General features: G+C 37.1%; 18 protein-coding genes across 27 annotated transcripts; 7 read left to right on the top strand and 11 right to left on the bottom strand.

Moving 5' to 3' along the window:
* Positions 1–5,782: 5,782 nt before the first annotated feature.
* Positions 5,783–8,934, bottom strand: LOC103420543 (squalene monooxygenase SE1-like). Its single transcript, XM_017328138.3, has 7 exons — positions 8,585–8,934; positions 7,670–7,959; positions 7,395–7,563; positions 7,070–7,288; positions 6,706–6,981; positions 6,272–6,550; positions 5,783–6,159 (listed from the first exon to the last, which is right to left on the bottom strand). The coding sequence occupies exons 1-7, from the start codon at positions 8,801–8,803 to the stop codon at positions 6,022–6,024; spliced, it is 1,590 nt and encodes a 529-aa protein (XP_017183627.2). The 5' UTR covers positions 8,804–8,934; the 3' UTR covers positions 5,783–6,021.
* A 3,232-nt stretch (positions 8,935–12,166) lies between these two features.
* On the bottom strand, positions 12,167–15,657 carry LOC103420510 (squalene monooxygenase SE1-like). The gene is made up of 7 exons (XM_008358571.4): positions 15,167–15,657; positions 14,012–14,301; positions 13,736–13,904; positions 13,413–13,631; positions 13,049–13,324; positions 12,615–12,893; positions 12,167–12,502 (listed from the first exon to the last, which is right to left on the bottom strand). Exons 1-7 carry the CDS (start codon positions 15,380–15,382, stop codon positions 12,365–12,367), a joined length of 1,587 nt encoding a protein of 528 aa, XP_008356793.1. The 5' UTR covers positions 15,383–15,657; the 3' UTR covers positions 12,167–12,364.
* A 6,696-nt stretch (positions 15,658–22,353) lies between these two features.
* On the top strand, positions 22,354–25,497 carry LOC103438574 (squalene monooxygenase SE1-like). The gene is made up of 7 exons (XM_008377106.4): positions 22,354–22,712; positions 23,309–23,598; positions 23,708–23,876; positions 23,984–24,202; positions 24,290–24,565; positions 24,756–25,034; positions 25,146–25,497. The coding sequence occupies exons 1-7, from the start codon at positions 22,494–22,496 to the stop codon at positions 25,281–25,283; spliced, it is 1,590 nt and encodes a 529-aa protein (XP_008375328.2). The 5' UTR covers positions 22,354–22,493; the 3' UTR covers positions 25,284–25,497.
* Positions 25,498–28,546: 3,049 nt separating this feature from the next.
* LOC103409985 (mediator of RNA polymerase II transcription subunit 15a-like) lies at positions 28,547–37,702 on the top strand. Of its 4 annotated transcripts, XM_029105158.2 has the most exons (13): positions 28,596–28,786; positions 30,114–30,200; positions 30,600–30,714; positions 30,937–30,991; positions 31,830–31,966; positions 32,114–32,972; positions 33,771–33,841; positions 34,025–34,099; positions 34,229–35,392; positions 35,509–35,853; positions 36,769–36,954; positions 37,061–37,149; positions 37,329–37,702. In XM_029105158.2, exons 2-13 carry the CDS (start codon positions 30,136–30,138, stop codon positions 37,534–37,536), a joined length of 3,369 nt encoding a protein of 1,122 aa, XP_028960991.1. In that variant the 5' UTR covers positions 28,596–28,786; positions 30,114–30,135; the 3' UTR covers positions 37,537–37,702. The 4 variants fall into 4 exon arrangements, with proteins under 4 accessions (XP_028960990.1, XP_028960991.1, XP_070681269.1 ...); XM_029105157.2 differs by having other exon boundaries at positions 28,547–28,786; positions 31,830–32,972; XM_070825168.1 differs by having other exon boundaries at positions 30,583–30,714; positions 31,830–32,972.
* A 389-nt stretch (positions 37,703–38,091) lies between these two features.
* LOC103438573 (protein PATRONUS 1-like) lies at positions 38,092–40,262 on the top strand. The gene is made up of 5 exons (XM_029105156.2): positions 38,092–38,250; positions 38,978–39,076; positions 39,169–39,594; positions 39,689–39,744; positions 39,843–40,262. Exons 2-5 carry the CDS (start codon positions 39,019–39,021, stop codon positions 40,017–40,019), a joined length of 717 nt encoding a protein of 238 aa, XP_028960989.1. The 5' UTR covers positions 38,092–38,250; positions 38,978–39,018; the 3' UTR covers positions 40,020–40,262.
* A 6,190-nt stretch (positions 40,263–46,452) lies between these two features.
* On the top strand, positions 46,453–49,467 carry LOC103438569 (L10-interacting MYB domain-containing protein-like). Its single transcript, XM_008377102.4, has 3 exons — positions 46,453–46,749; positions 48,081–48,454; positions 48,541–49,467. The coding sequence occupies exons 2-3, from the start codon at positions 48,089–48,091 to the stop codon at positions 49,108–49,110; spliced, it is 936 nt and encodes a 311-aa protein (XP_008375324.2). The 5' UTR covers positions 46,453–46,749; positions 48,081–48,088; the 3' UTR covers positions 49,111–49,467.
* Positions 49,468–50,212: 745 nt separating this feature from the next.
* Positions 50,213–53,332, bottom strand: LOC103420506 (cytochrome c oxidase assembly protein COX11, mitochondrial-like). Of its 2 annotated transcripts, none has more exons than XM_029105154.2 (7): positions 53,191–53,332; positions 52,582–52,918; positions 52,434–52,486; positions 51,993–52,082; positions 51,774–51,873; positions 50,662–50,742; positions 50,213–50,585 (listed from the first exon to the last, which is right to left on the bottom strand). In XM_029105154.2, the coding sequence occupies exons 1-7, from the start codon at positions 53,271–53,273 to the stop codon at positions 50,484–50,486; spliced, it is 846 nt and encodes a 281-aa protein (XP_028960987.1). In that variant the 5' UTR covers positions 53,274–53,332; the 3' UTR covers positions 50,213–50,483. The 2 variants fall into 2 exon arrangements, with proteins under 2 accessions (XP_028960987.1, XP_028960988.1); XM_029105155.2 differs by having other exon boundaries at positions 51,774–51,878; positions 52,010–52,082.
* On the top strand, positions 53,272–59,416 carry LOC103420504 (uncharacterized). The gene is made up of 12 exons (XM_008358564.4): positions 53,272–53,635; positions 53,722–53,832; positions 53,921–53,950; positions 54,088–54,135; positions 54,734–54,853; positions 55,012–55,157; positions 55,238–55,385; positions 55,563–55,646; positions 57,502–57,617; positions 57,722–57,780; positions 58,841–58,931; positions 59,076–59,416. Exons 1-12 carry the CDS (start codon positions 53,272–53,274, stop codon positions 59,301–59,303), a joined length of 1,545 nt encoding a protein of 514 aa, XP_008356786.2. The 3' UTR covers positions 59,304–59,416.
* Positions 59,362–62,084, bottom strand: LOC103420503 (pentatricopeptide repeat-containing protein At1g11290, chloroplastic). The gene has a single exon (XM_008358563.4). The coding sequence runs from the start codon at positions 62,082–62,084 to the stop codon at positions 59,586–59,588; it is 2,499 nt and encodes an 832-aa protein (XP_008356785.2). The 3' UTR covers positions 59,362–59,585.
* A 1,969-nt stretch (positions 62,085–64,053) lies between these two features.
* Positions 64,054–65,175, bottom strand: LOC103438571 (elongation factor 1-beta 2-like). Its single transcript, XM_008377104.4, has 2 exons — positions 64,952–65,175; positions 64,054–64,855 (listed from the first exon to the last, which is right to left on the bottom strand). The coding sequence occupies exons 1-2, from the start codon at positions 65,035–65,037 to the stop codon at positions 64,270–64,272; spliced, it is 672 nt and encodes a 223-aa protein (XP_008375326.2). The 5' UTR covers positions 65,038–65,175; the 3' UTR covers positions 64,054–64,269.
* Positions 65,176–66,119: 944 nt separating this feature from the next.
* On the top strand, positions 66,120–69,593 carry LOC103438572 (heme A synthase COX15-like). Its single transcript, XM_070825166.1, has 5 exons — positions 66,120–66,208; positions 67,791–68,092; positions 68,468–68,693; positions 68,792–69,037; positions 69,203–69,593. The coding sequence occupies exons 2-5, from the start codon at positions 67,818–67,820 to the stop codon at positions 69,278–69,280; spliced, it is 825 nt and encodes a 274-aa protein (XP_070681267.1). The 5' UTR covers positions 66,120–66,208; positions 67,791–67,817; the 3' UTR covers positions 69,281–69,593.
* A 1,228-nt stretch (positions 69,594–70,821) lies between these two features.
* On the top strand, positions 70,822–74,601 carry LOC103420508 (probable anion transporter 5). The gene is made up of 2 exons (XM_008358569.4): positions 70,822–71,004; positions 72,594–74,601. The coding sequence occupies exon 2, from the start codon at positions 72,830–72,832 to the stop codon at positions 74,156–74,158; it is 1,329 nt and encodes a 442-aa protein (XP_008356791.2). The 5' UTR covers positions 70,822–71,004; positions 72,594–72,829; the 3' UTR covers positions 74,159–74,601.
* A 1,065-nt stretch (positions 74,602–75,666) lies between these two features.
* Positions 75,667–83,744, bottom strand: LOC103409984 (putative disease resistance RPP13-like protein 1). 2 transcript variants are annotated; one of them, XM_070825165.1, is made up of 12 exons: positions 81,625–83,744; positions 79,368–81,245; positions 78,605–78,721; positions 78,361–78,497; positions 77,997–78,261; positions 77,578–77,895; positions 77,241–77,447; positions 77,072–77,159; positions 76,812–76,980; positions 76,511–76,618; positions 76,326–76,422; positions 75,667–76,201 (listed from the first exon to the last, which is right to left on the bottom strand). In XM_070825165.1, the coding sequence occupies exons 1-2, from the start codon at positions 83,597–83,599 to the stop codon at positions 79,387–79,389; spliced, it is 3,834 nt and encodes a 1,277-aa protein (XP_070681266.1). In that variant the 5' UTR covers positions 83,600–83,744; the 3' UTR covers positions 75,667–76,201; positions 76,326–76,422; positions 76,511–76,618; positions 76,812–76,980; positions 77,072–77,159; positions 77,241–77,447; positions 77,578–77,895; positions 77,997–78,261; positions 78,361–78,497; positions 78,605–78,721; positions 79,368–79,386. The 2 variants fall into 2 exon arrangements, with proteins under 2 accessions (XP_070681266.1, XP_070681265.1); XM_070825164.1 differs by having other exon boundaries at positions 78,000–78,261.
* On the bottom strand, positions 76,870–78,434 carry LOC103420509 (uncharacterized). Its single transcript, XM_029104775.1, has 7 exons — positions 78,361–78,434; positions 78,103–78,251; positions 77,759–77,933; positions 77,578–77,647; positions 77,241–77,437; positions 77,072–77,159; positions 76,870–76,980 (listed from the first exon to the last, which is right to left on the bottom strand). The coding sequence occupies exons 1-7, from the start codon at positions 78,432–78,434 to the stop codon at positions 76,870–76,872; spliced, it is 864 nt and encodes a 287-aa protein (XP_028960608.1).
* Positions 83,745–86,627: 2,883 nt separating the features above from the next.
* Positions 86,628–92,486, bottom strand: LOC103438564 (protein LONG AFTER FAR-RED 3). Of its 3 annotated transcripts, none has more exons than XM_008377099.4 (15): positions 92,226–92,486; positions 91,993–92,144; positions 91,458–91,559; positions 90,554–90,626; positions 90,324–90,430; positions 90,118–90,241; positions 89,611–89,805; positions 89,201–89,286; positions 88,620–88,727; positions 88,226–88,321; positions 88,038–88,136; positions 87,849–87,923; positions 87,438–87,569; positions 87,197–87,312; positions 86,628–86,978 (listed from the first exon to the last, which is right to left on the bottom strand). In XM_008377099.4, the coding sequence occupies exons 1-15, from the start codon at positions 92,296–92,298 to the stop codon at positions 86,804–86,806; spliced, it is 1,713 nt and encodes a 570-aa protein (XP_008375321.2). In that variant the 5' UTR covers positions 92,299–92,486; the 3' UTR covers positions 86,628–86,803. The 3 variants fall into 3 exon arrangements, with proteins under 3 accessions (XP_008375321.2, XP_017188629.2, XP_070680539.1); XM_017333140.3 differs by having other exon boundaries at positions 86,628–86,964; positions 92,226–92,464; XM_070824438.1 differs by lacking the exon at positions 91,458–91,559 and having other exon boundaries at positions 92,226–92,416.
* A 1,043-nt stretch (positions 92,487–93,529) lies between these two features.
* On the bottom strand, positions 93,530–101,247 carry LOC103438703 (uncharacterized). Its single transcript, XM_070825081.1, has 8 exons — positions 101,112–101,247; positions 100,053–100,292; positions 98,480–98,523; positions 98,115–98,303; positions 97,690–97,755; positions 97,096–97,331; positions 94,034–94,244; positions 93,530–93,918 (listed from the first exon to the last, which is right to left on the bottom strand). Exons 1-8 carry the CDS (start codon positions 101,245–101,247, stop codon positions 93,589–93,591), a joined length of 1,452 nt encoding a protein of 483 aa, XP_070681182.1. The 3' UTR covers positions 93,530–93,588.
* A 1,023-nt stretch (positions 101,248–102,270) lies between these two features.
* Positions 102,271–120,481, bottom strand: LOC103410007 (DNA-directed RNA polymerase V subunit 1-like). 3 transcript variants are annotated; one of them, XM_029105147.2, is made up of 20 exons: positions 120,337–120,481; positions 120,135–120,209; positions 119,811–119,865; positions 119,345–119,448; positions 118,753–118,879; positions 118,491–118,606; positions 117,757–117,810; positions 115,838–116,005; positions 114,644–114,802; positions 112,685–114,574; positions 112,359–112,534; positions 111,418–111,493; positions 111,177–111,319; positions 110,353–110,504; positions 108,039–108,313; positions 106,779–106,952; positions 106,528–106,668; positions 104,678–106,416; positions 103,611–103,725; positions 102,271–102,853 (listed from the first exon to the last, which is right to left on the bottom strand). In XM_029105147.2, the coding sequence occupies exons 4-20, from the start codon at positions 119,423–119,425 to the stop codon at positions 102,554–102,556; spliced, it is 5,886 nt and encodes a 1,961-aa protein (XP_028960980.1). In that variant the 5' UTR covers positions 119,426–119,448; positions 119,811–119,865; positions 120,135–120,209; positions 120,337–120,481; the 3' UTR covers positions 102,271–102,553. The 3 variants fall into 3 exon arrangements, with proteins under 3 accessions (XP_028960980.1, XP_028960981.1, XP_070681264.1); XM_029105148.2 differs by having other exon boundaries at positions 120,135–120,199; positions 120,337–120,429; XM_070825163.1 differs by lacking the exons at positions 102,271–102,853; positions 103,611–103,725 and adding an exon at positions 103,882–104,099.
* A 1,815-nt stretch (positions 120,482–122,296) lies between these two features.
* Positions 122,297–127,008, bottom strand: LOC103438562 (protein NRT1/ PTR FAMILY 5.4). The gene is made up of 5 exons (XM_008377097.4): positions 126,815–127,008; positions 126,464–126,681; positions 125,219–125,470; positions 124,663–124,943; positions 122,297–123,331 (listed from the first exon to the last, which is right to left on the bottom strand). Exons 1-5 carry the CDS (start codon positions 126,918–126,920, stop codon positions 122,458–122,460), a joined length of 1,731 nt encoding a protein of 576 aa, XP_008375319.1. The 5' UTR covers positions 126,921–127,008; the 3' UTR covers positions 122,297–122,457.
* Between the last annotated feature and the right edge of the window lie 10,278 nt (positions 127,009–137,286).

Raw genomic sequence — 137,286 nt, 5'->3', positions numbered from 1 at the left:
TCGGACAATTCACTAGTGTTTAGTACTTATACAAGTTATGAATTTGAGATACTGCACATCATGCTAGAATTCGGAAAACCTATGTTTTTCATTATATATATGTGTTTTCATAAAACTTGGGGGTTAGTACGTTGATAATTGTTTTACTATTTATATATCAAATTGGTCCACTCATGTTTGTTTTGCGCCCCTTTCAGGACTTAGAATTGAGGCGTACAAACCCGGCATCCAAGCACTTCCGCTACGGTATCTTCGAGTCCTCTCGGTGTAGGACCCATTCCTTTGTTCAACTAATTTCATATTATTTCATTTAGTGTTCTAGTTAGTTGTATGCTTTGAACACGTTCCTTAAATGTATATTCCTTATTCTTTTACATTTATAAGTTTTATCTATCCTTTATTTTCAGCAATTGCACTCAATAAATGGTTTTCGTCACCCTCGGGTGCCGGCCAGCACGTGACCATCCCGATGTCCCGAGGATATTGGGATCGGGGCGTGTCAAGTTTGGACCTTAGTTTGCTTGAAAACCGCTAGCCAGAGCTGTAACAGCTCCGGCTTTCTCCTCCGATCACCACGCAGGCCCTTCAGGCTACCCAAAGCACCCCGGACCTTAGGCCCGTGTTTGGACCAGCCCAGAAACACCAAAACCTAGCCCAATTATAAATTTTATTTCCTTTATTTATTTTGTTGACCCACTGGGCCTTAGGGCCTTTTCCTTTTATTTGGGGCTTAAAGCCCGATTTTTGGTAACTAGGCCTGCGGGCCGTGCCTTGTGGGTGTGTATGGGCTGTGTGTGTTGTGTGGTATGTTTATGTGTGTGTGTGTGTGTGGCCCAAACCACCTTTGCACCTAATCCTTTTTAACCCCAAAACCCTTAAAGCCCTAAAAACCCATTAAGCTCTAACCCATCCAACCCAAACCCTTTATTTTATTTATTTCAAGTCCTCATCCATTAGAGACCCTTTTTATTTATTTACTACCTTTTTGGTGCTTAGGTGAAGTTGCTAGTGGGAAAATTTTTAATTCTTTTCCGCACAACTCTATTGCTATGGAGTATCTGTGAGTGGACCCCTTCTAAAATTTACATGATTTCATAGTTTAATTTCATAAATGAATAGCATGCCTTACGAGTTTATGATTTGATTTATGATAAGCATGTTTATTGAATATGTTGATTTTCGTCTCGTGTTTTTAGTGAGGAATTAATTGTTAGCCTATATTGAGCTATATTTTAATATATCGTATTTTCTATAAAAACCATGAACTGGTAGACTATCTGATGGATGACGATAGGATGCTAGAACATGTTTTCGAAACCCCTCTTTATAGTATAGACGATGGATGACTTTATACTATGAAGTGGTTATTTTTTAGAGGCGTAACTATTTGTGCGTACCTAGTGGACACTATGCCGCCTAGGGCGAGGATCTGGTGTTGGCAGTTAGGCCAGAAGAAATAATCCCTAATGAAAGGCTGAGGGACACGGAGACAGGCATTGGGCCGGGAATAAGTTATCTCTGGCTACGGGCACAGAGACTTAGGTGCAGGCATTGGGCCAGGAGTTATTATTATTTAGTGATCTTACTAGCAGTACACCATGCTTACGAGATGATCTACGAGATGATTTACACGATGTATCTTTTGCGATGTTTTCCCCGTTACACCTCTTGAGATGTTTTAGGGCATGCTAGTGTTTCTAAAAAGCTATCACTTATTATGTTAGTAGTTTCTTTATATATATATATATATATATATATATATATATATATATATATATATATAAACTGTGGGGGTTAGTATGTTGATACCTGTTTTATTATTATTATATAAATAAACTTGGTCTACTCATCTTTGTTTTGCACCCCCATTCAGGACTTAGGATCAAGGCACCTAATCCCAGCGTCAAGACACTTCCGCAGCAGCATCTTTGAATCCTCTCAATGTAGGATCCACTTCTTTATTCATTAAATTTTATCTTAATTCTTTTTAGTGATTAGGTTTAGTTGTATGCTCTGAACACATTCCTAAATTGTGAATTCATTGTATTTAAATTCATAACCCGTATTTATTTCTTATTCTTAGCTTTTGTATCAATTAATGGCTTTCGTCACCCCCAGGTGTTGTCCAACACGTGTCTATCCTGGTATTTGATGAATATCATGGTCGGGGCATGTCATCTATAAACCCTGCAGGCTGCCTCATGTAAACTTCCTCATTCAATGTCCCACGAAGGAAGGCATTTTGAACATCAAGTTGTCGAATAGGCCAGTGAAAATGAAAAGTAATGGAGAGAATTAACCGAATAGTGGCATGAGTAACAACAGGACTGAAAGTCTCCCCAACATCGATTCCCTCTTGTTTATGAAAGCCGTTGGCAACAAGGCGCGCTTTAAAGCACTCAATGGAACCATCAGACCTCTTTTTGATATGATAGACCTATTTATTTGGCAACACATTCATTGAAGGCTTGTAGGGAACTAAAGTTCACGTCCCAGTGTGCTGTAAAGCATTAAATTCATTTGCTATAACATGTTGCCACTGTGGTAACTTATTGGCCTATGAGAAACAAGATAGCTCAACCAAAGAAATGTTAACATCAGTGATGCAAGCATATTTAGGGTTAGGTTTTCGAATTCCCTGTTGACCACGTGTGATCATGCCATGAGTGGAGTGTGTAGTATGAGAAGACACGTTGGTTGTTCCAGTATTCAAGGGAATGGGTTAAGTGATGGTTAGTGAATGGGAGTCTAGGGTAGATATAGGTAGGGTAGGATTAAAATGGGGAGCAGAGTTCGGTTTATGGGCTAGGGTGTGGGTTAGAATTTATGGTGGGGTAAGATTAGGAGTGTGAGGGATAGGATTAGGTGGGATAAATTGAAAAGGGTCAATATCCAGGACATGGTTCGAGGCACTGGTGGATGACAATGGTTGAGTAGCAAGTTCTTTATATGGAAAACTTTTTTCATTAAAAGCAACATGACGAGACACAAAACACTTTCCTGTGGAAGGATCATAATATTTGTAACCTTGATAATTTAAAGAATAACCTAAGAAAAGGCATTGTTTTGATCGAAATTGGAGTTTATGAGCAGTGTATGGGCGTAAATATGGGAAACAAGTACAACCAAACACTTTGAGAAAATCATACTGTGGTGATTTAGAGAATAATTTTTTGAAGGGAGAGATGCCATTTAAAATTTTTATGGGAAGACGATTAATGAGATAGTTGGCAGTATGAAAAGCATCATCCCATAAAGTTTGGGGAGAGAAGCATGAACAAGTAGGGTTAAGCTAGTTTCGACAATATGTCGATGTTTTCTCTATGCGAGACCATTTTGCTCAGGATGATGGGGACAACTCAGGCAATGATGAATACCATTTTGAGTGAAAAATTGCTTAAAAGATGAATTGACAAACTCTCCTCCTCCATCAGATTGGAAAAAAATTATTTTGGTGTTGAACATGGTTTTGACCTGTTTTTTAAACACCACAAAGGTTTGAAAAACCTCAAATTTTAACTTTAAGGGATATAGTCATGCATAATGAGAAAAATCATCCACAAAGACAACGTAATACTTGTAACCATTAATTGAATAAGAAGGGGAAATCCATACATCCGAATGTATTAATTCAATAGGAAAAGATGACATTGAAAAAGACAAATTGAAAGGCAACTTATGGCTTTTGCCTGAAGGGTAGGATGAACAAAAATCATAAGTTGCAATACTAGTTAATGGTAATTTATTTTTGGAAATTAAACTACGTAAAACAGAAAAAGCTGGGTGACCTAGCCTAGAATGCCAAATGGCATCCGACACTCTAATACCAACGAATGCAGAGACTCCATTATTTACCACAGAAGAACATGAAAATGGATAAAGCCATTTCTACTCAACCCTTGCAAAAGCATCATCCTCGTTTGAAGGTCCTGGACATGGTAGGAGTTGGGATATAATGTTAGTGAACAGTTGTTGTATTTTGTAAATTGATTGATGGAGATAACATTAGTAGAGGCATTAGGACAGTGAAGGGTGTTAGGTAGAGTGAAAAAATGGTGGGGTGTTTGAATATAGGAAGTACCAACGTGAGAAATTTGCAAACCTGTTCCATCAACCACTCAATTGACATTATCAGTACCAATGTATGGCCGTGGATTTGAAACCTGATTCAAATCATTGGTGATGTGTGCATTAGCTCCAGAATCAAAGAACCAGTTTTGAAGATCAGTTGGCGAGGTAGAAACCGGAGGAGAAGGCACACGTCCTTTGTAGGCTATGTTCAGCCTGTTGAAACAATCGATAGCAGAATGGCCATGACGATGGCAGATTTGGCACTGTATGCGCCCACCATTTTGAGCCTGAGGTGAATAGGCGCCGAGAACACCATCATAAGCAAGTCGAGGGTGAGAAGCATGTTGGCCTTGGCCGGGGGGCCGGGAGAAAACTGACCACGACCACCATTGAAGGGACCACGGCCACCCCAAGAAGCGCCACGACCACGATAAGGACCTGATCAACCCCATCCAACAGCAAGAGCAGTGGGTCCATTTTTTAACACAGTATGGGTCTTTTGAAGTCACTCAACACCTAAAAGAAGGGCTTCCAGAGCATTGTAAGTAATAGCCCCATCCCGTGCTTGTGCAGAAGCAAAGGTACTTTCAAAAGCAAGACCAACATTATTTAAAGGGGTGTGCTATCCACACACCCCATTTTACTTTTCACACACCCCTTGATAATTTATGTCCGTTGATCTTCTTTAATTCATCCGATCCGAAGGCCGAAAATTAAAAAGGCGTGTGAGAAGTAGAATGGGGTGTGTGGATATCACACCCCTATTTAAAATAATGGCAACAAGATTAGAATCAGAGACTGGAGAACCAAAGATGGGGAGAGTATCAGCAAGATAATTAATACGGTCAAGAAAATCAGCAATAGTTGAATCACCACGATGGGTATTCATAACCTCACTACGTAGTTGAAAAAGACGGCCGGTAGATTGAGAAGTATACCGTTCACGTAAGCAAGTCCAAGCAGAATGTGAACTTGTCTTACCAATGAGAGAGGCAAGAACAGTAGGATGAACTGAACTATTGATCCATGAAAGCACCATGGCATCTTGCTGAATCCATGCATCGAATTCAGGATTAACTTCATCAATGAGTGCGCCTTCATCATCCTTCAAGAAGGCAGAAGGACATTTGTTAGTTCCATCGACAAAAGACACCAGATTCCTACTTTATAGTGAGAAAGTTGGAGGCATTAGGAAGAGAGGGGAGAACAATGGGGTTGGAGGGATTGGAACTTGACGCCATTGGAAGAAAAAAAATTAAAGCTTTCAGTCATTAGACTTTCAGCTCTGAGATACCATAAAGGAGATTTTGAAATTGAAATATAGTACTTGAATTGTGTAAACTGAACTCGATGGACGAGTCAGTGTTCATTCATTCATATATATAGAGTTACAATGGATCAGTTTGTTAAACTACAAATATTTGAAAAGGTATACAGAAGTATTTGAAAGTATTGAAATATCAGACACGAGAGAGTTGTGTGGATGATGGACTGTGGCGCTTCAATGTTAGAGATGAAACCAAACTCTTCTGTTGTAGATTGCAGTGGGAAGATTCAGTTTGAATTGGTGCTGATGTGGACTGATGTTTAGGGTTTTGTTGAATATCTGAAGTAGGCTTATCAGAAACTACACTAAATCAGAAGTAACAAAACATTAAAACCCGCAAATCGCAGAAGCAAGCATTGCAAAGGTCGAGAAGGAGTAGTCGGATGTTTGAAGACACGATGAATAATACTATTAAGTAAAAAATCAAAGTGTAGACTGTATACGAACAGCAGAGTTAGATACAAGTTTCTTGGGGAATCCTGGTCCCTAATGTAGAACGACGAATGCTAAAAAGAATTAAGAACAATAACTTCTCCACTTCTTCTCCTAATTTCAGAAATGACCCTCACCTTTGCGGGGGTAAAAGCTAATATGATACAAGTAATTTGCTTTGCTTTTTTTTCTTAACATACATGCTTCGTGCTTGTTTTGATTCGTCTGTGAACTGGAGGTACTCTGTAATATGCTGGCATTGTTGCAGGAAAGAACATCTTTCTAACTCCTTCAGCTTTAATAATTGGGAATATGATTCCTGATGCACTCTGGAAATTGAAAACCAAAAGATTAGTTAGCAATTTATGTTTGTATTGTTCGTAATATGACTAATGTAACAAGCTTGCTGATGAGACAGTACTGGGAAAATAAGTAACATACCAAGATCAATCTAGCCCCCAACCACATCCGTTTCGGCGTCGGGAATGGAATCATTAAGCGGCCGACTCCATACACAGCCACAGCAAAGAAATGGAGAAAAAGGCTGATCGGACGAGGGTTAAGACCTGAGAGTAGAGATATTGGTCCATTTGAACAGATGCCTCCAAGGCTCAAATAGTCAAAACATGCTTCACGCATTTCTTGTCGTGCGGGGTTGGGCGATGCACAGAACACCTTGTAAAGGGCACCGGCTAATGTGTTTATGGTAGAAGACACAGGCTACAATGAAAATTAGCCAATGTTGTCAAACAAATTTTCACATGCACTATAATTATATACATGACGTGTTATATTGTTAGATCGAACAACATAACATGTCAGACTGCCTTATAAGTGAAAATTTTCTTTTACATATCGTGAATGTTGAAACATACCTTGCGGAGTGTGTAGAACGATTCGAGATAATCACACAAGGCAGGTGCATCGTTGAAATCACTTAGTGGTCTCAGAAGATCCCTGAGAAGAACAATGTCAGATAGAGCCACAGTCATTCCTCCTCCGGTTAAAGGATGTCTCATGTTGAAAGCATCCCCCAGTAAAATTGCACCAGGAGTGGGCTGTGGAGCAGCCGGCATGCTTTTGTTTTGCATTGTTCTGATGATTCCTTTATCAACCGCTGCTAGAAAAGCCTTTAAGAGTTGATGGGGAACCTGAAACAGCACATTCCTCAGATTAGTCCCTTTCGATACAAATGACATGAAATTGAAACTTACTAAAGTCAAGCTAAGTAATAGATACCTGAGGAGCCACGGCAGTCTTCAAATACTGAGCCATTTCGCCATTAGCTACTGAAGGTACTTTTGTGCCGGGAACATCTACCAAACAACGAACCTCGGTACTACTGATAGGATAAAACAGGATGGGTGAAGGGTCTCCCAGACTCACATGTCCATGATTTGCATGAGGAAGCTCACAGTTCTCCAAGATCATTCCGACGAAGCAAGACGGATTTTCAATCTACAGTATATAGACAAGTTAGTTTTGTTGGTCTCATGAAAGTGCAAACACTTCCATGCTAAAATATAAAAGAAATGCTCGAGTTTCTAAAGATGCAATAAATTACATTTGGAGTAGAGATGGAGCGACGCAGATTTGAAAAGCATCCATCACACACTATTGTTAGCGGAGCATATGTTCTCATCTCCTCTCCGGCCTTGTTCTTGTACATCACTCCTTTGATGGTGCCCTTTTCTTCAATTAGTGTTGTCACTGTTCCTTGTTCCAATTTCACACTGTAGAGAATAAAAATGGAGGAGACATGAGTACCGGTACAAATGAAATTACACCGAACAAGATGATCTTCTTATCATATTCCAAAGGAGAATGGATTTTACGTACTTTGAAAGAGTTGAAGCCCTTCCGCGCATCCTTTGGATGAAACGTCCATTGTGGAAACTTCTTCCAGCGATATCTGAACTGTATGTTTCCAAGGGATAAGACAATTTCGTGTCATTGCCATTTTTGTAAAGAGCATAACCAAACACTTTCTGAGCATCAATGGACTCATTAGCACAATCTTCAAGACCTAATTCAATCAACTTGAGATAGCCTCCAGGCTGCAATAGTTCACCAACAATTCTGTCTGGCTCGTTGAGGTCCCTTTCGATCACATGTACACGCCGTCCTTCCTATATTTATTTAACAAGATGCAAAACTCATGGTTATTTACTCAGTCTAGTCAAAACTAACGATATTTACAACCGTCCACACCGGAAACAGCCAAAGTTTTTCAGTGTGGACAAGATTAATATTGTTTGGACTGCACTATTGGAATTAGCTCCCAACATAGGCAAATCAAATAGAAGAGAATAAAGAAATTAGCTATATTAAAATTCTGATTAGTTTATTATTCTCTTGAACTAATATTAGTGAGGAACATTTAAAAGCACATATTGAAAACATGGGAACAAATATATAATGAGTGTTCATCCAAGTATTCAATAAGTGTCCTATAGTTTTTTGGAAAACTAAAATGCAAAATGAAAGTTATTTATTTTCTGTCTAAGTGAGAGTCGCAACCCAAGCGTGTGCCAGGTCTAGAGACTCTTTCTTAATTTTTAAACGTCCAAAAATTAATCGGGTGTTAGGCCCTGCCTAGGCGAGAATTTTTGGAACAATGTTTCTATTGAACATTCATTAAGTCATTCAATCATTCATCTTATTTTTAGTGAAAAATAAAAATAATTAACTAGAATACTTTGGAACTTGACCATAAACTGATGAGGAAGATAAAGAGAAAGATATAATGATCACCTTGCCAAGAGTGTAAGCAAGAGCAGCACCAGCAACTCCAGCACCGACAATGACGACGTCCGTACTTTTCTCAATCTCGGGCGCAAGAAAAACACCGGTTGCCGACACGTTTGCGACATCGTCCTTCTTCTTTTCGCTGAAAGTGGTGTTTATGATGACGAAGAAAACAGAACTCAACAGAGAAACCAAGACACCAGCAAGAACATACTCGTAAACCATACTTGATTAATATTTTTCTTTAATTTCTTTTCGCTGTGATTTGTAATCTGTGAAAGTTCTCGATGCTTATGATTGTTGTGAAACAGTAATGGAGAGTGAATGCGCTATATAGAGAGAGTTAAGTATTGTTGTTGAGCAAAGGATGAAGCTTCTGCTTAGGCGCCTACCATGACTTCCTGCTGATAGGTATGTGGGAATAAGTTATCAGAAATTATTAAATGTAGGAAATAAAACAGTTTTTTTATTTTATTTTTAGAAGCATATATAAAAGAGGTTCGCGCATGATTAAATAAGCAGTCATACTTTTGTTTTTTTTTATATTTGTAAGTATAATATTCAATATGGAGAGTGGAGACATTAGACATGAGAGCAACGGGGATGTTGGGTCAAGTTATCAGTGTGGAGGACTGTGAACTGTGGAGCAATATTTTGTCATAGTACTCGCTAATAAAATATTTATCATGACATTTTGTTTATCTTTTATCTTTGGAATTTGTTGGAGTCAATTTATCTTTTATTTGTGGAATTTGTCAGTGTCAATTTCCCACAAGCTCAATAGAATGACTTGAAGAACCTGCAACTAAAGGATGAAATTTAATTTAGGGCAGATTACTTATCAGTAATAGAAAATTAAGAAATCGGATAAGCTAGTGAAAATGTGGATGAACTGTAAACTAATTAGGACCATAGTTGAAACATTTAATGAAATGAATTAACACCTAATGACGGAATGGAATTTAAACATTATTTCAATCTTATATTAAACCAGTAGTTTAGTAAATTAAATAAACTTTTTAACCAAAATGATTCTTCAAATTAAATATGATTCACGAATGATTAAATAAGCAATCATAATTTATTTATTTATTTGTAAATATAACATTCAATTAAATATGTTGAGTGGAGACATCAGTACTCATGACTCATGAGAGCAACGGCGAAGTTGGGTCAAGTTACAACTTACAAGTGTGGAGGACCGTGGACTGTGGACTGTGGAGCGGTACTTTGTCAAGTACTTGTTAATAAAATATTCATCATGACTTTTTGTTTATCTTTTGTTTGTTTGTTTTTTTTTTTTTTTTGTTGGAAACTTTTGTTTATCTTTTGTTTGGGGAATTTGTTGGGAGTCCATTTCTCACAAGCTCAACGGAAAGACTTGAATAACCTGCGACTAAAGAACGAAATTTCGGTCGGTTTACTTAAGATTAATGGAGAATTAAGGAATCGGATAATTTAGTGAAAATATGGATGAATTGAAAACTAATTAGGACAAGCGTTGAAACCGTTAGTAAAATAATTAACACCTACTGACCCAGGGGAATTGAAAATTTGTATTAATCTTATGTCACACCAGTAGTTTAGCAAATTAATAGGTTTTTTTAGTCAAAATGGCTCTTCAAGTTAGCATAACTTCTAAATTAGGTCCATGAGATTTAAAATCGATAGAAGTGGTTCTTGAGTTTGTTCACTATCAATTATTTTGGAACTTCTGTGGAAAATCTCCATCAAGACTAAAATGACAAGAACACTCTCAAATTTTGTTAAATCATTTGGCTATTTGTTTATTAAATTGAGGGTATTTTTGTTATTTTTGTTTCTTATTCAGTAAAGATTTTACACAAAATGACCAAAATGATTGATGGTGAACAAATTCAGGGATCACTTCTGTCGATTTCAAATTTCAGAACTAAAGTAAAGAGTTATGGCAATATCATTAGTCATTTTGATTAAAATGCCAATTAAATAAAGAGACGAATTACACAAAAAATTATGGCTAAATTATATTTTACACTCTTTAGGTTTAAGGTGAGTTTCAAAAATTTAATTTAGAGCAGATTACTTATCAGTTTTAGAGAATTAAGGAATCGGATAATTTTTGTGAAAATGTGGATGAACAGATAACTAATTAGGATGAGAGTCAAAACTGCTAACAAAATGAATTAATGCCTAGTGACCCAAGTGGAATTTAAACATTGTTTCAATTCTATGTACACCTGTAGTTTAGGAAACTAAATAAAGATACGAGTACACAAAAATTTATGGGCTAACTATATTTTACACTCTTTAAGTTTGGGGTTATTTTCAAATTGGGCCATAAAGTTTTAACTTTTTCACATTGCACCCTGAAGTTTTAAAACTGTATCAGTTATGTCATTTGTATAACGAATTATTTGAAGGGAACTTTAACGAAAAGCACCCGGTACTGTTCACTTTAACGAAAAACCACATTTTTACACTAAAAAGTCAATGTTGGTACTATTCACTTTACCCTTTATTTTGTCCTTATCATTAAAACTCAAAGTTTTCAAGCCCTTTTCATTAGTTTTCCTTTATTTGAATCCTCATTAAATTGATGACATGATGAGCGTGTAACTCATAATTGGATAGACATGTAAGCCACATTTGTACCAAATTCACTAAGCTCATCGATTTAATGGAGAATTAGATGTCCAAATAGACAAAAGGCCGAAAACACATACAGAGATCCCAAAATCGAGCTGTTGGTATTCCTATCTCATATCATACCTCCCATTTGATTTGGATGCTATAGCGTTTTACTCGTGATGTGTTTATCGAATTTAAAGTTAGTAACTGGCTATTCAATTTTGGAATTTTTAGTTTGAGTTTCTATGTTTAGCAGTTGAGAATTTATTGACTTGTGTTTCCTCACGAATGATTTGTGCAGCGCTTGTTCTTGTTGAGGCTAAGGATTTGTGACAGGCCGAGCTGCTGCATTATGGACAGCTGCACTGTATTAGAGCATAACCCGGGTGATGTTATGCGTCTTGAAGAGATAAAGACTTGTATTCGTACTGATCCAAGAAAGGGACCACTGAAAAGGTTAGATCTGGCAACAAAGTTTCAGTATTGTTTGGTAATACAAACAACAATGCCCCAGTTTCCGTGCACTGTCTAGTAATGCAAATAACAATATGCTTCTAAGAACAACACCAAAAGGGGTAGTTCCGATGGTGTTTCCAGAATTTTACACTCTCACCAATTTTCCCTTTGGCCGACCCCGCTGTTACACAATTCCCTTAAAATGCCGCACTGTCTACCAAACCTCAGCACGGAACGTTGATGCTAATTCTCACCTTAGTTGGAATAAGCATGTTTTTCTGTCGTTTTACCTGAAGTATTTTTCTAGCTTAACAATCATGCTAAAATTTCAAAAGGTCATCTTGCATTGCTGATATCCGTCATGTTTTATTTTTAGTTCCTGCCAATTAGTTGATGAAATTTGGTCACGTTCTATCTGCATTAGAAGGCCATGCAAAGAAACTACACTAAATCCGAAGTAACAACAAATTAAAGCCAGCAAATCGCAGAAGCAGGCATTGCAAAGGTCGAGAAGTAGTCGGATGTTTGAAGACTTGATGAGTAGTACTAATTAAGTAAAAAATTAAAGTGTAGACTATATACGAACTGCAGAACAACGAATGCTAAAAGAATTGAGAACAATAACTTCTCTACTTCCTCTCCTAATTTCAGCAATGACCCTCACCTTGTTTGCGAGGGTAAAAGCTAATATGATACAAGTATTTTGTTTGGCTTTTTTTCTTAAAATACATGTTTCGTGCTTGTTTTGATTCTTCTATGAACAGGAGGAACTTTGTAATATGCTGGCATTGTTGTAGGAAAGAACATTTGTCTAACTCCTTCAGCTTTAATAATCGGGAATATGATTCCTGATGCACTCTGGAAAATGAAAACCAAAAGAATAGTTAGCAATTCATGTTTTTGTTGTTTGTACTATGACTAATGTAACAAGCTTGCTGATGAGACAGTACTAGGAAAATAAGTAACATACCAAGATTAATCTAGCCCCCAACCACATCCGTTTGGGCGTCGGGAATGGAAACATTAAGCGGCCGACTCCATATATAGCCACAGCAAAGAAATGTAGAAACAGGATGATTGGACAAGGTTTAAGACCTGAGAGTAGAGATATTGGTCCATTTGAACAGATGCCTCCAAGGCTCAAATAGTCAAAACATGCTTCACGCATTTCCTGTCTTGCGGGGTCAGGCGATGCACAGAACACCTTGTAAAGGGCACCGGCCAATGTGTTTATGGTAGATGACACAGGCTGCAATGAAAATTAACCAATTCCATTACACACATATTCACATGGATGATAATTATATATATGACGTGTTATATTGTCAGATCGAACAACATAACATGTCAGACTGTCTTATAAGTGAAAATTTTCTTTTACATATCGAGAAGGTTGATACATACCTTGCGGAGTGTGTAGAATGATTCGAGATAATCGCACAAAGCAGGTGCATCGTTGAAATCACTTAGGGGTCTTAGAAGATCCCTTAGAAGAACAATGTCGGAAAGAGCCACAGTCATTCCTCCTCCAGTTAAAGGATGTCTCATGTTGAAAGCATCCCCCAATAAAATAGCACCAGGAGTGGGCTGAGGAGCAGCCGGCATGCTTTTGTTTTGCATTGTTCTGATGATTCCTTTATCAACCGCTGCTAGAAACGCCTTTAAGAGCTGATGGGGAACCTGAAACAGCACATTCCTCAGATTAGTCCCTTTAAATCGAAATGACAGGAAATTGAAACATAATAAAGTCAAGCAAAATAATAGACACCTGAGGAGCCACGACAGTTTTCAAATAATGAGCCATTTCGCCATTAGCTACTGAAGGTACTTTTGTGCCGGGAACATCTACCAAACAACGAACCTCGGTACTACTGATAGGATAAAACAGGATGGGTGAAGGATCTCCCAGAATCACATGTCCATGATTTGCATGAGGAAGCTCACAGTTCTCCAAGATCAACCCGACGAAGCAGGACGGGTTTTCAATCTACAGTATTTAGACAAGTTAGTCTTGTTGGTCTCATTAAAGTGCAAACACTTCCATTTTAATATAAAAGAAATGCTCGAGTTTCTAAAGATCGAATAAAATACATTCGGAGTAGAGATAGAGCGACGCAGATTTGAAAAGCATCCATCGCACACTATTGTTAGCGGAGCATATGTTCTCATCTCCTCTCCGGCCTTGTTCTTGTACATCACTCCTTTGATGGTGCCCTTTTCTTCAATTAGTGTTGTCACTGTTCCTTGTTCCAATTTCACACTGCAGAGAAAAAAGTAATTGACACATGAGTAAGGGGTACAAAAGAAATTACTTCGAAAAAGATTATCTTCTAATCATACTCCACAGGAAAATGGGAATTCACGTACTTGGAAAGAGTTGCAGCCCTTTCGCGCATTCTTTGGATGAAACGCCCGTTGTGAAAACTTCTGCCGGCGATGTCAGAGCTATATGTTTCCAAGGGATATGATAGTTTTGTATCATTGCCATTTTTGTAAAGAGCATAACCAAACACTTTCTGAGCATCAATGGACTCATTAGCACAATCTTCAAGACCTAATTCAATCAATTTGAGATAGCCTCCAGGCTGTAATAGTTCACCCACAATTCTGTCTGGCTCACTTAAGTCTCTTTCAATCACATGTACACGTCGTCCTTCCTATATTTAACAAGAAGAAAAACTCATGATTAACTCAAAAGGCCACATAATTACGACTTCGATCAACGCCAGGATAAGATCTGAATGCTTAATTAGCAAGCCTTCTCAATGTTCTAGGACAATTACAAACGGACGGAAACCAAACTTTAAAGTGTGAACAAGATTACAACTGTATAGACTGCATTATTGTAATTATTAGCACCCACTAGAGCCGAATAAAAAATGACAAAAGCAAAGAAATTAGCTTTCACAATGTCATCTATTGACTGAAGCCTTATATGTACAAGGAAAGAAAGGGTGGGTTTGAAATGCTAATTGGTTTTTTGGATAAACAATAGAATGATCTACCCTAAGTTCGATTAAGTTATGGGGAGGGGGATCCAAACTTAGGTGCAGAGGGGGTGTACATTGCTTTAGTCAACTTGGCTAGGCTCGTATCCACTGGATATAATATGCTAATTAGTTTACTCAGCTCTTACATAAATGTTAGTGAGAAAGATTTAAAAGCGAGTTTTGGGCGCAATATTTATGATAAGGACCATTACTTTTTTTTGTTCTTCTTTAAAACGATGCTTCAAGTATTTTTAAGTATGAAGGCGAGTTTTGAAGGATTCATTCATAGGATTAAGTAAAAAATAAATAAATCGTTCAGAAATAAAAAGTCAGAAAAACACAGCTTCAAGTTTTGACGCGTAACTAAGTTACTGAGGAAAATAGAGTTAAAAAAGTAGCAACAAAACTAAAGAACTTACTATTCAACATTTATATTTCATCTTTTAAAAAAAAATAGAGAACTTTGGAACTCCGAAAAGAGATTATTAAGATCAAGAGAGACTCTATAAATAGAGAGAGAAATAATGATCACCTTTCCAAGAGTGTAAGCAAGAGCAGCACCAGCAACTCCGGCACCAACAATGACAACGTCGGTACTTTTCTCAATCTCCGGTGCCAAACAAACACCGTTTTCCGACACAATTGCAACGTCCCTCTTATTTTCGCTCAAAGTATTGTTTATGATCACAAAGAAAACCGAACCCAACAGAGAAACCAAGACACCAGCAAGAACATACTCGTAAACCATCTTAATCTAATTAATATCTGCTTTAGTTTCTTTAATTTCGCTGTAATTTGTGATTTGTGAATGTAAAGTGCTTAATGCTTATGGTTGTTATGAAACTTGAATGCGTTTATATAGAGAGAGAATTGTTGTTGGGGAAAGTTTGAAGCTTCTGTGTAGGCGCCTACCATGACTGCTTTGTTGAGACGTACGTGGGAATAAGATATCAGAAATAATTAATTATACATATACACAATATAAAAGAGGTTCATGCATGATTAGTAGTCATTCTTTTGTTTTTTAGTTTTGCCAAGTACATAGATATAGTGCTTCTTTTGAACGTGTGGTCGAATAAGTCGTTCTTGGTATGGAGAGTGGGGACGCGGGGGGAAGTTCGGTCAGTTCATCAGTGTGGATTGACCGTGGACTGTGGAGCAACACTTTGTCAAATTAAGTACACTCGCTATTAAATATGTATCATGACTTTTTGTTTCTTTTATTTGTAGAATTACTTTTTCTCATTTTTAAAGTATCGGATAAGTTAGGAATGAGTAAAATTAAAAAAAAAAAGAACCCGTTTCGATTAAACTTTTTACTATTTGTGGGATCGTGAAAATTCTAGAATCGGATGGGTTAGAATACAAGTTTTTCCTTGGTCCGATCATGGACTAACTAGACTCGGTTAGGTTGGGTCGTACAAACGGACCAACAGTGCACCACAGCATGTGGGGCTCCGAAATGGTAGGCAAGGCCCGCAGGTCTTGTCGAGAATGATCATACTTGATTCGCAAGATACGAAATTTATTTCAACGATCTAGTTTCAATTGAATATCATAATAAGATTACAAAATAATAAAAATATTATTAAATAACAAGAATGCTGAAACGGCTACAAATTAATAACTATATCTTAACTAACTTATTAAAATAAACTAATACAAGCACTACTATATATAGTGAAAACTAAAGCAAAACCCTAATTCTTAATGGGCAAAAAACTCTAATATCATTAGCCCACAAGAAAACCATAAATGATAATAAAATAATAACTAATTTTCCAACAGTTTTCTATTATCTTGGAGATTCCTATAATCTAAAAATTAGCTTAATTAAGCCTCAATTAATCATAATACTACAAGGAAAGAATATCTATTGCTAGATATCCTCTAGAGTTCTTCCTACTTTATAAGGATTCAATATCCTAAGAGGATTCACTCATGATAACATATATACACCCCCGTATAGGTTTCATTAACACTATGTTTGGATGAGGGAAATAAATTTGGAATTTGGATAAAAGTCAGAATTTATAAATTGACATGCATCAATTCCCTTGTTTGGATTTATAACATAGAAATTTAGAATTTCTGCGTGGAAAAAAAACTTGGAATTTGGGGCCTCCAATTTCCAAGTTTAAATTCCATGTAAATAGGTGTCATTTCCCAATTTCTATGATTGGGAGTTTAAAATTAACAAATTCCGTTTTCAATTCCATTGTTCCTTTAAGTTAACCAAACAACAAAATTCACAAATTCTAGAAAATAAAATCCCTTCATTTCAATTTCAGTCATTTTAAAATTCCTTAGTAATCTTAAATTTCTTCATCTAAACATAGTGTAACATGATCATATAAATCATGTTGAGATTGATCAATACTTCATCAAGGAGAAATTGAACGGTGGAATCATTGCTTTTTCGTTTGTGGAAATTTGAAGATCAACTTACTGATGTGCTTACTAAGATTGTCTCTAGTAGTGTGTTTTCCAATTCGCTCGACAAGTTGGGCATGCGTAACATCTTTGCTCCAACTTGAAAGAAGTGCTACGAGTTGTATACGTTAGTTCTATTGTTAATTTCTTGTCCCACATCGATGAAATACTTGTAAACAACTCTTGTAATTCCTATATATCTCACCAATTAGAAAGTAATGAAATAATATAAAAATTATCCAAATATATTTGACAATTCCTGAGCATATTCATGACACTTAACCTATTTGAAAATTCTTGAGCATATTTGCCAACGCGGTGGCACCACTAGAAATTATGGCCCCCTTTCTACAATTTTACTTATAATTCACTACATCCCAAGTTCAAATTTTTAATGGCTAATATTTTAATATAATGAGAGAATTCTAAAGCGCAATGTTGGAACCAAATTAACACACCACTGTTTATTATACGAACAATCGCAGGAAACCTACAAGACAACAAGAAAATATCATAAAATAACCTACGCACCGATGAGAAACCAGCCAAGGACCCTATGAGAACCTATGCACCGATGAGGAACCGGCCAAAGACCCTACGACGATCAAGTTAGGACAAAATTTAAGAGCTTCTAGCAGTGGGATAAAGCGTAGAGAATGTGATATAGGGGGTGTATCTATAGTGTTTAATGAGAGTCCTTATGAGGATAGAAATCAGTATTAAAAGTCAAGATAATCCTAATAGGAAATCTAGAAACATTTTCCTTCCTATTAGGTTAGTGATTAATTGGAGCACACATTAATTTCCATAATAATAGTAATTCCGAAGATTCTCTCCTAACAGTATAGGATTAGGGGATACGTTCCTTGAGGGTCAAGTAGGTCATTCTTGAGGCCAAACATAGTCTACCATTCCGGTGCCTATCAGATTGACTTGTCCCGATAGAACCTAAGATGATCCGATCCAGATCGTGTGGGTCATTCCAACCATATATAGATCTGATTGTATTGACTCGTAGGTCCAAGGCATGATCTGAGTGACATGATCTAAGTTGATCCGTTTCTCTGGATCTGGATATCCGGTCTTCACTGTTTCTTCCACTTTGGTCCGACGGTCCGAAAATGAAGGTCCCACACGCAAGACTTTTATTGGCTTCTTTCCTAGACTTGTATACGTGAGTTTGTAAGACTTGTGCATCAAGAAAAATCAGGAGAAATCAAATGTCATGGATTACTTGAGGTAAAACATGTGCATTAATTTTAGGAAAATATATGTTTAGAGGTTGAGTTAATTAGGTGTGATATTGCCACTTAATACTACAGTCTAGTGGTATTTCTCTTCACTAGTAAATGAAAGACCTTAGGTTCGATTCTCGTCAAAAGGGAATTTGAACCACGTTATTGTTAGCCCATTATGAGACTAAGCGTCTTCCCCTTAGTGTAGATAATATCGATTATTAAAAAAAATTAGGAGAGTTATATCAAATCTAATCAAATCATATTTATTTAGGTTGGTTAATTAGGTATGTAGAATTGGTTTTACCTTAGGAACACACCTAAGACTGTTTTTCCCTATTATTACTCCTTGTAGTTAGGCGATCCCAGTCCTATAAGTCTGCATCGTTCTTTCTTCACCTTTTGGATAACCGTAATATTCAATATTACATCTGAAAGGGAGAGGTTTTATGTTTGCTAGGCTTAGTGAGCAACTTTGTGAAACCTTTAGAATCCTTGCATTCATTCATAATCCTACATTATTAGTGAACAAGCTGTGTGGATCTCTTTGCTCGTGAGGAGGACCTATTGTGACGCAATCATCAAAAAGAGAGCAAAAAAAAAAACAGTGTATTGCAAGACATAAGTATTTTGTAAAGCTTCGAGTCTAGTTTCTATCAAATTGAGTCTTGTAAAAATCTTATTCCTTAGTGGATTCTTTAACTGGTTGTGTGTCCATGAATTTTTCCCGTTGTGTGTGGGTTTTACCACGTCAATGATATTATGTTATTTATATCTACATATTTCTTCTTGTTCACATTTACGTAGTATGATTGAAACCAAGATTCAATCATACCACTAAGAAATTTTTATTTGGATTGTTTACCTGTTACTTTTGAGTTCATCGATCCATCCTCGTTTTTCAACTTCGACTTTGACAAAGCATTGCTCCGTACTGATGGCTTGGAGACCCGACTTTCCCACTTGCCCAAGATCAAACAAATAAACAATGGGGTCGATGTATCAAAAAAATAAAAAATAGGAAAACAAAAACGTCCCCGTTGCTCCCACGTCTACGTACTATTATAAATCATTTATTTTAAGTTTTAATATTAATTTTCGAGTCACTCAATACTACGGTCTGGTGGTATTCTTCTTCATTTAGAAGTGAGAGGTCTTAGATTCGAATCTCGTAGATGGCAAATTCAATACTAAATTAGACTGCCCATTGTGTTGCTTAACTGAACTCTCCCTCCCTTTAGTGTAAAATATCGATGTACTCAAAAAAATATTAAATTTCGAAAGGGTGGTGCATTCACACACTTATTTTTTACCTCATACATCTCTAAAAATAAGTGTGTAGATAAACCAACCTTTCAAAAAATCTACACTTGATAAATAAATAAAAAATAACTACTTATTTATTTATAAATTTATTTTTCTATACACATATTTTAATTATTTCTGATAACTATTTTAGCCTCAATCAACTCCCATCGAAAATTTAAAAAATGGTTTGTAATTTATTATGTGGCGGACATCTGTAAGCCCACGCACACATCTTTGACACATTGACCAAACTTAGTCTCAATGGCAGTGCCACACTCTTTGACTAAGTTTTTAGATGAATTCACCATGCGTTTCGCTCTGTCATCTTTTTCATTTTTTTAGTCAACACTCGGAGATCATGGTACGTCATAGGTGATCTTTAATCCACCATGTGTTATTTTAATAAATTTGGAACACTACGAAAAAATTCAAAGAGAACAATCGGAGTTCTAAAAATCTATATAAATGCATTCATTGGATTTTTTTCGAGTTCGAATTGGAAATTTTAAAGGCAGAACAAATTCCAACTTAGATCCCTAAAATTTCCTAAATTCTATCCAATTAATATAAGAATAGGAGGCAAATGAAAAATAGCTACCAATTCATGTGTTTCGACAGGTTTACTCGTGAAAGTTGCATTCATTTTTTTTATTTCTTATTTTTTGTTAAATGATTACCCAAAAGATTATATAGTCATGATCCGGAGATACATTTTAGCACATATTTTTGGCACAGTTCTGTTAGTCTCGTTTCATAATGTATTTCAACAAACCATTTATGTTTTAGATCTTCTCTTAAATATCATCTTTATTAAAAATCACCCATATCCCAAAACTATGACTATTGAGTTAAATAGTAGTCATTTTAGTGTTTCTTTGAAAAAATTTAGTCATCCATTTTCTCCACTACTACTGAATGTTTTAGGGCCGGCCAATCAGGGATGGTTGTGCCTTAAAAAAATAAAATAAAAATAAAAAACTACTTTCTGTTGTGTTTCAAGAATAATCAGATGTAAAATAAAGTAGATGAGCATTTGATAAGCTCTATTTTTAAAAGTGTTGTGAATATAAAAAACAATGTAAAGGTGTTTGTTAAATTTTAATGTGAGTGATATAATATATTCTATATAATGACAAAAATAAATATGCTAGTGGATGGTGGCGAAGACAGTGGTGGCGGAGGCAGTGGTTGTGATGAAAATGGCAATGGCAATGGCGATGGCGATGGTACCAATAGTAAGTTGTGTTGGTGGGGTGTAAAGGTAGCACTGGTGGCAGCAGAAGTGATGGCAATTGTGGTGTGGTGGTGGTGGTGTCATTAGCGGTGACATCGATGGTGGTGCTAAGGTCGGTGGTGGTGTAAGATTGGTGGTTGCAATTGTAGGTGATGACAACAACGTCGGTGACAATGGAAATGGGGGTAGCTGTAGTGATGGCAGTGACAACGGTTGGGGGTGGTCGTGCCAATAGTGAGGTGTGGTGGTTTGCGTGCAAAGATAACACTGGTGGTAAGGGCAGCGGTGGACTGTTATGATGGTGGTGGCAGAAGTTATTGTGGTTGTGGTGGCGGTTGTAGTGGTTGTGGCGTGGTGACAATTGTGGTGGCAAAGATGGTGACAACCATTGTCACTCCCCGACCCGCGAATAAAGACTATTCACGAGCTAGGGTGTGAACCATATCTTGGTTGTAGAATTTATTTCTATAGCTAGCTAATATATGGCTCACATCCTAGCTCGTGAATAGTTTTTATTCGCGGGTCAGGGCGTGACAACCATGGTGGTGGTTGTGTAAGGTAAGTGGTTGTAGTAGTATGTAGTGGGGTCACTTTGTTCTCTAAGCAATAATGTAATTTTTTAAAATTAATGAGGGTATTGGATGAATGAAAAATATTCATTAAAAGCTCTCGGCTTTTATGAAAGCAGTTTTAAAAGCAACTTACGTACTGCCATTGTTCTAAAAATCCCCGTCTAGCGCCGCCTAGGCCCCGCCTAGGCGCTAGGCCCCAGCCCACCGCCCCGATTAATGCCTAGGCCCCAGCCCACCGCCTAGACCACCTAAGCACCCGCCTAGACCACCTAAGCACCCGCCTAGCCCGCCTAGCCCACCTAGGCACCCGCCTAGACCCGCTTAGGTTGCAACTCACCAAGACAGAAAATACATAACTTTCATTTTGCATTTTGTTTTTTTCCAATAAATTGTAAGAGACTTGTTGCATACTTGAATGAACAAACATTATATCCTTATTTCACATGTTTTCATTATGTTCCAATACTTCATGATATATATGCATTCTATTTTGTAGTTTATGATGAAATTATATATATTTCAAGTAGAAGCAGACACTTATTTACATGAAATATGATAGATTTACTTAAATCCGCCTAGTCCGCCTAGGCGCCCGACTAGCGCCTAGCGACTTTTAGAACCTTACGTACTGCTTATATATATGTGCATATATATATATATATTATTTTTTTTGCGAAAAAAAAGAAGAAGATTAAATTAAAGAAAAACCTCGGAGATATATATATATATATACACAATATGTTTCTATATAACTTTGGACAAGTGAAATAAAAAGATTAGCTGTAATCAAAATCAAATAATGCAAAAATGAGTGTGACACCATTAAATTGTCCCCCAAGTGACTGTATTTTTGTCCTCTTGCCCACACGATTTTCACATAATCCACACGCTGCTAAAATTCATTAATAAAAAAATGGCCAGAAACACCGCGGCAGTTGCCTACCAAGTTACCAACTGCAGTCTCCCATTCTATATAAACGCCCTTCAACTTCCATCATAAGCATCAAGCACTTCACCTTCACAACCAAATTCTAGACAAACAAAAACACTAAATCGTAAAGATTAATTAATTAAATTATGGTTTATGAGTATGTTCTTGCTGGTGTCCTGGTTTCTTTGTTGAGTTCTGTTTTCTTCCTCATCATAAACACCACCTACAGCGAAAAGAAGAAGGAAGACGTCGCGAATGTTTCTGAAACTGGTGTTTTTTTGGAGACGGAGATTGAGAAAAATACTGATGTTGTCATTGTTGGTGCTGGAGTTGCTGGTGCTGCTCTTGCTTACACTCTTGGGAAGGTGATCATCATTTCTCTCTCTTTATCTTCATAATCTACATTCTCTAGTTTATATTTTCTTTTCTTTTTTTAAGATGAATGAATGTTCAATAGAAATCGTAATCATCGTCAATCGTTATTAGCATTATAGTTTTTCAACTCTAGCTATTTTTTGACATTTTATTGATTCATTTTTTTCTTAATTAAAACCCGATTTCATAGTTAACAATGCTTGAAACATCGTTTTTAACCAGGGATAACAAGAATGGACCTTAATATTACCCTAAACGCGCTTTTTAAATGTTTCTCACTAACATTTGTAGCATTTATATAAACCGTACAATGGAGGATTCAGTCAATAAATGAAGTTATCAAAGCCAATTTCTTTGTTTTTATCTTTATGAGTTGGCTCTAATGTGGGGTGCTAATTCCAATAGTGCAGTCCAAACCGTATATAGTCTTGTTCACACAGCTAAACTTTGGTTTATGGCAGTTTGTAACTGTCATTCGTTTGGCTAATTAAGCATTCGGATCTTCTTGTCCTAGCGGAGCTTAATTAAAGTTGTAATTATGTAGCCTTTTGAGTTAATCCTGAGTTTTGGTTCTTGTTAAATATAGGAAGGACGGCGTGTACATGTGATCGAAAGAGACTTGAACGAGCCAGACAGAATTGTTGGTGAACTATTGCAACCTGGAGGCTATCTCAAGTTGATTGAATTAGGTCTTGAAGATTGTGCTAATGAGTCCATTGATGCTCAAAAAGTGTTTGGTTATGCCCTTTACAAAAATGGCAATGACACAAAACTGTCATATCCCTTAGAAACATATAGTTCAGATATCGCCGGGAGAAGTTTCCACAATGGACGTTTCATCCAAAGAATGCGCGAAAGGGCTGCAACTCTTTCAAAGTACGTAAATTCCCATTTTCCTTCTGAGTATGATGAGAAGGTCATCATGATTTCTTGGCTGTGATTGTTTTGTACCTCTTATTCATGTCTGACAGTGTTTTCTTTGCAGTGTGAAAATGGAACAAGGAACAGTGACAACACTAATTGAAGAAAATGGCATTATCAGAGGAGTGATGTACAAGAACAAGGCCGGAGAGGAGATGAGAACATATGCTCCGCTAACCATAGTATGCGATGGCTGCTTTTCAAATCTGCGCCGCTCTATCTCTACTCCCAATGTAATTCATTGATTTCAGTCTTTAGAATTCGAACATTTCTTTTATATTTTAGCATTGAAGTGTTTGCTATTATAGACCAACAAGACTAACTTCTCTAAATACTGCAGATTGAAAATCCATCCTGCTTTGTCGGTTTGATCTTGGAGAACTGTGAGCTTCCTCATGCAAACCATGGACATGTGATTTTGGGAGACCCTTCCCCCATCTTGTTTTATCCTATTAGTAGTACCGAGGTTCGTTGTTTGGTAGATGTACCCGGCACAAAAGTACCATCAGTAGCTAACGGTGAAATGGCTCAGTATTTGAAAACTGTGGTGGCTCCTCAGGTATTTATTATTTTGCTTGACTTTATTAAATTTCAATGTCATTCATTTCGACCGAAAGGGACTAATCTGCTGAATTTGTCTCTTCAGGTTCCCCATCAGCTCTTAAAGGCTTTTCTAGCAGCGGTTGATAAAGGAATCATCAGAACAATGCAAAACAAAAGCATGCCGGCTGCTCCTCAGCCCACCCCTGGCGCAATTTTATTGGGGGATGCTTTCAACATGAGACACCCTTTAACTGGAGGAGGGATGACTGTGGCTCTTTCCGACATTGTTCTTCTCAGGGATCTTTTGAGACCCCTAAGTGACTTCAACGATGCACCTGCTTTGTGCGATTATCTCGAATCATTTTACACGCTCCGCAAGGTATATTGCTGCATTTACGATATGTAAATTAAAATTCTCTCTTATCAGACAGTCTGACATGTTATGTTGTTACGTCAAGCACTGATTCACAATTTGACAACATAACAAGTCAGATATATATATCTTGGCGAGAGCATATTATCATGCATGTGGAAATGTGTCTGATGAAATTAGTTAATTTTCATTGCAGCCTGTGTCATCTACTATAAACACATTGGCCGGTGCCCTTTACAAGGTGTTTTGTGCTTCGCCTGACCTCGCAAGACAGGAAATGCGTGAAGCATGTTTCGACTACTTGAGCCTTGGCGGCATCTGTTCAAATGGACCAATATCTCTACTCTCCGGTCTTAACCCTTGTCCAGTCAGCCTGTTTCTCCATTTCTTTGCTGTGGCTGTCTATGGAGTCGGCCGCTTAATGATTCCATTCCCTACACCGAAACGGATGTGGTTAGGGGCTAGATTGATCGTGGTATGTTTACTCATTTTCCCAGTACCTTCTCATCTGCAAGCTTGTTATAAGTCATATTACAAACAATACAAACATGAATCGCTAACTAATCTTTTGGTTTTCAATTTTCAGAGTGCATCAGGAATCATATTCCCGATTATTAAAGCCGAAGGAGTTAGACAGATGTTCTTTCCTGCAACAATGCCAGCATATTACAGAGCTCCTCCTGTTCACAGAAGAATCGAAACAAGAACGAAGCTTAAATGTTAAGAGAAAAACCAAACAAAATACTTGTATCATATTAGCATTTACCCTCGCAAACAAGGTGAGGGATCAAAGCTGAAATTAGGAAAGAAAGCCGAGCAATTATGTTTCTCAATTCTTTTTAGCATTTGTTATTCTGCAAGAAACTTGTATCAAACTCTTGCAGTTCGTAGTTAACCTAGACATATTTTTTTCAATGTTTGACTTAATTTGTTCCACACGTGAAGTCTTCAACTCTTGCAAGTTTCAACTTTCAACTACTTTTCTTTTGGGGAAAATCTTGGGTAAAATCTTGGAGGCATTCTGTATTGTTTAGAATTCATTAGGAAAGTGGCAGTGTTCCACCATGTCGTTCATTCATATTTTAATTAAAACACTTGTATTTGTTTTTCTTAATGTCCACTAATAATAACTTATGCTTATACTGTAAGAAAATGTTCATAGGGAGATCGTGCTTGAGACTTCAAAATTTAACATATAATATAACATGTATGACAAGATCTAGCAATTAAATCAACGTGTAAAGCTAGATCCGGTGGAAGCAAAAACCATGTGAAATAAACTAAATTCCCTTTAAAGATCAAAGATCTAAATTGTGGATGTATCCACATGTTAAAATTTGGCGAAATGGCCAGTTTTCCGAAACAAAAGCCCAATGAGTGGGTCTCTTGGGCTACCTTTGTACTCTAAAGTCATTTTACAACTTAAATCAAGCCCAATGAGTGCCCTATGTACTAAGCTAATCTGAAAACTATTTTAAGGCCCAATATAGACGTATAAACGTCAATTTAATTAATTGATTTTTTTTTCAATTAATTTCTACCTCCATCCAAATTTAAACCACAATATTACTAGGTTATTGTGAAGCTCAGCCCACTCCTCCATCTCTTAATGTAGAAAATAATATTGTTTGTTAAAAAAAAAAATTAATCTAATTAATTAATTGCTTCATCATTTGGTGTTCATCCCAATCTATGGGTGTGCGGTCTATTAGAGCATGTCTAATGGTAGGGGCAAGAGTCAGGGACTAAAGACGAAATCTAGCCCCAAAAGTGACACTATTTATGAAATCTTGCCTTTCAAATTTTTATTGCTCTAATGGTAAAAGAGGTTAGACGCTAAAAAGTGTTAGGTGATGATTTTTATTGACTACCAATTCTATCATAAATAAAGTTTATAGCTACAGTGTCTAAAGTAAAGCCAATGTTCTACAAATCGGCCTAGGTGGCCGCCTAGTCGCTACACGGTGGTCATCCATCCCGATTCGATCCAAATCGAGAGGAAAATAGGAGAAGAGAATAAGTAGGCTGCAACTAGGGTGCCTAGGCAGGTGCTGGAGGCTCAGTAGGTCTAAGCATGGTTGAGAAAGGAAAGACGCAGGGCCTCTGTTTTTAATTTGGAGAACGAGGAACACAGCTTTTTTTCGAGGAAGAAGACGATGCATAGGAAAACTTCATCTGCCAATCCCATGTGACAAACATATTTTTAACTGTTGCCCAATACCAACGTGCCACCTAACATCCCACTTGTTGAATGGGTTTGAAAAAAACTACGAAACTAACATACAAAGCCCTTAAACTTTACACATATATCCATATTTATAATTATTTATTCAAAATATATTTTTTTAAGTACATAAGCACTCATTTAATTTTTAAGTATAAACATATACTTATTTACACAAAATATAATAGATTTACTTAAATCCGCTTAGTCCGCCTAAGCACTAGACCCCAGCCCGCCACCCGACTAGTGCCTAACTTCTTTTAAAACCTTAAGTAAAGCTATGAGTTAGAAGTTTAGGAGCCTAGAGTTCTAGTCATAACCGATAAAAGTGGTGGAATGTGCGAAACCACGTATTGGATCACTCCAGTGCGGCATGAAGTCGTTGACACCGAGTATTGGCCCCTTAAGGAGTCCTCGGTACAAGCTGGGGCTAAACTAGCCTCTTGAAATGCCTTAGGTTATTTTATTTTATTTTTTGAACAAACGATATTATTTATACTAAGGGAGAGAGGGTGTGTTTAGTCTCACAATGAGTTAGCAATAATATGGTTTAAATTAACCTTTAGCGAGAGCTGAACCTAAGACTTCTCACTTATAAATGAAGAGGAATACTATTAAGTAGCTACCCTAGGCTATTTTAACTTTGACAGGATACGTCTTTGTCATTTAAATCACTCAATTCCTCGCCGATTAGGATAAACATAAGAATGTCTTTTTAATCCAACTTCTTTATATTACTTCTTCTTTTAAGGCATACATCTAACAGTTTACGATGTAATAATCCATGTTGGTGGTGCAATACCAATATCATTTGATAGCCTCACAATTATTATGTAATTACATTGGATAATAAACTTCGATAATTATGATATAACTTTATTAAAACAAAAGGTAGCTATACAAATTTTTTTTAAAGAATAATGTAGAATTTCTCTACTTGTTGAATATCATGTCTATTATTTCTTTTTATTATAAGCGATATTCTATATAAAAGGAGAGAGAAGGTTTGAATAGGAGACACAATGGGTTGAAGAGGAATATGTTAACCATTAAGGTTGTAAAATTTATCTACTTGATGAATATCATGTCTATTTTTAAATATGAGTATTAGTTGAAAGAAACATGCGAGTAAAGGATAACAAAACTGGACCCCTAAAATTCAAAAATCAGAAATATTTAAAAATGACAAAGTGACTCATATATTGGTTTGGTCACTTGGTTAAAACAGTGTGTCGGTTCCACTAGAGTTTGAAGCCTCTTTTCTTTGGATAAGAATATTTTAGAATATTGCCTAAAACAAATTTGACCGAGTGGTTGTAATGCTCTTAGTAGATGTCTAATGAAATCCAACATTACAAATGCATAACATTCTTAAGAGATGCGCAATGTACCCAATTTCAAAAAGATGTATATCTACACTATTGATGTTCTTACCATTACGAGCCATTTAAAAATCATCTATCTGGAAACATGACAGATTGGTTTAACGTTCTTTGGATATGTGCAACGAAAACCGATAAAACAGACACATAACGCTTGTACAAAATGTGAAATATGTGACATAAACGACGTGTAGCGTTCTTAGAAAACGCAAAACATCTAACAAAAAAGATGTGAAACGTTCTTTGGACGTGTGCAACGACTAAAAAACAAAAAAAAAAAAAAAATAGTAAATCCAATATGCGACCCAACTTCCCAACTTGAACGGTATCCACGCTTTGGCGGGGATTTTATATCTATTGACCTTGACCTGTGGCAAGTCCACACGAATACTAATTCCTTGCTTGTCAAGCATACCTACCTACGCACGGTTACACTGTATAACACACTCTCATGCAGTAAACTACACGCGGCGGGAAAGGAAAGAGTCTTTTGAGCACGCAGTCGATCAGTCGCCCTTTCCTCAGCCGCGAGTCCTCCGCAAAACCCTTTTTCCGATTGTGTCAATCTCCGATTTCTCAACCGATACTCTCGCCAGCGCTTTTTGTGAAGACCCAAAATAGGTATAAAATCCTTCTGTAGATTTTTAATTCTGGTTTTTAATTTTTTTGAACTTTTTATTTGGGTGCCTGCGTTTTCTGGGGTTTACTGGGTGATGATTTTGTGAATTGGTTATGTGTATGTTAAATTTATTAATTTGATTGGTTAAATTTGTTGTTTTTTTTTTTTTTTTTTTTTGGGGGATTTTTACTGCACTTGTTTTTGAGGTTTTATTGGAGATGCTATGTTTCTGTTCGAGTTAATGCCGCTACTGGTTTAGTTAAATTGATTTGTTTTGGGGTGGGGGATGTTTTTGTTGAGAGTTTTTCTCGCAATGTCGTCCCGGAATTGGGAGAAATCTCTGAAGTTAATATACTTTTAGGCAAAATGCTTAGATGACAGAAGTATGAAACACCAAGATGTCGCTTGGCAACTTTTCCAGTTATTTTAATTTTCCTGTTTGTTTCAGTTTTCAAAATCAGAAAACTGTTGGGGTTTTGGAGAAGGGGAGCCAAAGCCACAACCCATTCGCCAATTTATTTATTAATTCAACAACAGAAAAGGGGAGGGGAAGAAGAAGAGAGCGAAAGAGCGCAATTGAGACTTTGGTGGGGGCGGGTTGTTTGTGTTGGGGGGGATGAGGGTTTCTACAGTTTAAGAAGAAAAAAAAATAGTGAAACTCAAAACAGGGTAAAATGCATTTTGGAATAAGCTACCTTTTTGGAGGTTTAGTGGTGGTTCTCCATCTATGCTTTGCAAAGAGGCTGTTTCCACAAACTTTTCCGTTGCGCCAAGGCTCGCTCTCAGAAAGTTACCCGCTAACCATAAAATAATCTAATGCAATCCTAAAACAATGTAGTCTTGGACAAAAGTAAAATTACATCACATAAAACATAAACATAGGATAGGATCATGTAAGTCATATCTCAATATTTTTTATAAATGATTTTAAGTTGATTTTAAGTTTTAGTCTCCCATTGTACAGGGAGATAGACTTGGCACTTGTCTTTACTAAACATGGTTTTTCATCATTTGATTAAGTGCGGTGCAAGTGATTTTATTTAAATCTAGTCATTGGAGATGCTTCCTATAGATATGCTTTGTATGTGGCTTTATTTACCTGAACTGATGGAAGTGTTTAACAGAGAAAAATGCATGTATATATTGTACGATAAATAACATGTAGGTTGTCATTTGGGAGGGTGTTTTATGAAAGCTTATATAGCTCTCCTCAATGTTTGCATTTCTGTACATGCCATTTTTTCTTTTGAATGTAATTGCTTGTGAAGTCCTTTACATAGCTTTAAACCTTACAAAATGTCTGTTGTTTATGGATTCTCTATATTAAAGGCGCGCTCAAGCTGAACACAATATGGATCCAGTCAATTGGAGAACTAAATTTCCTGCAGAGTCTCGAGAAAAAGTTGTGAACAAGATGTAAGTTGAATTGCATTATTCATATCAAAGCATCATTTGAAGTCCCCCGTAAGGGTTTTTCCTTTTCTTATTACTTTGATTCTGTCTTATCATTAGATTTTTGGATTAGTACTTTAAAACTTGTTTAAGTACCTGAAAATTCAATTTTGAGGTGATAAGCTTTATGATGGCTGAACTTGGGTGAGCTTCAGGATGACCAATTGACAAGCCTGGAAGGGAAATATTTAATATATCTTCTGAACTAGATATGAAATTTTTAAGCCAAGTTATGAGAATCGGATTGACTAAATATGTATTACGATACTGTTATTTTACTAAGCGGGTTCTGATTAGTTTACGAATATAATTAATTTTGTAATTTCATTGGTCGGCATGACTCCAGAACAATTTCTCATGCAGTATAAGTAGCTTAATGAAGCGTTTTCCATATTCTGAGCACGAGAAACATATGTCTGATTACAAGAGGATAGCTGTAAATTTCGAGGAAAAGGTTTATATGGTTGCCAGAGACCAGGTAACTTAAGTTATGAGATGCCTTTCTTCTCAAGCTTATATTTCTGTTATTTTCAGAATTTCCCCTCTCGAACCTAACAACCTATGTTTAATTTGGAAATAAACCTAGAAGATAAATCTCTGCAGTTCACTGACGCTTTTTTTATATATATGCTGATTAGAAAGAATAGTTGAGTAAATATTTTTTTATCAGCCTGAAATAAACATTTCTTGTTTAATTTAGCAAGACTATATAATGCGGATCAAATCGAGGTTGGAGTCAAAAAACTTGAATCCAGGTATGCCATTATTTTGAAAACTAAATTATTGAGTTTAGCAATATCAGATTGTTTGAAGTTTTGCTTCTAAAATAGACTGTTTATGTGCATTATGTATGCTCGCCTTCATTTTAAAGAAGAAAACAAAAGTGGGTTATATATATTTTTTCCTTAAATCTGGAATGGTGTTAACATGAAATGTAATGTTAGCTATATCTTTGTTGGGTACACATGATATCATCTTCCCTGGCAACATAATCAAATTTTTTTTAAATCATGAAACAGGAGATCATTTGTGGTTTTTATAGGGAAAATCTGAGAACTGTTTTTTATATCTTTGGTGGCTACAAGAAGCTTTTCTATGAACATTTGCAAAAGGTCTATGCTTACACTGGAAGCTTGAGATATCAAATCTCTCTCTCTCTCTCTCTCTCTCTCTCTCTCTCTCTCTCTTTCTCTCTCTGGTGTGTGTATGTGTGTGTGTGTGTGTGTGTGTGTGTGTGTGTGTGTGTGTATCTTCAAGTCATTTGCTTTCCCAAGTGATACTATTTTTTCAGTAGTGACAGAAGAATATTTACATTTTGAATAGTGATGAATTTGTTGGTCACTATATTCTCAGAAGCTTGTGCTCCGACATGGGACAAGGATTATTTTATATTCTAATACTTGTCGCATGTGTACTTCAACCAACCATTATAATGCCTAACATCAGGAGTTGAACTTACAATGGGAACTTGTAATTACTAGGATTCCAGTTCAGGATCTCCTACATATATTTCTTGTATTCTTCAAAATTTGAATTAATTAATCTTTTTTTATCATTATTTTATAATAACATCGTATGGTATTCATCTCCAAGGTGGTAAGCAAGGCCAATCGATTTCTGTTCAAGCCACAACTCTGTCCCAAGCACATGAACAACATTCATTGCCTAATGTTCAAGATAACAATGCATCTGGTGGAGTCGTTACTAATTTAGCATCTGCACGGCCCACTGTCAGTATTTCGCCTCACGTTGCTTTGCCAAACAATGCTAGTGAAAATTCCAATTTGCAGAGTGTGTTTGGTAATTCACAAAGGTCTGTAGGAAATTTATCAGGGTGTGGCCAACCTTTTAATATTTCTGTCAATAATTTGAGACAGGAGCAAGGGAGACAAAATTCACCCCAGATTGTTTCTCAGCAGAACCATGAGCAGCTAAATCCTCATCTTTATAAGCAGGTAAAGCAGGAAAATATCTCACCGTCATATATAACCCAGAAGCAACTACAGCCGCAGCACCACTACCAACCGAAACTCTTAAACCCTACTCAGCAACACACCTCTCAAAAATCTATGTTGCAAACTCCTGTCATGTGCCCTTCGGAGACACGCGTTGCTCAACTTTCTGATATTTGGCAGGATCAGATGTCTTATTTTGATCAGACAACACAGTCGGGGAATAAGACTCAGTCACAGATAGCCTTTAGGCAAACAAACCAATCACAAGTGGCTCTGGATATTCATCAAAATGTGTCATCAAGTTCACAGAACCCATTAATGCAATCACAAAAGCAAGTACATTTGATAGGGAGAAAGTTGACTGCTACTAATACGCAACAGAGCCACTTAGATGGGCAACCAAATGGCTGCCCTAACTTGCACCAGCAACAGCCCAGGTTACCATGCCAACAGAATACTGTACAACAGCAGTTTCAGGTACAGAAAATAAATCATTCAAGTGCACATCATGAGCAATTGAGTGAAAGAAACAATATGTATGTACTGCCACAAAGCTCACAGCTGCTTGAAACAGAGTGTGCCAGCTCAGGCATGCGCCTATGCGAGGTTAAAATGCAGGGGCAAACCCAACATAAAGCTTCAGTTCTGCTGCCAAATCAAGATCAAGAATCACAAGCAGATTCTCTTGAGAGACGACTGAACTCACAAATACAGCCACAGAAGATGGAACAACTGCCAGATCCATCAGCACAAGATCAGCAGCAAACATATCAAACATCAGGTAAAACTGTGGAACCAAATCATGTATCAACAGAAAAAGTTGATTTATTAAATAAGAAAATAAGTAGAAATACCTTCCTAGATTCATTGTTGATAAATTATTGAGTTGCTAATTTCTATGATCTTATTCCGGAAGTGTGGAAAACTTCTAACTAGGGCAGGCTAGTTCTGATCAACCTAATAATCAAAATTAGCTCACCAAGTTATGTAGTTTGTTGTTAAAATTAGTTCTAACTTCGTAGTAACATTTGGGTATCTGTCTTGAAAATATATGTTCTGACTACCTATTTTCTTATCATTTTGTTGGTTTTGTTATCTACTGATTGACATGACCTTCTCTTCAGTATGAGCCCTGGTTGCTTAATTTCTCTTGCAATTTTTCTGGATTCTCACATCTTTTAGTGGCTCAATAAAATATTTTCATGTGATTATGTATTTGTACGTTCAATATTATTACGAAACTTTTGAATGCTCTATTAACAACTACAAAATCCACCCAACTACATTAGTTGGCTTGTAGGAAATGTAAATATCTGCAGTAATGATGTTATAAGCTCGCTCTTTTTAAACTCATTGTCATTTTCTGCAATCCTGTGTATTTGGAAATTTTCCCTCAATTGTTAATTTTGTACAAAGAAAGGCTCACTTCTTGGGGTGTCTTTTTATTTTGATTCTGTATGGATGTTTCTCTGAAAACCCTTTACAGAATTACATGCAATCATCATCTTATTTCCGCTTTCATCCTGTCAGATCTACTCTCAATTGACTTGCACTCCATCTTTTTATACTCGTTTGACAGGCACACTAACTTCTTCATCTGCGAGAAGGGTTTCATGCACAGAAAACTGGCAAGAGGATGCCTACCAGATGGTAATCTCTCTCTCTCTCTCTCTCTCTTCCTGATTTTGTCAGTAAAACTAAAATTACTATGAGCCCATTGTTGTGTAGGGAAGTTAAGTAAAACTAAAATTACTATGAGCCCATTGTTGTGTAGGGAAGTTAATTAAAGAATAAAGCTGTGACTGAATAATTTTTTAAAATGTTACTTTGCAGCTTCAAAGTCTAAAAAGCAAGTATTTAACACCTCTGACTGATATGTATAATACAATAACGTGTAGGCTCCAGCAGGTAAGTTATCCTTCACTTCAAATTTTCTGCCTTAGGTATCCAACATCTGATCAATGGCTCTCTTACATTAAAATTTTAGGACGACAAGTTTCTATGATTATTTGTTGAAGTTCTCTTAATTTTCTCCAGCTCAACTCTATCTCTCAACAGACAGAAACAGGCAGCATTGAGAAACTTAATTCATTGAGGAATAGGGTGAATACAATCATTTCTAATCTAAGTTTTCCCAAAAGCAATATTCCACCTTCTTACAAGGAGAGTCTGGGTTTATTTGAGAAGTACATTATTTCTATTCTTAGTGTACGTGGAAGGGGAAATTCTGCTCCCTCACAGCAGCATGGACAACAATCTTCTGATGTGCACCCTATGCGTCAATTCGTACAACTTCGTTCTCAAACTTCTCCAGTTCAGACACAGCAAGACGAAAAGAAGCCAACATTTCAGCCTGTGAACTCACAGGATTCTGCAACAATGCAGCGGAGCAATGCAACGAACTTGGAAAACGATTCTAAGTCTGTATCTGAGCACCCAACCCTGCAGCCGACTGAGAAGTATTCAGGAAAGATAGGCTCATTTAACATAGTGCAGCAGGTTTCCTCAGGAACCTTAAATATTCCTAGAAGCAATCTCCAACAACCAAACATTAAGGCCTTGTTGTCACATAGCCCCGTGCATGGACCACAGTCAAACGTGAATGCTTTTGAGCCAAGCTGTAATACACTTCAAGAGATGTGCTTGAAACAACCTAAAGAAGAGCGAGATGTGCAGACTCAGACCCCAAAGCAAGAACTTCAAGATAGGCATGAGATGCTGCACCAATCAGTACAACAAAAACAAATTATGCAACAGCATAGTGGGATGGTAAGGTTGCAATCTGGAGCTTCATTTCCTACTGCTTTGCCCAAAACTTATGGTTCTTCCTGCTCACAAGTTCCTCGGTGTCCTACTATTGACAAGAAAAATCTTCCGATGCCTCTAACAGAAGCTAGAACGACTTTCTATCCCATAAACTCGTGCTCTACTAAAACTTCTTGTTCGGTTCCCTTGCCTTCATCATCTGTCCCGGGAGATTTAGAGAGACCTATTTCTGATACTTCATCCCTATCAAATGCTGGAGATGAACAAGTAAATATTGCAGCAAAATCCCCATCACCCATTGCCATCAGTACTCCTGGGATATCTGTTTCACCCTTACTTGAAGAGTCCAGTAACGTCATTCATTGTGATACATCTACAACAATGTCTGATGAGTTGAGAGCTTCTGAGCAGCCTATTCAGCGCTTAATTAAAGTGGTCAGTTTGAACTGTTGCAAGTTTCTCTTCGATTGTTATAGAAAGTGTTGGATTTACTGCATAACATCAAAATTAAGATATATAAGATGAAATGTAATTTTCTTTTTCCATTTCAGGTGAACTTGATGTCATCTAAAGCACTAAGTGCTTCTGTTTTGGACATTGGCTCTGTAGTTTGTACAACTGATAGGATATCAGGGTCAGCAACACTTACGGGATCTGGAGGTTCAATAGGTGAGGATTTAGCGGGCATGACCAATTATAGTTTGCAGAAGAGTTATTTAACATGGCAAGGTATGACCTTTGGAACAAAAAATATGAAACGCTGCAGAAGTACAGTGCCAATTGATGTCGTTGCGACAGCAACTGGAAGTATCTGTGATAGTTCAAAGTTAAGTGATACGGAGATATTTGACTTGGAGTCAACTGCAATATCTTATATCAAAAGGCCAAGGATTGAGGTATGATGCTGCTCTGAGAGGTTCTTTTTAATTGTTTAAAGCTTATAATTATGATTTATCTAAATAATAGTACCATGTCATGGAGATGCTGTTTACGACAGAAAATCAATTTAGCTGAAAAATTATCATCAGTGTGATCCTTCTGGTTGTTAAGGTTCAGTCATTTTTATATCCTTCACCATCTGATTCAAAAACATGGTCATCTTCCTGTCTCTTCTACTCGAGTACCCAAATACTATTGACTTCTATTTTCTTTCTTTCATTTTCAACAAATGTCTGACTTCTATGACAGGAAATCTGTTGTCATATCTCTCAATTCTTTTAGGGTTGTTTTATTATAGTAGCCCATAGCCTAACCTAGACAATGCCATGAAAAAGATTAAAGTTCATGTATTACGTGTTCTATAATAGTTCTTAAACTTTAAATCCTACCAATCGTTCTCTCATCCATATTTGTTTGAGATGTAGATTCTTTTTCTTTTTTTTTTGTGTCATCTTTTTAAATATATAGCAGTTCTCACTTCTCATCATTATTGGCATAATATATTATCTCCATATTTAAGCCAGGAAAGTTGAATTCCGTGATGGATTTTTCAGCATATTAATTGGTATAACTTTTTAGAAATTGATTCATAATTTTTAGACAGAGAAAGTGATTGTTTTTCACTATTCCAGTTATTTGATATTGTCTTTGAGTTGTTCTGTGGTATCCTATTCTGGTAATCTTTTGTACATCTCTTAAAGTAAGACTCCTGGTAGGGTTCTTCGGGTAAGTCTTAGCTTTGAATTTGTTTAGTCGGTACATAAATCAAAAGAGAAGCAGTATAGAAAAGAATATGAATCTTACCTCCCATCTCAGAATTTTGGGTTTGAGTATGCCTCCTTATGGTTATAATTATATATTACATGTTGCAGGTGAATCAAACCCTGTTAGAAGAAATTACAGCGATCAACTACCAACTAATAGATACTGTACTAGATATCAGTGATGAAGATACCCCTCCGACAGTAGTCTCAGCTCAATTTAGAGGTGGTCAAGGAACCATTGTCCGGTGCTCCTTCATTGCCGTGTCCCTCAGTCCCAATCTGAAGTCACAGCAGGTTTCACCTCAAACGATGTGTCTTACACGCTAGTCTAAATGTGATTCCTAAACTATACATGTGGACTATTCTATGCCAGTATGACTGCTTTTTCATGTCTATGCAGTTTCCCATCCAGCCTTTACGATTGCTTGTTCCTGCAAATTATCCATTGTGCTCTCCCATATTTCTAGACAAGCTGAGAGTGGAAGTCAGGTGAGACATTGCTCTCGCGTACATTTTGTGTACGCCTAGGCATTTCTTGAGTTGTATTCCGGATGTTGAAAATGTACTAGAAACTTTTGGTCTAATCGTTTTGTGTATCCCGGATGAATGAATTTAGCACGTATAGTTTCCGTTTATCCTTTTGGTCTAATCCATTGTTGGTCTGGCAGTGATGAGCTAGAAGATCCATCAGAAAAGGTAAAATCAAAGCTGAATATGTCTCTCCGGAGGCTGACAGAACCCTTGTCACTTGGGGAGATAGCAAGGACGTGGGATGTTTGTGCGCGAGCCGTTGTCTCCGAGTATGCGCAGCAGAATGGGGGAGGAAACTTGAGTTCCAAGTATGGAGAGTGGGAAGACTGTCTCAATGCTTCTTGATTAATCAATTTATATGTCCAAAACACAGTGCTTGTTCAGATTCTGGGCTAATTGTACAGATTCTGGATATTTTTAATTTTATTTATTTTTGTTCCGGATGTTGTAAATTAAGTGTTGCGAATTATGTCACCTTACAAAACTTTGACTATCCGATTGTGTTTACAAATTGTAGAAACTTGTTTTTGAATATTTTATATTGAAATTTACAAGTTTGTTTGGAAATTGTTTTAAAATAACTGATAACGTTTTTTGTGAAAATATTTTTAGAACTAATTCTTAGTAAAACACAAGTGAATCTTGAAAAAAAAAAATGCTTCAAATGCTTCACTAACGATACTTATTGTTGTTGTATGTAATTCTCTTAGAATTGTAAAAATATGAATTTACTTGCCATCAAAGGTAAATCTAGATCGAACGGATTATATGAGAAGAAAATTTTGAGAAAGGGACGGCGGTGATTCAAATTGTCTAAATCGAACGGATAAGCACGGGTGTCAGTCTCGTAATTACAGTTTCCAATGAGGGTTATAAGTGTAATGATAACATAAAGTTACCGTTGCAACTCACCCCTACCCATCTATAATCAAACGGCTACCCTCTCCGTTCTCAAATTTCAAAAATTTGTTGTTATCTCTTCTCTGTCGTGAATCGTGATATTTCTCAATAATCTGCGTTCGTCCTCGTTTATTTCGTATAACCCGTTTTCCCTCAAAGGTATTATTTCTCGTTTTTAATCTCTAATTTCTTGTTTTTAATTATATTTCAATCAATTTATAATTTGGGATTATTATCGATTTAGGGTTCATATGAAGGGTTGATTTGATTTAGGGTTTTTGTAATCATACTTAAACTTGTAAATTATTTGGCTTCGGCTTTGAAACCCACGATTAACATTTCTGTAGGGGTAAACAGTTGCAGAAAGAAAGGCCCTTTAATGCCTAATTAATTTCAGTTTAGTGTTTGTTAAATAAGAAATTGATATTATTAATTATGATTACAGTGTAATCTCTCTTTATCTATCAGTGTTTAATTTTTAAAGACGTCGAATTTCGGGGATGAACGTCTAATCTTGAGTATTTCCTGAGTGTAAGGATCAAGACTACCCAAAAAAGTATTATTTCTTGTGAGGTGTGAATTCCTAGTTCTTTGGTGTCTAATTTCTTTAGTGTTTTAAAAGAATCTTGTCGACTATTTGCGTGCGGATAATGTTTAATATCAACACGTGCAAAAGATGAGTGTAGCGGTGATGAGAATGCTTTGTCGGAGGTGAGGCCACATGAGATTACAACCAGTGATCCTATTAGCATCTTCAGGCTCAATTATATGTGCGAAGGAATATGCTGAATGAGTGTTTTTTACATTGTATCTTGTTTTCGGTAGTGTGTTTGGAACTATATCACAGGCTTAGTTTCCATCGTTTCCGTATGGATTGTTTCTACAGTTAGTAGAGGATCAAATTGAATTGGCTACAGAAGGGAACCAATGGCATCACAACTTGGTAGTTTCTTTCGAGATCAGGATCTCAGCGTTCAAGCTAACGGTACTTGAAAGTCTAGTTATGCTCTTATTTCAGTATCTAAAATTCCTGTATGGCTATAATTATACGGTTAACCCTTATATTATCTGCAACAGGAGCATCTCTTGTGGGGAAGGTTGGTGGCTTGAAATCACAAAGGAAAGCGGGGCTTGGTGGCAGGAAACCGCTTGGTGATCTATCGAATTCAGGGAAGCCTGCTGCTCTGATCCAGGCATTACAAAAGCAGCCTTCCAAGGAAATCATTTGTGATGATTCAAGCAATAAGAAAGGCTTGTCTAAAGTCTCGGATACAGTTCAGACTCGTAGCAGGACGGCGCTAATTGACATTTCAAACAGACAGAATGAACAGGGGCAGAAGAAGAAGCACAACACAAGGCAGGTGAGTGATGTGGCAGAGGGGCATCTTTGTCTTAATGATGTTTCAGGGGAAGGATTTCTGCACAATCATGAAGAGTGCATTAAAGAACAGACCAAGAGTATGGACATGGATCAGTTTCTGATGACACTTGGACTAGATAATGGTATGATTATATGTTTAGAATAGTTTGCGTTTCTTGAAATTCATGATTATCTGGGGACACTTTAATTTATTAGTTGATCTTTTTTTTTGTTCAGGTTCTTCCAAGAAGCTTTCATTTCAAAGTGCACCTCCTCTGCCAAGGAAACATGATGTAAGTTTCGGATTTCATTCTTCTTTTGCTCCAGGAGTATTTTGTATTTTGGATGTTGGGTAACCAATTGCTTTTGTTTTGTCTTTTTTTTTTTTCAGCCCAAGAGTCCCCCGAGGGAGTGGGATTTGGAAGAGATGCCTGAGCATGATTTCCCCTGGCTGTCTGACAAGCTTGACTCTCCACCTCGTTGCAAGTCTCCAAAGTCACTAAATTGCAATGCTGATTCCCTTTTGATTTGGGACGACTGTGACTTCAAGCTGATGGAAACACCATAGTTCCCAATTTTTATTCTCTGAAGTGTGTACATCATGGGACGGAGCATCACAGTACTTCCGGATGGTTTGCTTTTCGTCGATTGTGCAGAATTCGGTTTATGTTTTCTTTGTTTGCTGTGTTAACTGAGCATCATGTAGTTATGGTGATGAATGCTTGATTGTTTTGTTTTGACCGCACATTGTGTAGACATTGATGGATCTGAATATTCGTAGTTTCAATTCAAACCCTCTCTACTTCTTGTATGTCCTGACTTCATCACGCCTTGTTTCTTCAGTATTGATCTACATGGGCTCAACTATTATTATTTTCTTTTCATTACGAGATGTTGGATAATTAACAAAACAGTAAACTGTAGCATCATGCAAAATGCAGAACGGTTTTGTATCAGCAAAATGCTCAACTATTATTTTCTTTTCATTATTTTCTTGTATGTCCTGACAACATCTGCGAGTGGTGACAACATCTGCGAGTGGTAATCTTAGCTAGACTGAATCGATTAGACCCAGAACGGTTTTGTATCAGCAAAATGCAGAACAAGCCCTATATAAACAGGAAGCTAGCGCGGCCTTTTCTGTCTGCAAGTCAAGTTTCCGGCTAGGATTACGATTTTGATTGGTATAGGCAAGTGTTGAATCCCTTCGAACTACACAATCTCAATCTTTGACATGTTTGTAAATTGTCCTGGATTCGTGAAACATCTTGTGCTCTTTGTTATTTACTTTCTGCAAACTGCAAGGACCACTATAATGTTGAAGATGATCAGTAGAATCTGGAAAATCCTATAGTCTTGTTTGAACAGGGCCATCACTGCTTCCACAAGTTGATAGGGCTTTTCTTGTTTTAGCCTTGGAGTGTACATCAAAGAAAAACTCCGAGGTGGAAGATATGTCCCTATGGAACTGTCGAACCATGGAAAACACCGAGAAAGATGGTTTAACAGACATGATACAAGTTTGATGTCACAACTCCCCATAATAATGGTTTAACAGTTCTCATCTAGCCTTCTCGTTTCACAAACATTTCAAATATGCATCACAAGACACATTTCATGACTCTTACCTATAAGTTAGGCTGGAAAAAATTCCTGAAAATCCCGAACCAAACAAAAAAAAAATCCCGATCCCAAACCAAAATTCCCGAAATTTTCGAGTTGAAATCCCAAACCGATCCCGAAATTTCGGTACGGGATTTGGTATTGTGTACTCAATCTTTCGGTAATCCCATACCAAACCGAAAATAAATAATAAATATTATTATATATATATATATATATATATATATATTATACATTTGAATTGTTGATAACAAATAGTAGCAATATAATTGGTGTGGTCTAAGGTAGTAACCATAGCCCTTTATCGCCATATTTGCCGGTATGAACCTCCATCAAATGTGTTTATTTCATCAACATGAAATCAAAAAATTGTATTGTTAGTTTTCGAACATATTAGGTTTGTAACTTATTTTTTTACTTTTGGGTTTGTTACTTATTTTATTTTGGTTGCATGTTAATTCAACTTGGTATGAATGATTGCTATTTCAATTTGTATGAAATTTGGGAATACCAAACCATCCCGAAATACCGAAAATATTTCGGGAATCCCGAAATTTGGGAATACCTAAAGTTTGGTTTGCGATTGGTCTTCAAATTGCCGTTCTAAAAATTTTTGGTTTGGGATTCCATACCGAACCACCCCTATGTGATGACCTGTCCTAATTTTACATTTTTATAAATTTTAAAAGAGTGAATTGACGAAAATGCTCTAGAGGCGAGATTATTGACTTTCGTTGACCGCTAGTTCATGACGCGTATGAACTATTACTTTACTATATTCCAGAAGTACTCAAAGTACTCAAAGGTGCGAACACATAGACGCAAGAGGAATTGAAATCGGAGCTACGACGGAGGTTTTACGGAACTACAAATTCGAAGAGTACTTTTGTAAAGATTACTATTTATTATTTTATATATTTCTCATAATTATTATATTATTATTTTTAATATTAGAAGAGAAAGAAGAAAATAGAAGGTGGCGGGGAGTGACCAATAGGAAGAGGAGAGAGCCCCGTCGATTGGGGAAATGGGACGAATTAGAGAGGACGAAAGGATGCCCAATAGGGAGAAAGAGAAGAGAGAAAGACCACTAAGAAGAAAAAGAAAGGAGGGGAAGGGAGAGAAAAGTGAGGCACGGGATCATGGATCCTTGCCCAAACCGTGTGACCTGACCTGATCGGAAACAATGGAACCGTTGGTTCGTCCGATCAAATTGCAACGAATTAAGCCGAGCCAGCACCTGGAAATCATCCCACGACCTCCCCTTTTCCATTTTAATCCATTAATTGGTGGATTTTAAGCCTAGGTTTCGTGATTTCGCACCAATGGCTTCAAGGGCACCCACATTGCCGATCCGTCATTTCTGAAGCAAACTCCATCAACCACCACCACCAATAGACTTCCCTTAACCCCAGGAACAAAGCCCAAGTAGTGGTTGAGGCGTCATAGTACGTTTTGAGGTCAAATTGAAGCACACACATTTATAGGGTTCCGGCGGATTGAGGTGAATTTCAGACGTTTCCCGGCCAAATTGGACTTGGGCAAAGGTATAAAACTTGCTCTACTTGTTGAGATCTCCATTCCTATAAAATTTGAGAATTTTTGGAAATAGTTGAATTTTCCGACGAGAAGGGGTGGCCAATCGCCACGTGTGGCAGCGCGTGATCAGTGGGCCGACGTTGCCTTTTTGAGTTAAATTTGTTGTTATGATGTCAATTTGATAACCGTTTATTATAGTTTGATAGTTTGAACCTAGTATGGAATATTACATCACTTGACCATTTTATGATTCGACGATCCGATCATTAAATCATCACCAAACTTTAATACATTATAGTACGTAATATTTAATGATAATAGGAACTAACGGATCAGAAATCCGACATACGGATCTTCCCAAATTGGATTCCTAAGTTCGTAAGATAAAACGTTGACCACCACTTAATTTTAGCAATTAGTCGAAATCCGACTGTTAGATCATTCCAAAACTTTAGGATGTTGTTCTAAAAGCTTATTGAAACTCTTGGGAAGTTACAGATTGGGAATCCGAGGTGCGGATCTTCTGGATCAAGTTACGTAGGGTTGCGGACCCTACCATCGACCTTTGACCGATGGTTGACTTTTGGTCAATGGGTTTCAAATCATTCTAGAAAGTCATTGGGGATATGTTTTATGTAAGTTATGTGTTCTATCGATAAGAATTATGAAATGTGACTTGATAATTGTTCTAGGCGACAATCGTTTGTAACGCTTCGATATTCGTGCTAGGGAGTTGTAGCGCGGATTTCAGGTGAGATGGTATTTTCCTTTTTATAGTGTGTGTGTGTGTGTGTGTGTGTGTGTGTGTGTGTGATTGATAGTTTCCATAAATGCTTATTGATTTATGCATATCATGCCATGATTAAATATCGTTATTAGAAATGTTGTACTATGGTAAAATGCTCAATAATTCTACGGGATGCGCATGTAAGTTTACTGACAGGTAAGGTTATTATGTTGATTTGAATTATTGCATTATTATGGCATGCTTATATTCATATAGTTTGCTCATCATTGCTGCACCCCAGTGTTAGTGCTCGCCCTGGGCCAGAGCCAGTCTTTCACGTGATATTTACCTCCTGCACCACGCGTTCGCCTTAGATCCAAGTAGGTGACAGTCCTATCGTACAAGTTGCATTAGGCGACTCCGACTTGTAGGTGACCGCGATTATCGCCAGTCTTCACTTGATCGTAGCACTAGAGTGTATATTATGATTACACCTAGTCATGTCGTACAAGTCACATTAGGCGACTCCGACTCATGTGCTAACATAGATTGATGAGCAATATGTGCAGTCATACAGGTCGCATTAGGCGACTCCAACTGGTGAGCTAGCATAGATTATTGAGAACCTGATTTTACTTATTTTATTGTTGAGATTTTGTGATTTAGGGATGTCATGCCTTATTTACGTTTTACAGGCTTTGGTAAGTATTTTCATACTATACGTAGTATGTATATTTTGGAAACTATACATATTTTACGGCAAGGGGTTATAATGTTTTCAAAGGTTTTTATTAAAACGTTATTTGCAGGCCCACTCACCCTTGTTTTTCGCCCCTTTAGGGTTTAGTACCTGAGCTTTCATATCGATGAGGATTCTTGGTAATCTTGGGGTAGACAGTTACCTTCGATGGTATAATTTCTCACCTTATTTTACTGTGTTGTACTTATGTTCTGTCATCACGTGTGAATTGAGTTCATTCTCACTCACAACACACTCTTGTATTTAAGCACTTTTAGGTTTAAATTGATTCACATTTCCACATCGCTACACTTTATGGCTTCGTCACCTTCTAGGTGTCGGCCAGCATAGCTCGATACAGAGTCCAGGTGGACATTCTGGGCGGGGTGTGTCACCTACCTATAAGCTCAATCAGCATATGAATCATAGTAAGGTGCCACTTGCACGCAAACCGAAATGCACATCCCCCAATATGTCATAGTGACCAATGTAGGTGTCACATCCCAGTCCGTATAGTAAGATATTGTCCATTTTAGGCCAGGCCCTCACGGATTTGTTCTTGGGCTTCCACCCAAAATGCGTCTTACTATAGAGAGCTAGGCATGTACATATAAGGCACATCACCTCATCTCCCCTGAGCGATGTGAGATCTTACAATCCACCCCTATTAGGAGCCCAACGCCCTCGTCGGCACACTTTCAGCGGCGGAGTGGCTCTAATACCAAATTGTCACATCCTAGTCCGCATAGTAAGATATTGTCTGCTTTAGGCCACGACCTCACGGATTTGTTCTTGGGCTTCCACCCAAAACGCGTCTTACTATAGAGAGGTGGGTATGTACATATAAGGCACATCACCTCCTCTCCCCCAGGCAATGTGGGATCTTACAGTAGGCCCACTAGACTATGTCAAAGTCTTTAGTAGTGTTAATTTCCATATTTACAAAAATTCGGAACATGTTGACCAAAAGTCAATTAGCGGTCAACGTGGTCAACGGTAGGGTCAACTACCATAATAATTCAATCCGGAAGATCCACATAGATTTTCCAATCCGTAAGTTCCTAAGATACTCATATAATATGCAAAACAAAATACAAAATTTCATTACGAACCAGGGATCAAATCTTCGCCTACCATAAAGGCCAATTGGTGGCCATTTACTAAATTAAATGCAGACAATAAAATCACATCAAACAAATATCAAATATGGATTCAGAGAATCACAATTAGCTTAGAAAGTCCACGTCGAGTCACTGGTCAAGCTCCACTAAAGGCGGTGGCTGTAGGCCTCTCTTGACAGAATTTTCAACAATCACCAAAATGGCTCAAAATTTACCAAGAGCTACATTACGACTAAAGGAGTAACTTTCATACCTTCATCGGAGTCCAGAATTGACCGGAGGATGGTGAAAACCACTGTCAAATTCATGGACCACCAAAAAAATGGTGGCTTCGCCGTGCCGCCGTCACTACACCAACGAGCGATCAAGACCTAGGGAGATCCTCTTGGGTTCCTCGGCTGTTGTCGATTGGTGGTAATGGATGACACCAATGTGGTTGGAAACAACAAGTTTGCTGTCGAGGAGCTCAGAAGCTAATGACGTTGACTCACTGGAAATGGCAATCAAATGGAGTGATTTTTGGATGGAAAAGAAAGCTTGGGTGATGCTAAGTTGATCAAGGGTGGTGGATAAGCTCATTGTCGTCGAAAATCGCTAGAAACGACGTTGGAAAACTCGTCTGGAAGCAGAGTTAAAGTCGTAGAGGAATTATATCAAATGGGTTGACCGTAGTTTTTATAACTGAAAGGGTTGACTCCAACTTTGTTGGAGATTTCCATGCATAGAAGTCTAATTTAGGAAAATGCTCATGCCTTTGCGTGTTTATTGCTCTTTCCTTATAATTTCGAGTTCGATTCTCAAACGGTTTTTCTCCAATTCTCAAACGGTTTTTCTCCATGTGTTTGTGGGATTGAGCTTTATCGAAATTACTAAGAGTGACCCCGAGAGGTCTACAGATTTTTAATGAATACTTATGAAAAATCTTATTCATTAAAAATCAAACTTTAACTGAGAAACCAAAAATTCAAAACCAACTAAATTAAAATAAAACTACGAGAATTGTATAATGAAATCCGGAGGCAAAATTTCACAATTGAAGCAGTCCATGATTAGTAATATAACTCAAAATCAACCGACCATATAGAAGTTTTTTGTACTTAATCCAATTATATTCTTTTATAACTTAAAATTTTAAGTTTAGATCTCGTAATCACCAATTCGATACCAATTACAAAGTCACAGCAGCATTCCTCTCGTGGTACATTTGTATACGTGGCACTTCATGATAAGTCCGTCCTGCAAATCCACAAACTATTGCGTACGGGAGCGGAAGACCAAATGCACTTTTCTTTAGCGTTTGGCTTTCGAGAAAGTGTCACCACTCGAGAAAAAATTTCCAACTTTTCTCGAGAAAAAAAAAAAAAGAAGAAAAATTACAAAAACGAAAAACCCTAATTTCCCAAATGAAGTGTGGCAGCGGTCCTCATTCCTCATCCTAACGCCGTCTCTGCATCTCCCGGCGATCAGATGCAGTGGGAATAGGCAATCTGACCGGCGAGAGAGCTCCACCACTTAAAAAGATCGCTACTTCCTCTCTCCATTGACCAGGGTATCTCTCTCTCTAGCTGTATAAATGTATGTTTGCATGTATGCATACACTATATCACTGTGCGAGTGTATAAATAGCATGTTATTCTAATTGCTTTGAGCTTGTTTAGGTAGTATGGAATTCTTTATATAAACATATGTAATGAAGTTTTGCCTTTGAAAATATTGAAATCACCCCCAATCCGTATGAATATGCGCTTTACTATTGTTTTCGAGGAATGGAAGCATGCAATCGTGATCAATTTTGAGTTGCAACCTGAAATTCCAGCTGCTTTACCGTCTCAGTATTTCGATAGACTGTAATGAAATTACACTCTTACTTGCTTTAACAATGTAGTTTCTGGAGTTTGAACAATTGTTATTTTACACTGGACGTAGACGAAACACTAGGGACTTCGTAAAGCAACAGTGTTTATTTCGTGAGAGGCTTGAAAAATCTGTACTTTACAATTCTTTTGTCTCCTGACATCCGTTTTTTCTGCGATCTTGAGAAGCATAGTACATATGGGATTGCTTTTTGACAAAATAGAAAGAACAGTAATCTCTATAAGGGTTGTTTATCCTCGTTCTTCATTTACTTTGTCTATGAATGTATATACTCGTTTTCGGTGCTACGAGATGTTAGTTGAAGTTTACTGTTGCGTATGAGTCCCTGTGACACTTCCACATTTGTTTATTGGCCCTATCCTTTTTGTCCTTTAATGTTGAGTGAAAGTATCATTACCTGTGAGATAAATCTAATACGAGTATGGGTAGGACCTGTAAGTAGTAGTTATCATCATCATATGCTGAGCGTAATTTTATTATTAGTCATATTATTTCATATGTCATTAATAAACACACTTTCAGCAGTGGGAGATCATTGGATTAGGGAGCATAGATTTTTAGTAGTTAGAGTTATCCATTCATGGAATTGGTAATCCGTACATGGATTTTAAGTAGTTAGAGTTATCAAAGTCTAGAGTCAATTTGCTGAACCTATAACCCTTTGAGTGACCATCATGACCTCTGGCAGATGCATGATTGAATTTTGTACATGTTTTGACCTTTTTCTTGTGCATTAAATACATATTAATAGTTGTTGTATCTTATACTACATTGGAAGTCCATTTTCATATATGCACATCACGATGGCCAGAGATTATAACAAGCTGGGTGAAAAACTGCAAGTAGTAGTTGACCTCGAAATCCATTTTTCTTTCTTTTCGAGTTCCTCAGGATTTTTCCATTATAATTACTCCCCACCTGCAAGTTTATGTGCACCATATTCTTTCATATAGCACCAAACTAGTTATTGGGTTATTTATTTATTTGTTATCATTTGATTTTCAGAGTTCGAGATGGATCACTACGACCTGCATAGACAGAGAAGGGATTTGAAGCAAAAAGGAAGAAACGCTGGAAGAAATGTTGTATGGTCGCATGCAATGGATAAGTGTTTAATTGATTCCCTTGCTATTCAAGCTAGGCATGGAAACAAAATTGACAAGAGCTTTAATGAACATGCTTACACTGCTGCTTGTATTGCAGTGAACTCTCGTTTCAACTTGAATTTAAACAATCAAAAGGTCATTAATCGTCTTAAGACCATAAAGAAGAGGTATAAGGCAATGAAGGATATCCTGAGTCAAGATGGTTTCAGGTGGAATCCCACTACAAAGATGATCGAGTGTGACAATCACGAACTTTGGAAGAGATACATTGCAGTGAGTCGATTTCTTCTTTATTCTTCCAAATTTCATGCTTCTATTTATAGTATGCATATTGGTGATATTGTTAATTCCATAAATAGGCACATCCTGATGCAAAGGGGTTTCGAGGCAAGCCAATAGAGATGTATGATGAACTCAAAATTGTTTGTGGAAACTATCAAGTCCCTAGTCGCTGGGCTAAGATGAAGGATGGAGGCCATCCAAGTGAGATGAAGAATTGTGAAGATGATTCTGCCTCATTTCTTTCTCCAAGCTCAGATGACCTAAGTGAGACAGATGGAACTGAGACATATAGTGAACCAGAAGAAGGGTATAACAAGGTGCCAGATGGTATTCAAGACCCCCCTCTGATCCAGCCACTTAGACAACTTCCGAAACGCCCTCGTGGCTCAGAAGCCCTTCAGGATGCAATGATGGCTGTGGCGTCAAGCATTCGTCTCTTGGCTGATGCTATGGAGCAAAGCAAATACTCAATTGACGCCTCTCAACTACTAGAGGCTGTGATGGAGATTGATGGTTTGGAAGAGGCTAAACAGATGTATGCATTTGAGTATTTGAATGCTGACCCTGTCAAAGCGCGAGCCTTCATGGCATACGATGCTCGGATGAGGAAAATATACTTGTTTAGACAGTTCTGGTGGTGGAAGTAACTCTCAATCCCAATTTTAGGGTCCTCTGGGTGTATAGTTCTCAAGCTTACAAGAAGACTTGTGTTTGTTGGATTACAAATACTAAATCGCCGTTGGTCTGTGTTTCCGGAGGTGTATGTACAGATATTAGATATCCGCAGGTTCAATATCGTATTTGGTTAGCAAGCCAGGATGTAGTCATTTTCACCTTGTTTGCTGCATCTTTTGAAAGTTAAAGATTGCAGTCACCGTTTATCCGGTGTTTCTTGTAAACCCGAAATCGCCGGTGTAGTTCTTTCACCTCTTTTTTCCTCATTCATCTCTGCCATGAATTTAATGTGTCCTTTGCCCCGATCAAATATGTTTATTTTAATTGCATTTTGTTGATGATTTTATTTGTTTGTTGATGCTAATTTTTCCATTCACGGTGCAAAGCATAATTAAGTTGCTGTGGGTGGTGAAGTGAGAGAGAGAGTTGTATCTGTTGTTTAATTTGGTCATTTCTGTGTTTATGTACGGAGCTTTGCTCACCCGTACATTTTTATTTTCACGAGTGAACCGTTGAGATTTAACTAAATCTCAATTAATTGAATCTCGAAGTTCAATTAGCAACTCGAACTAGTAAGTCATTATAGGCATTACCGCAAGGAGATGCTTTTACGAGAAAGAGGATTCATCTTATGAGGATATAAAAGTAAAAGAACCTTGATATTCCCAATTGGTTTTATAATGGAATCTCAATTTCTTCATATCTCTTCATCAACAGTTAAACGATAGCAACCCTATATTAGACTTTTTGCTACTTACAGCTCGTTTGGATGTATTTTTAAAATGCCTGAAAGCGTTTTTGGTGGAAGTATTTTTGGAACCAATTCTTAGTAAAAATGCAAGTAAATTTTGAAAAAACACTTAAAGTGCTTCCTGGAAGAAGCACATAACTGGTGCTTTTTGCAGAAAGCAGTTTAAGTGCTTTTGGAACCAAAAAAACATTCTCTAAAAGCATTTTCAATCAATTTGAAAGCACATCCAAACGAGGTCTTAATTTTTCACATACAAGCAATACTTGGGGAGGCGGGAATCGGACTAGAGACCTTGATTGCAGGCGTATGCTGTTGGGCAGATGTATCGACAAACTAATAGGTATACTGAAGAAACAAATGAATGAACAAATAATTCAGTGTATAAACAGTATAACCAATGTAGTTTTATTGTCAAAACCAAGACCTCTTCCTTTACATTTCTTTCATCCATATATTGAAACCTACTGCAGAAGCATGATCTGCAATATATATGGAAAAGAAAACACCAAATATTCTTCCTCAACGCTTCGAGTCTGGTCGTTTCTATAGCTTTATGCAAATCACGTTCGGAATTATTGAAATGGCAGACCGTCTTTATTCCTCTGAGACCTTGAAAAATGTATAGGACAAAATTATGTTATTGATACCGTCCATTCTTGGATCTGTTTCAAACTCGGGGTCGATATAAAAGAACACCTGCGAAAAAGTAACATGTCTTTCAGTACAGCAATTTTGCTTCTAAGCAATTAGTAATTTAAAGCACACTACTTACAGGCATGTCAATCTGCTCCCCCGGAAGAAGCCGCTGCTCCTCGAAGCAAAAGCACTGTATTTTATTGAAGTAAACTGCAGCCTGGGAAAAGAAACATTACGTTATCACTAACCAGAGCATAGTTAAGCAATACTTTACAGGAAAAATGAAATGAACAATTATCAGAACCCAAAAATTCTGATGTGTGCATGAAACTCCTAGAAACATGCTTCCAAGTTGTTAGATTAGAAAGGTTGTTTAAAAATGTAGCACCGAAACAATAGGCATGATTTTGGAACCGAGATAAAAGTGAACATATGTTTACATTAGACGACTCCTAAATCATATTGCACCAGCATCTTTGCCACAATCTTATACAAACTTATAACCAAGATGATGGGCTGCTAAGATGGGGTTTCTCGGGAATTAAACAAATATAGGTCATATTATGGCAAGCATTAACGACCCTGAAAAGAAATCCTGGAAAAGAGTCAAGAATCACCCTTGACCACATCCCAACATTCTTGGAAAACTGTCATAGGAAAACCATCTGGACCAGGAGATTTCTCACTAGCCCCTACCAGAATCAAGCGCAACCCAACTAATTTCTTCTTCATGATTTCATAAGCTGTATCTACGATGGAAACTGGCACAAACCAATGATCCCTTGCCTCGTCATAAGTGCTCTTGATTTCACGAGATGTTTCTCATGACTAGTCATTCTCCCCACACAAATATGCTTTCAATTCTGAGGCCATATCGATGCATTTAAGTCAAGGCATCTTTCAAATGTTTCGTTAGGCAGGCATTGATTTCATACAGTGATTCTATTTGTTCCTTCACTGTCCTCAGACCACTCTCTATGTCAAGAAATTACATCAATATAATAAACTGTATTTCAAAAGCCAAGAAAATGGAAACTTTCACGGCACTGTATAAACTGTATCTCAAGCTCATCCAACAGTGCATTTTGTGTTATCACCTGTCTCGGGTTACAAAGTGTTCCATGAGATCTAGATAATCAAGGTTTATTAAAACCCAATGAAATACATTGAGGCACAGTTCATACTATAGTCAAGAAATGGAATTTACAGACACGTGAATAAACACAACGAAAGATTATCGGGCAGTACCTTCATAGGGGTAACATTATAAGTTGAGACACCAACTATTGGAGTTGAACTTCGGTTTTCAGCAGTATAGAAAGCAAGTGCACTTTCTCCAGGCTTTACCCTTACCTTCCAGAAATAAAGCAAGAATGTTATGGTACAGCACCAAAATTGTAAAGAGAGCCTTTGCTTTGAAAAATATGTAGTTAAGAATAATAATGGATGTAGCAAACAAATAAATACATTGTGAAAGGAAAAACCTCTCTTTGTGTAGGAATAAACTTCCATTGCATTCCATCAGCCACATCAGCATTGAACTGCACCACTATCTCCCTGCAAGAGGATGTCATATGAGAATATAAACATTGTTAACTTCATTCAATATAAGTAAAAAATTACACATCTTGGAGAATAACATCATTCAGATTCCGCTGAATCTACTAATTAAACTCTGATTTACATCTCAAGAATACATCTCAAGAATAAGAGACAAAGGTTTCCATAATGTTTTCTGAAATCAAGTGAAACTCGTGTGTAATTGGGATAGGGGTAGGACCTAGAAAGCATTCATATATGAATACCATAGGCATGGAAAACATAAAAGTAAAATGAAAATTAAGGATTTAATGATTTCACAACCATAAGAAGAGACAAGCTCTGTTACTTTAGAAGCAGAATGCGGACCTATTTGTGACTGTGCCATCCTTAGCATGCCGAGCAATCTTCTGTTCAACACTCTAAATAAAGAAAAGGTGCAAATCATTGTTAAATCAAACAAATTCGGAATGAAAGAAACCAATATTACAGCCTGAAAATTCGAAAAGAATCAGACCTCACGGCGTTGGATAGTGCCTCCATACCCTGTAGCTTGGCAGAATCTTCTATAGAGAGGAACAGCTGCATAACTGGCTGCCACCATTGCAAAAACCAAACCCGTCAAGTAGTAAAGCATCTTGCGCGATTTTCGTTGCGTGGCAGCCAGAGAAGAATAGGGTCTCTGGATTCTTCTCAACAGAGATTGAGAAGCAAATGGTGAGAGCTGACAACCACACTTGTCAAACGAGCTTAACTCAAAGCGCCGCCACATATTCTTACTACCATGGCTGAAATGCCTCTGATATGCACTAATACTACTACCACCTCCATTAAAATTACAGCTGGGAATGCATCTGGATCATCATATCATTTCAACAACAAAAAATTAAAACTTCATACAAAGCACACATGGCATTCACAAAGTTATATTCTCTAACCGCAATTTTAAGCCGGGAAGTGATTTCCGCACACTTTTTTTTTCCGGCTTCTGCAAACCCCTGTTTAATCCTTGCCACTTGATTGAATAAGCCAATCGGGAATCACAAGACAGAAATAAACAGGGGCGTGCAGAAGGAGAAAAATGGAGTTCGGAAATCATGTCCTTTTAAGCAATGGAAATATTTACCTGGACTGGAGAGTGAAAAGGTGTGAGCTTGTGAGGTAAGTTGAGAGGGGAAGAGCTCTCTTACAAACCCCAGACCACGACATGGTTGAAGATAGCGGATTTCACTTGATCCTCAACACTCGGAGCATCTCTGCAACCAACACGGAGAGAGTAAGAAGATGCCTCTGCAAAACCCTAAATTTTGAAATTTGGGTTTTGCTTCAGCTCGCATCAAAAATGGGAACCGCAGATGAAAAGTTCATTAAAAAGGAATATTATTTACACGTGGCGACATATAAGTGGCTGTTTGAAAGAAAGATAATAGACTGCGTGACATCTGATCACTATTACAATTCACTTCCGAGTCGTTCCGACGCCGCACAACTCTTCCTTGTCCAACTTTCTCTCTGTTTCCCTGTGTCTATTGCTGCGCCGCCGCCGCCGCCACCGGCATCCCAGAGCACAGGTCGGCCCCTACTCCATCAACCTCCTCCTCCGTGCTATATTCGTAAGAATTCAACCCTAATTAACTTCTCTGTGTCTGTGTGTTAGAGACGAAGATGAGCAATCCAGCTCATGATTTTCATGAAGAAGAAGACGACCAGGGGGAGATATTTCTTGATGAAGATGACATAATCCGAGAATCCACTGTTGATGACGAAGGTCCTCACCCTCTACGTATATATCTATATCTATTTTTTTGTGTAAAGAGTAATATTTGAAATTTTTGTTAATTTCTTGTGGATTGCAGATCTTCCTGATGCAGATGATCAAAGTGTTGGTATGCTTACTTCACTAGAACCGATATCATCTCGGACGCTGATAATTCAATGTGTATGAAATGGGTTTTGTTCTGTTTTTCCTCTTGAGTTAATTACATTGATTTGGTATGGTATGTATGTTTTATGGTGGTTTCAGATGAGCCTGATGACGATGATTCCATGCACACGTTCACTGGCCATAACGGTAAGTGTTTCAGTTGCTGTGTTTCTTTGTGCATTTCACCTGCTACAGACATTATGTGTTATTAACAGTCAATTAAGTTGAAATAATCAATAGTAACTTGACTACCAAGTTATTACCTTGTACTTGCAAGAGTTATACATTTTGCCAATGATGAAGCGAGTGAAACTCAGCCGCGAAAGATGCAAATAGTTAGCATTAGGCAGAAATGTTTTATGTTTTTGCATCATTATTAACTTATGCTGGAGGAATTTCAGAATCTTATACTGAAGGGGTTTTCTTAAGGTTGTTATAGGCATCACTGAGATAAGATGCAAGGGTTAATGTTTACTTCACTCTCTAGCTGCATTGATTTTGAAACTGTAGATTATTCTGCCCCTCGACGGAGTTCTTGACAGTTGCTTTTTGTGTTAGGGTTAGGAAATGAAATCTATATGACCTGTTATTATTTATTTTATCTGCACATGGGTTGGTTAGGAAATAAAATCTGTATTAGCTTTGGCTTGAGCTTGATGCTTCGCCGCTTAGCTCGGGAAATTCTATTTCTTGGATTACTTGAAAGTTTAGGGTATCAACTACTTTCCTTTCCTTTCTGGGACAGGTGAGCTTTACACAGTTGTCTGCAGCCCAACAGATCCTACTTTGGTTGCAACCGGGGGTGGAGATGACAGAGGGTTTCTTTGGAGAATTGGAGTAGGAGATTATGCTTTTGAGCTTCAAGGTAGGTGTACGAGAGAATATCTGTATATTTTACATGCTCGTGTGCATTTGTCTGAACCCAATTTTATATTAGAAACCTAGCTTAAAAGTACCAAACTATGTACTCATTGGATTTTATGCCCACTTTGCTAGTTTAACTTCATCTACGCTACTCTGCAGGTCATAAGGATTCTGTTTCTAATTTATCATTTAGTACTGATGGGCTGTTGCTTGCATCCGGAAGCTTGGATGGAATTATTCAAATTTGGGATGTAGCGAACGGAGTTCTGAAAAAAACTCTCGAAGGTCCTGGAGGGGGCATTGAGGTAAAACTTTTAGGCTCTATTTCTTACTGTGATTGTACTTACTTTATTAGAAATTTAATATGGACTATGTGATTTCTCAGTGGGTCAGGTGGCATCCTAGGGGGCATCTGGTCCTGGCTGGTTCAGAGGACTGCACGGTCTGGATGTGGAATGCTGACAATGGTTCCTATCTTAATATGTTTTCAGGCCATGGTAGTAACGTGAGTTGTGGTGATTTTACCCCTGATGGTAACTATTCTTCATCTTTGTGCTTCAATCTGTCTGCTTCTCTCACTCCTTTCCTCTTTTTTTGTAAACTGTTATATCATGAATTTAATCTACTTAAACTGATTCAAAAAGCATTTTGATGTTTTTTTAACTGTCACCATTGATATATGTTTTCATGTCTTTTGCTGCTTGCTTAAGGTAAAACAATATGCACTGGTTCTGCTGATGCAACTTTGAGAATATGGAATCCAAAAAGTGGCGAAAACATTCATGTCATACAAGGTATCTGTTCAAGTTATCATATAACTTTCCTATGTTGTTCCTCTTACGAGTTAGTTGAGGTTTTGGAGCAAAAATCAGTATAGAAATAGGTAGTGTGAAACCTTGAATCCAAATGATCGTGAGTATTTATTTTTCCCCTCTATTTTTTGGAGCTACCGGTTGTTGTTGCAATGTTCCAAGTTCATTAAGAAGCTACCGGTTCGAAACCGTAATATGACAGAGCAGAGAACCCCCTAAACCAAACAATGATAAGAATGACGCTTTGATGTTTTGTTGCAATACATCCGAGAAGAATGACACTCTCATACAAGGTCTGAAATTTGGGCCAATATACACAATATATGGGCAGAAATTTGAGATTTTATGAGGTGTCAATACAGAAACTTGGGCTGAAGCTCTATCTTTTCATCCTTTCACCGAATTTGATTACCCATGATGAATTTCTTTTAAGGCTTATTATATTGAAACCCCACATATTGTTGAATACACCCCATATACTTAATATACCCCACATTTTCTTTTTTAATTAGAACTTATCTTAATACACCCCATTTACTTTCCTATAATACCCTCACACCCCACACTCTCACCATATACCTTACATTTTCTATGTACACCCCACACTCTTCAAATCTTAGGTGCAAATACATAAAGTCATCCAAAAGTACCTTCAGTGTAAAGTTGAAGCTCGTGTGATTTCGATTTTTTTTTAATTTTTCTATTGGAGTGGTGCCAACAATTGTTTGATTATTTGCATGTGTTTATCCCTTCATGTTTCTCTATCCCTTCCATGGAAAGAGGTGGAAGGCTGTGGGTATTCCGTACCAGTAGATGAGGAAGATGATTTTCGCAACAATGGATGAGGAAGATAAAAATGCAAAAAAATATGGCAGCTATAGAAGTGTAGAGCTTTATATAGAGTAGGAGCAATGACACTGGGTAATGGGGATTAAATAAATATTAGGGTTGATGATGATGATTCCTCTTCTTTTCCTTTAATTGAATCATGGGAATGGATTTAGTTATTGAATCATTGAATTAGAGGAAGAGATTAGGTTGTTACGCTGCTTTTAAAATAAAGGGATCTTTGTGATCTCATGTGGCTAAGGTTTATTAGGTGTGTGATTCTCATCATCAATCATATTTGTTTTTAATGGATATCATTCATAACACAGCTATATGCATGCCGATGTCGTTGAATCACTAAATCAATGAAAATACAAAGTCTTACCTTATGTAAAGTTTCCAAAACGTTGATTTCCTTGTGCACTGGGTACGACCTTTTTTAACGTGTTTGTAGTTTCATTAATTCTACAATGGAGGATGAGAGTCGTTTTGAGAGTTGAAGAAGATAAATAAACATGGGATATACATGTGAATAGTAATTTGGATTTTTATTTTTTTTAAACCTTATAAGGTTGAAATTGTCATTACATATTAGGTATGTAAGTCATTTAATATTAAATTTTAATGAGGGCTGTATTCAACATGTTGTGGAGTGCTAATAAAAAAAGTTCTATATTTCCAATTTCATTTAGTTTGTTCAGTTAACTTACCTAAAGTACATTTTCTATCATGGTGTGCATCTGTAATTCCTTATGTATCACGAGTTAATTCCTTGCATCTAATCCTGAGTTTTGAGCCTCAATGCATAAACTGTGCAGACCAAATCTGTCATGCTATACTAATGAGTTGTGCCATTTTATCTCGCTAAAAGTTGGTAACGTTAACAGGAAGTGAAAGACTGAACTGATGTTGTTTCTGATATCCAGCAATTTTGTCTATTTGAATTTGTTGCAGAAACGTTATTTGTTTGTCCTCATATTGGAAATTTTGACTTTTTTCTGTCTTTTAGGTCACCCATACCATACTGCTGGGTTAACATGTTTGGCAATAAACTCTGATTCAACTCTAGCTTATACTGGTTCTGAAGATGGCTCTATCCATATCGTCAACATAACTACTGGAAAGGTGTGATGTAGTTTTGTTACATTGCGATTGCTTATTGGTTAGTTTCTTGGTTTCGCTCTACGAGTTATCAGACTTTTAATAGAATTCCTTTTTCACAACAACAGGTTGTTAGTTCCCTAGCTTCACGTTCAGATTCTGTTGAATGCATCGGGCTTGCACCAAGGTACATTCAAGCCTTTCAGACATTCAAATTGAACTGTTTTAATTATGAATTTATGAAAGACTGCTGCAATTTTGGAGAAAATATTTATGAAACCGTGCTGCAAATATTTTTTATAGAGTTTTGTAAGGAAAAAAGAAAACAATGGTCTAGACTTCTAGTAGACCAGTCCAAACGCCACTACCACAAGACCAAGCAGACCAAAACAACAGCCTAAAACAAAACCACAACCAGGCTAGCAAATTACAATCTAAACAAAGCAACGGAATCAATATTCCAGTGAACTCATTAGAAACCAAAGCCCATAAGACTGATAGAAACTGAACTTTATCTCAAAGCTCCTCAATACTTGCATTGCTCCCCCATAATCCTCGAAGATCCTTTTATTTCTCTCCATTGAAACAACCCAATTCACAGCATGAAACATACAGCCAAACAATACTCTGGCTTTCTTCCCCTTCCACAAAGGAGAATGGGATTCACTGATGAGGGAAAAACAATTCTTTAGATACCCATCTCCCTAAACAACGTCAGCCATAAACTCAAAGTCACTGGACAACGAAGAAAGGTATGGTTGGTTGATTCAGAGGCAGATTAAATAAGGGGCACCATTGAGGCAGCAAGGTAAGATAGGGGCATATTGTCTGAACCCTGTCACATGTATTGACCTTGCTATGAGCTACCAACCAAGACAAAATTTGGACTTTTGATAGATTTCCATATCAGCCGAAAGGATGGGCAGATTGCTCCATTTCCATTTTGGGGATGTGATTGTAATAAGATCTGCACACAAAAAGGTTCCATTAGCGTCCAAAGACCATCTCCTTGAGTCCAGCCTAGAGTAGTGATGGTGACATTCCCACAGTGCTGCAATTTTGGATCGATAAAAAGCTATTACGTGTTGTGTCTTCTCACCACCATTGTTTCCTGTTCTTGTCTTAAACATGAAAGCATGTACGAGGAAACTATATGTATTGTATATATCTTTGCATTTGCAATCAATGTGATTCTAAATCATGTAGTATACTTTTACTATACTCATAAATTTAATTGGGTATGGCAGCTCTCCATGGGCTGCAACTGGAAGTATGGATAAGAAGCTTGTTATCTGGGATTTGCCTTCTTCGTCGGCCCGTGCTACATGTGAACATGAGGTCTGTTGGAGTTTCTTCTTGTACAATATATATATCTACCTATCCAGTACCAATATTCCGAGTTGTTTCGCGTGTTTACTTCCAGCCAGTGTTGGTGTTAATTTCAAATTGCTGTCTAATGAAAAACATCACACTTGTGGGCAGGATGGAGTGACATGCTTGACATGGCTTGGTCAATCAAATTACCTAGCAACAGGTTGCGGGGATGGAAAGGTTCGAGTCTGGGATAGCCGCTCTGGGGATTGTGTTAGAACCTTCAATGGCCACACCGAAACCATCCAGTCTCTTTCCGTTTCTGCCAACCAAGAGTTTCTTGTTTCAGTATCTACTGACGGAACTGCCCGAGTTTTTGAGATTGCAGAATATAAGTGAGCAATATAGCCTACATAGCTTTGTAACGAGTATGGTCTTACAGTTATGCAGTACATCGTGTTCAAAGATTCTTAGTTGAGATGAATGCCAATACATAGTATTTTGTGATAACATTTTTAACATTACTGTTTTCCTTATCTCTTAATTTTGTTCCCTAAAAGTTCCCCGAGGCTGCAACAGGAGAATTCTTCGGTCCAGACAGGGATGGCAATTTAGCCCGTTAAAACAACAGGAAAGTGGCAAGTACACAACTGCCAAAATATAAAACGAACAAAGATATAATCACCAATAATCGCCACACGAACATGTTCCATTCTTGAAATGATGGAACCGGTGCATATCACGAACGATGATCTCCCGTCTAGTTACAAGGGAAATGTACTTGGTTGCGTTATGGCAATCTCCGCAAACTCGTAAATTCTTCCGAATGTGTATGGTGGCACCAGGAGTAGTGTTCAAGAGCCCAAACGCAATAGCCAGCTTCTCACTGTGGCTATTGAGCAACTGCTCCTTAACATCAGCTTCCACATCATGAATTGAATTGGTGTCCGGCACATAACCAGCCGCCTTGATCTCATCTCCCAGTGTGTCCAGAAAAGTATAGATTCTTTTGGATTGGGGATGGCTTGTGCTTCCGGAATAGAAAGTGTGAACCTCGTTCTTCAAATCCACTAAACTGCAGCCTGGGGTTTTCTGGAGCCCTTTCTTCTCCATCATCGTTCGCACTTTGGCCACTTTGTCCCACAATGAAGCTGTTTGATATATGTTAGCAAGCAAAACATGATACCCGCCATCCGCAGGATTTAACTCAAATATCTTATCTGCTGCCTTTTCCCCCAACTCTATATTTTTATGAATTCTGCAAGCCCCCAACATGGCTCCGAAGACGGTGATACCAGGCTCCATAGGCATATTTTGAATAAAATCCCAAGCCTCATTTAGCCGGCCAGCTCGACCAAGGAGATCAACCATGGCCCCGTAGTGATCCATTGCAGGCTCCAAGCCATAATCTTCTTTCAGGCTTGCAAAGTATTGTAGACCCTCTTCCACTAAACCCGAGTGACTGCAAGCAGAGATCACACATAGGAACGTTATATCATTTGGCTTTATTGCTCCTTTTTTCATTTCATTGAACAGATTCACAGCAGCTTTTCCGAGCCCATTTGTTCCATATCCATCAATCATAGCGTTCCATGTCGTCACATGCCGCTCATCCATCATGTCAAAAAGTTTTCTCGCAGTGTGCACAGCTCCACATTTTGCATACATGTCAACAAGGGCAGTCATCACAAAAACGTTTTTGTCAAAACATTTTCTTATTACAAGTCCATGAATCCACTTAGCCTGTCGTGTAACTGATAGCTCCGCGATAGCAGGGATGACACTCACCATTGTAAATGAATCTGGTTTTATATTTTGCGAATGCATCTCGCAAAAGTGACTTAAAGCCTCGCTGACGCGCCCATTCTGCGCATAACCTAATATCATGGCATTCCATGAGACTGGGGTCTTACCCTGCAACTTGTTAAATATTTTTGCAGCAATGTCAACTCGCTTACACTTCGAATACATGGATATCAAAGAGTTCATGACCGAAACATCAGATCCGAGTTTCATCTGATCCAATAATTTATGCACGAACATTCCTCGCTCAAGATCTCCCAAATCAGCACAAGCATGCAAAGCTTCCATTATAGTAACATTTGTTGGTTCAAAGCCTTGATCCAACATCTTCTGGAAAACCTCCATTGCCTCCTTGGGGTCCTCATTTTGTACGTACCCGTCTATCATGGAATTCCAAGAAACAACAGTCTTGTGCTTCATCCTATTGAAAATCAACCGAGCAGTCCCCACCGATCCACATTTTGAATACATGTCTACAAGAGCAGTAGAAAGGTTTACATGCGATTCGAAACCAGCTCTTACAACATACGCATGAATTGATTTTCCAATTATCAAAGACCCAAAATCAGCAACAGCAGGCAAAAGGGTGACCAACGTGATCGGATCAGGCTTCTGACCTTCCTCCTGCATCCGTATAACCAACTCCATAGCTATCTTTGCCAACCCATTTTGGGCATAACCAGCAACAATGGTATTCCAAGAAACCAAGTCTCTCTCAGGCATTCTATCAAACATCTTATATGCCTCATCAACCTGCCTACATTTCGCATACAGATTCACAACCGCGGTCATCGCAAACAAATTTGAGGCAAACCCACTACTAATTAGATCCCCATGAATCTCTTTTCCCCTCCTAAGATCAGCATTGTCACCACAAACTTTCAACAAATATGTAAAATTATACACAACAGGTTTAACACCATCATACTTCATTCGACAAAAGAACGAAAAGGCGTCACCTAAAGACGAGTTCTTGGCATACCCTTTGAGCAGAGTGTGGTAAAAGACCTCGAGTTTGTCCTCAACGGTGTCGAAAACCCGAGCGGCCTCATTGGGGCAGCCATAGTTGCAGAACAAGCTGACAAGCTTAGTCTGGAACAAGTGCTCGTTGTAGAGACCGTTCTTGATGATGAGGGGGATGATTTGATTGAGTTCTTGCACGGAAGTGCAGAGCTCGAGGAGGATGGCTGCAGGGTGCTTGTAGACATGAGAAGGAATGTGGGTTCGTTGGGAAAGGGTGTGAAAGGTTTGTGATTTTGGGGTTGCGATTGGAGGGCGGAGTCGAGACGGAGTTGGTGGCGGTGGTGGTGGAAGTGGCGGCGTTATGGTGTTGGTTATGGGGTGTAGAGGTATGAAAGATAAGAGCTGTGAGCTCATCGTTTTCTGCCTCTCTACGTTTCATGAGACTGTAACGAGTTTATATATTTTGGATAAGATTAATGGAAGGTGATATAACTCAACAGAGGAAAGCTTGACTCTAATGATTGTTCCTCTCCAAAATTCTTTGTGAAAAATTAACGAATTTTCTTGTTTATGATCGAAATCTTTCATATTATGAATGGATAAAATAATTAAATTAAACTAAGATTGTTTGTTTTTAAAGTATTATTAAAAGAGGGGGAGGGTTCTAAAGTATTACAATAGAAAAGAGGAAGTTTTGAGCATGAAACACATGGATGCAATCCAAATACCCTATAAACTAAGATATTGAACCATAAACTTAAGATAATGTCCTTAATAAAAACAAATGTAGCTAATAAATAGATGATTGATAATGTTTTATCGTATCCGATGATTTTTTTATACAATTCGATAACTAAGCATCTCTTATTTTATTTATTTTTTAAGAGATAATCTTTACAACGTGATTTATAATATAAAAAATCTTGATGGACACAAAATTTCATAAATCGATAAGAAAGCATACGGAAGAGTCGAGTTAATTTCTAATTCATATTACAAAGGAAGTTTATGTTCACACCCAAATAATCTCTCTTCGCACCCAGCAGATTAATGAAATTGTCTTCAAATTATACCCATTGCATGGGACGACAATGTGCACTAATCTCCTTAAACCTAATCTCTTTAAACCCTTAAACACAACTTCGTCATCTCTCCTTGCACACATATGGGAAGGTTCGGTAGTACGCATCCGAACAGAAGTTTTGAAACTGTTTTTGGAAGATGTTCGGTATCTCCCTAACCGAACCATAACAGCTATGGTTTTCTCGTTCATAATTCGAAATTTTTCAATCTTTTCATCCCAAAAAAAGCATGGATTTGAATACGTTGTTTACTGACGTTTGCACCCTGTTGGAAGCACTTCAACTGAAATGCAACGTCCATCAATCAGTAGTTTACCAGCATCGTTCGTTTTATTTCTTCAACATCCCTCTCTCACACATAGATCATGTTGAGGACTCAACTTCTCGTACAGGACTTGGATTCAAACTGAAGTAAAAAAAAAAATATTACACACTTGGACAATTCACAAAAGAAAACAGTACTTCAGAGATGCAAATGTTTCTCATCGCATTCTGGCGCCACCACCACAACAACAACAACAAAGCCTTTTTCCCACTAATAAGTGGGGTCGGCTACATGAATCCTAGAACGACATTGCGCTAGGTTCTGTGTCACGTCTTCCGTTAGATCCAAGTACTTTATGTCATCCTAACATTACATGAACGAAAACTAAAGTACGGCAGCAGCACGATGTTAGAAACAAGCCTAGCAAGAACAATCCCTAAGAAAAAGCACATGACAGAAGAGAGGACAGAAAGAATGATACTTAGTTTTGAGTCTTTTGACTATGCAGAGAAGAGATATACGTTGCTAACCAACTTACTTGATGACCGAATATTGCAAAGGATCTAAAAACATAATCCACAAAACCTAGTTAATCCTTACTTATGACCCAATTTGACAAACACCTAGAGTAAAAGCAAGTACTTCCACCCTTAATAACCATGACTTGCAAAGCGATTAAAGATACAATTTGAGCAACGATCAAACTTGATGCATATATCATCTCATAACTTTACAAGGCAATTTAATCCACAAAACCTAGTTAATCTTTACTTATGACCCAATTTAACAAACACCTAGAGTAGCAAGTACTTCCACCCTTAATAACCATGACTTGCAAAGCGATTCAAGATACAATTTGCGCAACGATCAAACTTGATGCATATATCATCTCATAACTTTCCAAGGCAATTCACAAATACGATTTAATTAGACCACGGATTCTCTCATCCCAGCTTCCTCTTGATTGGATGAACAATCCAATTGAAAAGTAAAAACAACTAGAGCGATTATTCACCGGAGAAAAAAACACTCTAGATAGCAATTAAGCATTATGTTAAAATCACCACATTAACTGTATAACTTGAGGATTACAAAACTCAAAATAGCACAAGCCAACAACTAGAAGCACGAATTAAAACCATATATCATCATGTAAAGATCAAAAGTAGATTGACTCGCGAAAATTGCTACCAGAAATCCAAACCGAACAAGTAAATATGATAACGAAGAGTAGTGCACCGCAGTAGTAGGATTAAATTTTGTTGAAGGCAACAATGTCGCAGCTCTGGATATACTCGTTGCGGGGCTCAACGGTAAGCTGCTCTTCGATGAGGTCATCGACGGAAACAAGGTCATCGACAATGGTGAGCATGATCTGCAACTTTTTGATGCCGTAACCAACGGAAACCAATTTCGATGCGCCCCAGAAGAGACCCTCCATCTCGACACTCCGAACAGCCTCCTCGAGCTTCTTCATGTCAGTCTCATCGTCCCAAGGCTTGACATCCAAAAGAACGGAGGATTTTCCACTCTCCTTCTTCTTGGTAGACGCCTTTTTGGCTGCCGCCAACTCCGCCTCGGCCTTCTTGTCCTCCTCAGTCTCGTCGCCAAAGAGGTCCAAATCGTCATCGTCATCGCCTCCAGCGGCGGCAGCGGGAGCGGGAGCAGCAGCCCCAGCCTTGCCGCTGCTGACTCTCACTCCGGCAGCCTTGCCGGGGAAGGTGGAAGCGAGTTGGGACGAAACGGCGTCGTACCACTTGCTCACATTGGCATAAGAACCGGCGGGCTTCTCCAACACGGCGGCGTACACCTTGATGTCATCCAAAGTCAGCTTGTCTCTGAGATTGGGATCAGCAGTGAATTCTTAACCAAAAATAAAGTAAAATCCATTGAAATATACAGAAAAATAAAGAAGAAGAAGAAGAAATTGTTACCCGGAGATGTAAGATTTGCCGGCAAGGAACTCGTCGAGGGCTTTGAGACCGGCATCGGTGTAGAGATCTGAGAAGGTGATGGCCATGGCGATTCGCAAGAGAGAGAGCTAAGAGAGGCGGCCAACGAGTGAGAGTGGTAGGGCGAGAGAGAGATTTGTTCGGAATCAGGACAGCTGCCTATTTATATTATATTTGGGCTGGGAAAAAACCCTAGCTGAGTAAGAGTATCTGTTGGATAATATTCCTTCTTCTTTTGGGTCTCTACTTCCAACCTCTGGCCCGCCCCTTTTTCCCGAGCATCTCTGATCGGATCTTACCTCTTTTTTTTTTTTTTTTTTTTTTTTTAGGTTAGATTAGTCACAAACGAGATTCAAACACAAGTCTTTTTCATTGTGGTAAAGGGCTATTTGGTAGACTAGTTGTTAGATTAGCTAACGGCGGAATTTGAATCCAAACCGTCATCCAAGATCTCAATTTCTTTCTACCACTGTGGTAAAGAGTCATTTACGATCTAATCATACCATTTAGTTTTTAATTAAAAAGGGAAATGATGTATGTGGTTTAACAAATCTATTTAGAGACAATTTGAAGTTGATTATTAATCTATTTAGTGCTTTTTCACAAAGTTGAAAAAAAAAGCCACGAGAAATTAATTCTAGGCTTGGGTGATTGGGTGCTGTCGGCAAACTGCAGAATAGCTCTCCCGCTTGTATTCAGTCGGTTTGTTTCGTTCCTTGAGGTACAAGGAACGCCGGTGCTTGTTTCTGCAGTTTATAAACACACTTCAGTCTAATTAATTAGTAGATTGCTTTGGTGGTTATAATTTTTTTTAACCCACTATCTATCATATTTAAGTATGTTGTCAATGTATAATCACCATGTAGTTGATGTGATAAATATTTGATTTTAATCATTTCACCAATTATATTACAAAAGTCTCAATTTAGCTAACTTCTCTCAAAATTAATGAAATTAGGTAAAGTACAACCTATAGGATTTAAATATTAGGAAAACTAAAAAGTTCAAAAAAAATTTTAATTAATAAAAAATGACAAATAAAAATATAATAAATAATATCAAAAAAAATAAAAATATAACTTTTCGTTAAAAATAAACAGTATCAGAATATTTTTTTTAAATTCACTTAAATCTTTATACTGAAAAAAAAAAAAAAAGTCGTCAGCAGTATCTAGACAGTGCAGTGCTTCAGCCGCGCCGCCGTTTCCACCGTCCTCTGCTCTGCTCTGCTCTCTAACAGTAAGTCCTCTTTCTTCTTCCTCTCAAACTTTTAGGTCCTTGTACTTCTCGATTTCTCTTCTTCTTGCTATTTAATATCCCTTTTTGTAAATTGTAATTTAGGGTTTTAGGAATTATGGACTCAGTTACTCTCCTAAATTCTAATTTAGGGTTCAATTAACGTCTAATTGCTGAGATGTGGCTTTATGAATTATCGAGTGGGGAGTGCAATTATGGACGTTGTGTTGTATACTTGTATGTACTTAAGCCTTCCACATGAGAGGGTTCCGGAAAACCCAGAATTGTCTCAAACCCAATCTTGTGAACTTTTTATGTTGTTTGTGACTATTGAGGGATTTGATCAAAGAAGCTGTTAGAAACCCTATTTTAGAATTCTTAATTTGGTTATCTATGTGTAAAGTATCATGGGAATAATAATTGGTATGTAAATGTACTGAGCAGGAGATACTCAAGCCTCTTTGTATGTCGTCCGAATTCCTATTCTATCTTTTTAAGTGAGGTTTGACTGCTATACAATGCAGTTTAAGTTTCCTTGTATGATGTTGATATGGTTTTCTGTTCTTGAACTTCCCTCTCAGTTTCGGAATTAAGAGAGAGATGTTTCGGAGCCGAGTGGTAGGGTTGTTTTTGAAGAACAATGGCAAGGCTCTGTACAATCTCAGAGGAACGACACCGTCTAGGTTTCTGAATGAGGAGTCCTTTAGATTACTCTCAACGGGAGTCACAAGGAAATGCTTGGATGGCTTTCGGTCTTTGCCCAATGTTCCTTTCTCTCCTTGTTTCGTTTTCCTTAAATTCATTTTCTGAGAGTAAATGATTGAGAATTGGGAAGTTATTGCACGGTAAATTTTATGAATTTAACCGTGAGCTGTTGATGGATTGATTTAGAGATTAGTTTTGCGTGTTGGAGGATAGAGTCCCACATCAGAAATGCAACCAAAGAGGAATTATTGTGATTGGAATTATTAATCTTGAAATCGGCAAGTATTAAATACAAAATGGGTGTTGTGTGTCTTTGTTTTCTGGGTTAAGGGTGTTTCGTATGGATGGTCGATCCGTGCATGAAAATAATAGAATGTTTATATTGCTAAACAAGTGCTTTATAGTTGGAGTAGATGATTATAGCCTCAATAAGGTAAAAAAAGAAATTGGTACTACCTAATGAATCTGGAGTGCCTACATATATGTTCATTTGGTAGAAAATTCGTGCAAGAAAATTCGTAGGAATGTTTATGATGCCTGGGATTAATGACCCTTGATTGCTGTCTTTTAGGGTATTAGTGAATTCAAATAGGGGTGCTGTGTATACTATATTAAACAGAGCATTTGAGAAAAGAGAAAGAGGGAGAGAGGGAGGGGGGGGGGGGGGGTGGGGAACCTAAAATATAATAGGCATTGAGAGTGCCCCAAGTATATTCAAGTTAGAGTCAAGGAAGTTGGTCGTACAATATCATTGAAGTCCATTGCTTTTAATCTTTATTTTCTATGGTTTTGATTTCACGGTTTTGAAGTACTCTGTTTTGCACGATCAATGCATGCATTAATATACCAAAATGAAAAGGTTTTCTTATGCCAATTTCAGGGTAACTATGTACCATCTATAAGGAATATGTCCACTGTGGCTTCTGTAGGCATTCAAAATAAGGAGGGATGGAAGCTTCTTGTAAATGGAGGACCTCATGCTCAGAAAATGGTTGGCATTTGGCTTTTTGGCTCGCCTGCATGGGTTTTTAGTAAGGTGATACTTGGCGGTATTACACAACTTACACGATCTGGTCTTTCTATGACTGATTGGAAATTTACTGGGGGGGGCTACTGCCTCTCTCAGATGAGGACTGGCTGCTTGAATTTGAGAAGTACAAGCAGTCCCCTGAGTATAAGCGGGTAGTGCAAACTGAAAATAAAACTGCACATTTTTGAAGCACTACTTTTAGTTGCTGTTCAAACTTTTAAGCCTTTTATAGCTCGTAGCTCATAGTGATCTATCTCTAAGCGTCAAAGCACATTAAAAGCCTTCGAGAATTACCAAAGTTGGCTCAGATGCAATCATTTCCTTGCTGACGTGAAAACATAGTATATATGCTTTTAAGGACTATATTACTGATGATAATATTAATGTTCATGTGTTTCTCTAGATTTTTGTATTTTGCGTTTACCCAGATTTGAAGGATTGACTGACTACATAATTGATGCTGTTGCTTTGAAAGATAGTTGAAGTTTTTTCAGACCCTTATGATGTTACCTGGTTCTTGACTGCAGTGTAAATCGAGGTATGGGTACTGAAGATTTCAAATTTATATATTGGATGGAATATGCACATCGTATGTGGGGAAGGGCTCTGGGTATTATGTTTGCATTGCCATTCTCATATTTTCTTCGTAAGGGGTATATTACCTTACAGCTTGGAGTGAGACTTTCTGCTCTTTTTGCCCTTGGTGCTGGGCAGGGTTTAATTGGCTGGTGGATGGTTAAAAGTGGATTAGAGGTTAGGTATGTTTTTTATTTTATTTTAGTTGTGTGATGGTGGTTTGGATTGAATTGTAGTTAAATGATGGATCTTTGAATGAATTCTGTCTCTCACAGGAGCCACCAACTGAGTATGCTCAGCCAAGAGTAAGTCCTTACCGTCTTGCAGCTTATCTTACTTCAGCCTTTGCTATATACTGTGGCCTTTTATGGACTGTTCTTTCTGTCGTCATGCCTGAACCACCTGCTGAATCGCCAGCTTGGGTTCGTGGGGCAGCAAAGGTGAAGCGACTTGTCCTCCCTGTAAGCTTAATTGTTGGAGTAACAGCTGTGTCAGGAGCATTTGTTGCCGGGAATGATGCTGTATGTAATTTTGTTCGTATTCTTGCATTTCACAGTGAACTAAATGGATGATTGTGGCTTTTTCATAGTAGGAGATTACACACACTCACATACATACATATATAATATGTATATGATATATATATATATACACACACACACACATATATATTCTTTTATGTGCAGGGGCATGCCTATAATACCTTGCGTAGGCCATCAGCGTCCCTTCTTAAATCACTGCCTCAAGTTGCAAAGACAATCTAGACGACTTTGCAGTACAATTTTGTGACAGTTGGACATTTTTTCGGGACAAACAGTATCTCTTCGGTTCTTGTGTTGTACGTAAATCACCCCTTTACAGAGGGATTGTTTTGCAAATGTGCAGAAATGGTTCTTCTGTTTGTAGTTGGAAATAATACTCAGTATAAGTGAGTGATCCGTCGTCGTTTTGTAGCAGCATAGACGCCTTTGGGCAACACAACACAGTGGTATCTCCACAGGAACTGTAAGCTTGCTTTTCTTGGTTTACAGTATACCTTAATTACATGCAATTATGCAAATGCAATTTGGTCCAGAATGTACTTAGATGTAGTTTCAAGAAAAATTATTGGAATTAACTGATGATGTGGCGCGACTTTGGCCCGCTAAATTTATTCCATTTGGTTCGTCACACTATAAGTTAACAGAGAACATAAAAAGTAAACTAATGGATGTATGTAATTGGTAGAAAAATCAATGTTTGAGATTGAAAATGATACGAACAAAACTTCGGATATTAAAAACTGCAAATTGGAAAACTTCATGCCAATAGAAATGGTGAAATGGGTCGGTTTGAAAATAAATGAATTGCTAGTTATAGAATATTACCCTCGTTAACCCGCGCCACTTGTCACGTTTATATTGCATCAGATCCGTCAACTTCCACAACCACAAGCTACAATCAATTCAAGAAACCCCATTACAAAAATGCAAATTTGATGCAATAAAAACTACTATAAAATTACTATTCCAACACTTTAATCAAAATTGAATAAAAATAAAAGTCACTGACAATTCAGTAATTACATGAATACGAATTTTACTGTTTTTTACATGAATCTCACGTTCATGTAATAATAACAGCCCTATTAAAAAAAATCAAATTTAAATTTAAAAAATTGGCAACTACAGTTGTAGTGATTGGGGCTGGGGATTTGGTGGGTATATAATATATTTGGGGGCGATGAGAAGTGGGGATGAACGAATGGGGGAGGGTGGGTAGGGGAGGGTAGGAGAGGGGAGGGAAAGGTGGGGGGAGGTGGCTTGGGCTTCCATATTGTTTTTCTTTAAATTTTACGGTTAAAATGATTTTTAAATTTAGACATCCGTTGGAACCATGGCGCCACCGGTGGCGGTTCGGTGGTTCGAGGTTGTTTGGTACAGTGTGAAAGAACGTGGGAAGATGGATAAGAGAGAGAAGCATGGATCAGTTTGTGCTCTGCTCTCATTTTCTTTTCCCTTTTTTTCATTTTTTGTTTTTCTTGTTGTCATGCCTACTTATGAGTTAAAATTTTCTCCGACACAATCGATATTTCTTGAAAATCGACATATATTGTTTATAATTTTTATCAAAAACAACTGATATTGGTGTCACTATTCGACATAATCATTGATATTTTCATAAATTTTTTATCGATTTCCACCGATACTAATATTTTAAATCTTAATAATACATCGTATTTTTAAATTTTATTTTATATTTTTAAATAAATATTTAACAGTTAAAATACAACTATAAAGGATACTCCGAATTACGGTAAAAAATTACGCAAGCACACATAATCTTCATACCCAAAAACAAAACCAAAGAATAAAAAATACTCATAAGAGTCCAAATTTCCAATTTATCTCCCCAGCAGCGACAGTGCAGTGCTTCCGCCGCTCCACGGATCCAGGCGCCGCGTTTCCACCCTTCTCTCCTCTCCTCTCCTCTCCTGTGCTCTCTAACTGTAAGTTCTCGTCCTCCTCGACCTCCTTCTTCTACTTCTTCAGATTTCAATACTCCACCGAACCGCTGACCTCACCACCCCCTACTTCTCTTCATCTAATTTCAATTTTATTTTTCTGAATCTAAATTTCGGGATTTAGGAATTAGGGATTCAGTTAATTTTCTAAATTAATCGGATTAATGGATTCAATTGTTGTCTTATTTCTGTGCTGTGGCTTTGTGATTATCAAGTGGACCTTTTGTTTTCAATTGATCTTTGTATGATTTATTATTTTGAATGGACATTGTGTTGTTGTACTTGATTATATAGTTGAAGATGTAGAAATACACAGAGAGTTTTTGAATCTGGGTTGGGGCACTGTGAAATGCTTGGAAAATGTTGGATTTCTTCTGGATTTATGCGTTTCAGTTGACCTGGTTTCATTTTAACCTGCACAGCTCAGTTCAATCTAATGGATCCTTTTAGCCCCTTATCTCTTCTCCTTAATAAAACCCGCTCGTCGTAGAATTTTCGTTCTTTTTAGTGGCCAATGGGTTTGATCGCCCGTAGAAAATGTAGACCTAAATGGGAGAACGAAAGAACCCCGAAGATAATTCTTTGGATTTTCAATTTAGAGCTTTTCAGGAGTTTTCAGACCAAACTAGGATTTGTCTTCAACTTCAGCTTCGGGAAAGTTTCACTTTGGAATATGATCTGCCCTTCCAAACTCTTTTTTGTCAACGTCCTTCCGATCTTCTTCAGGTTCTTAAGATTCTGCGTTTCTATTTTTTATTTTTTTTGTTTTTGTTTTTAGGGGTTTGAGGATTTTGATTTTGGAACCTAAAGTTGGTTTTCTCGACATTTTTCTTGCTTTTTTCATTGACTAAGCACATTAAGTTTGTGTAGATATCTGACTCTGTATTGTTTCACTCTTAACAATTTTATTAGATATGTTTTAGAATCTGCAACTAAATTGTATTGGGTCCCGAATTGCTTCAACTGCCAGGCAGTTTAGGCCTTCAGTTTCCACCCTTGATTACCCTATCTATTATTTAAGGAAATTCATGTTTTTATAGTAAAACTTGCTAAGTAGATAAGAAAACAAAGAGTCTTAACCAATAAAGGAAAAAACAAAGAGTCCAATCAGTTATTAAACATAGCATTACAATATATTAGAGTTGGGAATTAACATATGGCGGCAATACAGAAGTAAACCAAAGCACTAAAGTATATGTATTGCCCATTTTGCTGGGGTTTGTGTCCTTGGCTGTAAACGAATACATTTCTCAGTGCAATGGCTGTTGATTCATTGATGTTTCTTTTTATACAAAAATTGGTCACCGAACAATAAAAGAATCCCTTGGGTTTGAATCCATGCATATATTATGGAACTAGCAGAAGTGGCTGTTTCTATAATATTTGGGAAATGCCATAAAAAATGAAGAGGGCTCTGTTGAAATTTTGACTAACAAGTAGTTGATCGCCTAGCTTCACTTTCTTGGAACTTGGAAGCCCTTGTACAGTAAAGGTTTTTATGTTTTTTATGTATGCTATGTTGTTTGTTGCTGAACTGTTGCTTTCGTCTTATAAACCACTTTTTCCTCCTGCAGATTACATCAACATATCTAAGCATTGATTTGTGATACTAGTGAAGTTGCTGCTTTCCTCTTCTGAACCACTTTTATAGAAATGTGAGCTGTTAAAAGTCAGCTCACTTAAAGATAGGAGACATAATAGCTACAGTTGATAACATTGACAAGGTTGACTCTTCTAAAGAAAATATGAAAAGCTTCTGAAGGCAATTTTGGCAATGTTAAGTACTTGTTAATGTCAGAAAAGGTGAGGTATGGGGACGATGAAATTTCCAAAGCGTTATTTAGTCGTCATATTGACCTTCATCTGCACATCTGTTTGCTATATAGAACGTGTCGGGTTTTCAATTGCATACACTTTTGCTGCTGATGCTGTTGGGGTGAATCAAGCAAGTAAAGGCACAATTCTTTCTACATTCTATTATGGATATGCTTGTTCACAGGTGCCTGGAGGCTGGGCAGCCCAGAAAATTGGAGGAAGGAAGGTCCTTCTCCTTTCCTTTGTATTATGGTCAGCAACTTGTGCATTGGTTCCTTTGGACCCCAATCGAGTCTTTGTCATGGTGGTTGCTCGGTTGCTTGTTGGTGTTGCACAAGGGTTTATATTCCCCTCAATTCACACAGTTTTAGCACAGTGGGTTCCACCGCATGAAAGATCCAGATCGGTTTCTCTTACGACTTCTGGTATGTATCTAGGTGCAGCTGCAGGAATGCTTTTTCTTCCAAGCCTTGTAAAGTATAGAGGTCCGCAGGCTGTCTTTCTTGTCGAGGCAGCACTAGGTGCCATGTGGTCTTTGCTTTGGTTCAAGTATGCCAGTGACCCACCTCGCTCAGAACATCCAAAAGCCACAGCTGCTGGTTTTGGGGAATCAGTGTTGCCAATCAACGGAAGTGAAAAGCTGAAACTAGAGAATGGAGGAAGTTCCATCAGAAGTGCGAAAATCCCATGGAAGAAAATTTTACTCAGTTTGCCAGTTTGGGCAATCGTGGTTAATAATTTCACATTCCACTACGCTTTATATGTGTTAATGAACTGGCTGCCGACATACTTTGAATTGGGGCTCCAGCTTAGCCTTCAGGAAATGGGTTCTTCTAAGATGTTGCCGTATCTCAACATGTTTATTTTCTCAAATATAGGTGGGGTGGTTGCTGATCACTTGGTCACAAAGAGAATCTTGTCTGTGACCAGAACGCGGAAGCTCTTGAACACCATAGGGTTCATAGTTGCTTCTCTTGCACTGATAGCAATTCCCATTTTCAGAACATCTGGTGGAGCTGTCCTCTGCTCTTCTGTGGCTCTGGGTTTCTTGGCGCTTGGGAGAGCTGGTTTCGCGGTGAATCACATGGATATTGCCCCGAGATATGCAGGCATTGTGATGGGAGTTTCTAACACTGCTGGTACGTTAGCTGGCATTATTGGAGTTGATCTGACCGGCAAACTTCTTGAAGCCGCTAGAAGTGTTGATTCGAGTCTTTCAAGTCCAGAGAGCTGGAGATTGGTGTTCTTCATCCCGGGTTTGCTCTGCATTTTTAGTTCGTTAGTATTTTTGCTGTTCTCAACTGGGGAGAGAATTTTTGACTGACGAGGTAGGGTTTTTTCCATGCATACCTCCTGCTCGTAGCTCATCGATAGATGTGCACGCGGATTCTTGATATATAATTGTTCGTAGTTCGGTGATCATTCCTGACAAGGTACTGTAGCATATGATTGTTGCCTTGGGACAGCGTATGAACTTAAGATAAAAGATTGGTAGCAAAGCGATAGCTGGTCATATTGGAGATAGATTACTATGAGTTCAACTGTTAAGCTCACTGATTGCTTCCACCATATGAAGGAAGGTTAGGTGAAATTAATAACCCATATACAAGATGAAGTGGTCAGTCTACTCTGGGGTCGAGTACATGTCTTCAAATTTTTACATTCTCTGTTTTTTCAATGTATTTGTTCAATTTGATTTCATCTCCATACCACCACCATGTATTTGTTCAAATTTTATAAATTTGGAGTGCAGGATGACTTTTTGAAGTGCCGGGTGGTGTTTTAATTCCAAAATCAATTAGCAATCGGGTGAGAGGCTCATCATCATAAGTTCGAGTATTTTACATTCTCCAACAAAAGTGAGATGTTCTTTTGCATCTTCTACATAGACCCCCACCGTTAGGTACGTGAAATAGTCTTTAGTTGCATCTTAATAAAATCTATGCAGCATTCAATGCTACATGTGTTTTAACCGTTAGATTTTATTTTCATAACTATTAGATCTTTCGTTATTAATCTCACATTCATTTTTGGTATTGGCACTCCAAATATGTCATCATGCACATTTTTTATAAATTTGGAGTGCATGATGACTTTTTGAAGTGCCTGGTGGCGTTTTAATTCCAAAATCAATTAGCAATAAGGTGAGAGGCTCATCGTCATAAGTTCGAGTATTTTACATTCTCCAACTAAAGTGAGATGTTCTTTTGCATCTTCTACATAGACCCCCACCGTTCGGTACGTGAAATAGTCTTTAGTTGCATCTTAATATAATCCACGCAACATTCAATGCTACATGTGTTTTAACCATTAGATTTGATTTTCATAACCATTAGATCTTTCATTATTAATCTCACATTCATTTTTGGTATTACTTAGTGCTACGTACCGTTGAAGATCATTGGTATCAGAAATTGCCAAGGAAGCTACTATATATATTTATTGGTTTGAATAAATTTTGAGGATGATCGTATTTGCGGAATCAAAATTCAATGTACAACCACACCACAATACAAACAATATTTGACCCGAATCATAAACTGAAAATAGTGCTTTCATTAGCACTTTGGAAAGTTTAAGAAGCATGAAATTTTTGTTAAAAAAATCCAATGATGCTTTCTAAAGAAGCATCTAACAACCTTTCCTACCCAACGCAGTCAAAAAGTGTTTAGTTGTTAGAAAACACTTTTAGCTCTTCTTATATCACTCCCCACCAAGTCCAAAGCTCTAATAAAAGCAGTTTTAGAAAATGCTTATGAACAAAAAAATGACTCCTACAAAAGCAATCTCAAACGAACACATAAAGACCAAACCCAGGGTACTTCGCAATAGTTTGAAGGTTGAACTGGGAGCATATATCAAGAGATGAAGATACATGAAAATTTCATAAGCTGTTAAGAAATAACTATGACAAAGCTCATCCCAATATATCAGGACCACTCTTCTCAATTCTTTCTGCTCGGAGGCAGCTGTGCCGGTTTCTCAAGACCGCCGCCCCTTCAGATTTGTAGAGAGCGAAATCCGAACTGGGAAACAGCTTTCCCATGTAGGAATGCATACAGAAACCTGGGCAGCCAACTCGTATAGTTGTATGTATACATATTTTCTCGCACATGTATACCCCTTCCTATGTATTTACGAAAAAGAAAAGGAATTTAATGTCTTCTGGGCTAAAAAAGTTTAATTCACCTCAGGACCGAGCTCCATGTTCTCTCGATTGCATTCAGGAGCTTGGGAAACCTGCCCCTTTTTGCCATTGCTATCAGGAGTCTGGGAAACCTGCGCATTTTTATTATTGCTTTCCGAAGAAGTTTGGGAAAGCTGCAAGTATTTGGAATGCCTTCGCTCCCTCTTGGCCTGTTTTTCCCTGCAAGCCAAGCAAACAGTTGATGCATCAACAACCAGTTCATAAAAAATGGGATTGGCAGGGAGGGGAACTGTCGATATCAGAACATTGTTATTAACAATGTAAAACAAGTATGTCTGCTTACTTTAGAGCCGGGGAAGAGCGGTATTTGTCTATTGGCTCTTTAGCACTGCAGACGGACCGTTGTTCACCAGATGGAGTTCCATCCCAGGTTCCCAAATCTGTAAAATACTTGGAAAAAAATTATTACATCGAAATAACTCAAAAACTGGAAATCAACTCATTGTGTTTAGAACAGTTGAAACTAACCTTGAAGCAATATATCTTCACCAAAATCGCCTTTCAGTTTCCAAAAGCAATGTCCATCAGCATCGACAAGATAAGGCTGTATTCTAACAGCCTCACATATTCCATCGCCTATAAAATAAGTCAAAACAATTTTGGCACAAGCATGTTTAACCAGATTTTCATGAAGAACCAAAACATGGAAAGCATTTCAACCAAATGGAAAAACATCTCAAGTGTTAAGTATTAACAATAGTTTTAACATCAATTACAGAAAGCGAATAGGGTAATTGAAAGGATAAAGATGTTAGAAATGGGAACTTACTTTCCGGTATCATGGCCATAGCATCGACCACCTCCGTGTGAGCTCGAGCAGCCTTACGTCAGAGTAATGAAACAATGGAGTCCAACTCTGAAATTGGGACAGCACTGCCATTATCTGCAGTGGTTCTCTTAGCCATCTCCTCCAGCGACTTTGCTTGGAGATCTCTCTCCTGCACATATATGATCGATTTAGTTAAAAACAGAACTCCATGTTGGCTCCGAAAGATGCTTGCCTCAAAGATTTCCTTCTTGTCATATGACCTTATTCTTTGCTAGAGCAAACCCTTTACATTGGACAACTCTTTTATTTTGCTCCTCAATCCATCCCCTCAGCGTCCTGGACAAGGGACTGAAAAGAACTCATCACTCGTAACGGAGTAAGCAGACAACTACAAAGTTATAATCTGCATACTATGTATCTTCTACTTACTTTGCATTAAGAGCCCCATCACAGAGGAAATTCAAAAGCCTAAGATTTTGGGAGAAGCTTAAGGCATCATATCCATCCCTGCCTTCACTAAAACACTCAGAAGGCAACTCCTTCATAACGGGGTCAACCCTTGAGACCCTGGATGCGGAGATCAGGTTCTCCAAATCTTGGAACCATGAGCAGTTGGTGCTTGTTTGCTATAGAGATCTAAGAGAAAATAAAGTTGGCGTAAACCATATGAATTATTTTAGCACAGTAAAGCGATGCACAAAATCAATTAAAACAAGATTAGAGAAACATTTAATCAAATATATAATAGAACAAAAGTAAGAATTACCTCGCTAAATGTTTCACAGAACTTCAAAAACTGGAGAGCATTTTCTATATCCTCAGCAGCTAATGGTACCCTGAGGTAGGGGAAGCTCAATATCTATCTCTCTGCTCTCAACGCGGCATTCCTTGACCCTGCGACACCCTCTTGCAGCCTTGCCCTTGACCTTGACATCATTCTCATTCACAGCAGCACCACCATCTCTGATGCATTCCAAGTTCCCATCAACTCGTCCTGCTTTGCTACATCCGAGTACTTCACATCTTCGCTCTGATCAAGGGCGTTCTCCTTCTCTCGTTTGCTACGTGAACCAACACACATTGCCTGCAAAAACTCAAGACCATAAGCCCTCTTAAACAGAACTAAAACCAACCAACAACAATATCAATATGAATTCACAAAGAAAAAACTAAAATCAACAGCACCACCATCTCTGCTGCCAAAATCAACCTCTTGAGTCTCAATCCTCGACTTTAAGATGCTTTCTGACTTCCTTGGCATTGTCATTCTTATTTCTCTTAGCAGCAGTACCATCTCTGCTGCCATTATAAATTTCCATCAACTCCTCCTGCTTCGTTTTCTTAGTTTCCTGCTCATCAGATTTTGGAGATGCATCCAAGTTCATATCATTGCTTCCATCAAGAGATTTCTTCTTCCCTTGTTTTCTTGGTGAACCAACACTGGTTCACACTGGTTTCCAATTAAAAAATGGAATTCAATTTTTGTTATCTCAGTGTTCAACATAAGAAATATCGTTCCTGTGAAATGTGTAGTGCAGCAACCACCCACCTCTTGTAACATAATGTACTAACTTCCATCAAGCGCAAGCATGAGGGCAGCACTCCAAAGAAACTTGCTCTCATTTTAGTTTTGTGGTCATCGTCACCCGTTCTCACTTCAACAGCTGTGTATGTACCAAAACAGATCTGCAACCACACAAAGATGGCAGCAACATGAAGGGAAGATGAAAAGGCATTTTTGCTTGTTTTGAAAATAAAGCAGCATATGAGAAAAACATCATTCCAGGGGTTACCTATCCAATTGAAGGAGAATCATATTCATGTCACACTGCAGGAGAACCATTCATAGACAACTAATTGATGGATGCAATGGACTTAGGTAATTCAATCTTTACAGCACAATTTGCTATCTGCATCAGCAAAGCCGACAAACATGTTAGTGACATAATTTTGCCCTGAAAGCATAGTTGAATTTCACTGTTAACATTTGACTAATACATAAGCTTAAATGATGCCTTCACATTTTCCCCTACTTCATCATTGCAATCAAACTCTGAAAGCGGGAACAAAATTTACACATGATTTGACAAGGAAAGATAGCAATGTGAAAGTTTTAGTCAATCCAGTTTATTCCTTGAAAGTTCAAGTTTGACAATCGGGATCTTTTCGTTATCTTGAGCTGGATAGGCATTCCACCACAATCAAATCACATAAGTACGAGAAAGAAATAAAAACATCATCCAGGGTTACCTCATCGCCCATGTGGGAGAATCATATTCATGACAGATAAGCCAGAGCACGATTCGACGACTAGTAATTAATGTAAGCTAACACAAGTTGCCCTCGGATGATATTATCTTGAAATTTCACGATACATGGTTTACAGGGGAGAACAAACACGGAAGGGAGATGGAAGAGTAGCGTAGTTGAATTAAACAATTAATAACTGATTGATTGATTGATTAAAACAGTATAAATGACAGCAAATAATTGAAGAGAAACTTTTTACAGAGTCTGAATCTTGGCTATGGAATGAAAATGGTGCTATGTGCGTACCTCACTTTGACTTGAGATCTCAAATGATGACTTGGTCGTCTATCTTGATGCAAGGAATGTGAGCTATCTTCATCCACTCTTCTCCCGTCTTCTCCTGACACCTCCTCTCCAGAGAAGAACACCTTTCGATACTCAGGAAAGAGAGCGATGCCGGAAGACCCTCTTTTGGCAGGAATTCGAGACTATCACAGCTGCTAATTCCGAGCTTTTGAAGACAAGTGAGGTGTTGAAGTCCCTTTCCCTCCAAAGATTTCAGACTTCTCATTCCGTGGATATAGAGAGCGTGAAGAGTGGTAGGGAGCAGCTGTTCCTTGAGCAACGTCTCCAACACATTCTCGCTTCCACAGATCCGAATTGTTCGAAGGGAGACAATTCGTTGCAAACCCCAGTACTCCACTGAAGGCTTCAGTTTCTCACACTGTGCGATATGAAATGTTTGTAGGTTGGGAGGCAAACCCCCTTCTGCAAATGACTCAACATTTTCAAGATCTATATTCAAAAATTGAAGGGCTGTGAGGGTGTGTATTCGGTCGGGCAATAACTTCAAATTCTCGCATCCCCAGACTCTAAATTCAGCCAGGTTGGGAGTGTGCAATCCCCCGTGGGGAAAAGAGACCAGATTTCGACAGTAGTCGATACAGAGCTCCTTGAGATGAGTGAGATTTTCAACTTCAGCTCCTCCTCCAATCGAAAGGGATTCTAGATTTTTATTGGCCATTATATTAAGAACTGAAAGTTTGGGGAAAACGCCCAGCGGGAAGGACCTCAGTGAATCACAGCTGTCCGTCAATCTCAAATCTTGAAGGGATGTCAATTTGGCCATCATCTCATGAGATAGGAATTCTAATCTCCTGCAATGGTATATTGTAAGAGATGTCAACGAAGTGGGTAGACCATTTTTAGGGAACGACAAGAGTGATGCGCAGTTAACGAGACTCAAGCTTTGAAGACAATTGCTGAAGTGCGGCCGCAAGCATTCTTTGGGACTAAAAAATTGAATGGCAAGTTTGGTAAGCGAAGAAAGCGACTCCGTCTCCGGTAACGACGAGAGACCAGGGCATCGAACTATCCGCAGTTCTTCAAGAGACTGTCGCAAGGACTCCATGTTAACGATGAGAGACCACGGTATTCTGGTAGCCCCTTCATGTAGAACCCCACAGTCAGACACGGAAAGTTTTCTCAAGCAAGGAAGATGATCGGGCAAGTTCCCCCTCAGCTTCGGACAATTCTCTAAACTCAGCTCCTCAAGACGAGGAAAGTCTAGAGATTCACCTCTGCCTGAACAAGGTAGCCATTCCTCCCACTCCGGCATCTCTGTGAACTCTAGCTTCTTGAGAGATTGAAATGGCTGACTTAAAGAAGCTCCAATACCCCTGTAGAACTCAACACCAATACTCATGACAGATTTCATCCTTTCTATATAGAGCTTTTTGAGAGCGGGTAACCGTCCAACTGGTGGCAACCACAAACAAGTAATACAATCAGTGAGACGCATGACTTGTATGTTGGAGAAGGAAGAGTCTCCCAACCAATCCGGAAAGATGGTTCCACCATAATATCCGATGGTCAGCTTCGCCAGGTTTACTGAAGGTTGTAGACTTTCAAGTACACGTCTCTCTTTGATGGAATCATATGCATCCTCACGACCCCATGCCAACTCTACTTCGTTCAGATCTTTCTTATCCTTCAAATTGGCCCCCAAGGCATCTATAGGATTGACAACATTTTGCAGATTCAAGATAGAGAATTTTCCTCGAAGGTGCGACAATTGCCCCAATTCTCCAATGCCACTTGACCCAGTAGATTTCCCCAACACAAAAACAGTCAATGTTCTCAAACTTTTTAAACTACCCATTTGTACCGGCATCTTTCTTAGGGCTGGTTTGGTATTGCTGTGCTTTGAAAAAAAGCTGCTGTGAGAATAAGCGGCTGTGCTGTGAGAATAAGCGGCTGTGAAATAAAGCCGGTAGAGTGTTTGGTAAATTTTTTTGTGAAAGTGCTTTTGGAAAAAAAAACAGGATGATAGTGTGTCTTTTCATTAAAGGAGCACTGTAGCTCCGTGTGCTTTGAAAAAACTGGCTTTTTTTCAAAGCAGCAAATAGCAGCTTCAGCTTTTCCTTTGATTTTCAGCTTATTCTCACAGCAGCTTCCAAAATAAGCCTTTTTTTTTCAGTTTACCAAACACAAAAATGACCCACAGCTTTTTTTCACAGTGGCTTTTTTTAAAATCACCTCAATCCCAAACGGGGCCTTATACCAGTTCCACTAATATCAAGATGACGCAAATTAATCAATTTCCTCATGTCTGCAGGCAATTCAACAAGAGACGAGCAACCTAACAATAATAGAGTTTGCAGATTGTAGAGATCACACATCGTATTTGGCAACGTTTTAACAGCAGTGTAAGAGAAATCAATGTAGCGCAAGTGCAAGTGTTTACCAATGCTATCAGGTATTTGAGTGATATTTTTATATCCTGACAGTGACAACACCCTTAAACATTTTAGTACTGGTAACAAGTCCTCTAGAACCTTAATGCTTACATAGTTCTCATCCCACTCGTCTAATGGTCTTAAAGACATGGGAAATAAAGTGCGCAAACATTTAATTTCGTCCAATGGCTTAAACTTTGCAGCAGTATCAAATCTTCCTCTCATATATGACAAATGTCGAACTCGTTTAGGATCATGTGGCTTTCCCTCATCCAACCTAAAACAAAATTCTCCAGACACGGACATTGCCAAGTCGTTAATGAGATCATGCATTGTGAAACTTGATTTCCCAGTTAATGATCTTTGAAGTAGTGATCGTGACAATAGTTCATCAAAGTTTCTCTTGCCGAACTCTTCCAATCCTTTACCATTCTCAACTTGTGGAATTAAACCCAGTGCCATCCAAAGTTGAATTATATTTTCCCTTTCAAATTCACAGTCCTTTGGGAAAATTGAGAAATAAGCAAAGCATTGTTTCAAATAAATAGGGAGATAATGGTAACTCAATCTTAATGATGGAAGAACACCTTTATTGTGCAATATCTCCCAAAGATTGCTGTTCAATATGTGACTCCATTCCTCGTAATCCACATTACAACCTAAGAGACCCCCAAGCGCTTTTGCAGCTAAAGGAAGACCATTGCACTTGCGTGCAATTTGCTTACCAATTTCTTCCAAGTCTGGATGCACACTAGGATTTTCATTTCTAAATGCATGTTTTGCGAGTAACAACCAACAATCTTCATTGGACAGATGTTTCAAGAAGTGAATAGGCACGGTGTGCACTTGGGATGCAACACTTTCGTTTCTCGTTGTTACAATGACCTTACTTCCCCTCGCCCCATAAGTAAAAGGAGCCCGTACAAGATCCCAATCACTGTAGTTGTCATTCCAAAGGTCGTCCAACACAAATAGGAACTTTTTCCCCCTCACTTGTTCACTTAGTTCAACTTGAAGCAAGCTATCTTGAAGACTGCAAGGTTTTGAGCTAATTGATTCAATAAGGGTTTTAGTTACCCTCATAGCATCAAAATCTTCGGAAACACATGCCCAAGCAGTAACATCAAAATGCTCTTTTATTATTTCATCGTTGTAAAGGACCTGAGCAAGGGTTGTCTTACCAACCCCGCCCATTCCCACTATGGGGATTACTGATACGTGGCTGCTACTTGCATAATCAGATAGCAACATTGTTTTCAACTTGTCTTTATCTCCGTCCCTACCATAAGGACAAAATTCATGCTCAACGAAGAAAGTTGTGGGAGTTCTTTGAGGATATTTCCCCTTAACACCTCCTATAAGACCAAGGAGCTTAATTTTTTTTGCGAGGTGTTCTAACCTTTGGAATAACTCTTGTATCCTACCATTCATGCCTTGATAAAAAGGATTAAGAGAGGTAGATAGGAAGTTCCACACCTGGGTTTTCTTAGTTTGATATTCAGATTCCACCTTGGAGCGCAAAGCTTCAGCATCGATCTCATCAAGTAGATCCTCCGCATCAAAGACAGCATGTTTCAGCTCGTCGAGCCAGCTTCCCACAGCAGGGTTGACAATCTGCTTCTCCTCTGCATCATTGACCACTGCATGAAGGGTCAACAACGTCAGCTTCAGCTTCTCCATGAGCGAACGATCAAGCTTTTTCCCCCGAAACAGATCCAAGAACTCGCCGGAACCAATCTTATCGCACATCACCTGGATGGAAGCAGAGAGAAAAGCCTCTCCAATCAAAGCTCCTGCCATTTTCTTCTTTCTTTCTGGAAACTAGTAATCTGAGAGAAGAGTTTTGTGATGGAAACTGAAGCTTAAACTCTTATGAACTTCACTTTTGTGAGCGGGACGACTAGATATTGTCTTGGTCAATAATTCAGTGGACCACACACGTCAATAATTGTTTTGTGAGTGGAAAAGTAGAGGGTAAAAAATTGTGTCGGTGGGACCGTGGGATGAGGAAACGTTTTCTACTAAGCGATCCTAAGGCCATCTCCAACCCAAGGGTCCAAAGGGCCAGAGGGCCGAAAATAACCCTAAAATCGTCTCCAACCGAGGGCTAGGCCAGAGGGCTCTGGAATCTGGGAGGACCCCACGGGATCGGAGAGGGCTGGCTTTTTTTTTTTTAATGTTTTGTTATTCCTGTCGGAATACATGCTATTATTTAATATAATAAATAATGATGTATTCCTGTCGGTTATAACCGACATGATTGTTTTAAAAAAAAATTCAAATGAAACGGCTACTAGCCGTTGCATTTGATTTGTTTTTTTTTTTTACATTATTATTATTCTTTTTTATTTACAACATTTTTCATATAACTTCTATTTTTTCCTATAACTTTTATTTCACAAAATTTGGTTTTTTTTAAATTCCATTTTTTTTCCTATAACTTCTATTTCACAACTTCTATTTCACAAAATTTGTTTCATATTTTTTTTTCCTATAACTTCTATTTCACAAAATTTACTTCATATTGTTTTTTAAATTCCATTTTTTTCCTATAACTTCTATTTCACAAAATTTGTTTCATATTTTTTTTAAATTCCATTTTTTTTCCTATAACTTCTATTTGACAAAATTTGTTTCATATTTTTTTTAAATTCTATTTTTTTTCCTATAACTTCCTAAGCCATTATACAACATTAAATTAAATTAAGTAACATGAAACAACATTAAACAATATGAAACAACATTAAATAAAATTAACCAACATAAAAATTATACAACATGAAACTTAAACAACATTTTAGTTGTAGTTTTTAAATAATAAATTATGTTTGGCCCTATGGCCCTTTGGCCCTCGGTTGGAGACGGTTTTTTGTGATAGGGCTAAAACGAGCCATCTGGCCCTCTGACCCTCGATTGGAGACGGAGGCAAATATGGCATTGTACTGTTCATTAAAATATTAATATCTTGGAGAATCTTGGAGGGCCAGAGGGCTAAAACGAGCCCTCTGGCCAGCCTTCGGTTGGAGATGGCCTAAGTTTCTCTCCTTACCAACTAGTTAGGATCTAACATAAAATCTATTATTACAAAACCACAAATAAAGTAACATTTGTTACTCAATCAAAATAGAAATAGCATGTTATATACATGAATTTACATCTACAAAAGAGTACATGTTAAAGTATTACGAGCAGATAATAGATGCCTTACAAACATTTTGTCAGTTTGTCCTATTTTAGTTCCAATATTAAGAAAATGGGTTATTTTTTTTCTATTTTTCTTTATTCTATTGTACTGATGTCACCAATAACGTACATGAAGCACTATCATGGCTTAGAGTTGTTACCAAGAATATTTCTAACATATGAGAGACTGCTCCAACCATCCTCCATCAAAATTAGATTAAGGCGTATCATCAATTTTTCCACAACATCTTCCAACAACAAAAATAACTCTCCACTCAATATACAACCTCTACTTGACCTCTTTAACGAAAATATCCTCAAGTTAATATCTTATCGACACAATATTGATTGTCGCACATCACCTGGATGGAAGCAGAGAGAAAAGCCTCCCCAATCAAAGCTCCTGCCATTTTTTTCTTTCTTTCCGGAAACTAGTAATCTGAGAGAGGAGTTTTGTGATGGAAACTGAAGCTTAAACTCTTAACTTCACTTTTGTGAGCTGGACGACTAGATATTGTCTTGGTCAATAATTCAGTGGACCACACACACTCAATCATTAAAATTGATGGTCGTGCTTTGTTTTGTGAGTGGAAAAGTAGAGGCTAAATTTTTGTGTCGGTGGGATGAGGAAACATTTTTATTTTCTACTTTGGATAAAAGTGAATCGTACCGCCGGTGCAATAGACAATTGTCCTGTTTTCAAACAATATAGTATACGTCTAATTGATATTTGTCACGTGGTGTCACTGATTTATAAGTTATAAGAGAATTTTTCTCATTCAAGAATGGATGCATGATACCGTTTAACTAAAAACTGAAATTCAAATAATTACCAAGCGACCCTAAGTTTCTCTCCTAACCGACTAGTTAGGATCTAACATAAAATCTATTATTACAAAACCACAAATAAAGTAACATTTGTTACTCAATCAAAATAGAAATAGCATGTTATATACATGAATTTACATCTACAAAAGAGTACATGTTAAAGTATGACAAGCAGATACTAGATGCCTTACGAACTCTATTGTCATACATTTTGTCAGTTTGTCCTATTTTAGTCTTAAGATTAGAAAAATGAGTTATTTTTTGTCTATTTCTCTTTATTCTATTCTACTACTGTCACCAATAACATACATGAAGCACTATCATGGCTTAGAGTTGTTACCAAGAATATTTCTAACATATGACAAACTGCTCCAACCATCCTCCATCAAAATTCGGTTAAGGCATATCATCAATTTTCCCACATCTTCCAACAACAAAAATTACTCTCCACTCAATATGCAACCTCTACTTGGCGTCTTTGACGACAATATTCTCAAGTTAATATCTTATCGACACAATATTGATTAAAGTATTGACACAATATTACAGGCATTTTCATTAAAGATGACTAATAGAAATTGCATTTTGAGAGCAGAGATCGTTGGTGTATTTGTCAAAAGTCTAGTAAGCCCAATTTTCCTTTAATGAATTGGGGATGGCAATAGAATCACCTTTTTTCAGCAATAGAGATGTGGTAGATGTGGGTTAGGCCAATTGGCTAAGTAATGTGTCTGCCTTTTTACAATCCAGTTCGCATCCCTCTCATCATAGACTACAGTAGTTTAAAATATCACATGTCGAAAATGGGAATGGAGAGTGTTGAACTTTGTATCTTTCAATATATTAGAAAGATAAATGTCACTAAATTAATGACTACTTGGTAAACAAATGCGTATCTTTAATCGCACCATACTTTATACAAAGTATACAAACACCTGTTGTCCTTCACAAACTATATCTTCTGCACACTTACGACCTAAAATGTTGGCGCTTTTAAGGATAGGCCTGTACGCCACCAACATATGTTGCTTCAACTGATGCAGATTCTTCAGCTACGGCATCATCCCACGAATCCGTGGACAGTATGACAAAGTCTGCCAGTTTTCCGAGCGATAGAGATCCCAAATCACTGTCAAGAAAGCATGCGCGAGCTGCTGAAAGAGTGTACCTGTCATGATTGTTAATGTATCAGGTGGAACTATAATACAGCGGCAAGTATGAGAGATGGTACAAAACAACGTTGATCAGTTGGATGACACATTCTTAGTGACTCTGGTCTGGGACACCGATCAAGAAGAAACACGAATAACCTAAACAGCAGTCTTAAGGAAATTTGTGTCAACAAATAATGAAATCTAAAGGATCAAATGATTCAGTGTCGCATACCCCTTCAATGCCTCATTCAGAGAAAGTCTTTCAGTGGGAATCCATGCAGTATCCCAACCAGGGGGAATCCTTTTCATTGCTGTCTTAATACCACCTAAAGGATTAATATCCGAGACCTGCAAGAACAGCAACAATCTAAAACTACACAAAGTTTCATACACTAAACATAAAGTGCATCAGAGAGCCTCGCGTATAATTACGTACGCGTGAAAAATATATCTGCAAGAGTCATTACACTTACCGGAAAATCAGAACCAAGTGCCAACTGTCCATTGCCAGCCAAGAGTGACTTGAATAAGTAGGATCCCTTGTGAGCCCTGTCTATCCCAAGTTTTTTTGTCGCAGATTCAGCGTCATCTAATAGGTGCTCTGGCTATGGAGAATTGGTGTTTGAGTTTTAGAATGAAATTTATTCACAGCAACAACGGAGTAACGATAATCACTCAAAGGTTTGAAAACTATTAAGACCAAAGGGGCGAAAAATAGCAATTAAATGAAAGAGGAAAATGGAACTCATCTACTAAAGACATTTTTCAAAAAACTATTTTATTAAGTAGATTACTTTTTAAACCAGAAAGTGATGCAAATGTCAATGTGAAAGTACAGTAACATGTGATCCCACAGCATACAAAAGATAATAGTGTGATCAAACCTGTACTGAAGCAACAATCCCGAGTTCACCAAATCGGGCTGGTGTCCCAGGTGCTAGATGTTGGGCATGCTCAATCTGAAAGCAATTTTTTCTCCAGTCATGCAAGACATAATAAAATTTTGAAAGGGAAAAAGTTTGCGAAGCATATGCTACATTTGAACAATCAACGTTCAGAGAAAATATTTTTACCCTGAATCTTCGATCCCTTACTCCATTTGTTGAAAACACTGACTCGTACATGTTAAGGATCAAATCATTTGCTTTATCACCTATGGCATGAATGGCAACCTGAACACAACGTAAAACAAATTTTAGAAGTGCGATTTCATTTACATCTTGTAGAGAGTTGAGACATTTCGAAGGAGATGAGACCACACCTGAAGCCCAACTTTATCCGAAGTCAAGGTCAGGTTGAAGAGACTTTCATTATCCGTCACTTGCAAGCCATAATTATGAGGCTCATCAGCATATGGCTACAGAATTTAAAAGAAAACTATCAAGAAGATAATCTATTAAATGTGGAAATAAAAAAAGTTACTTGATATGATGATGCAAGAGTATGAGGTGAATTAGATAAGCTCACTACAACGAATTCCTATCTTCCTAACAACATTTCCCCTGCCTTAACAGCAATAGCATAGAAAGAAGAATAAATATATGACAAAGAAAATATATAAAAAATAAATGGAAGTGGCCAAAGTCAACGGATTTCAAATTTATATGCTAAATTTACTAAAAGAAGTGCAAATGCAAAAGTACCGAGGTCTTCACCTCATAAAACAGTGCACTATTTGAACCCAGTGAGCCATCAGCAAAAGCTTTAACACCGCCCAAGTAAATCCATTGGCTCAGAGTACGTCCAACTTTGTTAACAAGGTGCTGAAAAGGAAAAAAAAAACTCTAAGAAAGACAATAAACGACACAAAAATTAAAACATTCAGTGAAGTTAATAACTAGGTTGGTTGGATATAAAAAACAAATATTCTAGAAAGTAAGTTGTCCAATGCAAAATTCCCCATATTGACATCTCCTAGTGGTCAAACAAATGTCAAGAGACTTCATTTCAAGAAAAAGAATAAAAAGAGTAGACATTATTAACTCATATGCATTTCGAATAAGAAACAATATGCAGAAACATAAACCTAACCAACAGTGTAATTGCAAAAAATGTTCAAAATAATTACCCTCTATAAATTTGAAAAGGAGCTTCGTTCTATAAGGAAAAGGCAGAATATTCATATGACAACATAAAGGAAAAACAGATGAACAATCATTCTTTAACCCCTGTCAGGCTGAGAATAAATTATTACGTAAGATTAGACCCCAAAGAAGTAACCGATAAGAAGTCATACATGTAACCGTGACCAAGTCTCCAAGGGAAAAAATAAGCAGACCCTGATCACCATCTTCCCTGAACAATCAGCCCATTGATAAACATCTGCAAAAAGTAACGAAATGAGAAAACAAGTAAACAAGCATCTGAAGCAGCATGACTAATTAAAATCTTAATATATATGGCCAAAAAAAAAAAAGCATGTTGATGTTCCATGGATGTAATAGAGTTGTAAACAGTCGTCTGACTGAACACTAATCATTTTTACAATATTACTTTAAGAACTGCATTAAACTTTTGTTGTCAGTATGTTAATGTTGATAGTGATTCCTTTACATGACCAAAAAGTCATGTGAACCGACTTACTAGAATAATGATGTTTCGACTCAAAGGACATCCAAATAAACCCTTAAGAAACTTAACAGAAACCTGAAAAATCTTCCCAGGATTGCTTTGCTGATGCCCCAGGAAAATATCTACCAAAATCAACAACTGTTGTTACACCCCTCATCAAGGCATGATTGCTGGCTCTAAGCATAGCTTCCCTCCGCTCCTCTACTGATACCTCTGGAATGGATGGAAGGAGAAGCTTCATTGCTGAATCAATCAGCAGTCCAGTAGGTTCTGCAGAACAATGAGCTGGAACATAAGTAACTTATCACTCTAGATGTTACTTATCTAAAGATCTAAGGATACTGAAAATAGATGAAAATGATTTGATTGTGTTAAAAAATTTGAACTTTTGTCGAATAAGTCAAGGATACTATTGGTACAGCAGCATCACAAGTGTCATGTCAACAAATACCCAACGCCCTAAATATTGAAAAAATTGTATGCCGTTTCCCTTGCCTATTGGTATATCCAAGGAATTGCAAAGATTCAGGATGGCCCAACTGAAAGCATCTAAGACATAAAAAAAAGGAAGTTAAATAATACCTCCGCTGGTTGTTTTCATAATAGTTCCACCAATTGGAGCTTCTGATGAATTTGTAATGCCAGCCAACTTAAGTGCCACTGAATTAGCCAAGCCCATATGGCCATCCATCCTTGATAGCCAAACCTGTCAACGAGGTATACAAATGACATTAAAACACATACTATGATAACTATCAAAGCACCAAACTTTCATTTATAAGACTTACAGGATTGTAAGGTGTAATATCGTCAATCCAAGAAGCCGCTGGCAATTCCCCTCCCCAAAAATCATTGTTCCATCCACCACCCAAAATCCAAGAACCTTGTTTTGCGTCTGATTTTTTCATTTTGTAGTCTATCAAAGATGAGGTTTCGCAAGATTCTATGCAATTTGAAAAACATAATAATATATTTTAAAAAGACAAAAAACAACACAGCATAAAGGCAGGGAACTGACTTCTCACTGCTTCTTTGACCCGCCTCAGAAATTCCTCTTTTTTACTTATGCCTCGTAGTTCCACACGCCCCATCTGTTGTCCATTGGCAACATTTCAAATGCACATACAGAAACTTGAATAAGAAGGAAAATGGACAAATAAGAAATCATTTGGTTATTGTACAAAGTTTATATTACAAAATTTATGGGAAAAGCATAGCTGGAAACCACAGTTTGAAGACTCGTGAAGGATAGAAGTTGTTGAAAGAAAGTTCCAGACAATATAGTTTATAGATATGTTTAAAATTTCACGTAAATGAACACACATGCACACTAACATAGTGGAATATCCAATAAATCAATTCACAAACCTGAGAGAAGTAAAAAACTCCAATAACAAACACTACAACATGTTTTGAATGGAAGATGCATAATGAAAGGAATTCTAGCCTCTTGAACGCTCAATTTTTCAAGGCTTATGCTTCCAATTGAGTTTAAATAGTGGTTTTGCAAATTTAGATTGCGTAAGTAGAAACTAAAAACACAAACAATATATGCATTGGGCCCAAGCACACAAAACTTTACATTTCCCATTAGGAAGGGAAAATACAAGCGTAAGACAAGTACAGTCACAAAGTCACTTGTTTCTTAAGCTAGATGTACTTTTTTAAATTAATGTCCTTTTCTCTACTATTTATGGCGGATTACTTGTCCACTTTACTGTACAGTTTCTTATTGTAAGTTGTTTGTGGATGTCACATCGACATCTTTGTACATAACTTTTGGTTGTAAATTGTAATAAAGCATGTTTCTTCTCAAAAACAAAAAACACAAAAGTTTCCTTACAGAGAGTATTTCTCAGGGAAAAAAGGAGCGTATAACACTCAGACCAAACTCAATTTTAAATTTGACACTTCTACCGTACCTGGAGTCCACCAAAAATGAGATGGACGTGAGAATCAATAAATCCAGGGACGACAATCTTTCCCATAAGATCGAGCTCCTTAGTCCGATATCCAACCATATCCTGCATTTGAGAAGGTTATATTCAAAACTCACTGAACTTGGTACTTTTCCTTACCAACTAAGCTCATATAATGTAAAGAAAAGGTTATGGCATTTGCAATATAAGTAGATAATAAAAGGCCAGAAAAAATACAATGCCTAAATGCTACTTAGACATACAAAACCGACCACATTGCCGTACAGTAGTGGTCCCCACCTGCACTAAATTTAGACCGGTGCTCAACAATGTGGTCGGTTTTATGTCTAAGTAGCATTGTTGTTATGAAATTGAACAAAAGGAATGAAGTGGTGAAAAATAACAACAATAATATCAATCAAGCTGTTCGCCCTATTGCACCAAAGTTCGAATCCTCTCACCATACATTAGAGTATTTTATATTATTTGTATTGCAAAATTTGTAAAAATAAAAAAAAAATTGTGAAACATGGTGAACCTGGACGGAGGAGTAGTTGCCAACACGAAGAACCCTTCCGTTGCGAACAGCCATGGAATCGGCGAATGGGAGAGACTCGTCGCTCGTGTATATCTTGGCATTTCTCACCACCATGTCCGCCACCGGAGACTTCCACAAACTCCACCGCCACTCTGCAATAAAATTCAAGTATTAAAACTGAAAAATATAGAAAAAAATGGTGAAAATTGAAAGAGTGGGAGCAGGAGTTTTACGGTGGCCGGGATTGAGAACGAGAACGGCGACGACGAGAGCGACGGAAGCAGAGACGAGTACGAGGAATTTCATTTTCTTTTCTGAACTTGGCAGAGAGCCGGAGGAAGAGACAAAACTGAGTCTATTCAGTCTTCACTTCAGAGTCGCTTTCAGTTTGGTTGAGGAGAAAAAGTTGCCAACAAACGACGGAAAAAAAACAACAAAAACGACATAGCCACGGCCACAAGTGACGCCGGATTGGGAAAATGAGGAAACTAAGCAATTTTTACTAGAGCGCTGTTTCGTTACTATAAAAATTAAGAAAACTAATGAAAATGATTTGAAAAGTTTTAATTTTAATCAAAAATCATGTTATAAGTTTTGTTTAATGATTAGTACAAGATCCATATTGAAGTAGTCAAACTAAAAATGACCCAACTATCATAAATTATGATTTGTCGATTTTACTCCTAACTTTTTTAGGTTGAGTTCCAGATTTTCGTCATTAATGTAGTTCATCGTTGTTTTGCAGACCTTCTTTTTCTTTGAAACAAAAATATAGATCATCATGCTATTTAATTTATATTTTGTATTATTTCGTTGAAATGTGATCGTCGTTATTATTCATAGTGTATTCGAGGTCCTATTTTTCAATTTTTCTTCGTCAGTGGAGTTCATCATTTGTTTCTCCAGAAAATAAATTTGAGATCTGCATGCTTTTCAATAATAACGACGGGTCACTGTTTCTGGACTGTAAAAATAAACTCTTTCTGGAATTTAAGTCACTGTTTCTGGAATTTAAGTTACTGTTTTTGGAATCTGAATCATTGTTCCTGAAATCTAAGTAACGGTTTCTGAATCCAAATGAAATAGACACAGGTGATCATAACTCTTCTTTAACAGGAAACATTAAAAGGTTGTACCCATTGCACAAGGCTCCCGCTTTACGCATGGTCTGGGAGAGGTGAATGTAACCCAAATTATAGACAAAGTGATCCTCATTGACTTACCCAACTTTCAATAGAATTTTAATACTTCATGAAGTATTCAAAATTCTAGTTCATGCTTCTTTCTTTCGACAAAATATTCCCTAGTGTAAACCCCCTTCCCAAATGATTGCTATTACATCCTTATTTACAAAATTATTGAACGCAAGTTCATCATCACTATTTCAAGGTAAACGTATTAAATCCACATTGTGATTCCCGATAGCCTATCTTCAATCTGCATCGAAAGAATCATTTGAAAATCGTTTTGTGGATATAATAAGTTTACTAGAATTTTAAGTTACCAGTTAATGCAGAATATAAAAATCTTGAACAAGTAAGAAGCAATAACATTCTCTATATGGGTTCCTTTGGGGCTCAACCTAAATATGGATGTTTAAGGAAAACGGTTACCAGCTGAAGCAGAATGATTAGGTCCATATCCAGCTTCATTTCCTAAGGAAAAAGAGATAATGCAAGCATGATTTTTGTCTCTCTTAACCATGCCTATCACACGGTCCATCATTGCAGTAGCCCAGCTTGGTTCTAAAGTAGGATGCTTCACATGCCCAGAAAGATCAAAACCATGGGTCTCAATGTTGGCTTCATCTATCATGTACATGCCATACAAATCACAAAGCTCATACCAACGGGGATGTTGGGGATAATGACTGTTTCTCACAGCATTGAAATTGTGTTGCTTCATTAGCTTCATTAAAACCAAATCCTGTACACAAAACAGTGATGAAAACTTCAAGAACACAGTAAATAGAACCATCCCCTCAAGTTGCAGATCAACTAGGCAAGCAGAGAATAAAGAAGGGAACTAAAATATGCGTCACCTTAACCATGCAGGATTCTATGTTTGTCTTCCCCAGACGTGGATGATGCTCATGCCTGTTTACACCCCTTATTATTATTGGATGCCCATTAACAAGCAGCTGTTTGGGGGCTCTGGATACTTGTCGTATGCCTACAAGGCATGATTCACAGTCCACAAGGTTGCCAGATGCATCTTTCAATATAACAGCAAGAGCGTACAGATTTGGCTGTGGATGGTAAACAATCAGTTGAGACACTTGGATACGATACACACACACACACACACACACAGGAGAAAAGGAGTCGAAAGTGTTAAAAAGCAAATACTGCAACACAAGATTTGTAAAATTTAATTGTACAAAAACGAATCATCTGGTTATATACTTTCTTTCCCTAACATTTATTATTCCCATTAGAGAACAAGCATAAAAGAGACATGGAATGAGAGCAACAGGATTCAGCAACTAAAATTAAACTACAGATTCAAATTCTTTAATATTTACTATTTAGTACAACATCACCAAAAGCATTAGAACCTCAAGTCTTAAAGGCGATGGAAGTAAGAGAAAAAGTTTTTGCTAAAAACTCATTTATGGCCAGTTTATATCATATATTAATTGTGATCTGCTCTATCTTCTTCCTGCTCTATAAAGTACTCTCTTAGAGCATTCCCATTTGGAGGTGTATACTATTATCTCAAGTGATCTATCTACTTTATGCTTAAGTCGAGCAAGAACTTGATTACCATGTAGAAAAGAACAAATGCCATATTCTCAAAACGACTTGACTAGCTCTTAATCCTAACCAAGGAAGAAAATATCGGTAATATCGGAAATATCGGTAGTCCGAAAACACGGAAATATAGATGGAAATATCGGTAAAATATCGATATCGATAAAAATTACATGGAAACCACGGAAATTGTAAGAAAAACTTGGAAATTTTTATTGAAACTTTGTAGGATGCTTATTTAGTCAATTATCTATTAGTTTATCACAAAAAATTGGAAAGAAATGCATTGCATGATGGATTTAACATTATCAAGTTGATTATATAGAGAGCTGACAAACATTGTGAGTGTAAAAAATATGTAGTAATTAATGAAAGAAGTCTAAACACACCATAATCATTTATATATAATGAATTAGTACAATATTTGGAGGTTTTATTTAGGATATTAAAAAAAAAAAAAAAGTGAATAAAATGATGAAGAATAATGTGCCGAATTTGACACTTTAAATTTCTTACACATAAGCATGCGTTTAGGCGTTGAAGTTCCAAATTATAGTATATCAATTAACAATTGAAAATCAATACATTGAATAAGACTAAACTTTAATTTGGATGCCGATTATGTTTTTTCAAGTTTATATAAAGTAAAAAATTGAATTTTGGAAGTCCGGAGTGTGTCAATTGTTTTATAATTCGTCCGAATACATATATCAGGTTGCTACTCAACGTAATTTGAAAGTATATCTAGTGCAAGGACTTGTCTTTTTTTGTTGATAAGCAAAGGGTTTGTAGCTTTTTTTGCTAAGCAGTAGAACATATTATGTTTGTTTAATCTTTAGCATTTGATGGTTGTCCACAAATATAGGATAGAAGGCCCCAAATTAGATCTGGCTCTTACCTAGTTGGAGTCACAAGTTCACATGTACCAGCCCTTGAGGCAAAACGTTTTGGTTTTCCGGCCAAACCACGGCGAGTTGGCTGGCGTGCAAGGTATCAATCTCTTCGTCTCGTCGAGTAGTACAACTTTCCTTTTTGTTTCACTCAATTTCGTTGAGTATTGAAAAAGTTATACTCATTTGAATCTTACCCAGTTTCCGGCGACCTCAGTGGCTTTCGAGGCAATTTCCGGCCAAACCACAACGAGTCAGACGTCGTGTGAGATACCATTCTCTTCGTCTCTTCGAGGGCTACAACTTTCCTTTTTGTTTCACTCAATTTAGTTGCGTATTGAAAAAGTTATACTCATTTGAATCTTATTCCGGCGACCTCAGTGGCTTTCGAGGCAATTTCCGGCCAAACCACGGCGAGTTGGCCTGCGTGCAAGGTATCAATCTCTTCGTCTCGTCGAGTAGTACAACTTTCCTTTTTGTTTCACTCAATTTGGTTGAGTATTGAAAAAGTTATACTCATTTGAATCTTACCCAGTTTCCGACGACCTCAGTGACTTTCGAGGCATTTTCTGGCCAAACCACGATGATTCAGACGTCGTGTGAGGTACCATTCTCTTCGTCTCTTCGAGGGCTACAACTTTCGTTTTTGTCTTGCTTAATTTTGTTAAGTTTTGACAAAGTTATGGCCGTTTAAAATGGGTGTGGATTTTCGGCCGAAATTCCTATTTTCTTCCTTGGTCGAGTCCCACATCGCCCAGAGAGGGCAGTGAGCAAGCCAAGAACGCCTATAAAAGGCACATTCACACGCTGAGAAATGCATGTCTTGGTTGGCCTTTGGGGGCTTTGATCAAGTATAGTATGTGTTGAGATTTTTTAACATTTTTAAGTATTTTTTAATATTATATTACGATATTATCGATAATTTTAAAAATATCGCGATATTATCGATAATATTGATAATATCGTGATATTTGGACGAAAATCAGTTGGATAGTTAAAAAATTTTCGGATCTTCAAAAAAACGATAATATTGGCGATATTTCGCCGATATTATCGATTTTTTCTTCCTTGATCCTAACTAATATTTAGTTCAGGCAGGCTGAGTAAGGGAGAAAGTTGTAACCTCTAGTATTCACAAACTCTGGTGTCATGTGAACAAGGAAATCTACTTATCCTATAGGCTGTTATAATTTAACAAGACATTTCTTCCAACATATCTAGCACAAGAAATCAAAATAAGTTATCTAACAAAAAGGTGCAGCACACACAAATACTACACATTAGGTTAAAATATTCCCAGTGCCCAGGAACGTCCAACATCTGACAGATATTTTTGGAGATCATCAATGACTCAATGAATACTAATAAGAAAAAAAGTGCATATAACTTCAAATGGTTGCTTTTACCTTAATAACAAGACGGGAAGAAACAAAAAGAAACAACAAATCAAGAGCCCTTGCTCAGCAGACCAAAGCCTCGGCTTTTCCAGTCTCCCTTCCAGCCAATAACCATGAAATCCAAGGCGTGTGCTAGGTGAGGGATTAAGCTTTAAACTAGCCACATTAGATGAGGCCAGATCAGCAAATCCATCACTACTGTACCAGCTAGCCATGTCAAATAATGAAGCTTCTTTTGTGTAGTTGGAAAGAATACTATCTTTAGATGTTTCTCTGGAGTTATCTATTTTCACATCAACCTGGTAAAAAATGAAAAAACAAAATAATTAGATAATTAAATAAAAAAAATTTCGATGTAGTGAAATAGCACGAAGAAGAGAACATAATCACGTCATACTGTATATTGATAAACGGGTATATTCCAAAAGCCTGACAGATAAATCAATTACAGTGTAAACTTAACAGACATTGTGATAATCAAAGGAAGAGTGAGCATAACAAAATAATCAGATAGTATGAATAAGAAACGTTAATGGGTCACAAACTATTGTCCAGGAATGTGCAAGAGAGGTCCATCCAGACAAAACTACAAAACATTGTTTGTTTTTATTACTCATTTAAAACAAAGACATCATTCCTCAATTAATAGATACTTGCCTGTATGTCTGCATAAGAAAAGTCCTCGGCCAGAGTTGATTTGAAAAAATAGTCTGCAATGAATACCTGCACATCAGTTAAACTTAGGATTTAATGGTATGCAATTGCCAAGTAAAGTTAGGAGCAAATAGTAGTTTATGTTATTCAAAACAATGAGGAAATAGTTAAGATCATTTTATATGTCTAACCAAAGTAAAATATGTATTAGCGAAGTAATGAACTAGATCATGACTTCAATTTTTTACAAAAACACATCTGCACACTGACATGCTGACATGTGAAGAGATGGAATGATCTTATTGTATATTCAAATCATCAATGCATACATGTCCCCAGTCTCCCGCTATATAATAGCTCCAAGAAAAGACCATCGCACTGTCTAATGGTATTTAAAAGAAAACACAAATGCAAGAAGATAATAAAACCTGTGGCTTGGAAAGGAGAAGCACATCACGATGAATGCCAGATAACCACCAATGATCTTGATCTTCAAGGTAAGAGCCATCACTCCATCTGAAAACTTGAACAGCTAATACATTTTTCTTGTCTGTACTGGATGGGTAAATATAGTCGGTGATTTCAAATTCAGCAGGAAGTCTGCTGTCCTGAGTGACCTAGCACAAAATGAAGGTGGTTAATGTATCTGACAGAAATTCCTACCAAACCATGCATCCTTTATAAACACAAAATGATCTTCACTTTCACATTGCTATATGCACTGAGTGCTACAATCTACAAGATCAACAAGTGCGCTTATTGCTAAATAATTAAAAAGCCATTAAAAAATTACCCATATCCTATCGGAATCCCATTCACCCACGTGCAGAAAGCAGAATCAACAGCTTCGAAGTGCAAAAAATCCTGCGACCTGTCAAATGCTAGTCACATGTCATATAAAACAGAAAGCACGAGGGGTGTCATGCAGGTGAATCCTCAGTGTGTGTAATGATGCATACATTCCGGAATGTAATTACATTTCAAAATGGTTACTTTAAAGTTGAAAATAAGACTATTTCGAAGCATACAAATTATAACAAGGTACAGGTTTTGAGATCAGAAAACAAAAAACAGAAGGAAAAAAGAATAAAAATAAAAGAATTCAAAAGCGTCACTAAATAGGAAGCAGCAATGCATTCAAATTGATCATACCATTCCATTCTTTAGGAATGTCAAAGTATGTCCTATAACAGCCGGTAGGATTGTCCGCAGGGACAAAAGGTGGATCCAGTGGAAATGGATAAACAACGTTTGTATAAATAGGCCGATCAAATCCATGCAAGTGCCAATTTGTTCCATTAGAGAAAAAAAATAATGAGTTGGATGAAAATTGCATGTCCTAGATACGGAAAAATCATGATCGAAGAATAACATAAACAGTTCACAAACTTGTAACATAAAGGTATTGTTAATGCTCAAACCACTACAAGGAATAAGGACATAAACAATAAGAATATAAAAATATTATTAAATTTCCTATTCTTTTAAAAATAAAGATGAAAAGATAATTATGGAATCATGAAGTTACAATACAAGCAAAGAATTTTCCAAATTCCACAAGCTTCAGTTAGCGACTATAGTTCATAGCACAATTTTATATCCGGAAGCAACTGACTCATTTGTAAGCAGCACGTCTAAGCAGTTTCACCATCTGACATGCCTACGTCTCTTGAAAGAAAAAAGGTGGTGAAATACAGGGCCGATTCATGATAGCAAAAATCTTCTACCAGAATAACAATTAGTCAACTTGCATGTGAACATAAATTAACTGAACAATTAAAAATGCGTACACATAAACGTGCCTTCAACGTCTGTCACATATCCATAACATTGAATGCAAACTACACCGTTGCAAAAAGGAATATACAAAGAAGCAGTGTAGAGAAAACTCATGGTTAAAGTAAAATGATCCAGTAGATTTCTGGCATGCATGAGAGAGACATGTTTAAGAAGAAACAAAATTCATAAATCATTTCTTGAAATGGAACAGTAGCAGTGAAGGAGTCCTGAATTGAAACTTGGACCTATCTATCTACAAAAGAAATGTAACTGGAAGAACTTCAACAAAGAAATTCCCCCCAACCTGCCTTCCAATTTAGCAGAAAAATTGAATGTGGTGGATCCTTGGATCTACTGAGACTGATTCCCAAAGTGAAGACAGTAAACCTCATGCTAACCCTCTCCCAAAGAGGTAGGTCCTTAAATTCTAGGTAGTTGCAGATATAAATATATCTTGATAAATTTTATTGGTTTCCCATCAGTTCCTAGAACTTGATTGGATGCGAGCCAACTATCAATTCTACACTCCTACTCAACACACAATATAAATATAAGGAAGAAAAAGTGAAAGATACAGATCTGCTTACCAGGCAAAGTTTCCCACTGAATATCAGGAAATGCAAAGTCATAAAAATTTACGGGAACATTTTTAGGACTGGAAGCCAAGAAGAATTTCCAAAAGCCTGACAAGGACTTGACAAAAGGCAAGCCCTTGACCCAAAGAGCCGCACTGTCAAGAGCTTCAAGAACAGCATCATCATTCCAAACAGCAGAGTCGGATACCAGAAAATTCACTTTGTTGCGTTCATACCAATATTTCAGAGACCCTGCACAACATAAGGAACATCAGATATCTTCTAGAAGTAACGCATTCAATCAGAACTTAGATGATGGTGCTCCTGAATCGTGCACCCAAACATCTGAGTCCGACATGGAACTATTTGGTTCTGCAGTTTTAAGGCTTGGGAAAGGGTACAATATTCCTTTCCCATGTTCCTAATCCTACCCAGTTACGTGTACTATCATGTGTATCAGGTTAATGCCCCCAACCTTGAACAAGACGCCCGTACTATTGGCAATATGTAACACCATGCTCACATACCAAACCATGGCACAGTTCATGAGCGATGTGCGATAATACAAATTGGCATCACAACCATGCCACATCTTTCCCTATTCACTCTAGATATTTAAAAAAAAAAAACATTTTTACCAAAAACCTAATGTATCACAACTCCTACAAAAACTTTAACCCAAATATGTTAACCCAATCGATGAGCTTGCACATACAATACATATAACTTATACTCAAACGTAGTCGAGTATAATCTGCAAAGTCAAAACTATACATGAAATCACTAAACCATCATCATTTACGATATGTATCGCGTGTAGAACCTCAAATTCATAGTAAACAACTCAGCCAAACGCATTCGAACGTTAAATTTACATCCAAAATACAATGTGAATCTGAATCAAAGAGTTATACTTCAACAATTCATCAATAAACCCCAGCAAAAAACAATTCAACTACTCAACCTAAAGCTTAAAAATACAAAAACCAAATTCAAGAAATCAAATTTTAGAAAATCAAAAATCAAAGCAACAAGAAACTGAAATTGAAAATGGAATGCCATGAGTGTGACCTTCAACTGATTCATGGCAGCGTAAAGGGACATGGGCGTCTTTCTTCCGCCATTTGATGATCGACTGGTCCTCCCACACGTGATGCTGCCCGTTCTCTAAGAGGGAAACGAGTTGACCCGGCAAGGAAGCAACCATAGCCGAAACTCAGATGTTGTGGATCAATCAGACTGGAGTGGGAGTGGAAGTGGGAGAGTGGAGCTCATAAAGCAGTAAGACATCAAGAAAATGGTGACTTTCTTTGTATAGATTGTCGTATTTGGCATATTCCTTCACAAAAAAATTTAAATAAAATAATGGTTGATTGGATAACCTTGCACGTTTCTTTTGGATCCGTTCATCGTACATCGTGAGTTAAATTTTTGTCAACTATTGTTTATATTCAATTTTAAATAAAAAAATTACAATGATTTCTGACCGCATGATGTACGATGAACGGATGTGATTAGAGGATCCGATCGGGATCTTAGTCATGCTAGGTTGGGATGGTGGCCCAATTAGCCGGTTTTGTTTGATTTGGTTCGGTTTAAGTTTCAAATCCCATTGATCAAGCTAGTAACATAGTTGAACTAAAAGAATTAGTAAAAGAAAATAATAACTATATACCTTTTTTTTTTTTCTTCTTGGATGCTCACTTTTTGAATTTTAATCATCAAATTGAATGAATTAAAACGAAAATAATGAACATGATTAAACAAGATTGTGTAAGAAAAGAGAAACTGTGCATGATTATTTGTAATCCATTGAACAAATACGTTATATTACCTCAGAGATATATATACAAGGAATTTCATAATCTAAATTAAAAATAGTAATAGACTGAGAATCTTTTTGGTATTTTGGTATTAAGGGTTTAACTAAAATTGTGATACCATTTTTTTCTTCTTGGATGCTCACTTTTTGAATTTTAGTCATCAGATTGAATGAACTAAAACGAAAATAATGAATATGATTAAACAAGATTGTGCAAGAAAAGAAAAACTGTTACGTGATTATTTGTAATCCATCGAACAAATACGTTATATCACCTCAGATATATACAAGGAATTTCATAACCAGAAGCACTAAACCAGAAAGATGAAAAAAAGAGGAGCATTAAATAAAAAAAAAATTCGAAATCAGATGCGTAATAAACTGAGCAATAGAAGCCACTGAAGGCCGTTGACAAGACTTCTGCATTTCATATATAATAACTTTGATTTTTTTTCAACTGCAACATAAGTAAGCAGCTTACTTTTCTCCCAATTCAGGGTTCGGGTTAACTGCATCCAGTAGCTACCAACTAGTTAAACTAATCAACGCTCTCGAATTAAACATAAAGCAACGAACGAAATGCTGAATTTGTCAGGAGCTGCTAACGACTGCTTAATATATACAAATCAAAAGGCAGAGGAGCAGAATGTTCAGAACCTAATTACAGCAGAATCTCAAAATGACCGATGCCCTACTGCGTCTCCTCGTTCCCAGTTTGCTCCGAAATGGGGGTTTGACTTACAGTTTCCTCTGCAATGGGAGTTTGAATTGGAGTCTGTTGTGGAATGGGGTATTGACTGGGAGTGGGGTTTCGCTCCCGATTCCCTCCTCTCCTGGTAAAATACTTGCCTATGAATGTTTCGGCGACATCAGCATACTTTTCCTTGATGTAATTCTCCAGGCATTTTCTATATGAAAAATCTTCCTTGTGACCGTCTGTTGTCACAACAAAAAAGCATCTGCTGTCCTGGAAACTGCCGTGCCTATCAACCTGTCATCAATGGCCGGTGTAAATTAGGACAATATGAGACCAAATAAATCCATTAATACATAAGCCAAATTCATTCCAAAAAAAAAAAAAAAAACACAGCTTCGAAAATTTGTGTTTCTTTTGGTTTTCGATAAGAACACAACAAAAGCAATATTGGGGGGGGGGGGGGGGGGGGGATGTCATTACAAGGCAAATAAATTCCTGAGAAAAGGTAAATAAGACGAGGTATTCTGGCCTGGCTATGTTTTCCAAGTACTATGAAAGAAACCTCTTCCCCGTCATTACTTGTCCAGAGTAAAAAACCCTCGACACAGACCGGAATCATAATTCGTATTTAAAGACATGTATATACTCCTCTCATGTCTTCTTATCTGAAAGATTAGATCTCCTCAACCTTGGCAGGCTGGAGCCACGAGTGAATAGCTATACCAAATGAGAAGAAAAATGGTTTTCCGACTAAACCCCATCTAGATCATCTTCCTAACTGTAGCAACCCTTTGCTAAAAATTAAATATCGACTAAAAAAGGGTTTTGAATTCCATTGAGAAGCAGACCAAATTTAGGCATTACCTTAATGGACAATGTACAAAATTCAGTATAAACGTTGTAATTCAGTAAAAAATAAAATGAACATTATACTAACCAATATAACAATGAAATCATGAGTCATAGATTCCAAGCATAATGTATCAAATGTGCACAGAAACATAATTCTAAATAAAAAGCAGTTAAGCAAGAACAGGGCAGATAAACATACTGTGAGATGGCCAATTCCAGAACCCATTTTAACAGCTTTATCCGGGTGGTAATTGAGAACATTATCAATTATAAATGACTGGTCATCAGCTGACAGTGGATCCCCATCATTGTACCTGGATAAAATAATTTAAAAGCCGATATTAGGTTAGTATATTGTCAAGCACCAAGCAATGATGTTGCAACAACTAAAACATTCAAAAAAGGAAAGAAAGAAAAAGAAAAAAAAAATCAAACAGTTACAGAATAACGCACCAATAATTATAATGCCCCAAAATGAAATCAATTATTTAAGATCAAGATCAGTGAAGATATGATATCCCTAAGACATCTCAAAAGGAAAGTCAAATGCAACATGTAAAATTCATTAAGCTATCAGATGCCCTTCCTTTATGGTTGTTACGCTTAATATTTATGCAAAGATAGGCTTTATATGAATGGGACGTACAATCAAAGTGGACAAGCAGTCCACAAATATGCTGTTGACAACCTGCAAACCAAGATATTAAAAGTATGACAGAGTGCACCATCCAACAACGCAGAAAACAGAACAAAAACCACCCATACTACAATCAGGACAATTTACAGTATAGCAGCTTTCTAGTAGAAATTGGGCAAGGGCAACCATGGTATACAAACGTGACCGAAGCCCAGCGAGGTGCAAAAACCTAAGCTGTCTCTCATAAATAGTCCACAACCTCCCCAACTTTGTCTTTGAACTTGGGAGTCCCAAGAGTTGTAAAGCCAACTACGTTCTATGATGATGTTTTGGGAGGGACTTCGGTCTTAGACTTTGGCTCAACTAGAGTTTTGGCAGATGAATATGAAACAACATCATTGCACTACATGTGATTTATGATAATTCAAATGTTAAATAGCAGTTTCCTCGACTGTGAGGGAGGATTTTGTCAGCAAATTCCCCAGATTTAAATGGATTCTTACTTCAGACAAGACATCTAAGCGTCAAAAACTCAGTTCTCCTTCAGAAAATTGAATAGCATCATACACTTTGATAATTTGATCAGTCTCGTCCTAATTGATAAGAAAGAATATAAATAGAAAACTAACCCAGATTGATGCATTATTCTTCGGATAGAGCGCATAACAGGTTCAATATTAGAAAGAACATCTTGCTCCTCGCTAGGGAACATATCCAATCTTTGTCTTGTTGCAGTATAGAGTCCAACCACACTGGAATTATCATTCATCATACCAGGTGGTTTAGCAGGACGGTTCTTATTCTTCCACTCCCCGGGACTAGAAACCCAACTCTTTGAACCTTCAAAACGACTTTTCTTGTTTTGTCCCCATTGGTGATGTCTTTCACCAGTATTACCGTCTCCACTAGGTGAATCCCACCCAGACAAGCTTGCAGGTTGAGTTTCTTTCTCGGGAGGATTTTTCTGCCCCCAAGAACCAGTCGAAATTTCGGAAGACTTATTCTGTTCCCAAGCATTTTCATTCCCTGTTTCTGTTTCCCCAGAAGAAACAGCACCCCATCCATTGTCCTTTTCATCTACGTCTTTTGTTGTTGGCGGGAGGTCTATTGGTGCGACTTTCTCTGCCCCTCTACCACTCCAAACATTTTCACTTGCCTTATCTGTCCCCCAGGTAGAAGTGGTATGTTCTCTAGTTTTCCCCCAGGTAGATGTGGCATCTTCTCTGGCAGTATTTGTCCCTGACGTAGGAGTGGTATCTTCTGCTGCCTTCTCTGTCCCCCAAGTAGAGTTGGTAGGTTTTCTGGCTGGAGTTTTCCCCCAAGATGATGTGTCATTTTCACTTTCCTTATTTGTTCCCCAGGCAGAAGCAGTTTTTTCTCTAGATTTCCCCCAGGCAGGTGTGGCATCTTCTGTGGCAGTACTTGTTCCCCATGCAGGAGTGGTATCTTCTGCTACCTTATCTATGCCCCAAGTAGAGGTGGTAGGTTTTCTAGCTGGATTTTTCCCCCAAGATGATGTATCATTATCACTTTCCTTATCTGTTCCCCAGGCGGAAGTAGTCTTTTCTCTAGATTTCCCCCAGGCAGGTGTGGCATCTTCTCTGGCAGTACTTGTCCCCCATGCAGGAGCGGTATCTTCTGCTGCCTTATCTATCCCCCAAGTGGATGTCAAAGTTTCTTTAGCTGGAGTTTTCCCCCAAGATGGTGTATCTTTTTCACTTGCCCCCCAGGCAGAAGTGGTAGGTTCTCCAGTTTTCCCCCAGGCAGATGTGGCATCTTCTCTGGCAGTATTTGTCCCCCATGCTGGAGTGGTATCTTCTGCTGCCTTGGCTATCCCCCAAGTAGATGCGGGAGGTTCTTTAGGTAGAGTTTTACCCCACGATGATGTATCACTTTCACTTTCCTTATCTGCGCCCCCTGCAGAAGTGGTATGCTCTCTAGTTTTCCCCCAGGCAGATGTCGCACCTTCCCTGGCAGTATTTGTCCCCCATGCGGGAGTGGTATCTTCTGCTGCCTTATCTATCCCCCAAGTAGATGTGGTAGCTTCTCTAGCTGGAGTTTTCCCCCAAGATGATGTGGCATCTTCTCTTGTAGTATTTGTCCCCCATACAGAGGAATCATTTTCCCAACTTGATTTTCTAGGAGGAGTTTCTGATTTGTCCTCAAATTCAATAATATCTTCAAAGACGGGTCTATCTAGACCAGAGTCAAGTTCTGGCGATAAGCACGAATCTGCTAATTCATCTACCACCATAAGATCATCAACTTCTGCCCCCAGTGCTCCCGTAGTTGCTTCTTCTCCATTTGCTGTGCTCACCATATGCAGAAAGTTGAAAACATCTAATCCACCCTCTTGATTCAATCCTCCCTGGAAAAAAAAAATTAATATTTAAAATAAATGGCATGGAACATTCCAACAGCAGATTAAACTACTCCATACAACTGAGAAACGCTACAAGTATGTTAAAAACATATTTACCTCTCGTGTGTCCCACAGGATATCAAACCTGGATCCAGTACCAACAGCAACATGTTTACCCCATGAACATGATGCAACTATGCTTGACAAAGAATCCATGTGGCACTTTTCAGCTGCTCTCTCAAAGCACTTTCTTGGTGTCTACAATCACATGTAATGAAACTACAATTAGTTGTGATTGTAGTTCATCTAACCATGAGCTAAAGGTACATGCCATTCACAAAATTAGGCAAAAGAATTCAATTACTCACAAAAAGTGTTGCTTCTGTAAATGGTACTTGAATATTCAATGCGCGAGATAGTGCCTTATATCCACTAGAATTAAAGCCAACAAAATTTCCAGCACATGTCATGCTATTTGCCAGGAGGATAAGATGCTCTTTCAGGACACCTTTCGCCACCATTGTAACAGCTGTTGCGAGGCGCTGTGTAATCAATCCAAAAATGTGTTCTTAATAGAAAAGTAGGAGACACATCTCATATCACCCAGAGTGGGTCTAATATGATCCAATTTTCCTTGACAATTAAAAAAGTTAATTTTCCTATGATGTACATGATACAGGCCTAAAAAAAAGGTGCCATGCCGAAGGGAACCACAAATACAGCACATAATTACAAAAAAGATCGAAAATTCATAAGAAGGTCCGTACTTAATGAAGATCAATCACATGAAAGGCTGATCCATAACTAGGGGTTAAATAATATAGAAAATAAATCACTGTGTAATAAAGTATACATACAAATATATACACAACTGATGTGGTAAAGCATGCCCGCAAGAAAATAAATACACAAGGAAGCAAAGAATTAATTGCTGTGACGAACAACATAAGTCTAGCAAGTCAAACATTCCAAAGCGAGAAAAGCTTACTGCACACATAGAAGCTACTGGACACAAAAGCTGATAATTTCCAAAGCAATACAGCAGCTAAATATGATCCACCAAACACAATATTATCGCAATTACTTAATGCGTGTCTGAAGTTTACCTACTTGTTAATGAACAATAAAAAGGTTCAGTTAGTATCAAACAGTAGATTTTGACACAAGAAACTATTTAATTGGTATTGTATGAGGAAAATTTCAGATTTTTTACTCTGCACTTGATTGATATTGGATGAACTTTTCTACAATGAGGAGTTTTTCCCTAGATTTTCTTACACATGGATTGAGTGCAACTTTCACTTGACAGAAGATGTATTGACTATTCAGTATGAACTTGGCTTGGAGACAACTAAGTCCATGTCAGAAAATTTCAGTTTCAAGCTATCAAAACATAAAATGACTAGGAAAAATTTAAGTTAGTGTCAATACAAATACATACAGCTTGAAATAAATCATTTAGGTTATCTTGGCTACCACTAAATGACACCAACAAAACATACATACAGCCCTATTACAACCCATAATATACACAACTACCCACGAAAGCTAGCATGGCTTCTGATACAGGGTCATAAAGTTCAAGATTCGCACTAGAAAGACGGAAAACTGTGAACCTCTGATTTTACCTGAACTGCTTGATCAAAAGCACAAGACACTCCCAACAGCTCTTGAATCTGTTTGATGGCATATGGGATGGAACGTCTGGTGTCAATTAGGTGAAGCACGGGGAGGCAAGAATCGAGAACGATTCTCCATGCATCACCGCTTTGCTTGACAACAGATTTCTCCAGAACAACATCCAAAGCCCATTCACCCTTTTGAGATTTATTTGGGCTTCTAATCCAAGTTGTTGTATCTGGATCAATCCATATTATATTTGCCGACGAAATTCGAGGGTCACCTGTCCATTTTAGAGACATGAAGACTTTAGTAATAGAAGAATTACAAAAATAGTTTCCAGCAGTAAACATGCCCACCATTAGTAAAATCTACAATAAGTCAAAAAATAAAACTGCTCCTATCACCAGCATCAAAACTCCAAAGATCGGCTGACTGCACCCAATCTGATCAAGTATCATGAAAGGACTATCTCTCAACTCAGGCATTACTAATGCTTAAAGCTAAAACGTCCAAAGCTTCACTCTATATGTCAAGGCCACTGCACCTCTCCTAACTTTTCCTCCAACTTTCAAGCAATAGTATCCAACCAAATCACCCAAAATGAAAATCATATCATAACGGCGCAGTTCCACAAAGTACAATGTTTTCAACTAATAAATTAATTACTATAAAAGAGGACGAAAACGCACAACTCAACCTAGAAATAAATGACGAATATTTGGACTGCATTCTTGCACATTTAACACCAAACGATTGATAGGCATGGATTTGGCCTCTTACTTTGGATATGATCACAAGTAATGGCCATCTCATACGCAACTAACAAAACAAAAATTTCTGCCATGGGATGGGATGAAAAAGAGTAAAGATGGGGGTTCATGAGACAGGAGAAGAATGAAGCACTATTGGCTAAGTGGTTGTGGAGATTCCCAAGGGAGTCTCATTCCCTATGGCACAAGGTGATAAGAAGCAAGTATGGGCTACAAGTGAATGGATGGAATGCACTTCCTCCAAGGAGGGTTTCAAGTCGTAGCCCATGGAAAGACATTTCGAGTGGTGCTCATCAGTTTCTTGGATGCTGCAAGTTTGAGGTGGGCAATGGAGAGAGGGCGAGGTTTTGGGAGGATGGGTGGTTAGCAGGAGGACCGCTGAAGGAGCAATTCCCCAGATTATTCTTATTATCGAGGAAGCATAATCATAACATTTCTAGCTTTGTGGAAGCTTCGTCAAGTTCCTTGAGTTGGAACTTTGATTTTAGGAGAAATCTGAATGAGATGGAGATAGAAGAGGCGGCCAGCTTATTACAGAAAGTGGAAGTGGTTCGCTTGTCTCCATCAAAAATGGATAACAGAAGGTGGAACCTAGAAGCTTCAGGTTTGTTCACATGCAAATCCTATCGTTCATTACTGAGCAACAATGGGATTGTGCACTATTATCCACCCTACTCTCAGATTTGGAAATCAAAAGCTCCTCCGAAGGTTAAAATACTTGTATGGCTTGTGGCCACTGGGAGTCTCAACACTTGCGACAAAATTCAAAGGAGAAACCCTCTGATGTGTTTATCCCCACATTGGTGTAGTTTATGTAAAGCTAAGGAGGAGAGTGTAAATCACATCTTTCTTCATTGCTCCTACTCGATCCAACTATGGTGGAAACTGTTTCAGGAGGTTAAAGTAAGTTGGGTCATTCCTAAAGGGTGTTTTGAGCTACTAAGCACCAATTTTAAGGCACTTGGAAAAGGGAAAAAATCCAAAGCTTTGTGGGGTTGCCTGGTATCGGCAATTTTTTGGAATATATGGCTGGAACGCAACAGAAGGATTTTTGAAGACTATACTGGAGTGGGGGCAGAAGTACTTTGGGGGAGAGTAAAATATTGGGCATCTTTTTGGGCTTCGGTTACTAAAGAGTTTAATAATTGCTCTCTATCTCAAATACTGTGGGATTTGTTAGCAGCAGTTAAGTGAGCTAAGTCTAGAATTGGCTACTGTAGCCAAATCCTATTGGGATTTTCCTTTCTAATTTGTTGGTGGACTTCTTATCCACTTCTATGTTTTTCACTATTCTTTAATAAAATTGTTTCTTCTCAAAAAAAAATGAGACAGGAGAAGAAGGATATTTCTCAAAACAAAAAACAACAAATAGAAGCAGAACTGCAATCAGACAGAGAAGCAGAACACATAAATTGCATAAAATCACTGACATTTCTGTTTCATATGTGAATTGGCAAAACATACCAAAAGACCAATACTCACTGGAAAACAAGGAAACTCAAATAATAAATTTATTTTTCACTCTTTAGAAAGTCATTCTAAAAGCTACCTTTTATTATTGTTTCTAAAAGCACAGGGCAAATCAAGTCAGCATAGTATTGCGAAGTGGTCTCCAACTCTTCAGTAGCTTGAAGGAAGAACATCAAGCATGGGGAGTCAGATCTTTTGTCTGCACAGGAATGATGAAACGAGCAATGCTCACTGCAAACAATGAAGCATTTATCATTAAGTAGTTTTAATGTGGTGACACAAGTAAACTTAGGAACACAATAGGGAATAGGGGAAGGGAAAGGGGATGTCATACAAATACAAAAATTATATATGGTTATGAAAGTAAGCAACTGCCACATGCAAATGACTTTGAAATACGAATCTTCTTTTGACATGAAATTTCAGTATCTCTAGGGCTCTTAAATCCAGTAAGCAGGCAGGGTTCGGACCACAAACAGATGTATTATATATGCATATATTCATGTTTTATTGTATCAACAAGAATGATCTGCCCAAATTACTACGGTGGACTTTGTACTGGTGATGTATCTCTTATCAAGCTATTGAGTTTTCACCTCCCCTTTCCTTTCAGAACTTTTTCCTTCCTTTTATCTTAGGGAAGCATAACTAGAAGGGCCATATAAATCCAAACCAAAAACATATAAAAATAAATAAAAATAAAAGCACAGCTCATAATGTTCCACCACTTTCCTCAGTAAAATTATTAATATCATATTGACCAAAATCAATTGAAGCTGTGACTTCACCTCATTTTCCTCTCATGTATCAAATGTCCATCACACAAATAGGAAATAAAAATGATCAAGTCAATATGGTAATTGGTAAACATAAATATTATCATATCAGAGGGGGGAAAAATACCTGGCAAACAAAACTGTATTTTTGAAAAGATAGCCAATGTTGAACTTCTTCTTCCCAACTCTCTTCCTCCGAAATGAATTAACAGTTTCTTGGCATTTTTGTCGAATCTCGTCTACACCAACATTTAATTCCCTTAACAGCTCCTGTTCAATAAAGCTTTTGTTATCGAAACTGGGAACTAAAAGAAACTTTATAAATGAAAATATAAAGAAAACATTCCAACACTTTGAACAATGCAAACCTCTTTAAGATGAATATGACCAACCAGGCCTGCATCATTTACCATACTTCCCAAACTAGAAAGCTGATTGCTATATCTGCATGTAAGACGCAATTTTTTCAAGTCCACCGTCACACATTAATTATACCACTGCAAATACGTAAAATGTGTAGTACATGCAAAACTCAATATCTTGTCAACGACATGGTGACTAAAAAAATATGTTGTTAGTAATAGAGCAACATATTCTCATAAAAGTGGAATAGAAGATTCCACTCTCTGCTTTTAATGACTTTGCTAAAGCAACTTATCTGATGAAATACCAAATGTTATCTATCAGGTACACAACTATTACTAAACTGATCAGCTCTCAGGTATCTAACTATTATTAAGCTGGAACTTCGCATGGTTAACCCAAATTATGCAAAAAGGAGATGCAGACTCTTAAATATATATTTCAGCTGAGGCAAAACCCTTTCTAGTTAGCAAATCATGGAAGGCATATATAGAAATAAAATGAATTTCATTCACTTATTCGTGTAACAAATAATTCTTCCAGAATTATAAAAGTATATTCTCCTCGGAAACATGCAAGGTTTTCTAGAAAACAGAACCACGTAATAGATCTGCAGGGCTATCTAACAAATTTAAGTAGATACCAAGAGTGCTGAAAAATAAAATTAAAATCTAGTTGTGCTACAGTGTGGGAAGAGACAGAAAAAGCATATCAGCATAGAAAATAAGTTAAAGCAGAGAAGAGGTAGTAACAGGTACTCATTTCCAGTTCAACTGTGGGTGGTGTTAGCTTTGAAGAAAGGTGTTGACGCAGATAAAGCAGGGAATATGACTATTGACAATATCAACATGAACTAAGGGATTGAGAAATACATTTCTTGAAACACACTTAAACAAAACTATATGTGAAAATGTTGCCAAAAAAAGTATGAAGAGGCAGAGCATACTCAATCATGAATTCAACTGCAGTATCTTTAAGACTGACTTTCTTCAACTGATTCTTAACCAAACATGCTGCACGTTCTCGGCAGAATGTTCTTCCACAACCACAGTTACTCAAGTACAAAATTACACGGCGATCAATGAGCTCATTCTTAAAATTGACTTTGCAAAGCAAAATTTCCTGTAGAAAGACAGTGCAAATTCAAGTTACGATCAACATTTATGAATGTACCTTCGTCAGCTCAAAAACATTGTGTGAAAGAAAATATAAAATATAAAAACAAGTACTGAAAGGAAAAACACCATCATAATCAATAGCCAAACTAACTACCTTCATCAGCTCCCATGAAGAATTGCTGCTTGGGGTAGAATCAAGAACTGCCTTGTACGCAGGATTTGACATTGCAGTGGCAGCTAACACACCAACAGGTTCACCAGCAGGGAACAGATTCGGGGGCCTAGATCCAACGTTGACTCCATACTCAAATTGGATTACTGAATTGCTACATACATTTCTGACCGTGCCATCATAGCAAATAACCACATCCCGAAGAATGGCCATTAAATTTTTAAATAAGGTCCCAGGTTCGGTCAATCCTCTTGAGGACCGAACAATCACCTCTCGTGTAGCAATGGAGTGAACTATCTCCTCGTATGGATCTAACCCATGGAAGAAACAGCTTTGAACTAGTCCATATTCTGCAGAGGGATACTCCATGTTAAAAGAATACTTGTTGTGATAGAGAGAGGCCACATCCTCAACTAACGTCTTCGAGTAGAATCTTCCCTTATCAGAGAGTTGTAGGCCTAGGAACCCAATTTGTTGTACAACTTTGTTGATTGCCGAATCACTCTTGGAGTCGATTAAATCACCAAATGCAGATGACTCCAAGATAAAACTTGAAACTGGTACTTTCAAGTTTTTGATTCGACTCTCTAACTGAAACTCTACAAATTCATTGTAGGTTGACCTCAGATGATACAACAAATCTGAAGTATCCTGAATATTCTTCTGAATATCTTGTATTGATGTCTTTGACATGTAAAAATCTTCCAAGCCAACGCTGAACCCTTCTGAAAATATGTTCTCCATCAGCAAGGGCTGTAGAGAATCAAAGAATTTGAGGACATCTTCACCACCTTTAACGAAGAAAACTGAGGTAGCAACGTCATTCATCACTGCTGAAACTTCACTTGTATTGAAATCAATTTTCAGTATCTCACTTTTACTGACTAAGTACTTTTCCCCACAGTAATCAAAGTGAGCAGGCAATGCAGTCTGTAATATCTGCAAAGCAGTCCAATATGAGCGAGCAGCATTTGCTTTCAATAATGCAGGTCGTGGCAAGGAAGATGAAGCAAACATGGCCAGTTGCTGAGCTGCTGATTTATCCAAAAAATAGTTTTTAAACATCATCTTCAATGACAACAGTGAATCAGTGGCCATTTGCAAATTTGGCTTTCCACTATGAGAGCTAAGCAGCTGCTTCTCCACTGAAAAAAGCTCCAAAACTTCTGCCTTTGCAGCAAGAGATTGCGGATAGAACAAATGGATGCAATCACCATCAAAGTCAGCACTTAGTGGCCCACATATCAGAGGATTTATTTTCACCACATGGTCATCATGCACATACACTTGTAGTGCTTGTAGTGAATGTTTGTGTGTGGTTGGGGGCCTGTTTACGAATACAAGGTCCCCGTCCAGAATCCTCCGATGCACCACTTGACCAGGCCTCAAAAATGTGTGCCCTTTGGAACCTTCCCTTAATGAGTAAGTTGATGAACCATCCCTATAGGTTAGGCACAACTTCTTATCTACTAGCTCTTGTAGGTACCTAATGTTATGGTCATTAACCTTCTCCTCAAAGGTGATTCTTTGAGCAATTTCATAAGGGATGCCAACTTCATTCACCCTTTTATATGCATCCCCCGTAATCACTGAGCGGGAAGAGAAGCCTGAACCCTTTCTGATGAACAGTGTCCTCATTTTTTCAAGCCAAGCTTTCGTTGAAGAGGCATTAAGCTCCCTATTAACCCCTAATCTCGCATCAATGTCTCGTGATGCCTTCCCAGTACCCCTAACTTGAAGATACTGATCTACAATTGCTTGAAGTTCATTGGCTTCTACAATTTGGGATTCAAAATTGGGTATGCCCGACCTTGAACTTCTGATGACTTCAATTTGCTTTAGAACTTTTCTAAGCATTGAAATCGAAGGATCCTGGAAATGACAGAAAAACAAGTTATAAACAGTCAAACTAAAATTGTTTACAGTCCATTAGAAACTTACCGCGGACATAACGCTAACACCATCTGAAATCTCAGGCACGGATAAACAGTTCGGAGGGACAGGTATATGACGCAAGATGTATCCATCTTGAGGAAAATAGCCTTTTGCAGCAAGTTTCCTCCTGGTGTCTTGAGGGATTCGCTTTAGCATCTCCAGCACCTGGTATTCATTACCAAAATAATATGTATCAGGAAAATATATCATATGTGTGATAAAAAGCATTAAAATAACAGTTACAATCAGCAGAAACAGGAAACGCCAACAGATTTCTATAAGATCAGTATGATTTTCATTATGAGTGATTGCTATTAAAGTCATTTCGTTAGAATCTACTTACACACATCTGGCGAACTAAGTTAACCATCAAACTATTTAGTGAATGAAATAAACTGTGCCAGTTGAAACCACGTGGAGCTGTACATCTTGCGAACTAAGTTCACCATCTATTTAGTGAATTAAATAAGCTGTGCCAGTTGAAACCACAGGGAGCTGACGAAAGTAACAGCACCCTCTGATCAATCCATTCAATGAAGAATTAGTTTGCCAGATTACTGTGATAGAGGGGATGATTGCATGTGTGTAAGTGCCTCATACTAGATTTAAGATGTAGTGATTGCAGTAAACCAGAAAACCTTTCCCACAAATGAATTATGTGCAAACAAGGACTTCAACTAATTTTGCCATCAAAACAATTACAACAACAACAACAACAACAACAAAGCCTTTTCCCACTAAGTGGGGTCGGCTATATGAATCCTAGAACGCCATTGCGCTCAGTTTTGTGTCATGTCCTCCGTTAGATCCAAGTACTCTAAGTCTTTTCTTCATCAAAACAATTAGTGGAGCTAAAATCAATCATGTGGATTGACACCAAGGGGAGTTGGCAGAAGCAATAGCAACCCCTGATCAATGCATACAATAAAGTAAGTCAAAGAGGAATCCAAAGTAAGCTGCTCACTTTGTCTATTTCTGACAAGTGCGGATTTCTTTGCATTTGCGTCAAATTAATAAATTAGAAATAAGTTCGTAATGGAAAACATCAACCTTTTCCAATAACAAAAACAGCATGGAAATGAAAGTGAACTATGATCAAACAAATACTTAAATCCACATAACTAGGCAACAAAATTCAAATCAAGATCCAAGAATATGAGATGAGCAAAGAGGAATTCAGTCAGGAAGTAAGATCCATACCTCAGAAGGAAGCAAAGTCCGTATATGATCATCACCATAACGAAAACCATATCGTTCTAGGAAATTCCAAAAACCAGGTGGTGTTCTTGACTTAGAAGGTCGCTTCAATTGCAAGGAACAAGAGCTATCTGTTGGTTTAGTCTCTCCAATAGACACTTGTGCAGCATCCTACATAAGAAATGAGAGGGCATAAAACTAGTAGATGGAAAATGAAGAGAAAATTTTGCAGTCTTCCAAGTTATGTCCAAAAATTATCCGAACATCAAGAGAGCCCCAATTTTAGCAAAAGAAGCAACTTAGATAAGAAAATTTCTAACTTGGTCGCAGGAAAACCCACAAACTAAACAGTTGCTATAAAACAAAACTATTAATACTGCATTATCTCCAAGGTTATCCATGGAGAAGATGGTGTAAAGTTTATGACAATAATAAGCTGGCAGAAGATTACGTGCTCAGTTTAGAGAGAGAAATACCATCTTGAAACATATGCAACTCATTAGATAATTGCAACTGAAAACTACAACAACCAAGTTGTCTTATAGCAGCTTTCCAATAGAGCAAAAGAGAAGAACATGTTAAACCCCAAAACTCTGATGACACCAAACTGAAGCGCAAAGAGGCGCCAAAAACATCACCCATTGTGAAAGATTTTCTACCCCCACCCCCCTTTAGAATTGTCATAATTATACTGTTCCTCTCCATCCATAACACCCACATAACAACCAGCAGCCCCTCAACAGTCTAGCCTTCTTACCTCTACCAAAAGCAAAAAGACTTTCACTAAGTAGTGACTGGAACCCTTCTGAAATTACCCAACTCACTCCAGCCTCTCCAGATAATGAGAATCACAAATTTAAAGCTCCTAGACAGTGGACAACAAACAATATGCATCATCTCCTTTCCCTTTACACATTAACAACAACAACAACAACAAAGCCTTTTCCCACTAAGTGGGGTCGGCTATGAATCCTAGAACGCCATTGCGCTCAGTGCTGTGTCATGTCCTCCGTTAGATCCAAGTACTTTAAGTCTTTTCTTAGAGTCTCTTCCAAAGTTTTCCTAGGTTTTCCTCTACCCCTTCGGCCCTGGACCTCTGTCCCGTAGTCGCATCTTCTAACCGGAGCATAAAAAGCAGCTTTCCCTTTACACATGATACCCCAAATAGGAGAAAGACGACAACTAGGTCTCCTTTTCTGAAGCAAATCAGAAACGTTCAACCTCCACAAGTCAACTCAAATTAACAATCCTAAATTCTCCATGCATGGACTACCATAAAAAAAGACATTTTGCTTGTAAAATCAAATGTAATGACTAAAACAGCACACAAGTGACGGTCAACAAACAACTTTATCTAATTATATTACGTTTAATCTTTAAACATAGTACACCAAATGAAAGAATCAAAACTCTAAACTCCTAGCGAGTGCAGGGGAATCCCAACAAAAGAAGACATATGAGATAACACACTTAATGTTCTAGAACACATAACCCAATATCAATTGACCCTTTTTTACAAGAACTTAAGGGAAAAACAAACTAAACCAGGAATACTGACTCCATTAGGATTTCAAGTATTGATCTTTTCTAAAAGCTCATGGAATGTAGTGCCATTCCAAATAAAACTTTTAGGAAACTAGAATTACTAGAACATAATTTCAATATACAAAAGACGCACTGGAAATTGAAACATAGCATAGTGAAACATTTCTAACTAGAAACTAGAACCATGTAATGATATTTGTCCAACTACAGTTCAAAAAACATATATTTCATTAAATTAGAATTAGTGGGTGGGTGAGTGGGTGTAAACATGTGTGTACGCCCATGAGAAACTCAGAGAGCGATAGATCCACAAAATTACTAGATACAGTAAGCATACTTGACATCAAGAAAACAGAAAATGATCAATTTATACGTACCTCACAACATGAAGCTAACATTCTTTCTGCTAAGCCAGCATTCTTGGTTGGAAACTGAATAGTAAGAAAAATGGATACAGAATATAAGCACAAAGATTTTTATGATAACAAAAAGCATCCAGTCAACTATATTCTTTTTAAATATAAAAATCAAAAACAAAAACTCAAATACAAAGTGTGCGTAACCGGTTTACATAATTATAGATACTGAAGATCAACCCACATCACTGAAAATTTGTCCTCCAATTACATAACAAAAACAAAAATATTGTGAGACTTGTGGTTGACTAAGAACTATTCACATAATACAATCGTGGATTCTCTAGTATTAAGTTCAAACTTCAGACTTTCATTGAGAAAATTGGGAAATTAAAGCAACTTATGATACTTAAATGAAAAGAAACAAGATTAATCCACAGATTACAAATACAGTGCAATGAAGGGCACTTATACAAAATGATAAATTAAAAAACAAAAAGCAATCTTAGTGATGGTTGGAATGGATGACACAGCAAAAATAGCTTCAAAATTCAACTGTTTCTTCATGTAAATCATTTTGTTCAGTTTGTTCCTCAGCTGAAAAATATAACAAACAAACCAGAATCTGCATCTCTTCCCTTAACAGACAACCAAAGTCCAAATAACAAGCTAACCAAGGGGATATATTGTATCTGCTTTGCAAGTAATGATCATGGCAACAATTTTAAACAATGAAGAACTCAATCAGGCGGTACCTTGTTCTTTTTCATTTTCAAGCATTTCAAGCACAATAAGCTCAGCATCCGCTTCAATTCGCTAACATGATTAGGATGAAATATTGGTACTGGTAACTCAATATACCCAAAATGACCTGAAAAGGGAAAAAGGATACACTTACATTTCCAACCATATTCTTTCAAATATCAATTTATAAAATGTTTCTTACATCTGACTGGTTTCACAACATTGTATAATATAACTCACTGTACCAAAGGTTGAGAAATGAAATTTATGCACCTTCACACTTCCCAGGTTCAGAAGTGCCACAAGATTCACACTTTCCGAACTCAAGGGGCAGGCCAAGGAAGGGGTTGGAAAGTTGACTTGCATGGCTGATAGAGCAATCACTAATAGATGCTGTGCACTGCCAAAAACGTAAACATAAAAATATAAAACAAATTATTCCAATGGTTGAGTTTCGTAGTAATAAAAGAAATTGTAAAAAACACTTGGAGGTGATTTTCTAATTTACTCTCTCATAGACACTAGTCACACATTAGCTGTGAAGGCATCTTTTACTTTATTATGTTTATTAATAAGAACAATACGGGGAACAAATTGCTGAAGGCATATTACATTTGACCAATAGAAAGCCATAATTATCTTTTGGTATAATCCCCCAAAATGGAGCCTTATATGAGCACAGAGTATAAATATTCAATATAGAGTCTAATCCCTCCAAGAAACGAAACAAAATTCTCTCTTGAACTCCTATCAAAGGAATCCAATTTTATTTTCTCTGAAACAAACTAATGCAGTTAAGCCCTCTCTCAGCTGCAGATGGCATAAACTCAATAACTTCCCAATTAAATGTCAAATTTCAACTTACAATTTCTTGATGAGTTGCTAAACCAAATTTGATTCCAACGATTTCCCCATCTAAAATATTTGAGGTCGAGGCCTCCTCCATTTCCTTTGCGAAACCTTAAGAAACTGCCATGAAAGAGAGAGGGAAATATATATAAATGTAGGAGGACTGTAGCTATTACAGCAAAATCAACATGCAAGCATACCACAGACAGCATTACTAAGCTAAAATTTAAGAAAAAATAGTTTGTGGGAGGAAGCAACCTCTAAAACAATTAAAAATAATAATCAAATAAGTTAAAGGCAAACTAAATAACGAAATACAATAAATCTGACCCAATGTAGTATGTTTGGTTTCTGAGAAAGTGGGAAGAGTTAAAAACCCAACACAACTAAGCAAAAAGCAGAAACAAGGTCTAAATTTTCATCCAATTTCTCAGCTACCAAACACAAAAGAAACATGCAGAAATAGGAAAGAGCAAAATTACCAGCGTCTTAGCGCTTGTTCGTACTCACAGCTACTTTGCAGGCAAGAAAACCTAACTGGAACCCAGAAAATAAAACGCAAACAAATGCATTTAGCGTCACCGTTAGATACAGAGAGAGAGAGAGAGTGAGAGAGAATGGTCCTTTTGGTCACTGAGAAGCAGAGAGAAAATTAACCCAGAAAATTAACCAAATGTCCAACATCTCCCCCCCCCCCGGTTAAATTTCCCAAGTAAAACAAAAAAGACCCATGTAAAAAAGTCTCTCATTTTCTCAGCAACCAAACACCAAATAGCAAAATGCAAACAATTTAGAGCAAAAATTACCACAATTTTTCGCTTCCTCCGTACTCTGACACTGGGGTGTTGACTCCAAAACCCTAGATTAAGCCCTGAAAAACCCTAAAAACCAAAAACGGTTTTTCAACGGAGTGAGAGCTCTACTCGCCAAAGTTTTTGAAACCAAAAACAATTTCAGTATATTTTTTTCACAAACGGACACAAAAATTGGTCGGCAGAGGGAGCTTACCCTCTCAAACGACGCCGTTTCCCTCTTCAGCTGTCGCTTTCACTCCATCTTTTCTGAGACTGTGATGACCAGAGAGAGAGATGGTGGGAGGGTGAAATGGTTTTTGCATGAAAGAAAGGGAATTTTGTTGGGGACCTGGGAATTTTGGACTTTTTGGTCATTTCACACATCACCACCTGGTTTTTCTTTTTTTTTAAATAGGATCCACTAGTAACTTCATCACGTCAATCCATCATTTTACAGACCAAAAAATTAACACAGGCATTTCAACCTCTCATCACCATCACATGACTAAGGCCAAAAATCAAACTCAGACGTGTCATGTAGAATATGTTTGGAATTCGTCCCAACAACAAGTTTTTCTAGAGGAAAATAAAATGAAAATAAAATTAAAATAAAAATATAATGGATTGTTTTGAAATTTTGGAGCCGTACTGGTTTACCGGGTGTGTTTTGTGGGGGCTTAGGGGTGTGAAATGACTGGAACGGACTCGTTGACCGTTTTGGTTTCCTAAGAATTTGTGTTTGGTTTGGTCAAATGAAGGAGGGCAAAATGGAGAGTGCACCACTATGTAAAGGGTGGTATGCGATTCGAGGGAGAGGAAAGTGAAAATTGAAAATCGTCATGCGATTGTACATTTCGCTCCATTCTTCAAAGCCACTTCTGCTATTAACCTAATCGAAAGTATAAAATTATTTATTTATGTATTTTTTTTATTTTTATGTTAAGCTTAATAAAATTTTTAAGTCATCTCTAATAAAGTGTCAAATAACCAATATTCTTTATTTTTCATCTAAAATTCATCTCCAACGGAAGACAAAAGATCATTGGGAAAATATTTGGGCAAAAGGGCTTGCTATTTGAAGCCCATTTGGTAGTCCAGGTCATCACTGTTCACAAAGCCCATCACATGCAAAAAAATAAATTAAATTGTGGCTGGATTTAATTCCATGTAACGTGATACACTATTTATGCACTCGCGCATAATAAAAAGCCTAGATTTGAAATTCCTTAGATCAAACGGTTGTAGGCATTATGATTAGTTTTATAAATTATTGAAAAATTATTCTTCTTTTTTCCCAAAAACTATAAAAAGTTGCAATTTTAACATAAAAATATTAAGTTCAACCATATTCATTAGACATGGCATTCCAAGCATCTAAACCTTATAAGGTACCAACCTAAGCTGTTCGTCAATATATAAACTTTCAATATTAAAAACGTCCAAAGTTTAAATCTTTCCTCCTCGACTGAAACTCCAAAGGCTAATTTTTGTACAACAAATTGTAAATTTAGTATTTAATGTCAAAGCTATGGTGCATAACATTGTTACGTTATGGTGTTGTTTAAGTGTTTCTTAATGATAAATTAAAAATTATTATGGCCCCAAATTCGAAACCCCATTGTCATTGAAAAATTTTGCATTCAAAGTCGAGTATGATATTCGTCAAGTTGGCCATTGGGGTTTCCCCTATGGTTTAAGGCCGAAATTGGATCCTCTCCTGAGCCCATGGAGAGGATCCTCCTGACCAATGAACGTGGGCCGTTGTATTTTTATCAAACAGCTACAAACAGGAGATCATTTTAAAGTTATAATAATTATAGTCGTTTGATGAAAATCCAACGGCCCATATTCGTTGGTCAGGATGATCCTCTCCTTGGGCTTAGAAGAGGATCCAATTCCTTTAAGGCCCAACGCCATCTTGAAATGGTTAAACTTCAACTTGAAAATTTGGGAGTATAAACAGAAATTATGTTATAGCCTATCATTAATGGACTGAGATCCACTTTAGATTATGTGTTCGGAGCTCACGGACCGAGAGATCTATGCCACTCAATTTTAGTCTTACGACCCACTCCTATTAGTCCATCTCACTAGCCCATTTCACTAAAATTCAAAAACTTAAATTGCTTGGATCTCTTTCTATCTCTTTCTTGAACGATTCAAATCTCTCGATCTGCGGACTCCGGACACAAAAATCCGGAGTGGATCTTATTCCATTATTAATGCACATAATTTTTGCTAGAGAAAATATATAGTTTGCACACTCAATTAGATTTAGTACAAGTATCACTACTATAATTTTCTCTTTTCACTAAACTATTTCAAACCAAGCCTTTCATGCCTCTCCAACCCTAGTGCTTGCCTCTGTCTCCCCGGCTGAGTCTTTCCCTTGAACAATTTTGTACACAAAACTCATTGCAAACCAGACGTAAGCACACAAACTCAAAGCACTCAATCCTGCAAGTACCCAGTAGAAGTAATCGAGGTGTGAGCGGTTGAGATTGTCACCTAACCATTCTTCACCGGCCTTGGAGCTAATAGCCTGTACCACAGATATAACAGCACTGCTTATGAAGCTTCCAACTCCTATTATACTTAAATATGCAGCTGCTCCAAAACTTCTCATCGCCTCCGGCATTTGGTCGTAGAACAATTCCTGGAGTCCTACAATTGTGAATGTGTCTGATAAACCACAGATGAAGTATTGTGGGAGCAGCCACCACATTCTCATTGGCACTACTGCTTTAGGGTTGTCAATGATCCCATGTTGTTCAGCAACACTAACCCTTTTGGCTTCCACTAGGGCCGACACAACCATGTTGAGTATGGACAGGAATAGGCCAAAGCCGATTCTTTGCAGCACGGTTATGCCAGAGTGATGTCCCGTGAATTTTCGGGCCATTGGGACGAAAATCCGGTCATACATTGGCACAGTGATTAAGATTACAACGCCAACGAGGCTTCCAAGGGATGCTGGAGGAAGCAGAAAATGGGGTCCGATTGAGCGAATCATCGTTGAACCTTGCTTGGTGTAGTAGGTGTGGAGCTGGGATTGAACTGCACTGAACATTAAGCAACTCAACCATATGGGAATAAGACGCAGGACCAGCTTCACTTCTTCCACTTGTTTTAGAGAGCATAGTCTCCAAGGGTTCCTAACGTTGCTTGATGCATCAAGGTTGTCAATGATCATTGCCTTGTCCAAAAACCTGCGTTTTGGAATATACTTTTAAGCATGTTTGGTTTAGAAAATAAAAACCGTGTATATTAATGTTCATGATCAAATGGAAATAATTATATATATATATATATGTATGTAAAACAAAACATGTAAATCCCTTTCTAATTTGAATAATAACATTGGCACTCTTAATTTAACTTATGACACCCCATTCCCGATAAAATGATCTTGTCAGTATCGGTTAAATGATATTTCTCTCATGTTTGGCTATAGCATTAACTTTCGAATTTAAAGTCAATTGGTCCATAAACATGAAAAATACTAAATAATAAGCTATACATAAGTCGATATGCTTATATCATAAATAAAAACCAAACTCCATATTAAATACTAAATTTTTTAAACAACGATATTTTTTACACTAAGAAAATGATGGAATACTTAATAATTCTCATAAACTCATGATGACATATAGTGCAAGAAACTAAAGTTGGAATTCCAAAACTGCAAGCCTACAATAAACTCAATTATTTGTTCCCTCACTTGTATATGTGGTAAGTGCTTATAGTATACATGTAGCGATATATGAAACTTTATAGCCACCAAATTATAATGCAATTCAAATTTGTTAACTCAACTCTCACATTATCTTCTTAGTTATTCTCCAAAACTATTTAGCGACATAATTTCAATAAAAATTCACACAAATTCAAATATAGTGACATATGAGCTAGACAATGCGCCTATACAAATAGATACATCTAAATCAAAGATGTGATCTGCAACATGATCCAGTGCAGTTTTGAACTCTCACATCATCTTCTTTTATTTTATTTATTTTTCGATGTTACATCACCTTTTTAGTTTTTAGGTTCTTTCTCCACAACCATAAACGTTTCCAACACTTATCCCATGCACGTTGACCTTGTGTTTACTCATAAGTCCAACAATTAGGAAAACTTGGCAAAGCCTCCCACACTTGGGCATGCCTGCCAAGTGGACTGACTAATACCTGACCCAATTAAACCTTTTTTTGGTACGACTCAATTAATTAGAAATGGACAAAGTGTAATCTTAGAAAAATTTTCTAAAAAGTGAGACTCTTCAAACATTTTCTTTCACTTTAGTTTTTTTGCACAATATTTCATAATATTAGTACGAGAGTTAATGTTAAGATGTGAAATAACAGAAAGTTTATGAAAAGTCTTACTTTGAAAAAGTCTCTTTCTTATTTTTCATTCACAAAATCAATCAAAAAATTGTTGAAAGGTGACGTATACCTGAATTGTTTTGTCCGAGCCAAAGTCCTATTTCTCATTCACAAAATCGATCCAAATACTGTTGAAAAGTGACGTATACCTGAATTGTTTTGTCCGAGCCAAAGTCCTATGCTTGAGTTTACGAACCTCCATATTACTCCCACCACTCCTCTCATCATCCCCACAATACACATCCCAATCATGCGTCTCCTTCACGCGCCACTTCCGTGCCGCCGCCACAAACACCTGTGCCACCGCGGTAAAGGGGCTTCCGAGCGGAGCTTGCCTCCGGTACCTATTGATTCCAAGTAAAAATAAAAAGAGGCCGGCTGCCACAACCACGGTTAAAACGCCAAAGCCTACAACCCAGCTCACGTTGTCCTGCAGGATGATAGAAAAATTTAACAGATCTGAAGATTCCGATCCTTATCTTACAAAATGCATTAATTTTGAGGTTTGTTTTTGTCACGTAGCAGTAAACTACGAAATGACGAAACAAAATTCAATTAAAAGATGGCATGCGTTCAAATTTAATAATAAACAATTCAATTAAAATATGATATCTATAAAGTTGGACGATTAAAACATAATTAATAATGCAAAACATTTCAAGATTATGTGAGAACTGGGAATATAGTTTGAGAACTATCTGTCACCTGAATGTAGATCACCACAAGTGTGGCAACGGTGGCAGCAACGACTATCGCTAAATACCACCAGTTGAAGAATGAGCTCTTAGCCTTTTTCTCCTCTTCCGAGTCCTCATCGAACTGATCTGCGGCGAAGGTTTGGACACAAGGCTTGTGCCCGCCTTCGCCAACTGCTAAAATGTACAGAGCAACAAAGAACACTGCTTCGCGATAGTGCCGAGGAATAACGGAGACAGATAAGCATAGTAGAAGCATTCCCTTTACATGTGACAAAACAGCATTAGCTCGCCAGAGCACATTAATTTAGTTTATATACAGGAGATATTAGATTCTCATCCTTATTTTTTCTACTCCATTGATTAAAATTTTATTCCTTTTTAAAATTTGATCAAAGTTCTTTGGTTTTAATAAACGTCATTAATTATTCAAAAACGAATATTTACATGTCAAGATAATTAAGTTTTATTTTTGAATATATTTATTTAGTGTTAGAAATGTTACATTTGATATATTATATTTATGGCTAAACTTTTTATCATATACTTCTATTTCTAATTTGTACCCATTTCTAATTTGCAACCATTTTTTAAATTGTACCAATTTTCTTTTAAATTTTAATTTGTACCCATATATTAATTTATTTTTGTCCCTTATTTTTTAAACTTTTATTTGTACTCATAATTTTTTTAACCTTTTATTTGTACCCATAATTTATTTATAATATACCCATTTTTTTTTTACAAATGTATCACTTTGTTACATGTAAAATGTATCCTTATTTTTTTTTGTAAGTACCATTTTTAATGTAAAATTTATTTATTTTTTAATCTAAAATGTACCATTGTTTTTTTTTAACATAAAATGTACCCATTGTTTTCTATCTAAAAATGTACCCACGTTTTTTTATGTAAATGTGCCAATTTTTTTTTATATAAAATGTTGCCAAATTTTATTATACAAATGTACTCATTTTATAAAAATAAAATAAAATCCTATTTTTTTTTATAATCTAGAATGAACCCATAAGCAATTTTGAATAATTAAATTGGTAATGTAAATGAAAGTAAAAAAAAAATGGTTGAGTCTTTATTTGTATTATTGCATCTCTGTTATTATTATATCATTTATGTAGTAGAAAAGGGATTTCAATCAAAAATCTAAAATGCATAAAGTTTGAGTCTATAACCGTTAGAGAGTGCAACTAAATCATCCCTTACATATATGATAAGGCTAACCCTGGAAAAAAATTACCATCAAATAAATGGAGGACGAGAAAATGATGGTCACGAAGCGGCCGAGGTAGGAGTCGGCCACCACAGCGCCAACTAAAGGGAAGAGTGACGACACGCCGATCCACATGTTTACGTTCTTTGCCGCCGTGGCTGTGGCCTGGTGAAGATCCTTTGTAAGATACATGATGAGGTTGCCAGACACGCCATAGAAAGCAAATCTCTCTGCTATCTCTACAACTGCACATTAATTAGATATAAATATTTCAGAAAATCACATGACCGAAACAAAACAAAAAAACAATTAAATCAGTAATTTAATTAGTTAGAACTTTTTTCAGGGAAAAAAAATTATAACAAATTAAAGGGTTACAGATGACAAAAATGGCGGCGTTCCAGCCACCCCTAGAGGGTTTGTGGCGGCTGCTGGCGGAGGGGTTGTTGCTGGATAACTGCATCTGGTGGCCATTTTCTGTCATGGCGTCTTTGGGGAAAGTGATGGTGTAGGGAGCTGGACTGATGGAGGTCGGTATAAAACGTTTGGGAAGTGTCTCGATGAAATGCTTCCGAGTGTTTTATGGGTCCTTTATATAGACAAGAAAAGTCCCAAAAGCAATGACAACTTGGGAACTTTGGTACATGTCACTGTATAGTCATGAGCAGTCTCTCATACATCATACATCTACCATCTTTTAAACGATAGCAATAGCACACAAATAACTAGAAAATCCATTACGATTGAGTTGTATTTTTTTTCACTTGTAAATGAGAGGTCTTAAGTTTAAATTTCAAAAATTATTCACAACCAATTTATTCCTCACTACCCTTGGTATAAATGTACCAGTGTGTGTATATATATATATATACACAACACTTCGTCGTAAATACTTTAAAGGAGACGGATCCGTGACAACACTTTTTTTACATAACTTTTGATACACATTTTTATGGGGCCCACTTCGTAATGTATTTTAATGATTTGAACCGTCTATCTTTTAGAATGTCATTCATAGATCATGTTTGCAAAAAATTAGACAAATCCAAAATCATTAAGACATTCGTTTGTAGTGAAGAAACTCTCAACTCTTAATCCAACAGTTATATGATTTCAAATTTTGGTGATTTTTAGTAAACATAATCCTTTAGGAAAGACCTAAAAGATAGGCTGTTTAAATCGTTGAAAAACATTACGAAATGGACCTTACAAAACGTATGTGGAAATTTTTGTAGAAAAGTAGTGTTAAAAATCCATCCCCTACTTTTAATGTATTAATTTGAAGTGCAAAACGATAAATCAGGAATGTGATAACAAATGCCTCTATATATAGTTGTTTATGCTCTTGGTATTGCCTGTATAAGGAACAAAATCTCTCTTATTGGGTTGGTGATATTTAATTGGCATATTATATTAACATCCTACAAATTGTTGAATAAATCCCACATAATTAATACACCTTATATTTACTTTTTCTATTAAAAATTATCTTAATACACCCCATATACTTCCTCATAATACCGTCACACCCCACATTCCTAATATACACCTTACATTTTATTTACATCCCATATTTTATATACATCCCACATTTTTCAAATCTTATAAAGCTTTTAATTTGGACAAAAAATGCCAACTAAAATTTTGACAAAAGATGCTGCATGGGATATAAAGCATATGTGGGTTGTTTTCAATTTCACTATTAAAACCCATGTCGTCCATTTTTAATATTTGGTGGTAATTTTAGGTGTTTAATTCTTCATGTAATCCCTGTGATCCCTAAAAGATGAATACAAACATAGAAGCTTGAATAACGCATCAAAAGCAAGATTACATAATTATCGATGTCATTAAAATCGCTAAAACAATAAATACTATGAAGTCTTACCTCGTGTGAAGCTTCTAAAACATCGATTTTGTGTTTCATTCGTCAAAAATAATTTTTCTTAATCAACATGTTTGTAGTTTCATTGATTAGAGATTTGTTCAACAATGGAGGGTCAGAAGGGTTTTGATAGTTGAAGAAGATAAATAATACGTTAAAAGTGATTTGGGTATATATAGAATTTTTTATTTTTTTAACCTAATAAAGTCAAAATTATCATTGCATACTAGGATAAATAAGTTATTTAATAGTAAATTTTAATGTGGGGTGCATTCAACATTTTGTGGGGTGCTAATATAAAAAGCTTATTTAATTAAATGTCTAATTTAGGTTAACAACTTCTAACATTGATTAAAATTCTCTTATTCTTGCTGGTCTTTTTGTTTGGTATGTAAATTTGTGTTAGTCGACACCATGCATAAATTTCATTGAAAGTGGAAGAAAAAAAAAGAATATAGTATTGGTAAATTTGGATGACCTCAAATGAACTAATTAAGTTATGTATTGTGAGGAATTGTCAAAGATAATAATTAGTGTTAGGGTTACCATTTTCTTCCAACTTTATAAAACTCCACAGTGGAGTTTGGTAGTCGGTGTTCCCTGCAATTTCACATCGATCGAGTGCGTCCACCAATCTATAAGATATACAAAAAATAATAATAATTAATGATGGGATTATGCATGAGAACCTCACTAATTAAGGTGATAATATGAGAAGGAGTTTGAATTGACGGGACCGCACACACAAGTGGTGTGTGGTGCTTATGTCTCATAATATGATTCCATGATTCGAATCTTTCAATATCTTAATTTTCCCTTCATCAGTCATTGATTTTATAAAGAATATTAGGGGGTGTATTGTATATGAGTTTGATGAACTTTTATACCCTCAAATGTTGATGTATTCAATATAAACGTCTAAAGAGGCAATAAAAGTCACTATGTATTGAATACAGACTTTTTTTTAGTACATCAATATTTTTAAACTAGGGGAGAGGGAGTTTGGCGAAGCCACATAATGGGTAGCCTAATTTGGTATTGAATTCGTTATCCATGAGATTCGAACCTAAGACCTCTCGTTTATAAGTAAAGAGGAATACCACCAGACCGTAGTACTGGGTAACAAATACAAACTTTTTATGTTTTCTAAAAAGTCTTTGAAATTCTTGTGGTATTCAACTTTGCTTTTTGTGAGTCTATGAATATCCATGTGTATTCAAAATTTCATTAATTTTAACACTATGTTTGGATGACAGAAATAAGCTTGAAATTTGGGTAAAAGTCAAAATTTGTAAATTGACATGCACAAATTCCCTTGTTTGGATTCATAAACATAGAAATTTAGAATTTCCGCATGGAAAAAAACTTGAAATTTGGGACCTCAAATTCCCAAGTTTAAATTTCATGTAAATAGGTGTCATTTCCCAATTTCTATGATTGAGAATTTAAAAATAACAAATTCCGTATTCAATTCCATTGTTCTTTTAGGTTAACCAAACAAGAAAATGTATAAATTCTAGAAAATAAAATCTCATCATTTCAATTTCCGTCATTTTAAAATTCCTTAGTAATTTTAAATTTCTTCATCCAAACATAGTCTAAAGGATTTGAAACATCATGAATTTGGATGGATTTTGATTCTTTTATAGTAAGATTTTGAATTGTTTCTCCCACTTATGATGATATACTTCACCACCCACCATAATCCAATGACCATCACAACCACCACTCACCACCATCTTACCATGACCATCCCCTCCCCTACGCCCACCATTTGTCGTCGTCGTCACCACCACCATGACCGCTACCTCTATTGCTAAAACCTTATATACCTTACCCATCCTCACCACAACTGCCATTGCCACCTCCACCACTTCCACAACCTCTTACGACCGCCACCCCCTACCATGACCACCACTAACACCATTATCACCATGACTGCCAACTCTACCATCACCATCACCACTGTCCCTACCCCTAACTCCACCACCCCAACACCATGGAGCCACCACAATCACCAACTATTACTACCGTCACCAAAGACAACCTCTACTACCATCATTTTGCCAACAATCACCATGTGGTATTTCCGCCACCATCTCATATATATGATCGTCATATGATCAAGTTCATGATCATAATCACCGTTTCAAATAATGAAAATTTGAAAACATAAATGCATATTAATATATTGATCATTAAAATGTTAATGACAAATCGCATAATTTTATTAAAATTCATGATAAAAGTCTCTTAAAAATCCATTAACCGAAAAGAAAAAACCCCCTCCGATAATCCATGTAGAATTCAATAAATCCACTGAATTCTATGGAAGCCAAGTAAACTCTCTCAAAACCTTGTGTTTAACTCTTTGAAACTCCATCAAACTCTATATATAATACACCTCCCACAGTAGGCCTGGAAAAGTGAGTGGGGTACCAATATATTAAACTCATATAGAAATCACATTCCTACCGTGGGCCAGAAAAGTTAAGTGTGATACTAATATATTGAGCTCATGGGTTCAATATATCAAACTATTTTTGTAAAAAATAGTATGACTCACACGTACGTACTGACTCACACTAGTATAGCTTAGTGTTTCAAACTCAATCTACCTACTTCTTAGATATAGGCGTCACACTCATTCAAACTACTGTGGAAGACCTTAGTTATACACTGAGTGTGGACTTAACCATGTTTGCTTAACAATAATGGGAAAAGGAAGAAATTGGAGAATTTAAAAAATAAGGAAAGTGAGGAGGGAATCAGACCTAGTCCTTGCAATCGATCTAATCTTTGACTTTTAAGTACGTATTTGATTACAAATTTCAAAGAAAAACTTACACTTTTTAGATGTAAGTAAATACAGAGATTTCAAGAATCAAAACAAATTCAATTCCTATTCCTTATAAGTAAATATGGTGTTATGTTTCAAAAGAGGAGCCACAACTATATTCTCAAGTTAATTCCTCATTAGATTTACCTTCACCAAAGTTTGTTTGTTTTTTGTTTTGCCTCTATCATTCAAGGTGTTACTCTAGTACATTTATATGCATTGTTGAATAATTCGAATGAGAAGTTCAAAAATTTCATGTTTATCAAGGGCATGACAAGGACATAAATGGCATCAAGTTTTCTTGCAACCATCCACACGAAACCAATATGTAGGACGGTCACGCTAGATACTCAAAATGATGTCATATGAACTCAAAACTTGTTTATGCTTAAGTTGGAAAGAGTCCATGGACCTAGAGGTTAATTGGTCCAAGACTCCAAGTAGTGAAAGTGAGTGGGAAAATGACATAGAATTATATATGTTGAGTAAGGGTTCAATTCTCTTCTTCTTTTAACACATTGCGTGCTAAGTTCAATTTGTTCTTTCTCGGCTTAGTCTAAAATAGAATGATAATAATCGTTTTTAACAAGAAAAAAAAAATTAGTTTTCTTCCATGGTAAGGAAAACACAAAAAATATTTCAACTTTAATTGAAAATAAAATTGAGATGTTACTTGCTTTATTACAAAATATATAAGCTATTGATATTTTTCTATTGAAAGGATGATAATGGATTAGCGAGTCAAACTACGTATAAGGTTTGGTCATCGGACTACAATAGTAATAATTTTACTCTCTAAACCTGCACAAGGTGGAAAGAAAGAAATAATACCCCTAGATTAGCCATCAACTACAAATAAGCTACTTCCTTTCGGTCCAAAATGATTAAAAATGTTAACTCCCTGATAGAACGACCTCGGTCCTCCATCTCCAAAATTTATTAAATAAAAAAATGAAAATAAAAGAATACAAATGCATTATGCTAGCATACTGATGCAGCGAGACATTAAAGTCGTATCCAGTGCACAAGGATCCCGCTTTACGCAGCGAGACATTGACACCGAAAAATTTCTTCATACAAATATATTTTCTTTAATCATCAGAATAGATGAACATTCGAACTTAAAATCTCATCTAATCCTAGAACGAGAAATATCACCACCACGAAGAGCTAATTGATTTCTTAAGGAAAGACATAAAATAGTGCATCTGTACTTGCACAACTTTGAATCCGGACCATATTATATAGCTAAGTGCGTCTTTTGTCAAATCGATTTGACTCGTTTCCACTACCCTCCCCTGCCATTCCCATGTTTTCAAGTAATGAGGAGGAGGTGTTCCCTTTTTTCTAATTTAGCCAAGTGTACTATGTTTATATCGTCATAGAATATTTAAGGTTATATTACACCACAAATTGTAATTTAAGATTGTCTTGTTTATTATTTATTAAAGGTTTTTTTAGTCAAAATAGTCATTGAGATTTGCTTTACTCATTACTTTGATTTTTTATATTTTAAATCAATAGAAGTGGTCATGAGTTTGTCTACCGTTAATCATTTTGGTCAGTCTTTGAAAAATTATGTTAAATAAGGACCAAATGACAAAAATAGCCTTAATGTAATGAACAATAGGTCAAAATGATTTGATAAAAATTGAGGGTATTTTTGTCATTTTATCTTTATTTAATTAAAAAATTTCTAGGAATGACCAAAATGATTGATGGTGAATAAACTCAGGGACCACTTCTATTGATTTCAAATATCAGGGATCAAAGTGAAGAGTTATGCAAATCTTAGAGATCATTTTGACTAAAAAGCCTTTATTAAGAAATTATAATAGCATGTGAGATCTCTATCTTTTGGTATCTCTCTTCTTCGAATTCTCTCCTATGCACATGGGTCGTGGGTATGGATTGCGCATGATTCAGATAGCGGTGCTGACAATGATAGTAAACTGAATATAAGTATCAATGTTCTGGTAATGACACTAATACTCAATAAATATTTCATCAACATCTAATAGATATTGTAGGTATGACGTAAATATTTGGTACAAATACGTCAATATAACTTTGTCAAGATGACTTTGATTGTTATATATATCGTCAGCTGCTTCATTCACGTTACTTAGTCCATTTTTTTTTTTTCTGGAAAATCTCAAGGCACCACATTCACTGGGTGGAGAAGGGGCCATGCAATCCACTCGACCACTCTAGCTATTAGGGTTCTGTGTATCCGTTCCTCTTTTCTAGAGAATTATGACCAATTCCTTCCGGTACCGGACCCTCAAGAACAAAAAATAATAATAACAAAAAAGAAAGTAAACAAACTCATGTGTCACCCTACCTATAATTTTCTTTTGTCAAATTTACCCTACCTTTAATTAAAAGAACAAAAATGGTTCTACTTTGGCTTTTGTAATTAATAAACTTTACAAAGAACACTCCACACAAGTGATTACTTGCACAGAAGGTTGTGGAACCAAACTATGCATTTGGTCTGGTAGTAGTTGCCTTTATTTGGTTGGATTGGGTATAATTCACATGAGGACGAGGAGGGTACATATTTGTAGTGAATTTGATATTTTGTGCTCGTCAATTATGATGTATGATATAATTTTAAGATAATACCTGAGTACTGACCACTTAATGTGGCCTATAAGATTAATATTGCATATGTCAAGTAAAACTCTCACCATCTTTATTACCAAAAACACAATCAATCCATTTCTTCTCCGACGACTCCACCTCCACTCCCTCTCTTCTCTGAATAGAAAGGCTACAGTCACGCATCTGGCACCATAAATCCAATTGGAATTATGGGACTAAATGACCCTCATTCTCCATCTTCATTTCTCGGTTCTACGGTCGACAAATCCACCTAGGGATTATCTGGTTATAAAAAAATTTCACAATTTCTTTGATTAGAAGTATTTCTTCGTGCCCAAGTCTTCAACTTCATATCATTTTGTTTATTTATTTATCTGGGTCAATTCCTTGGCTTGGAAATTTGGGGTGAACATCGTTTGGCGCCCACAGTGAGACCACCAGTGTATGGTTTGGGAAGACACAAATAAATTCGACAACTTGGAGCAAGATCACATGATGAAGAAACTATTCTAACAATGGTTGGAAACTGTTAATGCATTGGTGAGTTGGTGAGTTTTGTAATGCATCAATCAACAGCCGAGAACGTGTATGCAGGCAGGGCCTAATCAAATGTGAAAACCAACTAACTTTTCTGACCAGCACCATGAACACCCCAGTATTTCATTATTCCATGAATTCTACATGTAAATTAGCAACAAAATTCAAGCAATTAATAAAGCTTCATGAAAAAGGGTTTATTTATGTTCTCCACTTTATGAGGCCCAAATGAAGTCTCCAAGGAGTAATGTGCGGATAATATTTTTACTCACCACCTTTAAATAATGATGATACTCATCATCTTATTAATCATTATTAGATAAGTTTAAATTTCGAGATCTATGTAGGGGATAGACACAAATTTCAAATTTAAGATCATACAACATTGATAAATAGGGTGATGAAATATTATCACCTTGACTATGGTGAGCAAAAATACACCTATAATATGTGTGCATCGATCGCTTTCTTTGTCTGCTATCACTAACCGTTCATCCTCCACAAATTCCAGAAATCAGCATCCAAAACGATCGAGTTCGATGTAAGAGGACAGCTTCTTCTTCTTCTTCTGGTCATATACAGAAAATGAAGGCCACGTGTTGACGATTCATTGGAAAAGGAAGGCATGTACTCAAGTGACAAAGACGTACTTAGGTGATGTTACATTTAGTTTGAATGTTGGATTTTTTATCAAACATGGTCATGATAAACTGGACAGGTGCTAGTATAATAGCTTAGGTAGCATGTTAAAGTGCTCTTTTAACTGACTGCAATATTTATGTGATAATAACAGATTTTTCATACACCAGTTATCGCTAGTGTGCTCGGTATCTAGGCTCCTGGGTAGCTTTAGCTAGAAATAGTAAGCACTCAACAAATTCTCCCACTCTCACACACTTCAGTTTTGTACATGTGGGTTTTCAGTTGCTTTTTAAAATGAAAAAAATTTATAAAAGCATGCATTATTTCGAATAGTAATGCTATCTACATACCTATTTTTACTTTTCATATACTTCTCTCAATTCTTAGCATTTTGTCGTGTATTGTTTTTCTCATATATGTAGTATTATACTTATTTTCTGTTAGATATTTCAAGAATATATTTATATACTTGCGTTGGTTGGAAAGTTGGGTATTTGTCCAACAGTTGCTTCTCTTCGAGTAAAGCATTGCAGCTATTAGTTTCAATAAAATATATATATATATATATATATATATATATATATATATATATATATTACTTGGTGTTGCATTGTTGAGCATGTGTACGTGCGAAAAATGATAGTACCGAAAGGTTGGATTTAATTCAACCTTGTACCTTTTGGTTGAATTGCAATTTTTAGTTAAAAGACATGTCTTTTGATAGTCAACACTATTAAGAATGGTTGTATATCTTCAACTAAAATGAAAGGACTTGATGAACGGGTGTTTTAATGTCTATAAATACCTATTGTGGCATAATGTTTCACACACATTATTCAGAAATTTGTTGTCTACACTATTTCTTCGCTCTCTCTTCTCTCTCCATCACATTCATACAATTTCTTTCTAATTATTTCTAAGGGAATACAATTTGGTTTTGCTAATCGAATATTTCATACTTTGTTGTATCCTGAAAATGATTTGCCAATAACCCTTTAGCAAATTCATTTGAGTGGGGGTAAATAACACTTTAAGGAAACGATTCAAGTCATACCTCAAAGTCAACCTTCATTTTATTCTCTATATTTCTACCTCTACTCTAACAATCTTAAAGTGTTACTTTTGTCATGGAGAACAAGTTTGATAACATGGTTTTGAAGATTATCAATCAAGATGTCTACAAGCTAGACAAATGTGATGGATCAAATTTCACCCAATGGAAGGACAAGATGCATTTCATGCTTACTGTTTTAAATGTCATATATGTGTTGGACTCAAAATTAGAGCCTATTTGTGAACCAAGTGACAAAGATACCTGATAAAATAGTTGCCGATCGAAAGAAGCGTGAAGAAGATGAAATGGTATGTAGAGGACACATCTTGGGCACATTATCTGATCATTTATATGACTTGTATGCACACATTCAATCTCCAAAGGAAATTTGGGAATCACTTAAACACAAGTACACAACGGAGAAAAGAGGTATCGATAAATTATTAATGTTCAAATATTATGAGTTCACTATGTTTGTTGGAAGAGATATTCTTGTAATTGGATGTTCAAACTAAGTATTAATAATAAAGTGAATTCTTCTGCTTGTATTGTTGAATTTTCCTCTCATTTATGACATTTACATTTAGCACATGTAAATTTTAGATCTTTAAAATACATGCACACACTTGGTTTAATTGCTTGCAATGATGATTACAATGATAAATGTGAAACATGTATTCAAGCGAAAATAACTAAGAAACCTTTTTCAACTGCTGAAAGAAATACAAATTTATTAGATTTAATACATTCTGACATATGTGAATTTAATGGTGTTTTAACAAGAGGAGGAAAAAGATATTTTATCACATTTATAGATGATTGTTCTAAGTTCACTTATGTTTATTTATTGTCCAATAAAGATGAAGCTTTTGAGTGTTTTAAGCGCTATAAGGCTGAAGTTGAAAACCAAAAGGGAAGCAAAATTAAATGCCTTCATAGTGGTAGAGGTGGTGAATATTTTTCATATGTATTTGATATCTTTTGTGAAAAGCATGGTATTGTACATCAAAGAACTACACCCTATACACCACAATAAAATGGTTTGGCAGAAAGAAAAAATAGGACACTCACTGAAATGATTAATGCTAATACTCCTAAACATTTATAGGGAGAAGCATTGTTTACTGCATGCCATATACGCAATAGAATTACATTTACGAAGATACATGTGTCACCATATGAAATTTGGAAAGTAAGAAAACCAAATTTGTCATATTTGAGAGTATAGGGTTGTGTAGCTTTTTACAAGGCACTGGACCGTAAGAGATCCAAGTTGGGTCCAAGAG

Source organism: Malus domestica, chromosome 07 (assembly GCF_042453785.1).
Source record: "Malus domestica chromosome 07, GDT2T_hap1".
Lineage (NCBI taxonomy): Eukaryota > Viridiplantae > Streptophyta > Magnoliopsida > Rosales > Rosaceae > Malus > Malus domestica.
Note: the sequence above shows the minus strand (reverse complement) of the source record. Positions and strands in the feature narration are given on the sequence as shown.

What these genes read in the sequence shown, in the direction of transcription:
- LOC103420543 (XM_017328138.3), bottom strand. Translation starts at nt 8,803, where the DNA reads ATGGTTTACGAGTATGTTCTTGCTGGTGTCTTGGTTTCTCTGTTGAGT. An exon ending in TTGCTTACACTCTTGGCAAG is followed by an intron (nt 7,960 to 8,584) that starts GTGATCATTATA and finishes AAATAAATATAG; the next exon opens with GAAGGACGGCGTGTACATGT. An exon ending in GCTCCATCTCTACTCCAAAT is followed by an intron (nt 7,289 to 7,394) that starts GTAATTTATTGC and finishes TATATACTGTAG; the next exon opens with ATTGAAAATCCGTCTTGCTT.
- LOC103420510 (XM_008358571.4), bottom strand. Translation starts at nt 15,382, where the DNA reads ATGGTTTACGAGTATGTTCTTGCTGGTGTCTTGGTTTCTCTGTTGGGT. An exon ending in CATTCTACACACTCCGCAAG is followed by an intron (nt 12,894 to 13,048) that starts GTATGTATCAAC and finishes TTTTCATTGCAG; the next exon opens with CCTGTGTCATCTACCATAAA. An exon ending in TGGGGGCTAGATTAATCTTG is followed by an intron (nt 12,503 to 12,614) that starts GTATGTTACTTA and finishes TTCATTTTCCAG; the next exon opens with AGTGCATCAGGAATCATATT.
- LOC103438574 (XM_008377106.4), top strand. Translation starts at nt 22,494, where the DNA reads ATGGTTTATGAGTATGTTCTTGCTGGTGTCCTGGTTTCTTTGTTGAGT. An exon ending in TTGCTTACACTCTTGGGAAG is followed by an intron (nt 22,713 to 23,308) that starts GTGATCATCATT and finishes TGTTAAATATAG; the next exon opens with GAAGGACGGCGTGTACATGT. An exon ending in GCTCTATCTCTACTCCCAAT is followed by an intron (nt 23,877 to 23,983) that starts GTAATTCATTGA and finishes TAAATACTGCAG; the next exon opens with ATTGAAAATCCATCCTGCTT.
- LOC103409985 (XM_029105157.2), top strand. Translation starts at nt 30,136, where the DNA reads ATGGATCCAGTCAATTGGAGAACTAAATTTCCTGCAGAGTCTCGAGAA. An exon ending in TAACGTGTAGGCTCCAGCAG is followed by an intron (nt 34,100 to 34,228) that starts GTAAGTTATCCT and finishes AATTTTCTCCAG; the next exon opens with CTCAACTCTATCTCTCAACA. An exon ending in CCAATCTGAAGTCACAGCAG is followed by an intron (nt 36,955 to 37,060) that starts GTTTCACCTCAA and finishes ATGTCTATGCAG; the next exon opens with TTTCCCATCCAGCCTTTACG.
- LOC103438573 (XM_029105156.2), top strand. Translation starts at nt 39,019, where the DNA reads ATGGCATCACAACTTGGTAGTTTCTTTCGAGATCAGGATCTCAGCGTT. An exon ending in TCTCAGCGTTCAAGCTAACG is followed by an intron (nt 39,077 to 39,168) that starts GTACTTGAAAGT and finishes TATCTGCAACAG; the next exon opens with GAGCATCTCTTGTGGGGAAG. An exon ending in CTCTGCCAAGGAAACATGAT is followed by an intron (nt 39,745 to 39,842) that starts GTAAGTTTCGGA and finishes TTTTTTTTTCAG; the next exon opens with CCCAAGAGTCCCCCGAGGGA.
- LOC103438569 (XM_008377102.4), top strand. Translation starts at nt 48,089, where the DNA reads ATGGATCACTACGACCTGCATAGACAGAGAAGGGATTTGAAGCAAAAA. An exon ending in TTTGGAAGAGATACATTGCA is followed by an intron (nt 48,455 to 48,540) that starts GTGAGTCGATTT and finishes TTCCATAAATAG; the next exon opens with GCACATCCTGATGCAAAGGG.
- LOC103420504 (XM_008358564.4), top strand. Translation starts at nt 53,272, where the DNA reads ATGGTTGAAGATAGCGGATTTCACTTGATCCTCAACACTCGGAGCATC. An exon ending in CACGTTCACTGGCCATAACG is followed by an intron (nt 54,136 to 54,733) that starts GTAAGTGTTTCA and finishes TTTCTGGGACAG; the next exon opens with GTGAGCTTTACACAGTTGTC. An exon ending in GTGCTACATGTGAACATGAG is followed by an intron (nt 58,932 to 59,075) that starts GTCTGTTGGAGT and finishes ACTTGTGGGCAG; the next exon opens with GATGGAGTGACATGCTTGAC.
- LOC103420506 (XM_029105154.2), bottom strand. Translation starts at nt 53,273, where the DNA reads ATGTCGTGGTCTGGGGTTTGTAAGAGAGCTCTTCCCCTCTCAACTTAC. An exon ending in GATGGCACAGTCACAAATAG is followed by an intron (nt 52,083 to 52,433) that starts GTCCGCATTCTG and finishes ATCCTCTTGCAG; the next exon opens with GGAGATAGTGGTGCAGTTCA. An exon ending in GGGAGCAGATTGACATGCCT is followed by an intron (nt 50,586 to 50,661) that starts GTAAGTAGTGTG and finishes ACTTTTTCGCAG; the next exon opens with GTGTTCTTTTATATCGACCC.
- LOC103420503 (XM_008358563.4), bottom strand. Translation starts at nt 62,084, where the DNA reads ATGAGCTCACAGCTCTTATCTTTCATACCTCTACACCCCATAACCAAC.
- LOC103438571 (XM_008377104.4), bottom strand. Translation starts at nt 65,037, where the DNA reads ATGGCCATCACCTTCTCAGATCTCTACACCGATGCCGGTCTCAAAGCC. An exon ending in GGCAAATCTTACATCTCCGG is followed by an intron (nt 64,856 to 64,951) that starts GTAACAATTTCT and finishes TCCCAATCTCAG; the next exon opens with AGACAAGCTGACTTTGGATG.
- LOC103438572 (XM_070825166.1), top strand. Translation starts at nt 67,818, where the DNA reads ATGTCCACTGTGGCTTCTGTAGGCATTCAAAATAAGGAGGGATGGAAG. An exon ending in AGTCCCCTGAGTATAAGCGG is followed by an intron (nt 68,093 to 68,467) that starts GTAGTGCAAACT and finishes TCTTGACTGCAG; the next exon opens with TGTAAATCGAGGTATGGGTA. An exon ending in TGGTTAAAAGTGGATTAGAG is followed by an intron (nt 68,694 to 68,791) that starts GTTAGGTATGTT and finishes TGTCTCTCACAG; the next exon opens with GAGCCACCAACTGAGTATGC.
- LOC103420508 (XM_008358569.4), top strand. Translation starts at nt 72,830, where the DNA reads ATGGGGACGATGAAATTTCCAAAGCGTTATTTAGTCGTCATATTGACC.
- LOC103420509 (XM_029104775.1), bottom strand. Translation starts at nt 78,434, where the DNA reads ATGAGAGCAAGTTTCTTTGGAGTGCTGCCCTCATGCTTGCGCTTGATG. An exon ending in GATGGGGCTCTTAATGCAAA is followed by an intron (nt 77,160 to 77,240) that starts GTAAGTAGAAGA and finishes AGTTCTTTTCAG; the next exon opens with TCCCTTGTCCAGGACGCTGA. An exon ending in TTGCTCTAGCAAAGAATAAG is followed by an intron (nt 76,981 to 77,071) that starts GTCATATGACAA and finishes ATATATGTGCAG; the next exon opens with GAGAGAGATCTCCAAGCAAA.
- LOC103409984 (XM_070825165.1), bottom strand. Translation starts at nt 83,599, where the DNA reads ATGGCAGGAGCTTTGATTGGAGAGGCTTTTCTCTCTGCTTCCATCCAG. An exon ending in TCTTGATATTAGTGGAACTG is followed by an intron (nt 81,246 to 81,624) that starts GTATAAGGCCCC and finishes ATACCAAACCAG; the next exon opens with CCCTAAGAAAGATGCCGGTA.
- LOC103438564 (XM_008377099.4), bottom strand. Translation starts at nt 92,298, where the DNA reads ATGAAATTCCTCGTACTCGTCTCTGCTTCCGTCGCTCTCGTCGTCGCC. An exon ending in TCATTTTTGGTGGACTCCAG is followed by an intron (nt 90,627 to 91,457) that starts GTACGGTAGAAG and finishes AATGGACAACAG; the next exon opens with ATGGGGCGTGTGGAACTACG. An exon ending in TATGAAAACAACCAGCGGAG is followed by an intron (nt 89,806 to 90,117) that starts GTATTATTTAAC and finishes ATTGTTCTGCAG; the next exon opens with AACCTACTGGACTGCTGATT.
- LOC103438703 (XM_070825081.1), bottom strand. Translation starts at nt 101,247, where the DNA reads ATGGTTGCTTCCTTGCCGGGTCAACTCGTTTCCCTCTTAGAGAACGGG. An exon ending in TCAGTGGGAAACTTTGCCTG is followed by an intron (nt 98,524 to 100,052) that starts GTAAGCAGATCT and finishes GAAGCTGTTGAT; the next exon opens with TCTGCTTTCTGCACGTGGGT. An exon ending in TAGAATCCTGCATGGTTAAG is followed by an intron (nt 93,919 to 94,033) that starts GTGACGCATATT and finishes TTTTGTGTACAG; the next exon opens with GATTTGGTTTTAATGAAGCT.
- LOC103410007 (XM_029105147.2), bottom strand. Translation starts at nt 119,425, where the DNA reads ATGGAGGAGGCCTCGACCTCAAATATTTTAGATGGGGAAATCGTTGGA. An exon ending in TAGCAACTCATCAAGAAATT is followed by an intron (nt 118,880 to 119,344) that starts GTAAGTTGAAAT and finishes CGTTTTTGGCAG; the next exon opens with TGCACAGCATCTATTAGTGA. An exon ending in TTACAGAAGCAACACTTTTT is followed by an intron (nt 106,669 to 106,778) that starts GTGAGTAATTGA and finishes ATGTGATTGTAG; the next exon opens with ACACCAAGAAAGTGCTTTGA.
- LOC103438562 (XM_008377097.4), bottom strand. Translation starts at nt 126,920, where the DNA reads ATGACAGAAAATGGCCACCAGATGCAGTTATCCAGCAACAACCCCTCC. An exon ending in CGCCGCCATTTTTGTCATCT is followed by an intron (nt 126,682 to 126,814) that starts GTAACCCTTTAA and finishes ATTAATGTGCAG; the next exon opens with TTGTAGAGATAGCAGAGAGA. An exon ending in TTGTGGTGATCTACATTCAG is followed by an intron (nt 124,944 to 125,218) that starts GTGACAGATAGT and finishes ATCATCCTGCAG; the next exon opens with GACAACGTGAGCTGGGTTGT.